At 32.9% G+C, this 127,167-nt stretch overlaps 3 protein-coding genes and 2 long non-coding RNA genes across 6 annotated transcripts; 3 read left to right on the forward strand and 2 right to left on the reverse strand.

Moving 5' to 3' along the window:
• Positions 1-3,960: 3,960 nt before the first annotated feature.
• Positions 3,961-8,117, forward strand: LOC143081962 (uncharacterized). The gene is made up of 2 exons (XR_012980181.1): positions 3,961-4,715; positions 7,923-8,117. It is a non-coding gene; the product is annotated as an uncharacterized LOC143081962 (long non-coding RNA).
• A 10,157-nt stretch (positions 8,118-18,274) lies between these two features.
• On the reverse strand, positions 18,275-38,066 carry LOC143083673 (uncharacterized). The gene is made up of 6 exons (XM_076259954.1): positions 37,446-38,066; positions 35,993-36,148; positions 24,177-24,300; positions 22,705-22,893; positions 21,099-21,278; positions 18,275-20,078 (listed from the first exon to the last, which is right to left on the reverse strand). Exons 1-5 carry the CDS (start codon positions 38,027-38,029, stop codon positions 21,099-21,101), a joined length of 1,233 nt encoding a protein of 410 aa, XP_076116069.1. The 5' UTR covers positions 38,030-38,066; the 3' UTR covers positions 18,275-20,078.
• Positions 38,067-38,328: 262 nt separating this feature from the next.
• LOC143083674 (uncharacterized) lies at positions 38,329-54,492 on the forward strand. The gene is made up of 2 exons (XM_076259955.1): positions 38,329-38,383; positions 50,307-54,492. The coding sequence occupies exon 2, from the start codon at positions 50,308-50,310 to the stop codon at positions 51,979-51,981; it is 1,674 nt and encodes a 557-aa protein (XP_076116070.1). The 5' UTR covers positions 38,329-38,383; position 50,307; the 3' UTR covers positions 51,982-54,492.
• Positions 54,493-69,345: 14,853 nt separating this feature from the next.
• On the reverse strand, positions 69,346-81,893 carry LOC143083675 (uncharacterized). 2 transcript variants are annotated; one of them, XR_012980830.1, is made up of 3 exons: positions 81,407-81,893; positions 73,760-74,522; positions 69,346-69,536 (listed from the first exon to the last, which is right to left on the reverse strand). It is a non-coding gene; the product is annotated as an uncharacterized LOC143083675 (long non-coding RNA). The 2 variants fall into 2 exon arrangements; XR_012980831.1 differs by lacking the exon at positions 81,407-81,893 and adding an exon at positions 76,472-76,624.
• Positions 81,894-86,368: 4,475 nt separating this feature from the next.
• LOC143081963 (uncharacterized) lies at positions 86,369-99,191 on the forward strand. Its single transcript, XM_076257584.1, has 3 exons — positions 86,369-86,519; positions 87,234-87,478; positions 99,024-99,191. The coding sequence occupies exons 1-3, from the start codon at positions 86,495-86,497 to the stop codon at positions 99,150-99,152; spliced, it is 399 nt and encodes a 132-aa protein (XP_076113699.1). The 5' UTR covers positions 86,369-86,494; the 3' UTR covers positions 99,153-99,191.
• Positions 99,192-127,167: the final 27,976 nt, after the last annotated feature.

The raw sequence follows: 127,167 nt of genomic DNA on the forward strand, positions 1-127,167 counted from the left end.
TTTTGTAACAGATTACTAAGATTTACGAAAAATGGTTAAAAATTGACTATAAAGGGCAATAACTCCTAAAGGGGTCAACTGACCATTTCGGTCATGTTGACTTATTTGTAAATCTTACTTTGCTGAACATTATTGCTGTTTACAGTTTATCTCTATCTATAATAATATTCAAGATAATAACCAAAAACAGCAAAATTTCCTTAAAATGACAAATTCAGGGGCAGCAACCCAACAACGGGTTGTCCGATGCATCTGCAAATTTCAGGGCAGATAAATCTTCACCTGATAAACAATTTTACCCCATGTCAGATTTGCTCTAAATGCTTTGGTTTTTGAGTTATAAGCCAAAAACTGCATTTTACCCCTATGTTCTATTTTTAGCCATGGCGGCCATCTTGGTTGGTTGGCCGGGTCACCGGACACATTTTTTAAACAAGATACCCCAATGATGATTGTGGTCAAGTTTGGTTTAATTTGGCCCAGTAGTTGCAGAGGAGAAGATTTTTGTAAAAGTTAACGACGACGGACGACGGACGCCGACGGACGCCGGACGCAAAGTGATGAGAAAAGCTCACTTGGCCCTTTGGGCCAGGTGAGCTAAAAAATGTGTATGTCGCTCACTATGATTATTACATCATCTGATCATGTAGAACATAGACTAAAAGGAACACTGTAATAAGTCAAGATATGACAAACCAGGACAATTTCATTCGAAATGAGTGATTCGCATCGAATTTAAAATGATATTAGCGAAAATGCTATATCAAGCACAATTTTGTAGTTGTAAAGATGCGCTATTCATTTCAGGTAAGTATGAAAGGTAGCCTTCAGGGGCGGATCCAGGATTTGAGATTATGGGGGGCGCTATATTAAAATTTCGCCGATCGTAGCGAGGCGAACACTTTTATGAGGTATAATTATCGAAATTGTTGGAATATTCTTCTAGTGAGGGTGCAATGTAGATATCTTGCATGGCAAGCAAAACGTGGCGAATATTTTGTGTTAAAATGAGCGAGAAATTAAAGTTTCAAGCTAAAACCGCATAAATCCACCCCTGTCAATCTACAATCATCATAATCAACAAGAAATGTGTGAGTTTCTATTCATTGGCTCAACAATAGCTCACCTGACCAAAAAACAAAACGTTCTACTTTTGCCAGCGATTTTTCAATGTCTTTTCACAATTTTTTATTATTATTATTTTTTTTTTGTTTTCGGAGGTCGTGCCAAACTTTTTATATACATTTTTTTTTTACAGCAAACCACTTAATTCAAAATGAGATCCTTACGAAGATATGCTTGTTTTCAAGGGATCCTATATGTAATACGGAAATATGAGTTGGAGCCTTGATCGTTTATGCATGCTTCGGCAAACTTTACAGGTTGCAAGTGAGAAACATATATTGATACAGAGATATTAAATATTGATAAAAATTTAAAAAAAACTAACCTTTCGCTTGAACCAGTATTTCTATCTTTCATTAAGAAAGAATCTAACCAGTTACCTTGACTGTTTTCCTTGCCGTGCAATGATGAAATACCCAACCCAACCGCGGGAAACAACAAAAAATAATAATAATAGAAAGTGATGTTTTGGAACTTCGATTATCAAAGAAATTGTCTATAATTTATAAATTGTTTTACTTTAACTGCCAAAGCCTATGATATTTGTCATCAAACGCAGTACCGGGTTTGACACCTTTCTTTGAAGTATTATATATTTATAATTAAACCATACAATAAAATTAAATATTCCTTAAAGATGAAGTTTAAACAGATATCACATGAATTTTATACACAAAAAAAAAGTCTTGAATAAACTTTCTTCTATAACAGACAGTTCGAAATTATTTCTATATAGTCAAATAAAAACTGAGATACAAATTGAAAATTATTTATTAAAAGAATCAAATTTTAAAACCAGACAATTAATTTCTAAATTAAGGATTAGTGACCATAACCTAGAAGTTGAAATGGGAAGATATAAAAATGTACCCAGAGATCAAAGGTTATGTAAACTTTGTAATAAAATTGATGATGAATACCATTTTTTTTATATTGCAAACTAAACTCAACTCTAAGAGATTGCTTATTTTTAAAGATTAATAATATAAATCCTGATTTTACAAATTATCAACCACTTTTAAAGCTAAAACAACTTTTAAATCCTAAATCTGAGCTTTTGACAGAAATTGGTGACTTTATAAAGCAATCTTTAGAATTGCGAAAATGAGGTCCATGTCCCTCAAAGGTTACATTAATTACCATTTATAACTATGTTTTTTTTATGTTTATATTTTGTAATTCTTCACTGTCTGTATTAAATGTTGTATTTGTGTTTGCTTGACCCATATAGGTGTATTTTGCAAATAAAATTATTATCATTATTATTATTATAAAACCGTAGGTCAGTATAATAGTAATCACATTGGTTCTGTTAAACTTACTGTTTTATAAACTTCTTTCAATGATAAAACAGATGCAATGCGACGACATTATTTTTCGTCGTCTGTCCAGATACTTTATTGAGCTGGGGACAACCCATGCTTTGCAAATTTTAGGGGGGGTGCATGCCCGCCACGCCCCCGCCTAAATCCGCCCCTGGCCTTCTTCTCAATTCCATTGCCCATATCGTAAGTTTGAATATGTATGATATCTTCTTTTGAAGCTTATACATTTCTACATATGAAGTTAAATTTTCGGAGCACAAAGAGTTCACTTTTTCTTGGATTAGCACATTAGAAAATACTAATGCACCTTTGATTCTTGAAATTTTTTTTTTTTCATTTTGATTGTTCTTTCAATTATAAATGATGAAGTGATAACTTTAACACAGCCAAAACTGAAACTCTTAAATAGCAAATGCCCTATTATGCCCCCAAAACGAAACGTACCATAACACTATGGCAACTCAAATAATTCAAAATCTATGCGAAACATTTACATGTATTGTGTTATCTGGTTACTACAAACTAACAATTGGAAAAAAATTGAGGGCTTGAATATTATAATTTGTAAATGTATGGTCGATTAAAATCATTCCTCACATAACTTTATTATCGTTGATTAAGTACATAACCGTTATCATGATAACCAAGACATTAAAACTGTGTCTTTTGAGTAAAGAATTATATTTCTAAGATTTTCGTGAGATATAATAATGCATTGACCTTCAATTCTAATCAAATAACAGCTCTTTAAAGTACACCCCTGAATAAAAAATGTTACAATCCAGGTAATACCTTACTGCGCATGCCCAAAGGTAACATCGTATACCTCGGGCTACAATAGATTGACTTTCAATTTAGCTCTCTTTGAGTAAAGACGTTTTTTTCCAAATTATTTAAAGGTTAGTGGGTTTATTATTTTAGTTAGCATGGCTAACGCCCAACTCAATGACATTCCGTTAGGAATGGCTACACCGTCTCGAGAGAGCGGTGCACTTGATTCGGAAGACCATAGGGTCATTGATGAAAATGTAAGTTTTACCGCAGTGGCGGTAGAAACTGATAAGGTAGTCGAGTCTTTGGGCTCTTCTCACAAGGCGAGGAGAAATATCTCTTCTCGTCAAGATAATGAAATGTCGTTAGTCGACGGGACAGAAAAAGATGTCAGACAGAGCTGGTCTGACCTAGATACCAAAAACCCTAAACGGAAACGGGACGACTCCGTTGTTATGTTGTTAATCCACTTCGTCCCAAGGGGGACATAGGGCGACTCCGTACCTAGCAGAAAAGGTAAGGTTAAACACAGGAAAGTTGTTAATCATTCTAGCAGTTCCTCTGAAAATACTAGTAGCAGTGAATCATCTTCTAGTAATTCTGAATCAGAGAGTTCAGAAGACAATGAAGCGTTTGACCCAGAACCTTCTTTGTCTAAAGATAAAAAAGAAAAAGTACCATCTCATGTAACCAAATATATAGAGAAGTATGCTCTAAAGGGTATGGGTAAAAAGACGAGACAAGATATGTCTTTGAATTGGCCTATTCCTTCGTCTAAAGGATTAAAGGCTCTTGAAACAGATAGATTTTTTAAGAAAAATTATTTTCAAGGTAGAAAGTGGAATGCTAGATTAGAGAGAAGTAAAATTATCACACAGCTACGCATTCTAGATGTTATGGGTCCTCTGTCCCGTTTATGGTCTGAAGCACATAGGATTAAGAAAGATAATCAAGGTATGGACCCTTCTGATGTAATTCAGTTAACACAGAGTGCTATTGTGCTAGCAGGTAATGCTCACTATGTTTATAACACTGACAGGAGAAAAGCAATGTTAGTTAAAACAATGCCAGATAGTCTAGATTTTTTAAATGAGAAGAAAGGCAAGAAAGCTTTGGCAAAATCTAAGGGTCAACTTTTTGGTAATAAATTTCTAAAGTCTTTGGCTAAAGAAAACAAGGATAACAAAGAACTTAGAGAAATGTTGTTGTTTTCTAACAAGAAAAAAACATGCTGGTAAACCTCATTTTAATAGAAAAAAATGATCAGTTTTTTCAGCAGGGGCCCACAAACAACCTGCAGTCTGTGGGCGGCAGACAAGCTCTCCATCCACAAGTTTCAGAGAAGAGACCTTGACAGGGAAACCAGTCACAGAACAGACAGGGGAACAGTTACGGTCAGCGCCAGAATCAGCGCCAGAACCAGACCCAGAACCAAATCCAGACTCAACCTCAGAACAACCAAGTGTTCAAGAAACCTGCAAACCGATAGAACGGGTAGGTCAAGAGAAAATTTTAAGTCATATACACAACTATTTCCAATTACCAATGAATTGCATTATCAATCAAAATTATATTCCTGTAGGGGGAAGGATAAGTCTTTTCCTACAGAATTGGAACTCAATTACAAAAGATCCTTGGGTTCTCTAGTGTGTAAAAGGAATAAAATTGGATTTCTTAGCAACACCTTACCAAAATTAAATACCAAATCAAGCCTTTTTCAATCAAGAGAATCAGGATTTGAAAAACAAAGAAATAACAGGACTTTTGAACAAGAAGGCCATAACACAGTCTTTCCTGACAAAGGATTCGTTCTTAAGCAACATTTTTCTGGTACCAAAGAAGGGAGGGGGTCAAAGACCTGTTATAAATCTAAAAGGCCTTAATGTTTTTTTACGTTACGAACATTTCAAAATGGAGGGAATTCATTTGTTAAAAGATCTTCTTTTGAAGAACGATTGGATGGTAAAAATAGACCTAACCGATGCATATTTGACATTGCAAATAGCAAAAGAACACAGAAAATACCTCAGATTTTTTTGTCAGGGAAAAATAATGGAATTCAGGTCCCTCCCGTTTGGGATTGCAATAGCGCCAAGAATATTCACAAAACTGATGAAGGTTCCCATGACTTTATTGAGACGTTTAGGTGTACGTCTGATAGTTTACCTAGACGATATTCTAATAATGAATCAGTCAAATCAGAAAATTTTGTCAGATCTCTCAACAGTTTTGTCAATATTAAGGGGCTTAGGTTTTCTTATCAATACAAACAAGTCCGTAATGGAACCTTCACAAACAATGGAGTTTCTGGGTTATACAGTAAACTCAAAGTTGTTGACTTTGTCTCTTCCGAAAGAGAAGGTAGAGAAAATAAAGAACAGTTCAAAATTAATGCTAGAACACAAGAAAGTGTCAGCAAGAGATTTAGCTCAGTTGATAGGTCAGTTAACAGCAACCAATCAAGCTGTCCTCTGCATTATCCGGTTTACAAATATTGAAAACAAAAGCCCTGCATTTAGGGAGCCATTACGATCACCAAATCCAGTTAAACGTGGAAGTTCAGAACGAGTTGCATTGGTGGGTAACCAAGCTGGGGTCTTGGAACGGGAAAGCGTTACTAAGACCAGAACCCCATTTAACCATTCAGTCGGATGCAGGTCTGTGGGATGGGGAGCAACATGTCAACATATAAGTATAGGTGGGCTTTGGATAGACGAGGAAAAATCCCTCCATGTAAATCAACTCGAACTAAAAGCAGCAATGTTCGCAGTACAATCTTATGCCAATAATCTACAAAACAAGCATATTCTTATACAAACGGACAACACCACAGCAATTGTATATGTAAACAAAATGGGGGGAACGGTGTCAAAAAGACTAAATTCCCTAACAAATCAGTTTTGGGATTGGTGTCTTCAAAGGCAATTAACAATCACTGCGGACTATATCCCAGGAAAAAGCAATGTTATAGCAGACTGGGAAAGCAGGCATTATGCGGATCCAGCAATTGGCGGTTAAGTCCGATACTTTTCAAAAGTCTCATGAAACACATAGGCCCTTGCAATGTAGATCTGTTTGCAGACAGGTCAAATACTCACCTGAATCAATATTTCAGCTGAAAGCCAGATCCCCAAGCGAAAGCGGTAGATGCCCTTCTCCAATCCTGGAGACAGATAAAGGGTTATGCTTTCCCTCGTTCTGTCTAATAAGTACGTGTCTGGCGAAAGTTCGGGAGGAAAACAGTCAGATAATTCTGATAACTCCAGTTTGGCAATCCCAGGCTTGGTACCCTCTGTTACTTCAAATGTCAGTAGATTACCCAGTGTTACTTCCCATGAGTCACAACACTGTATTGTCTCCCATGAAAGAGCCACACCCACTGATTCTGAACAAAACATTAAAACTAGCAGGGTGGACGGTCTCCGGAGATCATTTAACTCAATTGGAATTTCAGAGGAAACTTAAGAATTACTCCTTGGGTCTTGGAAATCCGGAACAAGATCTTCTTACGACAGTGCCTGGAATAAGTGGTCTAGCTGGTGTAACTCGCGGGAAATTGATCTCTTTTCAGCACCTTTGGCCGCTATCTTAGATTTTTTGACTTGGATGTATAAAGAGGGGTATCAATACAGAACTTTAAATGTTCACCGTTCGGCCATATCTTCAGTACTGCCATATATCGATGGTGTCCCAATTGGTCAATTACCTATAGTAAAACAATTAATGAAAGGTGTTCTACAAAATAACCCACCTTTACCAAAATACCAATTTTCATGGGATTTGGATATTGTTCTTAAATATTTATCTGCTTTACCAATAAACAAACAACTTGATTTTTCAGTTTTAGGTAAAAAATTATCAATTTTATTGGCTTTGGCAGCGCCTAAAAGGATATCTGAAATTGCAAGGTTAGACAGAAGATTCATGTCCAGAAACAAAAGTAGTATAATTTTTCATTTACCGGGTCTGTCTAAAACACAAAAAGATTGCAATAACAGATAAGTGAAATACTGCAAATTTTCAAAGAAAAAATTATGTGTTATTTCTTGTATACATGAATATGAATTGAGAACGGAACAGTTAAGGCCTGTTAGTAAACATGAACCTGATCCTTTATTAAGGTCAACTAAGAAAACCTTTTAAAGGTCTATCTTCACAGACAGTTGGAAATTGGATTAAATGGGTTATGAAGGAGGCAGGAATCGACATCTCATTGTTTCAAGCACATTCTTGTCGCATGGTCTCAACTAGCAAGGCAGCGATGAGTGGCATCAGTATGGATGATATTATGTCCATGGCAGATTGGTCCAACACTAGAACGTCTAATAAATTTTATTTTAGGACTAATGAAAAAGCGGGTTTTGCAGATAAAGTTTTAGAAATGGTAAGCTTGCTTTAAACGTGCATTATTATATCTCACGAAAATCTTAGAAATATAATTTCAGATTTTATGAGAAATGAAATATTGATTATATGATAAGATTAGAGTGAGATATAATAATGCATTTCCCACCCATCCCACCCAAATGCATTATTATAGAGAAATTAAATACATTGCAAATAGATGTGGTATGATAACAATAAGACGACTCTTGGTCTAAGTATTTCTAAACAGTATTCGATAAAATATGAAATATTACACAGAATGTTTATTCTCGAATGCAAACTTGAAATATACATCTATATCATTAAATTTTTCAGAAAGGATAGAGTTGGATGGACATGTATATGACTGGTATTCCAAACAATAATTGCAGTTTTGTAGCAGTGTGGCTGAATATGATATAGAACATTTGTATGCAGTTTTTTCGTGGACTATAAAGAAATTACTGACTTTAACGTGTATACTCTGTGAAATATTTTGATGTACATTTGATAATACAAATGATTATTTTCTGTAGTTATTTTCTTTTTTTAAGTAACCGCCTTATATCTATTCAGTCCAAACAGTTCAGTATTCAGATGTTTGGTGAGATTTCACAGGTCGTAATACTTGGTCGTGGACACCAGAAAAAAATAGTATTTTGGGTGTCAATTTGTTTATTCATTATCCAGATGCATAGAAATATGTCTATGGTGAACTATATCCATTGTTTACTGAATCGGTTTCTTTCGTATCAGATCTTTTGAACAAGAACATGATATTTTATTGGTTCAGATATTGGTTTTGTTGTTTTATATCAAACATAATTGTTTGAGGTTTAAGGTTTGGCTTCATTGAAAGTCAATCTATTGTAGCCCGAGGTATACGATGTTACCTTTGGGCATGCGCAGTAAGGTATTACCTGGATTGTAACAATTTTTATTCAGATGTGTACTTTAAAGAGCTATTATTTGATTAGAATTGAAGGTCAATGCATTATTATATCTCACTCTAATCTTATCATATAATCAATATTTCATTTCGGGCGCTATGCGCCCTTATAAAATCTGAAATTTTCAGTGTCAACACATGGTCAATATAAGGTTAATGTATCTAAAATAACATATTGAAACAAAAGTTGCAATTTGATTTTATTAATAAGAGATATAAATCCACAATGACACTTTAACAACACAAAAACAAAATCTACAATTTTAGTTACTATTTTATCAATATTACATAATAAGCTCTTCGTCACCATAGATAAATCAATTAAACATGATATAAAATTGTTCAAGAGAAAGTAAGCAGGAACAGTATGTAAAATATCAATACAAAGAACTATCTCTAATTGATATCAACATCGTTTTCACCAATTACATAAGGAACCATTTTTGTTTTGTGTTTGTAATGAAGTTTCATAACTATCATTTTAGTGATTATTTACTGATGTAAGGCACATCATACTAGTAAAATATAGTTTGGATAACCTGAATATATATGCAGATATTCATACAGCCATCTTTATTATATGCTATTTTTTTTTAAGTAGTTTGGAGACTTCAAAATTGTCTTTAGTTGCATCAAATGTAGACAAATCATTTTTTACTCATTTTAATTTTTGATAGTTTTTACTAACCTTAAATTGAGTAGTTTGCAAAAGAAATGGTTTTAGTGAATGCTAAAATGGTAAAAATAAAACTGATATGTAAAAAAAGTGATTTATATATGCATTGTTATTGATGTATTGTGTACAATTATATTCCTTCAACTGAAGGCGTTTAGTCAACCTAATGTACATATTTAGACCTATTGTGAGTATGTATTTCCGAACCTAGCCTAAACCATTTCAAAATGATATGCAGTTGAGGGCTTGGTAAATTCAGCTTTCACCCAGATCTTACTAGCCAGTACAATCAAATGAATGTATCAAAACAATTGTATAATATTAATAAGATTGTCCCCACTTTTAAAATTCATCCTTCATTATGTATGTGTCAGAGGTATCAGACAATCAAATAGCCGATTGCTCTGAGGTGGAAGAAGATGAATAAAAGGTAACTTGAATTACAATAAAAGCAGCCCCACCAACACAGCCTGCTCTGTCCCATTATTGTTTTCAACATGTTTTTTCTTCCAAAAATTATAATCTTTAATAATACTCAACCAAAACTCACTATAAAAAACATAAAAAATTGCAAATACTGTTAATTCAAATTAAAGGAGTAGGTTCAGTAAGACCCCTTTTTGGCCCCAAAATTAAGCAGTTTTGCAAAATTGTGAAAATGTAATCTTTTAGCTATTTTTTGGAAAGTAGAATGCTTATGCTACATAAATATGTGCTGTTTTTGACAATACAATGCACATATATCGTGTACTAGCATCATAAAGTCATGCTAAATTACTGAAATCTTCACAATTATAGCATTTTAGTTAAATTTTAGACAGTTTCCGTCTTAAATGAAAGTGGCCGCATTCGTGTTCATTCATAATATTGAAATGTAAGTTGTATTTGATGATTATACATAATATATATAAAGGTTGAGGATGAACACGGATGCGGCCACTTTCATTTTTGACGAAAACCATCTGAAAAGTGACGTTTTTTTGCATATTTGATAGATTTTTCATATTTAAGCTTCAATCGGAGCGTTTTTAATGACTGAATCAGTTAAAATCTTTTACATAAACTAATCGAATCAATTGAAATAGACCCTTAAGTGTTTAAAAAGTGTCCTAAATATCTCGTTAGATGAAACTGAAATTTGGGACCAAAATCGGCCCTTACCGGACCTACTCCTTTTCCATAACTAAATTCCATACATTCGTCTCAACACGGTCAACTAGATGCAATGCAAGCAATTGTAACTAATTGAATTGGTTTCACTTGCAAGTTTTCTGTGTTCACTTTCAAAAACTAGAGGCTCTAAAGAGCCTGTGTCGCTCACCTTGGTCTATGTGAATATTAAAGGAATCAGATGGATTCATTACAAAATTGTGTTTTGGTGATGGTGATGTGTTTGTACATCTTACTTTACTGAACATTCTTACTGCTTAAAATTATCTCTATCTATAATGAACTTGGCCCATTAGTTTCAGTGGAAAATGTTAGTAAAAATTTACAAATTTTATGAAAATTGTTAAAAATTGACTATAAAGAACAATAACTCCTAAGGGGGTCAATTGACCATTTCGGTCATGTTGACTTATTTGTAAATCTTACTTTGCTGAACATTATTGTTGTTTACAGTTTATCTCTATCAATAATAATATTCAAGATAATGACCAAAAATAGCAAAATTTCCTTAAAACTAACAATTCAGGGTCAGCAACCCAACAACGGGTTGTCCGATTCATCTAAAAATTTCAGAGCAGATAAATGTTGACCTGATAAATAATTTAACCCCATGTCAGATTTGCTCTAAATGCTTTGGGTTTTGAGTTATAAGCCAAAAACTGCATTTTACCCCATGTTCTATTTTTAGCCATGGCGGCCATTTTGGTTGGATGGCCGGGTCACCGGACACATTTTTTAAACTACTAACCCAAAAGATGAAGGGGCCAAGTTTGGATTAATTAGGCCAAGTAGTTTCAGAGGAGAAGATTTTTGTAAAAGATTACTAAGATTTACGAAAAATGGTTAAAAATTGACTATAAAGGGCAATAACTCAGAAGGGGTCAACTGACCATTTCAGTCATGTTGACTTATTTGTAAATCTTACTTTGCTGAACATTATTGCTGTTTATAATTTATCTCTATCTATAATAATATTCAAGATAATAACCAAAAAGAGCAAAATTTCCTTAAAATTACTAATTCAGGGCCAGCAACCCAACAACGGGTTGTCCGATTCATCTGAAAATTTCAGGGCAGATAGATCTTGAACTGATAAACAATTTTACCCCCATGTCAGATTTGCTCTAAATGCTTTGGGTTTTGAGTTATAAGCCAAAAACTGCATTTTACCCCATGTTCTATTTTTAGCCATGGTGGCCATCTTGGTTTGATGGCCGGGTCACCGGACACATTTTTCAAACTACTAACCCAAAAGATGATTGTGGCCAAGTTTGGATTAATTTGGCCCAGTAGTTTCAGAGGAGAAGATTTTTGTAAAATATTACTAAGATTTACGAAAAATGGTTAAAAATTTACTATAAAGGGCAATAACTCCTAAAGGGGTCAACTGACCATTTCAGTGATGTGACTTATTTGTAAATCTTACTTTGCTGAACATTATTGCTGTTTACTGTTTATCTCTATCTATAATAATATTCAAGATAATAACCAAAAACAGCAAAATTTCCTTAAAATTACTAATTCAGGGGCAGCAACCCAACAACGGGTTTCCCGATTCATCTGAAAATTTCAGGGCAGATAGATCTTCACCTGTTTAACAATTCTACCCCTGTCAGATTTGCTGTAAATGCTTTGGTTTTTGAGTTATAAGCCAAAAACTGCATTTTACCCCTATGTTCTATTTTTAGCCGTGGCGGCCATCTTGGATGGTTGGCCGGGTCACCGGACACATTTTTTAAACTAGATACCCCAATGATGATTGTGGCCAAGTTTGGTTTAATTTGGCCCAGTAGTTTCAGAGGAGAAGATTTTTGTAAAAGTTAACGACGACGACGGACGACGGACGACGCCGGACGCCAAGTGATGAGAAAAGCTCACTTGGCCTTTTAGGCCAGGTGAGCTAAAAAGCTGGCCACTAAAATCTTAGTCAAACTTGGGTTTTTCATGTATATAAAATAAATAATTATAAATATATATCCAATGAGCATTTCAAACCCGTTCATTTTCTGTAAGTTTCTGTTATCTCGACCCAAATCAAATCATAATTGTTTTTCATCTAATATTTTACACAAAATAATGAGAGTAGTAATGACTTTTTCCGTCAGGCCTTTTCTGAAATGTTTCATGAAAATAAAACTATTGACAGCAACGAATTGCTGGTTCCGTATTCAATCCTCGAGAATGGGTGCACCTTAATGAAGAATAATGGAAAAGAACTGGACTGATAGTTGTTAAATCCCATTTTTGATCACTTATTAAACTTTGAACGTAATGCAATTATGGTGACTTGAGTAACACCGGTATCACTCAGATTACAATTCTACCTTGACAGGTAAGTTTGTATATAGCCTATAAAATACTTATTTAGCCTTGAGAATTGAAAGGTCAGTTTATCCCATTCATACAATAGAAGTTGATAAATTTGGCTTCATGCCATTTACCTTGTCCAAAATTAAGGTCACTTTATTGTTGTTGTGATAGTGTTAAAGTACAAAAGAACCCTATATTCTGACCAATACTTAAATTTTGTCCATCTTGATAAAATTGTTAAAAATCTGTTAATGTTGAATTTTTGGGGTTATTTCGGCCTTTTAATTGCATATTTCTTTACATGGTAGTTTTTTTTTCAGATATATAAAAAACTATCTGTTTGACTTTATAGAAATAGACTATGCTTGCAGGTTATATATTACACTGTCTTGTTTTTTGTTTACGCCAATTCTGACAGATTATTATTTAGTTGCAAAATATTTTAAATGAGAGCTGAAATGTTTTCTATCTTTAAATGTGCATTGAAGGTTAAAATAATCATAATGTGAACAAGAATGAAGAAAACATCTTGGTCCCTAAAAAACATCATCAACGAGGATATAACATTCCAAATATTAATTTATTATACTAATATCAGTTGAAATCTCAAGCCACTGTTTTGCATGTTAACAATGTAGGTCATGTCCCAACAGAAAATCAATAAATATGACAGTACAATGTACTCTTAGGACAAACACATAAGGTCACTGTGAAATAGACATCTAGGGCAAGAAACAGTCAGTTATACCAAACAAGTTTGACTAGATGTCTAGTTTAAAACCAGTTTGACTAGTATGTCCTATTAGTGGAGTGACCATGCCAACAATTTTTCAACTTTAATGGATCACCCTACCTGCAGGCTAAATTATGACTTTTTGGAAAGAGAAATGTTTATTCTTTAATTTTTGCCTGGTCGTAGAATTGAAATATGGTGCAATTTTTTTTAATGAGGTCAAAGGTTAGTGATTGAGATCTTCACTATTGTCAATTTATTTCACAAGAGGTTATAAAAAGTCTCCAAAAATATTTGAATTGTTACTAAACAAGAAATTCATAATGAAATCAACTGTTGCACTTCATTTTCAACTTAATTTGAAAATGATGAAACCACCAAATGCACATTTTAAAGGGAATTCAGACTAGCAACAAAATAGCAGATGGAACAACCGAATCTCAATTAATTTTGTTACATCGCATGTACTTCTAAAGATATATTTCTAAATTTAACGGCATTTATAAAAAGTCGAAGTCAATTTTGGTTTTGCTTTGATGTATATTTATTGCCAGTCACAAATATTTCACAAGGCAATTAAATCAAATGAGTTTAATGATGGACTAAAGTTTCAGCGTATATTCTACCTCTATGAACTTTTTAGGTTTTATGTGCCTTTGCCTTGCAAAAGCACACATGAACCCCTTAGGTTGTATGGGGTATTTTAACAAACAAAGGGCATGACAACTTTCGAAAACCTGACATCGGTCATCGTTTTCATCGTCGTCTTCTTCCAATATTGCTCGGTGAGTTAAATAATTTCTACAACCATCATATCCTTTACATGAACAAATATTGGTAGACACAGATTTCTGTTAGTTGCATACACAGTTGTTATTGCAAGCTGTTTTCCCTCGTACAAACAAGGTTTTGAAGGAAATCTACTGACATAGGTCCCTTAAAGAAAACCGAGAGCAAATTGTTTTTACCCTCTTACAAATGTACCAACCAGAGTCCTTGGAAAGTATGATCACTGGTTTAGCAATATGAGAGTTTATCCAAACTTGAGTTTGAAACATTGCACGTGGGATGTGCTGTAAAAACGTGTTTTCACATTGGGGGATTTTCACAAGAATGACATCCTTTATGGCGGCAAATTCCAACCTTAGCTTGTTTAGATCATTTAAAGATACATGAACTTTCCCTTCGGATCATGCAATGAGGCGATAAATGTACTTCCAATGTTAACGGCGATTCCTAATCTCCCGTTTGAAAACTTATCGGATTTAACACAACTTTAGGGAATTTTTGTTCTCAATGCTCTTCAACTTTATACTTGTTTGATCTGAGCGTCTTATGTAGACGAAACACGCGCGTCTGGCGTATCAAGTTATAAGTCTGGTTCCTTTGATAAATATCATCATAACTTGAAAGATTGAAAGATGAGCAAATTTCCTTTTCAAGGAGATGAATTATATCACATTTACAACATTTCCACTTGGTACCATCATCATGGAACAGAGCTGAAGGTATGGGACCAATAGGATATGCCAATATCCTGACTACAGTCTCATTCTCACGAACATTAGTAAGAACTAAAGCACGGCGCAATATTTTTACTGGGTTTATGTGTGGCTTTACAAAGTCACCTCAAGTTGAGTTTTGAGGTCTTGGTCGTATCATCGAAAGTATTGAGAGGATACCTCGACATAGGACTGTAGAAGACAGGGGTTTCTGACTCATTAGTGCAGCCTTCCTCAAAAAGATTTAACCATCTGGTTGTCACGTTCAAGAGTTTTAGAAGAGAATCATGAACATTTATTGAGGCTTTCATTTCTGTAGAAATACTAGTATTTATCAATGGCTAAGGATGATCGGCAATGTTAAATGGATCGGTCATATTTGAATGCATATACCCTATCATATCAGAGACATTCTTCTTGTCTCGTGTCACTGCCGTTGGCTTGTTTCCTTCGTGTTCAATTTCTAAATCTGTGGCTTATCCCGATCTTGATCTCATTTCAGAACTAAAATGCGCAAGGATATGTCTTGTAAGCATCTATCGAAGTAAAGCGGTGTTTTCCTTGTCAGTTTATTTATGATGCCTATATGATGCCTCTACAACCTTTTGAATCTTTAATAATAGTTTTCTCTGAAGCCATATCACTCCAGATACTATTTAAACCTCCATGTTTATGCCTGATTGAAAACTCACCTGACAAAAATACAGATTTTACTGTTTCCGACATATTCAACATATCCAATATGTAGGCTGGTGTTGATCACCTAGCATAGTTCGTCCGATTGGTAATGAAAAATCATCGCAACATTGCAGCTACCATTTTCAAGTGTAAAAGCCACTACCCATTCCGTTCAGCCCTAATGTTCTGTAACAACATCTCAACTGCACGAAGAAACATATCTCGAATTGGGAAGGTTGGTGATAGTTTACAAGAGTGTATTCTGAATTCTTCAAACAATGGCAACATATGCTTTTTAAAATTAGAAAAACAACCTGTGCAATACCTTCAGCGCTTTTGGGTGTTTCAGCAACTGAACTGTGACATACATTTGGTTTAATATTAATTAACAATTTTCGTCTTAACACCAATTGAAGAATGCTTTTACATTAAACAAAAGAACCATGATAGCTTGCCTCATATACCAAAGTTCATCCTCGAACACGTCTGGATAGACTATTTTACATTTGGGCAACAGCATACAATTAATTGTCAAATGTTTGCACAGCATATTGTTGACCAGCAGGTTTTGACATATCTAAACATTGTTCCATAGTTGTAAATACTATTGCCATGTCGAGGCATGGCATCTATAACTGGAGCATAGGCCTCAGACGAAATTTCAGATTTAGCTTTTTGTAAGAACCGGTCCAAAATGGAACAATTTGTTCTGTGATTTCTGAAGAAAATGGAATCGAATCTAAATTTTGTCTCGAAAGAAGTCGCAGAAATACCAAAGACTGGACAGCTATATCTCGGTTTTCGATGAAACAAGACTCAATCTTCCCATAAACATTAGAATAACGAGCAGGCTCGTAACGTTCTATTGGCTTGTCGAAAGGTAAACATGCCATAAGATTGGTATTCGAATCATTCAACGTCAAAGATCTTTCTATTCCCCGTTTAACCTTTATGGAACTCATGTGGGCGTTTGATGATTCGTTTTGATACTGGAATACAACTCTAGCCATGGAGTGAAATGTATGTTTACCATCCATTGTTTCAGCCTTTAAGTCAATATGTTCTGCTCCCTACTATATAATACGGCCACCTTTTCTAAATACAGCAATACCATTAGGTACATGTCTGGGATTCTGTCTATTTCCAAATTTGCTAAACTAGTCCGATATTTACATGTACGTACTTCAGAATAGGATGCACAAAAACCATGAGAGTTTGGATTTTGAATATTTTTTTTAGATCCAAACTTATTGTGTAATTGTAATGCCAAAGCAAGATGAAATGGGGTTAACAGGTTTATGTCTAATGCAAGTATGCATCCTGTTATTGCCAGTAATTTTCGCAGTTTGTCGACAGGAAGTTTAGAAAGATTACTACAATCTTTCAATGAGCATCAGAATAACGAGGAGGAAAATTTCATATTCATTGAATTAAATGCAAAGTTAAAAATCCTCATTAACGGTAATTCATAAAAAAAATACTGACTTGGAATGGCTTAGAAACTTTACAATAGGAAGTTTAAAACATTTCAATTCGGAAAATCATGAAATTATCATTGTAATCTAAATTTACAGATGTTGTAACCACTTCATTTAAATAATACAGAGTGTGCTTTCCCTAAACTGAGTGAAAATTAACAAAATTAAGAAAAAACTCTGTATAAAATGCAAAATCATATGTCAAAAGACAAAAAAAAGTAACAAAATTCAATTTTTTTCCCATCTTGAAATTTAACAAAAAAATGCAAATAAAATTGAGAATGGAAATGGGGAATGTGCCAAAGAGACAACAACCCGACCATAGTAAAAAACAACAGCAAATGTCTTTTTTCTTTTTTCTTTCCATTTTATAAAAAACTGCACCGCATGAAATGTCTACCACCGGGCAAAAAAGTTAGCTTAAGGTATTAGCTTTGCAAAAAAATCGTTTTTAGCCTGCAGGTATGCCAATCTATTAAAGTCGTAAAATAAGCACCTTTTTCTTGATCTGTCACTCCACTATATATTTTGACAATGTAAATGACATGAGGACCTGCATGGTTTTTTTTAATATTTGTATTCTTTAAATTTTTAGGGCATTTTTCTTTTAATAGCCTTAAAAATAATTTCATTCTGTAAAATTCTCATGAAAATGATTTTACTATTTAGTCTTTCTGTTACAAGATTATTTATCAATTCTGTACATTGATCATTATTTTATCAGTACTGCATTACAGTTACCCAAGTTATCTTTTTATTTTGCACAGTTATTCTTTATACTTTTGCACCGCATTAAATTATTCTCTATTCCTTATTTTGTTGTTCATTTTCTCTATTCTTTATTTTTTGTTGCTATTACATGTGTTCTCTATTCTGTAAACCCCATTCTGACCCTTATAGGTAAACTTCTATTGTATGAAAGGGATAAACTGACCTTTCAATTCTCAAGGCTAAATAAGTATTTTATAGGCTAAATACAAACTTACCTGTCAAGGTAGAATTGTAATCTGAGTGATACCGGTGTTACTCAAGTCACCATAAGGCATTCATTGGAGACATTCCGACAATGACCGACATGAAAACTAATGTCTTTTCCAAATTGAATCCGTCAACTTACATTAGTCTGTTCATTGATATTTCTGTCAACTGATGATCTATAGTGTGATGTGGAAAACACCAGCAGATTCACATGTGCACTTTATTCTTTATTATTGCAATACTCAATACTAAAATATTTTCTAACTTTAAAAAAAAACAACACATGTTGTCTAAAACCGTAATATGATTTGATTGCGTTGAAGATCTGAACACAGACAGAACAACTAAATCTGTGTATTTTTTCAAGCATAATTGATTTGTTCATGAAGTCATACTCTCAACGTGATACTTGACTTCAACACAAGATTGTTTATCATTATTTTGAAGCTTTAGAAATTTTACAATTTGTACACATGCGCAGATACGTAACCAACATGGTTTGAATTAAACCGTATAATCGAGTGGTTTTATTTCAATTATTAATCTATCAAAGACAATTATTACAAAAGACAATGAGGTTATTAATTATTAAGACCTATTAATGCTCCTTAACAAGCCATCAACTTATAATTATTTCCAAGTGTTTTCATGAATTTCGAGAATTTATATTCCATAAAATATCTGAAAAAGTTTATTTAACTTAAATAACCATATTAATATTATTATTTTTAAATAAAAGCAAGGACATATAACATGTATAATACATTCTTAATAAAATTAAGGAGAAGGAACCCAGCCCTCTATAGAAGAATGCACTCCATGTACGAACAAACTCAGGTTGAACAGATCCAGGGTAAATACGTAATTTAGGGTGAACCGATCGCGACCCAATACCAAATTCATGCATGCGTACTATCAAATCTACTTTAAAAACATCCGGTACTAGTAAACAAATAATGTTCTGACATTTAAGATGAGATGAAATCTAATAATGTACATAAATAAAAAGGGTAGATACATGTATTGATTCATTAAAACATCAGAAATTATAACACTACTGATAGTGATTGTTTTTTCAAGCCCAACTAATTAAATGATGCAGATGCTTACAGCGGATTCCATTGAGTGTGTAGAGAAATGTAATATCTTTGATTAGCTTGCTTGTTAGCTGAACCGTGAAGTCATTATTAGGTCAGGTATACTTCTCTCCTTTCAAAGTAGCATAGTCCAACAGACTAATCGATTAGTTTTCTGTTGGACTAGTCTATTTTCAAAGTAGGGTAGTTTACCTATCCCAACAATGACTTCACGGTTCAGCTAACAAGCAAGCTAACCAAAGATATTACCTTTGGCTACACACTCAATGGAATGCGCTGTAATCATGTGCAAACATTGTCATCGGTGTCAAGATATGGCAAAGAAGTTGTTATGAAATTGTAAAGCACAGAAAAGGATACGGCAAAACAAATTCTAACCTTAATGACAATTTGTTTTTCATTTAAAAAAATTAACATTGTGTGTCATGTGGTTTACAGAACAGTATTTACACATTTGTTCTCAGTAGACAAAAGGTTAATACTACACACCAGTGTTTCTTCATACAGATGTTTTTCAGAGTTGTCTAAATCTAAAGAATAATATCAATTTTCATAATTGTGTTTTTCACTTGCAACAGAAAAACGTCTTCCTGACATTTCTTTGCTGCTACAATGTATAAGTGTCACTTGAATTGTCAATGCCATTGTTTCATGCATTCTGTTTTTTTTACTATCACATTATCTATATCTACTGGATGGTAAGTATGTTGCTAAGGCGAAATCAGGTTCTTATCTTCTACCTCTTCCTCTTCTTAGCGTACCTCTTGATGCACTAATTGGCTTGTAATTTTCCTCCTTTGCAAACAGATGCAACTCCAGAAAATAGTGCAAGCAACCCCTAAAAGTAGTCTACCATTACAATCAAACTGCTGGATAATTGCAAGTACATGTAAATGTTCAATGAATGACAAGATTGTTTTTCTGAAACGAAACAAAGAGATGATCATTCTAAATGCATCATAATTTTTTTTTCTAATTCTGTTAATTATAAAAAATTTGTTGAATGTCTAATATCTTACAAAAGATAAGCTACTTAGTATTTACTTCACCTCTTAATTATATATTACATGTTGTGAGTATTGAAAGTATCATTATAGCTGTCTTAAATGATCACTTTGATCTTAAAATCATATGCAGGTCAGAACAATTACTCATTAGGTCATAGTCAGTCTTTCAGTATATATTATGACATATTATATCCAGAGCTAGATATTCTGTTCTAATAAATTGCTTGCAGTCAATTTAATACTCACTTCAGAAATTAGGGAGAAGGATGTCATTAATGCTTTATATAAATTAAATTTGTATCATCTACCCCATCTTGTTATTTTTAGGAATCTTAAATTTGCTTGACAATTGTAAACATGATAGGACTTGTGTTCTGAATGAATTGTAAAACAATACATTGATTAAATATCGCTACATCTCAATCTCAAAGCCTTTTTCAAACATGTCAGCATTGAATGACATAAATGCAGCATAGGAACTTCCCTCCTTCCCCCTAAAAAAAATAAAATAACTAGGGACTTGTTACATTTGAGGTGAAATTCAGTAAAAAGGGAGATAACTCCAATTGTTCAATTTAACTTTTGTCTTATTTCCCACCTCATCCAGAATTTTTTAATTTAGGGTTTAGATAAAGATTAAGTGCTTCATTTAAATCTGAATCTTTATTTGTCATGATCTAAATAAAACTATGTTTAAATTACTTAAAATTAGACTATAATTAATCTCTTCAACAAAAGATGGAAAGCATTAATTATATTTTCGTTGTTACTGTAGTCACATTTCAGTGGTTTTTTTTAATGTGGTATAAAGCTGTGTTGTGAGACTGGATTTGATGTAAAAAATTGATCTAATGCTGCCTTTCTTCTTTTTTTTTAGTATCAAGGTTTTTTAATGACTAAATGTGGTCTACAGAAAGTATTTCAATTATTTTACCTAGAAATGTTCTAGTAACTTCCCCATGTCTAAGAATGTTTGTACCATCTGTCTTCTGTCTCCTTTTCTAAGAAGATTATATTCTTTGCTGTATAATATTACTGCTCCTTTGTTCTGCAAATTTCCATTACATAAATTAGTATAATATCCATTCTCTGGTTTAAAAGATGTCAGTGTCACCTGAAAAGAGTATGTTAAATTTTCGTAAACAGAAAACAACACATGCACATCTTTCTACCAAAACAAATAATTAAACAATTTTAATTTTACAAGTTAAAAGTTTGCTCCCAAAACTACATATATTCCTTACCCTCTCATAATGAAGTCAGGGTATATAGTAAAGGGAATGTCCTTCCATCTGTCTGTTTGACAGTTCAGGCAATTTCATCTTTTCATACCCCTACCTAATGAAATGGAGATATATAGTAAAGGAGGTGTCCTTCCATCAACCATTTCTCAGTTCGTGCAATTTCACCTAAACTAGTGAAGAGATTTCAACAAAATTCCTATAATCTTAACTGTTCTGGTTAATATTATGTGTGCATCTCCAATCTACATCTCTTTCTATAAAACAGGTAATAACCACATAATGACACTATGCAGCTCCTATTTTACTTTTCAATCAGAATTATTTCTGTGGTTTTTCATACTAAAATACGGACTTTTCAGTTTCATATCATTCATTCACAACTTTTACATGGATTACAATGAAACTTTCCCAGAATCTACACGGTATAATGCCATTGTACATCTTTTTCCATGTGAGTGGGAAAATTTTTGGATTAATATCACCTTTGCGCTTAAAATTCAGACTCTGTCGAGTGAACATTTTCATACAAACCATGATCTGGCCATAGGGACATTCATGTTTTGTAATGCAGTGCATGGAGGCGATAATTACATTCACCTTAAGGAGGCTTGCGGGTATAGGATTTTCAGAAAAAAATTAAACATTTATTTTTCATTACAAATTTTAATATTTACCTTAAGTAGTTGTTACTTTATTATATGGTACAAAAATTATTCCAAAAAATCAATTCGTGTTGGCCTCAGGTGACTTTTAAAATGTAGATATCATTGAAAAAGCTCCAAATTATCTCCCTTTGGTGCAAAAATGCCATTTTTTTGCATTAAAATTGAAATTTTTTTTTTAACTCATCAGTGACCTATTATATTTTTTATTGTTGTTTTAAGCTGTACATAAACTAAATAATTGCAAAATTTAGGCGATTTCTGTAATTTTGTTCTTTTTTTATTTCGATATTACTGCTTTTTCTCCTATTAGTTCAACAGAAAAGAAGGACATTAACTAAAATGTATGCTTCTTTCAAAGGCAGATTGTGAGCTTAAATGAATGGTGATTCCATTTTTTTATTTCATTTTTCTATTAAGTATAAGATAAAGTTCATTTATAGAAAAATATATCGAAATCTTATATTAAATAAAAAATTTGATTTAGACCCATGAGCCCCTAAATCATGATGATTATGCATCATCACACGTGACTTCAATTTTCCAAACGTACAAGACACTCATAGGTATTCAATGTATTAAACACCCCCTAATACACTTCATTTTTATCTTTGTAAGGATGTCTGTGACTTACATTTGTTCCTTGTACAAGGAATCCATACATTCCATTATTTCCAAAGACTGAGAATGGTAAAGTACATATGAACTGTCCACCAAGTTGACCTTTCAAGGATGAATCAATGTGCGGGGCATAACATGAATTATTTGAACTTCTCATATCACTGACATAATCATTGCCTTCATCTTCTCTGTACCCCTTCACCTGTAAATGTAAAAACAGAATAAATCTGGCTGGAAAGGAAATATATGTCAAATCACTCATGTATTAGGTAGTAAAATTAAAATGTAAAATATGATTTATGATACATGCATGTACATGAATTTTGTTTATATTCAAAATATTAACATTATGCTACAGTTTGTGAAATGATTTTTCTTTTAATATAAAAATTGACTGTTACACAAAATATTTTGTCTATTTTTTGGTCTGACAAATGTGTTTGGTCCATCGAATACTGTGAGTGTGTGCAACAAAATACACAGAAAACAGCCAATTATTTTTTCACTATGTCTGCAATTGGCGTTACACTGGTTTTCTGAGACAGCTTAACGTATTTTAAGAATGTTCGCTACTCTTGTTTTAGAATTTTTGACAGATAATAGGATTCTCTGGTTTTATCTATGTAGTACCATTAAAAATATTTCCCCTCTAACCCCTTCTTTTCTCTTCATAATTTTATTTCATATAGTTTTAAAAGCAATATTTAAAAATCCTACATAATCCTTGTTATTTTTTCATTATTTTTGAAAGCAAAAGGGTGCCAATGTTAAATGTAAAAAAAATCTAGAGAGAATTGTTTCCCGCTAAATTTTCAATGGCTTTTATCTAAAAACAAGCACACAGACCCTACATCTTTTCTGCTTTTTAAGTTCCTTTACATATATACAACAAATTATAACAATCTTTTAAAAAAAACTTGTTATTTTGAAACAGAGTAGCAAACTCTTAAGAGACTATTCTCCAGTCTGTGTACATGGTTTATGAAGACACATGATTAACATGATTAATGTTCATTTTGATTTTTTGCATTGTTTAATATACACAACTGACATTGCACTTTCAATTGTGATGTTAGTCCCCGCCACATTCGGCATGTATGTGCCTGTCCCAAGTCTGGAGCCTGTAATTCAGTGGTTGTCACTTGTTGCTGGGTTACATATTTGTTTTTCATTCATTTTTTTGTACATTAATTAGGCCCTTTAATAGTTTGAAATTTTGAAATTTTTCATTTCAGGGCCTTTTATAGCTGACTATGTGGTATGGACTTTTCTCATTGTTGAAGGCCGTAAGGCGACCTATAGTTATTAATTTCTGTGTCATTTAAATTTGGTCTCTTGTCATGCTTGTGAAGAGTTGTCTCACTGGTAATCATACCACATATTTTTTTTTATATGTCCATTCAATGTATATATGTACAACAAAATGTATCAGTAATTTCTGCAGCAACATGAAAAATATAATAATATTACAAGTTATTGTTTTACCTTAATGACAGCACATATCTTGTCCTCGTTAAGATCTGTCGGATGGCATATCAATCCATCTGGTATGGCAACAATATCTGTATCGTTAATGTTTAATGAGTACTGTTCAACATTTGAGCCACTCCTGCAAGAAATTATAAAATCATCAAGGTGATCTAGAGATAACTCATTAACTGATTCCCTTGTCACCTTTTTTCTCTAAACATGCTGATGTTCAGTTATTGTCATTTGTCTATGTGCTTTAGTAAGTGTTTCTCGGTTCTTGCTTTATTTTTATTTTGATTAGACTGTTGGTTTTCCAGTTTGAATGGTTTTACACTAGTCATTTTTGGGACCCTTTATCAATATCAAAATCAATCAATATTTATATTGGAAAGAGCACAATAGAGGCGTGATCCAAATCAGACAATTATAATATTAAAACAACATATAAATGAAATAAAGATGCATGTAACAACAAGAAATAAGCCAATTCTATGTATACCATTACATTACAAGAGTGCACACGCTGAAATGTCTCGCCTTCTATACTAATCATTGATATTATGTTGATAGTCCTAAGTATAAAGCTAAGCTTTATTACAACTGTCACATAAACTTATCATTAACCAAGATAACTAAACAAAGACCAATGAACCTTGAAAAAGAGGTCCAGGTCAGATGAACCATGCCAGGCAGACAGGTACAGCTAACAATGCTTCTATACAACATATATAGTTGACACATTACTTATAGTTTAAGAAAAATAGACCAAAACACAAAAACTTAACACTGTGCAATGAACCGTGAAAATGAGGTCACGGTTAAATAAAACCTGCTCGACTGACATAAAGATCATAAAATATTTCCATACACCAAATATAGTTGACCTATGGCATATAGCATTAGATAAAAAGACCAAAACTCAAAAACTTAATTTTGACCACCGAACCATGAAAATATGGTCAAGGTCACATGACATCTGCCTGCTAGACATCTACACTTAACAATCATTCCATACAACAAATATAGTAGACCTATTGCATATGGTATGAGAAAAACAGACCAAAACACAAAAATTTAACTATAACCACTGAACCATGAAAATGAGGTCAAGGTCAGAGGACACCTGCCAGTTGGACATGTACACCTTACAGTCCTTCCATACACCGAATATACTAGCCCTATTGCTTATAGTATCTGAGATATGGACTTGACCACCAAAACTTAACCTTGTTCACTGATCCATGAAATGAGGTCGAGGTCAAGTGAAAACTGTCTGACAGACACAAGGACCTTGCAAGGTACGCACATATCAAATATAGTTATCCTATTACTTATAATAAGAGAGAATTCAACAGTACAAAAAATTTGAACTTTTTTTTCAAGTGGTCACTGAACCATGAAAATGAGGTCAAGGACATTGGACATTTGACTGACGGAAACTTCGTAACATGAAGCATCTATATACAAAGTATGAAGCATCCAGGTCTTCCACCTTCTAAAATATAAAGCTTTTAAGAAGTGAGCTAACGCCACCGCCGGATCACTATCCCTATGTCGAGCTTTCTGCAACAAAAGTTGCAGGCTCCACAATAAACTGATATTGATACCATAAAGTTATACATCAGTATTATTTAATTTTTTCATAAATTTATTTAAAACACACAATCACCTATATAACATGTATAAGATATATGTGTATATGCACAAACTACTGTAAAAGATTATTATCTGATGAAACAGTATGGTGGTCTCTCAAATCAAGAGCTTCTTCAATATACATACAAATAGATTTTAAATCTTTTTAAGACATAGGAAATTTAACATTTTGGTAAAATTTTCATCCAAATTATTTGAATTAATATCATTAATTTTATATTTAGATCTAAGTTTGTTATATTGTGGACATTCAATCAAGAAATGTATCTCATTTTCAATTTTTCCTGTGCAAATTTTACAAAATCTCTTATTAGATGGTGGGTATTTTTGGTCTTGCATACCTACCAGTTTCTATTGCTAATGAGTGTGCACTTATTCTTAATTTAGTGAGTTTTTTTCTAAGGTATTTAGGAATATTCTTGTTGTTTAAATTTAGTATAAATTTTACTAAAAAATAAAAGTTTACCACAGTTTCCATCTTTTATCTTGGTTAGTTCAAATATAATTTTATTTTTGTAGAAATCTTCTAGTTTCTGTTTGAAATTACTTTTATAATGCTTGTTTAAGGGTATTCCAATATATTTCATTAATTCAGATAGCTTATTAGACCATGAATTTTCTCTATTTGTGAGAGTTTTGTCACTTTATACCTTACTGTTTGGTGTGAGCCAAGGCCTTGTGTTGAAGTACTTTGACCTACATGTATAATGGTTTACCATGTTAACTTTTACAAATTGTGACTTGGATGGAGAGTTGTCTCATTGCATTTTTTTTGGCACTCATAACACATCTTCTTATGTAAAATTAATCATGATACATTAATTTTGTTATAAAGAAATGTAACTAGTGAACCTAACCTGGGATATAGCTACATGTATAGGTTACACTCAACCACTAAATATAATGCCACATCCATTTTATGAACATGATGAATGCAACATGGTATTCAGAAAATTGGCTAATCTTAATTGGTCAATGTGTTGCCGAAATATTTTCTTACAAGACACTACATCTTTTGTACATGTTGTACATGCACTCTATAGTATATGAAGGAAAAAATAATATATATATTTTGCTTAGCTCTAGTTTAAACATATTTTATTGTTCAAAATGGCCTAATGGATTAGACATAAGCCTAGCTTAGCTCAAACAAACCCGGAAGTCTTTTCAAACACCTGTGTGATGAGATACACATTATAAGTATAGAATTTTTCGGCAAGGGTAGGCAGATAAGTACAATCATGGTAAGAAAAGCAACAGATTACTATTAAAATACTGTGTACATGTATGACTAATAGTCCAGTCAATCTAGCATAAATTTGACCCTTACCTTGAAATAATTGCAACAGAAGATTTTTAAGTTTAAATCTTCAGCATTATTATATACCTCAAATATACACAGAGAAAAGTTTTAAAAATGTAATTTGAGGAAAACAATAAATCATGATTTTAAAATTCCTATGGAGATTTGCATTGAAATGGGAGATAACTCTGCAAAAAAGGCAGAAATATCAATAACAAGAATGTGTCCAAAGTACATGGATGCCCCACTCGCACTATTATTTTCCATGTTCAATGGACCTTAAAATTGGGTAAGAAATCTACTTTGGCATTAAAATTAGAAAGATCACACCATAGGGAACATATATACTAAGTTTCAAGTGGATTGGACTTCAACTTCATCAAAAACTACCATGACCAAAAACTTTAACCTGAAACTCACACTTTCATTTTCTATGTTCAGTGGACAGTAAAATTGGGGTCAAAAGTCTAATTTGGCTTTAAAATTAGGAAGATCATTTAATAATGAACATGTGTACTAAGTTTGAAGTTAATTGAACTTCAGCTTCATCAAAAACTACCTTGACCAAAAACTTTAACCTGAACATCATGAACATGCTGAAGCAGGACGAACGGACGCACAGCGACCATAAAACATAATGCCCTTCTACTATCGTAGGTGGGGCATAAAAATTGATTCAAAGTTATAACTTTACCCCTTCTATTCAACAGAATGTATTGATTCTTGATATTTTAGCTGTCTTTAGAGTATAACAAACAACTTTAAAGGTGTTTTCATATCATTTATCAAGCTACAACCTAGAGTTCATAATTCATTAGTTGACCATTTATCAGATTTTTCATCTGTCAAGGTAAACAATCTCAAATTTAATAAAACTTATTAAGCATATATTCTTCTTTAAGTGGTTTAAAGTTTCTTTAAACTAGGTAGATGCTGAACAAATATAATTTACAGATATAACCAATACCAAATATTCACATTAATTTTTCAAAATGGTCACAAAGCCATAAATTTGCAATTTCTTTAATGAAAAATGTCCATATAAAAATTAAAAATACCCATTACACTTCGGTTTTATACATTTCATGAGCAGAATATTATAGTATAGTCAAATAAAAACTTATAACCACACCAAAGTATCATACTTTACATGAATTTTAAGAAAATCATTAAACAAGAATGTGTCCCAAGTACACGGATGCCCCACTCGCACTATCATTTTCTATGTTCAGTGGACCGTGAAATTAGGGTCAAAGCTTTAATTTGGAATTAAAATTAGAAAGATTATATATCATAGGGAACATGTGTACTATGTTTCAAGTTGATTAGACTTCAACTTCTTCAAAAACTACCTTGACCAAAAACTTTAACCTGAAGCGGACGGACAAATGGACGCACAGACGGACGGAAAAACGGATGGAACGACGAACGGAGGCACAGACCAGAAAACATAATGCCCCTCTACTATCGTAGGTGGGGCATAAAAACTGACAAAAAAAAAAATTTTGCGGAGTTATCTCCCTTTCCAATGTTAATTTCCATAAGAACTCAAAAATGCGGATTTTGAGTTTTCCTCAAGTTAGATTTTATGGGACTTTTTTCTGTGTATATATATTAGGGGTTGAATGCTATAGATGAGAATTAAATCATTTTCTGTTGCAATTAGTTTGAGGTTCAAACTTAGTTTGACTGGACTAAAACAAGTATATTTACTCTTTAACATTTTTTGTGAAAAGAGCTGCTGGAACCTATAATTTTTGGACTAAAAAATACTTTCCTAATAATATTTTTTTTTATGTTGCCTACCTATAAACTTAACTTTTAGGGTTGTGTTAACTGTAGATACATGTCGGTACCGTAATTTTTTTTAAAAAATAACATGTAAGAGCATGAAAAAAACAAGAGTGCACACACTGAAATATCTCGCCTTCTTTACTAATCATTGATATTATGTTGATAGTCCTAAGTATAAAGCTTTATTACAACTGTCACATAAACTTAACATTAACCAAGATAGCTAAACAAAGACCAATGAACCATAAAAATGAGGTCAAGGTCAGATGAACCATGCCAGGCATACATGTACAGCTAACAAAGCTTCCATACAACAAATATAGTTGACCTACTACTTATAGTTTAAGAAAAATAGACCAAAACACAAAAACTTAACACTGTGCAATGAACCCTGCAATTGAGGTCATGTTCAAATAAAACCTGCGGGACTGACATATAGATCATAATATATCTCCATACACCAAATATAGTTGACCTTTGGCATATAATATTAGATAAAAAGACCAAAACTTAAAAACTTAACTTTGACCACTGAACCATGAAAATCCTAAGGTCAGATGACATCTGCCCGCTAGACATGTACACCTTACAATCATTCCATGCAACGAATATAGTAGACCTATTGCATAAAGTATGAGAAAAACAGACAAAAATACAAAAACTGAACTATAACCACTGAACCATGAAAATGAGGTCAAGGTCAGATGACACCTGCCAGTTGGACATGTACACCTTCCAGTCGTTCCATACACCAAATATACTAGTCCTATTGCTTATAGTATCTGAGATATGGACTTGACCACCAAAACTTTACCTTGTTCACTGATCCATGAAATGAGGTCGAGGTCAAGTGAAAACTGTCTGACGGGCATGAGGACCTTGCAAGGTACGCACATACCAAATATAGTTATCCTATAACTTATAATAAGAGAGAATTCAACATTACAAAAATTCTGAACTTTTTTTTCAAGTGGTCACTGAACCATGAAAATGAGGTCAAGGACATTGGACATGAGACTGACTGCCGCCGGATCACTATCCCTGTCGAGCTTTCTGCAACAAAAGTTGCAGGCTCGACAAAAAATTAAACAAAATTTGAAACAATTTGTGTCATAATTTTTTTCCAGTAGAAATCTATTTAGGTGGGAATATACGTAGCTAATTTATTTGTTTACTATGTTACTGAACATGCTGAATAATACATTTCTTCCATGGACACAGTTATCGTTCTGTGGTGTTTCGTTGTCTATGAACATAGTCATGATAGTCCCTAGTGTGAACAGTGTATAACTTGCATTTTTTATTTGATACACTTTCTCAATTTATTTCTTGATATCTAACGCAAGAAATATTAAGTAATGCCAATGGGATGAAATTACATGCTTCAAAAAATTTGGGTGCTGAATCTTTATGTTAAGTAGGGATTAGGTCCAGTTAAAAAAGGGTAAAAATTAGTACGTCTAAAGCTGTCAAACTGAATTTTAGAACCTGGGTCCCCTTTACACAGAATTATCAATATTTTGAGTTGGAGCTGGGAGAAGTTTCTATAATATTGATATTATTTGTCCCAATAGTAGTACACCACTGTAAAAATCTTTTTGAGATACAGCAGGTGCGGTTTTTTTAATATGAATTTATTGTCTTAAAGAAATGCACTACAAAATAACTGTGTTATCATATATATGTTACAGTGAATTGGTATAATCAGTGATTATGTAGAATCCCCGAAATTTTCAGGGATTATGTAGAATCACTGGCTAGTTTAGGGATTATATATAATCACTAAAATTTTCAGGGATTATGTATTATAATCACTAGAAAATACGTCAGGGATTCTACATAATAACTTAAATGAAGAAATAGTTTTATTTATAAAGAAAATGAATAAAATTGAAATTATTTATTCTATAAAATCACATAAAAACATCATTATAAAGTAACATAAATTGCAAAATGTTAAGCACAATATATCAAAATGATAACCCAAATTTTTTAAAATGTTAGGCACACTACATGCAAATGTGAAACACAATATATCAAAATAATATGCTTCACATCTGTTTTACCACAATATCCACCTTTTAGAAAACCTTTTCCTGCACATATCGAATCAGATTTTAACGACACGCCTAAGTGAAATAAAGTGTTCAGTAAAACATTGGAAGGTACCCCCAACAAAAGATGGGAATTTGCAACCTTGAACCGGTTCAAGCAAGAAAGATACCATGTTTTGTAGTCAGCTAGGCGATATCCTTTTTCAGACTTTTTTTAAACAATTGTAATTATGTTTTTCGGGTTTCCCTGTCCTTTTTTACCATGTGGAATTGCAATGAGAATATTACACCAAATGCAAGCTTCCACTAAAAGGTGTTTCTATGTGTCAATCCTAAGTTCTGCCTGTTTTTCCTACATTTAGATGCCTAAGTTCTCACAGTTTGAATGTCTTGTTAATTTTAACAAACAAAAAAACACACACACAAAACAGATGTTCCATAATCGTCTTCACCATTTGCTTTACATGTATCACAAATAACATGCTTTGTGGATTTAAAAATAGAGCATAAATAAGGCCGTTAGTTTTCTCGTTTGAATTGTTTTACATTGTCAGTTCGAGGCCTTTTATAGCTGACTATGCAGTATGGGCTCATTGTTGAAGGTCGTACGGTGACGGTCAGACCTATAGATGTTAATTTCTGTGTCATTTTGGTCTCTTGTTGACAGTTGTCTCATTGGCAATAACACCACATCTTCTTTTTTACCTGAATATTCATTTGACGCTGGCTTTTAATAAACAAACAATACATGTAAAGCTATTGCGATAAACCAGTCAGGGGACTCACTGAAATAAGTGACTTTTAAATCACTTATTTGAGTAGCAAATTCGAAATTTTGTCACAAATTGGGATTTGGTAGTTTTTTCAAAATTTTAAACATATAGGTTTAAAGAACATCTTTTAATTAGTAAAATTAAAAAAATATGAACTTTTTGCTTCTTTTAAGTAGCAAGGTTTATGCCTTTGATGCTATCATTTACCTGAAAATTCTATTTTAGTTAAAAAAAATGCTATAATAATGGCTTTACATAATGAACTGATACTTTCTTAAAAGATTTTTTACAGCAGTGGAAGTATTTTTCCTGTGAAGTTCAAGGTTTCATCTTTCAGATTATGTAATAAAATTCTACTGTTAGCGATAAAAATTTCACTGTTCAGGGGTGTTGAAATTAGTGGGGGTTATTAAAAGAATGAAACTTAAAGAAGTGATTTTTGGGAAGGAAATTGAGGTCTGAAACTTAAACAAGTGATTTTTAAGTCATTATTCTAGATTCAGTACAAGGTCATCACCTGAAATGACCTGGTCATCCTAGACAACACAGATGTTGGTTCTGATAAGTTTAGAAACATAATTAGTCCCTGGATCATTAGTATTCTATATTTAAAGCTACACTAATATTAAATCACTTCTTCTAGTGCTTAATTTGTACTACTTAAATAGGTGATTATTAAAGAAAGACAACTCTAACTTCCAACCCTTTATGGAAATTATGTTACTTGAATCAGTGATTTAGAAAATCACTTGTTTAAGTAAGTCCCCTGACTGATAAAGGGAATGTTGATATTATTAATTTTGAAGTCTTCAACTTTATCTCGAAACCCTGTGTTGGTTATATCTTGTCATCTTGTAGATCATCCTCTGTGTTTAAAAGCAAAATCATTTCATCTGGCAAGGAATTAAGGGCATCCGATACAGTTTCAAGGGAGTTAACTCTTGGCGCGACGTTAAGCGTTTGAATTCCCACAAAACGTCACTTTTTGCGGGACGTAATGCGTGTCATTTTCCGTAATACGAAACGTAATGTGGAATTTCCATGCTCCAATTTCTGTTTCTCCCGCATGCTAATTTCTACGCCATTAATATTAGTCCGTGCATTTGATTATACCAGGATAACAGTCTAATAACATAATAAGAAATAAAACACATTACTGTTTCTTTGAGATCTTCAACAAATATCGTATAGTGAGCAATCTCAAGACGACTGACCCTTTTGGTGTTACTAATATCATGCATGTCAATTAAAATTTTATTATCATGCATCATCCACGATTTGGTCCAGATCCGATTTTTTATTACAGCACAGAAAACCAATGATATTTAAAAACTAATACCAAAAATGTATGTACACAAAGAAGTCAATTTCCTTTCTGAACAATTTATTTAATTTATTTATGTAAACAAAAAATAATGGTATGCCGCTAATACAAACAATGATACAACTTTTATAAAAGAACAAAGTTTCTATTTCCTCCACGTTGCACGTAGTTTATCTAACAAAAGGCAATAGCAAACAATATGTTCATACACCCGTAAAAATTTTACGGGACGTAAAATGGTATAGAAATGCCCGCGTCCGTCTGTCCGTCGTAAATATGGTACAGCATATTATCATTAAACTGAACATGGTTGTTTTTTCAGTCATGATGGTCAAACGGTCTGTATCATTTTTGGTGAACTTTATAAGTTACAAGACTTTGTAACTAGAACAGTTTTTTTACAGTTCGCGCTGCATCTAGAAAACGTTTTATGACTATTGCTCAAAACTTTACGCACTTCTTAGTCATATAATTCTGAAGAACTTGTATATACTTTTGAGAATGATTCAGAATTTGATTTTAGAGTTATTGAGTTTATGACAAAAAGGGGCTGGGGGTTCACATGTCGCGCCGTATCTCAGAAACTATCTATAATAATGGCATAGAACTTCACATACTTTTTAGTTAAATTATTCTTAAGATCTGTATACTTTTTCGTGATGATTCTTTAATTCATTTTTGAATTCTTGAATTTTTATTGAGCTTCAATTTGGGGATCATATAAAACATGTTGTGATATATAAACTTATTATTGAGCAAGAATAATGAATGAGTCAGGATATACCTAGCATGACTTCCGTACAACCCCTGTGTTATTTTAAAAACATATATTATGTTGGGTTTTTTTTTTCATGAGACGAAGGGCGTATCATGCGCTCGAAGCGCAGCTGTTTATTTTTTCTTTATTTTTTTATAGATATATTAGAAAAATGACGGAATGACAGAAAATACAATGTAATTTTCAATATAATTAATATTTCCAAATGGCATAACTCTCTTAAAGAATAGTTGATATGCACTGATTTTCGAACGTGTCCATACGATATCAGTTTTATAGAAAGTTGGCAAGAATTGTACACTTGAAAAATCTAATTAACCAGAAGTCTGGAAGGACAGACAGGGGAATGGACATGCAGTATTTTATGTACGCGCTGTGAAAAAAATATATAGTTTGTTACCAATAAAATTACGCTATGAGAGAATGATTTTAATTGCAACTAATCGTAATATATCCAGTCCTCTCGCTATTAATTCAATCATTTTTTTGCCAAATCAAAAATTTCAAAATTATAGTTTCTCTGTCTGGACAAAAGCATTCATTAGCAAATTGAAGATTTTCCTTTGTAAGATTTGGCTTCTGTTTTCTGACCACATAAAACAGAAGATGTGGTATAATTGCCAATTAGACAACTCTCATCAAGAGACAAACATGACACAGAAATTAACTATAGGTCTTCAACAATGAGCAAAGCCCATGTCGCATAGTCAGCTATAAAAGGTCCTGAAATGACAAGGTAAAACAACTCAAACAAGAAAAGTAACGGCAAATTTGATTACTGTCCAAACGACGCTAATATACTTTTTTAAAATTCGTATCAACAAAAACGGATTTTCTCAGTGATAAAAACATGAATTAAAGGATATTAAGGAGTATGTGTAATGAAACAGCAGCCAACCAAACAAAACAAAACAAAGAACAACATCTAGAGGTCATCATACAGTATGAAATAATATACGAGTGTGTACAGTAAATGTACCTGAATGTCATGTTCTAAATTGCCGAGTCTTAAATTTTTGAAAGCCGTAAAAATTATCAACAGTCCGTAATAACTTTTCTTGAGAAGTTTCTCACTTAGACCACAAACACAGAGAGGTATTTGTTATTCACATGCTTTTACTTCCGAAAACAATGTTACCAATTTATAGATAGTACTTTACAAGTAATATTTATACATCTGAAAAATGTCGCCGGTAATTTGAAGCGATAACGTCGAAATTGTCTGCCAGCGACGTCGTGCACTTTAGCGCTAACGTTGAGGTTACAAAGGGGTGACGCAATTTTTTAGGATAAATCGTGATTATCATATGGAATCCAGCACGGTGACCTATATTTTTTATTTGAGATTTGGAGAAAGCAGTTTATGCAGAAAAATGTTAAAATGACATTTTCAGAAACAGTTTTTTTCCATTTTTTTAGGTTTAGAAAAATACCACTTTGAGCATCTGGTCCGCAATGTCAAGCAAGACTTGAATAATTTTATAGTTATTCGTATAGTGATTTATTTTTTTCCTTATTGCCACTTATCACAGCTTCAGATTGAACCCGATCTTAATAATTTACGACGAAGAATATCTGCTCCAAAAATTTTATAACATTGCCTAATTTTTTTACAAAATTGCACAAATCCCCAATTTTCAGCCTCAATTTTCTCGAAAACAAGCACGGTGACCTATGTTTTATTTTGTGTTTTATTTTATAACTCGCCAAGGCCTACAACATATTTCAAAATTGTAAAAATGACATTATATCGAGAAACTGTATCGGATGCCCTTAATGAAAGAAAAAAATATAATTTGTCTATATTATTTTTTTTTAATCAAACAAAGGATCATTAAATTATTCATAATTCCTGAAATCATATTAGGGAATTTGTAGAATAATTATTAAAATGTTCAGTGATTATGTAAAATCACTGGTCATTTTCAGGGATTATATATAATTACTAATGATTTTAGTGATTCTACATATTCCCTGAAAAATCAGGGATTCTACATAATCCCTGATTATACAAATTCACTGTAACATATATATGTTTCTGTGTCAAATACATGAAAATATTAATACTCAAACTTTTTAATTTTAATCTGTTTGATGAAACCGAATGAAAATATCACATGTGATATCTACATTTTAAGTCAATACTCACACAATATTTAAGCCAAATATTCGTGCAAATGAAACAAACAATTCTTGATACATTCCTTCAGATATTTCTTTTAAATCATTTCCTCTTTGTCTTCTAAGCATATAGATAAGCTGCCTTTTAAACATGTTTAGGTGCCTAGATAAATCTCTACAAGTTCTACAAAAAAACAAATAAATAATAAGTTTGATTAGCACTCATGTTGTTTAGTATTCTTTAATCAGGTTGGTATCTCTTTGACACATTCCCCATTTCCATTCTCTATTTATGTCTAGAATATACATCCCCACCCAAGAAGAAGGGTGACAACATGTTCATGCAGATATAAAAAAAAATAATAAATAATTTATTTTAACAGATAGGTTCTTTCTTACTGTAGATGCAGAGCCAGGATTTTTAGATTGGTTTATCATGTGTCTACTAGATGTACTTGTCACTTTTGAAACACCATATATATATGTTTTTAAGATGTATATTTATATATAAAAATAATTATTTTTTCATGAATAAAAAATTGTGTAAATTTTGTTATTAGATGGTGAATTGTTAAATGTATATATCATGTAATGTATATATATACAAAAGTAACATGTATATTCATGATATTAATGACAACTGTTAGTTGGCACCAAAAAAATATGTATTTACAAAGGTACAATGTACATTGTAATTTCATTGGAATTATTTTTTGGAGTTTGAAAATCATGATTGTTGTTTCAGTTCTGATCTATATTAACATTAAAATATTATTCAAATTCATGTTGCATGATATGTTTTCAGATTCAAGCATTTCTGATGAAGATAGATCCAGAAAAGTGTTTTAGGCACATAAGATTATCTACAAAAAATGTATTGTCTTATTCAGATTTTTTCTTATACAGTACACCATGTACATTTAAAAAAAAAAGGTATTGTACAAAGTAACAATAAATATTTCAGTGCTCATTTAATTTACAATAGTGCATGCATATGATTTCAATTAGAATGATTCTGTAAGCTTTTGACACACACATGGTTCAACTTCAACTGTTGATGTTTTTGCATGATTGCTGTCATTATTGAGTGTCGTTTTTATAACGTCAATGGTTAACCATGTTTAATATCCCCTACTTAAAATGTATCTTTAACACATGTTACAAGTCTTAGACAATGTTAGATGTATGAACTTGGCTTAAATTTTGATCATCATGACAATTGCTTTTGTTAAGGGCTGTACGGTGACCTATAGTTTTTAATTTCTGAGTCATTTGGTCTCTTGTGGAGAGTTGTCTCATTGGCAATCAAACCACATCTTCGTCTTTTTTTGTAGAAAGGGGGTGACCATGATATTAGGTGGACAGATATCCTGATTCTGGGGAACACTGGCTGGATTACGGACATGTCGGAGAAAAGGACAAAAACCCAGCTGCATAAATTTCCAAATCCCAGACAAATATAAAAGTTATCATAGGGTTACCTTTCACGCACTTTGCGTTGTTTAGTACTAGTAATTTTTTCAACAAAATTATCAATCCATAAATCAGTTTTAATCTTCTTGAGGTCTTCATCAGTAACTTCATCAATGTGATGACAGTCGATATTAAATAAATCATGTACTGCATATTTGTAACAATCATATTTTTGCTTGTCTTCTTCACTGCGTTCTCCAAAATTGCTTACAAGGGTTGCACATTTATTTTTATCATTTATGAAATGCAACAAGCCATTTGTGAATAATTGGTATGCATCCAACAATTTATTTGAAGGTTCTGACGCGTCAGTTTCAGTTTGGATATGAAAGTTTGATAAACATTGCATTGTCCATTCAGAAGTATTTTTGTTTATGTTTGTAATGTTTGTGCAACATTCTGTGGAAATGCCTTCACAATTACTGTTCAGTCTGTTGCATCTACGCTTTTTGATATTTTCAGTGTTATTGTTGGAGGGGATAGTAGTTTCTGAGCCATCATGACTTCTCTTTGGGTGAATATCAACGTGGTTGGAGGAAGTGTCAGGGCTGCATTTAGTTGAAACACACGACTTGGATGGGACAGATGCCATGTTATTGGTTTTTTTTTTGTAGACCGGAAGCAAAACAACTCATCCCCACTACCAAATCGCCCCAGACAAAGTCGCCCCATGTTCTACAACCTCTCCAAATTATCCTTTCTTCTTGTAAATAACTTCTTGGAAACAAGAATACCTAATCAAATATACGTGTAAGATATAACTAGATAGATTTCAAATTGAAAATAAGGAGGGTTTTGTTGACTCATCATAATTTATTGTTGAAAACACATTACTTTTAAATTCCGGAAAATATACGTTTCCTACGTGTTTGGTTTGTTCCAAAAGCACGACAAGAAATAGAAAGTAGACAAATTTTCTACTAATTTTGTAACTAAATCTATATAGGTACACTGACATATAGTTACACATTATTCTCATGTCTGTATTTTATGTTTGTGTCAAAATGTACATATGAACTGTAAACATCACAGGCACTTGTTTTACAGTCCATCTATATATGGCTAAGTATTCAGTATAGTGTTGTTAGTGTGTGACAACATGTATGATTTTAAAAGTAGCTGTTTCAATCTTAATAACATGATTTTCTGAAAGGAGAATGATTCTAGTTTAGGGTTTTACATGTAAAAAGATAGTTATTTAGTCAGAAAACATAAAATTAGACCTAAATAGCATGTTGGACAGAGGTTATGTTGGACGTAACAGGACATTGAAAAATTGAATATTTTCCTTTTATATGAAGGCCTAGTTAATAAATATATCAATTTTTCTCTGACAGTTCATAAGATCTTCAATTAAAGTATATCATTTTGTTAAATTTTTCAAAAACTAACTTATAAGTTGGAAAAATCTTAAAATATGTCGGACAAACGGGGACATTTTTGGATGAGAATTTGTTCCATTTGCATCATTGAAAGTCAAAAACAAAATCAAAACTATGCTGTTTATACTAATATCTACAGCTGTTGTTCCTCAGCAAGAGGTAAAATGGTTCATTATTAAATAAATGGATAAAACAAAACCATAAAAAAACTGTAGGACAAACATAGGACAGATTATATTCCCTGTCGGACAAACATAGGACAGAATTTATTAATTTACTGATTCTAATGGGAATTTAAAAATGGCCACCTCTTAAGAAGAGACTAGGAAGGGTCTGAGAACTATTTTTTAGTTTATGTGGACTTGTTAGTTGTTAACAAGGTTCTTTATACTTTTAAAAAGCTGTTACGTCCGACATTAGAAGATTTTGTCCTACGGTTCGTCCAACAGAAAATTAATGGACTCTTGTTACGTCCTAATTTTCAAAATTATGTCAAATTTAGACTGTCAACAGTTTAAAACCTCTTTATTTTTCATTTATATGGTAGTGTTTAAGGTTAAGTAATTGTCAAAGTAGAAGCGAAATTGATTCTGTGACTTGTGGTAGCCATTTTAGAGAATATCTTGGATGTTGGACGTAACATTTTTTTGGACAAATGTTGGATGTAACTTCCATCTCTTGGTTGGACAGAAAGAGTGTTCACCCTTTCAATGTCGTTGACCTCAAGTAAAAAGGAACAGTTGACAGCAATATCGTATGCACATCACGATTGTCGTAAAATTTGTTGTCATAAACATTAAAAAAAACTTAAACTGAGTTGGCAATTTGCAAATGAAAATTGAAATTTTCGCCCGTAACGGTTGGACAGATTTTTCAAGAGTAAACTTTAATGACAATTCCTGAAAAAAATAAAACTTTCTGCTGTAACTTCATGATGAATTATCACATTTTAGTTAATAAGCTCAAGCCTCAAGAAATTTTGTGCATTTAATTGCCCTCTATTGTTACATAACTTATATTTCATTTTCACATAGGAAGAAGACAGAAAATGTTAGTCCAACAACATGACCATTTAAAATTGTTTTTAATCCTTATTTTTCGATGATTTTTCATGTTTTAGTGTCCTTAACCTTGCCAACCCTATTGTTTTACCTGAAAATCCTTTTTACCTAGTTGCCATTCATACAAAAAGGTTAATAAAACAATTTTGATTTTGGGTCATTGGACCATGTCACAAAATAAGCATGCAAAAAATAGGGAATTCAACACTTCATTTATAAAATACTTTATTCAACAATAAACTTTTCATATGAGACTGTTTATATTATCTCTTCATCATGCAGTGAATTGATTAGCTACCTGCATTAAAACTCAAAATAATTTAAAATATGAAAAAAATGCATTTTTCTGGGACACCCATTGAAACAGCACTTTACTGAATACTTAGCCATATAATCATGTATATATGGGCGTTTTTCAATAAAAACGTATTTTCTTGTCCTAGCCGATTTAAAAAAAAATGTGTTTGGTCTTTGCAAATAATTTTTTGTGCATCAGTACATTGAATTAGATTTAACATTTTTAAGCAAAGAAACAGTTAATTTTTTAAAGGGATTGCTAATTTATTGATTCCTGAATGGTCCAAAACAACCAAAATGGCATGTCCCTAGACCGCCTGTTCAACATTCATACTCTAAAATATCGTAAAAAAATGTAGAAATAAATGTTATTTTACTTAATATAAGTTCTTTTATAATTCAAAAGTATGTTTAGAGCCAACATATTATAATAAACAGCTTTTAACAAAGGATTTTTAATTTCAGAAGGTGTGTCCCTAACAAAATGTCCACTATGAAACAAAGTCATTAAAATTTGCTAATACATTAATAAACCATTCTATAAAATCAATGTAATTTTTGTTTGCAAGAGATATAAACATTAGGGTCTTACAAAAGAAGTGATGCTTTTATAACGACAATTAAATTGTTGGTAAAAAAAATTGAGCACATCAAATGGACCAGAGTGATACCGTATTTTTGTAAATGTCCACTACAAAACGGGTTAAATCTCCATCAGTATCTGGTTTTAAAATTATGAAAAAAATATCAGTGTACAGCTTAATACATGCTTTGATGAATACAATCAGTCTTGTTACTTTTGCAATAAAGGGATTGTGGGAAAAATAAAACATGTGAATACGTCCCCTATGAAACGGTCACCTACGAAACAAGTATGGGAGAAAAACGTTTCGTAGGGGACACTACCACTACCATGCAGTCTTTATTACTCTTTTTTTCAATTATATTCGTGCAAAGCAAATACCAAGGGTTAGTTTCATGTAATTTTTATTATGTTTTTATTAACATAGAATAGGGTTGATGTCAACTATGAAACTTTTTGTCCACTACGAAATGGATTTGTCACCTACGAAACGCATCAAAATGTCCACTACGTAACACGAGTTGTACCTTCATATGTGAATTACTGTCTAATCTTTATCGATAAAAAATGGTTCTCCAATTCAGATAAAAATAGATTTTCCTAGTATATAAAGTAAACAAACTTGAATGTCTATAGGAAACATTTAAAATTGCAAACATGTGTGGTTAGAAGCAGTTTCGTAGGGGACTTTTGTCCCCTACGAAACAGTACTCAAATTATGAAAAAAATATCATTTTAAGGAGTATTTAAGATTGCACTTTTTGTTTACAAACATGTCCATAATAGAGGGGGAGGACAGGGGTAAGGGAGACAGGGAGAAAGGGGGTAGGAGAAAGGAGAAAGGGGGTGGGAGAAAGGAGAAAGGGGGTAGGAGAAAGGAGAGGAAGGCTGGGAGAAAGGAGAAAAAGTTGGAGAAAGGAGAAAAAATAAAATATCTCTCCTTTTAAGAAATGATCTAATATTTCAAGAAAAAATATCAAAACATTATCTTTTAATCGAATTTCAATTTAAAAGTGATACCGATAGCTTAAATGATCAATCTAGTATGAATTAGACGTTCCATTAGATTAAATCCGGATTTTAACTCAACGTTTGATTACGTTTTTTTGACTTCGTTATTTACAATTTTACGTTGAACGTTATCATTTCCGGTTTTCTATAATGGAAACAATTAGTGCTGGGGTCCATATATTTGGACGGATGCAAGGAAAGGCCTTGGATAATCATTTCATTTATCTGGAAATATCGGCGGAAAATGATTTCGCGTCATTCCTGAAAACCTTAAGGTTGAATAATGGATTTAGCGAAAGGTGCGCGAAGTTTGGAATAACTAACTTTGAGACAGAGCTGTCCATTTTAGAAAAAAAAGACCGTAAACTTGTTGTTATAAACAACAATTCATCATTCAAGCATGCTGTTAAACTGCTTCTTAAGGAAGAGGCTGATCTTCATGGTAATTAAACTTAATTAATTTATGAAATCACACATTATGACATCTGTATTTCTTTTTTCGTACTATGTCTATGATCTACTATGAAATTGAGAAGACCATTGTCAGTTAATTGCCTAGTTTGTAAAACTGGGGCTGTTTTAACAGAGAGAGATTCCTTTACAGTTTTGGCAAATAGCCTTTAGATATCACATTCGGTAAACGACCAATTGACAAAGGTTTAATTTGATTTCAATTACTTGTGGGTCGGTCGACACACTTATAGTTAGTTATGTTACATGTTTTCTCATTGGTTCAAATGAAATTTTTATTTACGACAGCAAAACAGCAAAATTACAGCTTATTTAGTCTCCATTTTTTTCTGTATCCTTTAAACATCAAACACATGACTGCCCTTTGATTCTTTTCTAACCTGTTTTTATATTATACCGTTTTTGTCCTTATGTATGGCGAACATCCCCTCTATATTCAATGTAGATCGAATATTCTGACACACGTGCTTTCCAAAACCTCCTTTTCTAGTATGCACCGGGAATAATATATTTGATACTGTTCTAGACTGTTTTGTTAAAAAAAACCAACTATTTTAACACAGGGCGTGAAAAAGAGAGCATGTTTTGCGGTACACTCACACAAGTTTATGACACAGTCGCTTGAGTTTTAGTGACAAAAATATAAAAAAGAAATAAAAAAAAAAATAAAATCGTGTGATATCTAAGTCATCTATGTAATAATATAGGGGCATATCACACGATTTTTTTTTATTTCTTTTTAACATTTTTGTCACTAAATGTGATTCGACGCTTGGGGCGGTCTTGACCACGTTCTAGGATATGAATGATTCGTTCATTGATAAAGACTGTACATCGACTGGCAAGATGAAGAACAGGAATAAAAACCCTGTTAATTGATAATTTGTATTTTGTGCGATTTTGTCCCATGTTCATCTTCTCCATATCCCTTACTTCCACTACAGTAGCATACAGAATTGAAAGAATGTTCATCAGAAAAGAACTTGTGGCAATGATTGAAAGGGAATGGTTTTTCAATCACCCCAAAATAAATCTTCTGTGACAAGAACTTATTTCACATTGTGAAACATGCAAACAATGCTGTTTAAGTATATATGTTCTAACGGTACTGTCGCAATCTGAGTATGACTATGATTCCGAGATTTGTAGTATAGTTCTTTTATGTAAAACTGCTTTTAAAAGGATGCATGACGAAAATACAAAAATTTGCAAGGAAATTGAAAACATGCAAAATATGGTGGAGCAAATTTTTGATGAACAACATCACTGATTCATCACTTTTGATGAAATGAATGACCTAATTCATTGCTCGTAATGTATATGCGTTATTTTTGTGTGATTATGATTTGTGATATATTAAATTGCTATATTTGAACAATAAAGTTTGTACTTTAACAGGTTGCAAGTAAGCATTCACATCACTGCTATAGCAAATCATTTTAGTGGTGTTCTCCTTACGAAAGTTCCTATAAAGCCGGCGTCTATTAGCTCGTGACCTACTGTGCTAGGGTCACGAGATCAGCTCCTGATTTGTTCTGTGACACATTTAGAAGATAAATCATGCATATTAGTCTCCGGCAGTTCATTGGCTACAGTAAAACACAAATCAATCTCAATGAACATGTACAAAATTAGTGAACTTCTATAATTATTGCCAGGCACAATTATCAACTGTACCCTTGAGAACATTGAGGTACAGATAAGTTGAATGTGGCCTTGTATTTTCAGAAAAGAAGACGTTCACAATTATAATACGCAAACATGAAAGAATCCTTCCATTCAATGTGATTCGATCGACGTTTTTGTACTGTATCAAACAACAAATTAAAGTTATATATATTTGCGTATTCCTTGTGTCGATGATAATTATAAATGCATGTATATATAATTATGTATAAAGTTGTACTTTAAAAATAAAAATATCTATCTATTTATATAAACGTATACAAAAAAGACAAAATCAAAAACCGACTGCATGTTGGATCGTAAACCGTAAACAGTAAATTCTAAGCTCTAATATTATTAACATGATTTGGTTCCAGACACTAAGTTTCGACACTATTTATAAATTAGTTTTTCTGCCCGTCTGTTGTACCAATATCTTGTCTGAGTTGTATTAATTTGTAGCAACTTTTAATCAAATATAAGTGAAAATGTGCATGATGTTAACCACCATGTTCAGTGTCAGAAGTTCCAGAATGGTCAAGACAAAATTTGTTCACGGCTATCCAGTTTCACTAAAAATTAATACATAGGATTGACAGAAGATGACACCAATTTAAACTACACCTATAGCTATGTTTTTTTTTTCTGACACACGGGCATATCATATAAAGATACCAGAGGAACATTCAAACTCATAAGTCAAAAATAAACTTACAATGTCATGTCTAAAAAAGAAACAGCAGGGCCGTAACTACATTGAGGCAAATGAGGCAAATGCCTCATGTTAGAAATTTCAAAAAAAAAACTTAAACAAAAGATTGTTTTAATATCAAATTGTTTTCACGGAAAGTGTCTAGCAAGAAGCAAGTTCTCCTCACTCTCTGGTGTCGCCCCTGCATGTTTTTCGTGATCCATGTTTCTATTTTACTTTTAGTTTTCAGAGTTGATGGTCTATTGTTTGTACTTCTATGTGACTGTCCGTACGGTGACCTATAGTTGTTAATGTCTGTGTCATTTTGGTCTTTTGTGGATAGTTGTCTCATTGGCAATCATACCACATCTTCTTTTTTATATTGTCTTTTGTTCATTTGTTTTCCTACTTTATGACTATAGTCCGAGTGATGATTTTTATTTGTAAACGTGTGGTTTTGCAATGTTGCATGCCCACCGATGTCCAGATATTGTGCGAGAAAATATTTTACGAATATACGATGCTACACAGACAAAAATTGTCGTTTATGCATGGAGAACTGAACTTTAATATCAAAGAATACAAAACTGGCTTTCTTGGGGAGGGGGAGGGGTAGACAAAACTAGAAAGCTGACATGGTTTAAATTAAAGTAAGGTCACCAATTTCCAGGATTCAATTAATTTGGAAAAAAAAAACAATAATGTATTGCCATATGACCTTTTTCCATTGAAGGGTTTAACTTGCATTAAGTGATGTTCAGACCCTCTAACAGAAAATAAAGGAATATGGAGTAAATGTGCACGAAACATAATCGCACAGAGTCAATGCATAGAAAAAATTCTAAAAGACAATGGTCAAAGTTGCTGGAGAGTCTTTAACAATAAAAGAATCAATAATACCGTAAAACATGGTTAAGATGGTCCCTAGTGTCGACTGAAGCAGTACTAATACTTAAAGTACAAGCTGTCACTATATTTAAATCTAGTCATAAAAACAATAACCATAGACTAAGCACAATACAATTAAGACAAATACAGACAGACAGATCCTGTATTAATGATTACGAGAATTTCGATTTTTGCTTTATCCTACATATCGGTCTTTTAATGTTTTCCATAAAACCTTAAAGTCTTAAATCACAATGAATCTATGTTCTTGCTTTGAGACCAGATTATTGTCGGAAAATAGCAAATTTTCTCGGCGAATATATTTTGCCTCACGATTAGAAGAGGCTAGTTACGGCCCTGAACAGACAAACAAAAGTACACAAAACACAACGCAGAAATACACGGAAAATGAAGTGATAGCAGGTGCTCCGGAAGGGTAAGATACCAGACGAGGGCGTACAATTAATAAACCAAGACATTTACAAGATTTTTATTGAAAACAATTAGTGTCGTTTCCCTTACATGAGAAATGTTTGCCGCCTTTAATTTCTTATTGTTATAATGATCAATCATGAATTGTTTTTGTGCTAATAAATTGTGGCTTCTGTACAAACAAAAACGACAGATACAGCTTTATTTTAATTTATCTCAAAAGGAGATGTTTTATTCTAATGGGAGAAAGGAGAACGGGGGTAGGAGAAAGGAGAAGAGGGGTAGGAGAAAGGAGAAGAGGGGTGGGAGAAGGGAGAAGGGTACCCCCCTGTCCTCCCCCTCATAATAGAGGTATTCAAAATAACTCTTTAAATTCATGAAATTAAATTTTAGACAAGTTGATTTTCCATTTTTTTTAGGTCTGAAATATATGCTTTTATTGAAAAACGCCCATATAGGAATAGAATAGAATGGATAGTCGACTTCCTATGGATAGAAACAAGTGCCTGTGGTAAACATGGTAAATTTTTACTAAAATGGTTACATGATCATCACATTCAGTACAAATTTCAACCTGAATACTAGTCCATATAATTATGTGGTCTGGCAAGGCTATTTTATTTTTTTCTGGGACGCCTTAATTAGGAAGGAAATAAAATAGCCTTGCCAGACGTCATAGTTATTTGGACTTAACCTCCATACAGTCATACCTGTGCATCTTGAAAAGTTTAGAGTAGGGATGGACCTAGATAAAGAAAACTTATTAAGTTTTCTTTATCTAGGTCCATTAATAAATGCATTTTAAGTTTCTGAATATTGAAAACTTTAGTATATTTTGCTATTTATTTTTATATGCTCGTTTACGGGACATATCATGGTAAACATGTCTGTTTGTCAGTTGTCCTTTTGTCCATTAGTCATCAACAGGTCCTACAAAAACACTTTAACCAATTTGCTTGAAACTTTGGTGAATTGTTTATATAATATATCTATTAAAGTGAGCTCCCTTTCATTTTTTTTATATTTTAGTTTTCAAGTTTCTGTGTTAAGGTTTTTTTCATTCTAAAAGGGGGGATTGTCAAGTTTTTGGACAATAAATAAAAAACACTTTCACCAATTGGCAAGAAACTTGGGAGAATTATTTATATCTATTGACATTCATCAGTCAGGGTACTACTTGTACAAGTGCTTGAAGAAGTAAAAAAATATATACACATATAAGTAAATGAATAATGTTTGAATAACCTCCACTGAATTTTCTCAAAAATTTACTTGTATAAGTAAATTTTTCTTACAATCCCACAAAAGTCCTCAACTTTCGAGATGTAAATTCATGCCTTTAATGATTTTTCTTATGTTTGCTCAATTTTTTTTATTAGAGTTCAATGTTTCATCTCATTAATTCAACAAAGAAACTGATTGCGCAGAGATCTTAAGTATTTGTGCAAGGCCTACAAAAATTGCTCCTTGGGGGCTTGTAAATGAGAAGTGTTCTGAAGATAACAGACAAATGAGTTTTCATTGTCCATGAAATTACACTTAAATGATAAGTAAAGACATCTGCAAAGGGCAGATAATTTAAAATTCTATTAGAGCAAAGAAATCATAAGACTTCAATAAAAGAAGATAGGATGACTTTTTTACTTCTACAAGTAAAAAAATTTGAATGTCTAAAGCCTTACCTGATAGCTCGAACGGACGCCTAACGGATAACTTTTTTTCAATCTGTTCATGTCCGTTGGACATCTGTTCTTATCCGTTAGACGTCTTTTCATATCCGTTGCATGTCCGTTAGGCGTACGTTTTATCCGTCAACGTCCATTCTGTCCGGTGGAGAATTTTGAGCATGTTCAAAACTTTGAACAGATGTCCAACGGATAAAATGTCCGTTGAACATCCGTTAGGTGTCCATTTTGTACGGTACTCAACCGTTTCGTTTCCTTTTTGTATCTGTTACGTGTCCATTATACATCCATTGGAGGTCTGGAAGATAGATTCACCAACAGACTTCTACCCGACATTTAACGGATAAAACAGATGATGAAGGATCTGAAACAGATAAATGCCAATTGAAATTTTCGCGTCGGAAATGCCAATTATTGGTATGTCAGATTTCTTAAGGTTCATGAATTCTTATTATTCATAATCAATCTTAGGGCATTATGCACGTCTTCACATTCAAGCAGCTCTTATTCAGGCCAGATACTGCCCTTTGGTGGCATTTTGAAGAACAAACCAAAACCAGTTACACAGAAACATTTTGAATATTTATGCGATTTACATGTATTATTATTGTCGCCTTAAATTTTTCCTTATATCTTGTTCATCCGTTTTATCCAGAACGCTTCCGTTATGTGTCTGTTTTATGCAGTACTCGTTTGTTGGATGATACATCCGATTTGTCCATAAAGTTTCCGTTTCTCGTACGTTGCATATTCGGTGTGTGTTCGTTATGCATTCGTTACACATCCATTTTATTCGGTCAGTACATCAACGGACTCCCAACGGATACCAATTTTGTCAACGGACAACTTTTATTTTCATCTGTTCGGGGTCTGTTCGTGCTATCCTTCAATGTGTGACCGAGGCTTTAGGGACATAACTCAGCCAATATTTTTTTTTACCTATACAAGTAAATGAAATTCACTTGTATAAGTATCCTACAAATTTACTTATATAAGTATATTAATATTACTTCTTGAAGTAATTAAAAAAAACTTGTACAAGTAGTACCCCTGACTGTTCATCATGTTCATAAGCTTACTTTTGATATTTATAAATTTAAGATTATGGGTTTTTTATTCATTAAAAAAGGGATTTTCCCGTTTTTGGACAATTTCATATAGTCTTAAATGGTTTTAGCAGTTTTCATGATGCTTTTTATCAATTTTAAATTTATCTTTTTCGAGTTATGGGGCTTTAGCATGTTTAGCCATGAAAAAATAGAGGGATTTTCCATTTTCAGACAAATTTCTCAAAAATGCTTTTAGCAGTATTCATGGTATTCATGAAACTTTGGAGAATTGTTTATATCTATTGACGTAAGCTCCCTTACACTTTTATTCTTCCGCTCCATATTATCAACATCAACCAAGTTTTCCCCCCACAAAATGGTGGGGGTGGGGACCTAGCTTCAATATTGCAGAGTGGAACTGTTGAGTCTGCAAAACCTACGTGGACATTGGGTCATTGTTGCTGCATCACTCATTTGTTTCACCTATAATGTATCATACTAAAACATGCTCCCAAAAACACATTCTGGATGTGTAGAACCTGCCATCAGTCTTCACATAATTTAAAATCTGTATGGAAAATTGTATCATTAATGATTTCAGTCTTTACGATAAAAGTCTTCAAGTTGTATTTAAATACTTTTTGCTAGTCCCAGCATGCATTCATTGAAGTGCATAAACATAACTATAAAGCAACGTAAACATAGACACAAATATTATTGTTACGTTCATGATTTATTGTTTCCTTATAACCATGAATTCCATTGGTGTCCAATTTGAAAATATTTTTTTTATTAAGAATTGAATGCTTTTTTTTTGTAACTTCATTGGGGTGTAAAAGCATTGACCAAAGTACATTTTGTATGAAGCGCAGAAGATTCTAAAAATGTGTGCATAGTCAATGTTTTTACAACCCTATGAAGTTACAAAAAGAAGCATTCAATACTTATAATTACATTTTTTTAGCTATGATCATGAAAAAATGAATTATATATTTTTTATTTATTTAATTCACATGTGCACTTTATTCATGTTATTGTGGGACCACGTGTTATCATGAATGAAGTCAGATCAGGATATCAACTAGGCTAATGACTGTCAAATATACCATGGGGAATCCTGGAACTCCTTAATAGTATGAAGTAGTCTTCTGACTATACCTTTGTAATAGTAAACCCAAGAATATGTAGTTCTGAGAACTGCTGTTATACCATATTCATAACAATACACCTTATTGCTTTCTATCCACATTACCGGGCTTCCATTCAAATTTTGACGTCATAAGAGGAAATGTCTGATGCAACAAACATTGACAAAGAGTATCTATTATAGTGATTGTTGTATGACATCATAAGTTCAAGTGTGGCATATATATTCTTGGGTTAGGTGTTGCAGATTCCCTAATACATGAAAACAGAGATAAGGACTCAATATTCTCGCAATGAAATAACCATAAATTAACTTTTTAGGGAGAATACTTCTATTAATATCAGCTCTTGTACCATGTTTATATATACATAAATATTAAACTCCTTAGCATGATGTTTCAAATATTATATGTCACTTTATTAGTGAAGAACTGAATTGCAATCAGTTAAAAAGTTTTAATAAGACCACTGTTATGCCTTTAGTAATTGTAGATTTCTTATATTTCAGGATGGCATCATCATTTGATAAATTATGTGGTCCTTGTGAAGCAAGACATACAACAGAAAAAGCAGCTGTCTGGTGTATTGATTGTGATGATGGACTATGCCTCCCTTGCTTGGAACACCATAAAGTCAGCAAAGCTAGCAATAAACACCAGACCATACCAGTTAGTAAGTACGCAGAAGTGGAATCAGTTTCAGCATTGATAAAGCTGGATTGCGAAGAACATAATCAAAAGTTAACTTTTTTTTGTCAAGATCACTTTTCCACTGCCTGTGCTTTATGTATACCAGAAAAACATAAACAATGTTCAAGTATAAAACCCATCGAACAACTTGCTCATAATGCAAAAACGTCAACAGAGCTGTTTGACTTAGAGAAAGGACTTAAGGAGCTTTCTAATACCCTTGCTGAACTTAATACTGACCGACAGCGAAATATCAAAGAGATAAGAGACCAAAGAAAAAACATTTTGGCGGAAATTAAATCTTTAAGAAAACAGATAGATACGTATCTAGATGTGTTGGAATCTGATTTGTTAAAGCAGTTAGAATGTTTAAGTGACCAAAATATATCCGAAATAGACAAGTTACTTTCAAAGTTAAAGGACAAAGAGACACAAATTAAAAGTCTTGGAGAGTCAATTCATCAAATCAAAGAAACATTATCTGATGTTCAAGTCTTTTTAGCAACAAAGAGTGTTGGTGAAAAGTTGCACGAAGAACAAGAATGGATTTCAGCTCTATGTGACCAGGAGGGAGCTAAAGAGTCAACTCTAGAACTTTCTACTGATTCACAACTCACACATTTGTTATCTGACTTAAAACATTTTGGCGTGATAAAAGTTGTCCGTAAGACATGTCAGATTAAAATTGGAGCATGGGAGCAACAAAGAGCACAGCTTATTGTACCAATGCCTGCTGCAGCGAGAGATATTGACGAGACAAAACTGGAACTGCTTCACACGATAAAGTTTGACAATGATTTGTGTATTCAAGATTGTGTTGTTGTCAATGATGGAAGAATGATTTTTACCCTTGGAAAAACGGGACAGGTATTTGTGTATTCAAGTGAAGGGCATTTATTGAAGTCAATCAATGTTTGTAAGTCTCCCTTTGGACTGGCTGTAATCAGTACTAGTACTGTAGCTGTAACATGTCTTTACAACCAAACAATAAACATTGTGAATATTGATGATGGTGTTGTGAAGCAGAAGATAAAAGTCGGGAAATATTGCTTTGGTTTGTCTTACCACAACACGAAACTGTATGTTATTGTTAAAGGGACAGGAATAGTTGAGTTTGATTTAGGTGGAAATCTCATTAGAACAATATCAGTAGATGTTGCAAGTGATGATTGTTACTTAACTTCGTATAAAGACAGATTTTGTTACACATGTTATAAGCAATTCATAGCATGCTGTGATAGTAATGGTAGGGAAATCTGGAGACAAGGCATTGCTGATTCTGGTGTAGCAGCAGACAATTATGGAAATTATTTTGCAGCACATTACGAGGAACATACATTGAATATAATATCTGGCGATGGTAAAAAAACAAAACAACTTCTGACAAGCAATGAGGGTCTCAATCATCCTCAAGGAATCTTTTTCGACAGCAACAACAACACATTACTTGTAGCTAATCGATACAAGAAGGCAATGCTTTATCGCATCATTTGAACTGTTGAAATTATTTAAATGTTCATAACATATATGTAAAATTGTAAAAGTCTCCACTTCATACTGTATCACTTACTTATTCAAGGTTTTCCCCATTGACATAAGGAAATGTCAATTACTGGTTCGTCAGTAATGCTCCAATACAGATTTTTTGAGAAAATACAAAACCTAGTACAAAATGTACAAAAATTTAACATGTTTACGTGCTAAGACAACAACTGAGTCCATACCATAGATGTTAGCCCCTATTGTTTTCTATTCCATTTGCTGTCATGCATCATTGCTAAAAGTAATTTATGAAGAAAACATTCATCATTCATGTTATTTTTCAACGTCTGTGCAGCAGTCCATTCATCCATCTGTCTTGCTTCAGTTTAAAGTTTTTTGTCATGGTAATTTTTGAAAAGTTGAAATCCAATCAACTTGTAACTTAGTACACTGGTTTTCCCATTGGAGTTAGACTTGTATTTCTATGTGTTTAGATAGTACTGCATGCTCATTTCGTCATTCAATTGTTTATGTATTATAGTTTAACTTCAGGTTACACATTTATGTGTCTGAGCTTTATCAAGAAATCTTGAATCTTGGGACTATTATACTAGTACTATATAATTATATTACTAATTTACTAGTATAATAGTCCCAGATTACATTAAGTGCTTTTAAATAATTTTCACCTGTTTTCACATTACAAAGTATATCATGGTTAATTAATATCAATCACATAACATCTTTAAGAAAAGAATTTTATGATAGTATTTCAGTAGGTTGTAAAAATTTTTAAAAGTTAAGCACATGTGCCAAATTTAATTTACTTTTTATTCAAGAAAACCTAGAGGTATTGAAAAATATTGCTTTTTATAGTAACAAATGTTTTGAACTGAGAAAACTATCAATATAGTATAGATATTGTTTTATTAAAGATGTTTAGAATATTTGCCTGTTAATAATAAATATATTGTTATGCCTTTTTATGTATATATGGCTCTGATTTGGTTGTAGATTAACATCTAAGAAATAGTAGTTAAATTCAGGTTTATGATTTGTGTTATTATTGTAACAATTATAAAAATCATTGTAATAAATTGCTTTGCTCTTCATGGGCCCTTTAATTGGAATAAAAATATCTGATCATAACTTTTATTGGAGTAACAGATTTATTTGAAAATTTTCTGTATTCTAATTTTATGATGACTAAAACATTGTAAAAGACATTGTGTTATTGATAATGACTTTTGGGATTTTTAACCGGATTTTTGTGACAAAAATGTTGGTTATTGATTTGGTGACATCCCATTAGTCTGACAACCATTATTCCGCAGCCCATTACTCCGACAGCCCATTATTCCGACAATGCGTTTTTCTTATGTGTATGGGTATATTTTCGTTAAAAAGACCAACTCCGTTATCTGGGCCTTTTTCAAAAAATGTGGATTTTCTTGTACAATCAATATTTCTAAAAAAGTGTAAATATGTTTATCCAATTTTTAGATACACCATTTAGTTTTTGGTGTGTGTAACAAGTTCCAGAAAATTCAATATGAAATTTAGCTACAGATATTGCTTCCAGTGGGTTTCAAAGGGTCCAAAAACACCAAAATTGCTTGTACCAAATTGAAAAACTAGTCTTTTTTAAATGCTGGTTTTAATACCCAGCGGAAATTATTATTTTTCTTTTGTTATTATAAATATATAGGTATCACTGCAGGTATGTATACACAAATACAGGGAATTATTAGATTTTATTAGCATTTTTTTTTACTTTTCATTTCGTACTTAAAAAAATGTCAACTACATAACGCAAATGAAATAATGTTGCCAACAAACAACTGATTATATCCCTTGTAACTAAGGAAGTGTTCTCTACTTACTCTTCACCCTCTGATGACGTGCTTAAAGTTACAGGATGACATCATTGATTCATTTCATTATAGATTAGTTTTGGTGAGTACAAATTACTCCGTAATTTTATTCTATGTCAACTTTGTTAGGCAAAAACATTGATAAATTTTGGCATAAATATTTTTTTTTTACATAAATCATTCAAAGTCTATAATACTCACTCTAATTCAATAAAAACCATTTATCTGGTAGTATTAGGGTCAAGAAAAACCTCCAAAAACCACAAATAGGTCAACTACATAACGGTCAACTACATAACGCAGTGAATCGCTATGTAGTTGACAAAAAGCGTTATGTAGTTGACAATGCTGAATTAAATTCACTTTAAAATATGTTTCTAAAAAGTGTAATTTTAACCATGTTAACTGTTTTGAAAAAAGTGTGATGATTTTTATGGAAATATATATCAAGCAAAATGTAAATATTATTAAAAAAAATTTAGGGACCGAAACTAAATCCGTTATGTAGTTGACATATGTCCCATACTTGTTTCTATGTTATTTTTTAAAATATTTTTGTAGTAGCATTTAAGATTGCATATTTTTATTTCAGGTTGTATTGTTGTTAAACTATTCAATTTCATATATTAAAGTTGAAAATTGAATATTTTTTTGTATTGTTATTTCACAACTGAAATATCCACATTTTTTGAAAATGACCCATCTATGATATGTGTGCTTGTACGTCTTGATTACAATTATTCTTTCCATACGGGATATTTGTATATTGGAGTTGATACACATGCTCAGTCCTTATCATCGTTCAACTTTCGATTTACGTGTCTAGGTACTTTATTTATCTTTGTATTTCGTTGTTTGTGTGTCCACTGTCAGTCTGTGCTGTTCTAGTTCGCTAGTTTTTGCATATGTGTCTTGATGTTCCTTCTTTATATAAAGAAGATGTGGTATGATTGCCAATGAGACAACTATCCACAAGAGACCAACATAACACAGACATTAACAACTATAGGTCACCGTACGACCTTCAACAATGAGCAAAGCCCATACCGCATAGTCAGGTATAAAAGATCCCGATAAGACAATGTAAAAAAAAAATCAAACCAGAAAACTAACGGCCTTATTTGTATAAATAAATGAACGAAAAACAAATATGTAACACATAAACAAACGACAACTACTGAATTACAGGCTCCTGACTTGGGACAAGCACATACATAAAAAATGTGGCGGGGTGAAACATGTAAGCGGGATCCCATCCCTCCCTCTAACCTGGGACAGTGGTATAACAGTCCAACATAAGAACGAATTATAAAAATCAGTTGAAAAAGGCTTACATTTGCATTCAGGTCTCGCAGATCAAATTTATTTCGTAGTGTGTTAATTTACGTTTTTTGATTGAGCTAAGCCTTCCAATTTATATTTTATGGCATGGTTTTCTATGTTGTGATGTTATGCTATTGTTTCAGAAAAAGGGTTCAACTTGGTTCCATTAAAACGTTTAATCCCGCTGCAAATGTTTGCACCTGTCGTAAGTCACAGGTATTTGGGGCATGGACCCCCCTTTTTTTGGACCTCACTAAAAAAAAAATGTTTAGTGTTTTTTTATTTATTTACAATTTTCTACAATGTATAAACATATATCAAGTCTCAACAATCCATTGCTAGTCGATTACAATAATTTTTTTACTATCCATACGAGCTCCAAGTGAAAAAAGAAGTCCTACATGTAAGTCAGGAATCTGATGTACAGTAGTTTTCGTTTGTTTATGTTATTTATACGTGTTTCTCGTTTTTTATATAAATTGGACCGTCGGTTTTCCCGTTTGAATGGTTTTACACTAGTAATTTTGGGGCCCTTTATAGCTTTTTCTTCGGTGTGAGCCAAGGCTCCGTGTTGAAGGCCGTACATTGACCTATGATTGTTTACTTTTATAAATTGTTGTTTGGATGGAGAGTTGTCTCATTGGCACTCACACCACATCTTACTATACCTATTAACCGTCATCAGATGGATAAAAATACAAGTGGATGTGGCCGGGTACTTGTACATTCCGACAACAAAAAGACACTATAGGAACAGATCTGAGGGTACTCGCAGTTAGTTATCTGAAAGCTAGTTCAAAGCCACTAACAACTAGTAAAAAATCATGCATCTAAGACTTAACTAGATCTTCGGTTCCCCCTTTTCGCGTATCAGGGGAGTGAGGTTTCTCCCACTATTAACTACATAAATAAATATATTGGAGTTGGTTAACACTACCCGCCCTCTTAGGTCGCAACACTTTCTGTCCTTGTATCACTCATCGGAGTTTTATTTAAATTAATTTTGTCGCAGAAATATACAGTCACTGTTTAGATAGAGTGCAGTATAAAAGCCAATAACAAACTAGTAAAAAATAAAAAACAATGTGTGACATTCTTGTCCTGCTTGTGTCTGTCAAATTGTCTAATTTTAAAAACTTAGTACATTATGTGTTTTGTTGGAAACTTGACACTTATTTTTCATTTAAAGATTGTTTTCAAGAAGAAAAAAATATTTAGATATTATTACTTTTAAGAAAGGTAGTTCATATGTTAATTCACAACCGGTGCTCTTCCATTACATTAAGAATTGAAAATGCTAGATACTAAAAAAATCGTATTGTACAGCTGATAAACTTGAGGATGAGCGTCATTTTTCAATCGAATGATCACTTAATTATAATTTGAGGGAGAAACTCTTTCACCATATATCTAGCACATGTAAGAACTTTAAAAAGTAAGAAAAATATGATAAATTTTGGATGATAAGTTAACACAAGAAAACTTTACTATTATAGGGGGAAATGATGATTACATTGTTAGTTCTTTTGAATTATGTAGAACATGTCTTGATACTGACTGTTATTTGATATCAATGTGTTAGTTTGGTTTTTTTTTTCTATTTTGTCTTGGCTCCGATTGTGACTGAGGCTTATAGTGCTATAAAGATAACTATATCATATTAGTATTGTAATGTCTTATTAGATGTCATGAATGTTGACCCAATCATTAGACCGCCGCTTCGAAAAAGCCGGGGTATACTGTTTTACCTCTGTCTGTCCGTCCGTCCAACCGTCAGTTCGTCCGTCCGTCCCCTAAATATGTGCGTTGCATCTTTTTCATGAACTACATTACAAAGATTTCTGAAAAGTTTATTGAAGTCGTCTATGTCGTGTAATGCGTTTTCAAATTCTATGACAGCCAAGTTGAAAATTGTCGTCACATTTTTCTCAGGAACTACAATACAATGATTTCTGAAATTTGATTTTAAGGTTTATATAAGTCAGTTATACTGTGTAATGCTTTTTCAGATTCACAACTCAAAACCTTCCTATCTACCGAAATGTTTGGGCGGGGGTATCATCAGTAGCTCGTATCATCAATGGTTGTTCTGGATTTATATGCTCTTTTAATCTTTTAATTTGGAAAATGACATATTCTTTTCTGTTATAAATATATATATATAATATATTTTATATACAGATTTCGAATTGAGTATATAGAAAGTATTCGAACTACCTTATCCTTATGTTATAGCCTTATGTTCTATATATATATATATATGTGTATATATAGAACATCAGTTGTTCGACCTGTTAGTCAAGTGCGTTTTGTTTAAATATACTTTTTCACTTGGTCTTTTGGAAAATGTTGTTTGTGCTGTTTTTAGAACCTTCTACAACGAAATTTGTTTTACATGCACACGTATAAAAATTGCGGTATAAAATAAAATAATGACGATTTTGACTTTTACGGTTCTGGATTTACGATTCTTGAAAGATTGGAAAATGGCGTTTCCAGTTGTGTCCGTGTATTTACTCATGAACCGTATATGAATGGTATACCAGTATTAATGCGATCACCAACTACAGGAGATCACCAGTCCTGTCCGTGCATTTACTCATGAACTGTTCAACCAAAGTTTTTAAAATTTTAATATGTTGTTACTGATGACAAAATGGACGTCAAGTTCAATAAGAAAAAAATGTGTTTCCAGTCATGTTGTTGCATTTACTCATGAACACTTCAACCAAAGCTTTTCAAATTCTATCCCTCACATGAATATTTTTATGTCACATCTTTCTCAGGAATTACAAGGATTTCTAAAATTTGGTTTAAGGGTTTATATAGGTCAGGTATAGCGTGTGATTCGTTTTCAGATTCATCACTCAAAACTTCTTACATGTTTAACGTCAAATATTTTGGCAGGGGTATCGTCAGTTCACTTGTTTTCTTCTCTTCGGTAAATTGTTTGAAGAATTTAAAGTAGGTAGGTTGTTTGTTTTACTGTTGAAACTAATTTTGTGAATGTATATATATTTTTTATGAAGTGCCCTCCTTTAATAACTAAGGTTATATTGTCTATTTATAAAAATATATTCAGATATCAAATTTAGGACTCAGTTTTCAAGTGGGTCCAGAATTAAACTGTGTTTGGTTTCGACATAAATTGAATATATGTATGGGGTTCCTTGGAACGCTGAATCTAAACCAGATTAATGTTCATTATTGAATAAAACCACAATGAGGCCCAAAGGGTAATTAATCAAACTTTTGTTTAATTTCATTAATTTACATGAATTCTTGGGATTCTTTGATATGCTGATTCTACCAATAGTTTAGTAGTTAAATCATATCTAGTTTTAGAGAACCATTTTTGTTGTCAAGTCATCACTGGTTCGTTGAAATAAGGTTGAGTTATTTCCCTTTGAACAAAAATACTATATATGTCATATATGGATTTTATTTTTAGTCTATCAATGATTGTCTCTGTTCAATTGATTTTGGTCATGAGTTGTCAAAAATTGCTTTCTAACTATTTTTTAAAGTCATGTGTGTTATATATATGAAGGTATATGTCATAGTCCTTATGTGGTATTTAATTTTTGTTGTGTGCGTTAATGTTTAATTTTTACTTGATCCTGTTTGGGGGTTCAGATTTGAAAATATCAGTTTCATTATTAATTAGATAATAATCTATTTTAAATATTTAATCACAATCCAAATTCAGAGCTGTTTTAAGCTTAAATCTTCTGTCCATACTTGCAGGGTTCGACCTCTGCAGGGAAATCCGGTTTGCTATCACTCTGACAACGTCTTGTAACCGCCGTATACGAACACATAACCTTGAATTATACCATGTAAAAAAAACATAATGAACGACCCATTCATGAATTAGTTAGTGGATTTTCGTACGCTTCAAGTTCACGAACTTGTGCCATGGACCATTAATTACAGTTTTTGTGGTATTTGTAATATTGAATAAAATCAGAAACGGGAGCGCTGAGAGGTTTGATTTTAAATTAATCAGACTTCCCCCGATTTAACCACTAGCTGGTATAGGCTTACGTTCAATAACTGGGAATACTCTTAGATTAGTAACTCAGACTTCTCTCAAATCAGTACATGTATATGCGACTTCTATTAGATAAGTAACTGTGACTACTCTTAGATTTAACATTATTGCGTTTGTCTTCATGTTAGTTTTTGTGCTTCATTCATGTAAAACAATACAAACGAGAAAACTAACGACCTGATTTATGTACACAAAAAATGGACGAAAAACAAATACGTAACACACCAACAAACGACAACCACTGAAGTAAAGGCTATCAAGATACAAAAAAAAACCAGGCTCCTGACTTGGAACAGTCACATACATACAGAATGTGGCGGGATTGAACATGTTAGCGGGATTCAAACCCTCCCAAACCTGGTACAGTCACTGTGGTGTAACAGTACACCATAAGAACGAACTATAAAAATCAGTCATTGAAAAAGGCTTAACCCATCAGATTGGTTCAAATAGAAATACATCTAACAAAAACACAGAATGGACGTGGCCGGGTACTTGTATATCCCAACTTCAAAAATACACTAAGTACAGATATGAGAGTTCTCACAGTAACTGACAGCTAGTTCAAAGCCACTAACAACAGTGGCGGATCCAGAAATTTTAATAAGTAAGGGCCCACTGACTGCCTAAGAAGGGCCCGCTCCAGTCATGGTTCAGTGATTCCCTATATAATCAACAATTTTTTTCCCAGAAAGGGGGGGGGCGGGCCCCCGGGAAAACCCTCTAAACCCGCCTCTGAACAACTAATAAAAGTTAATCGGAGGCTTGAGCATTGTTGTCCTTGATTGGTGTCCTGTCGTTTACTTTCAATATTATTTTCAAGTTGAAATAAGACTAGATTTTTTTTTCGTTTAAATTTCTACACATATTTTTTTGTGTCATTTTGAAGTTGACTATATGGTATTGGTTCTGATCATTGTTGCATAGCTTGCGGTGACCTATACATGCTGAAATTTGCTTCATTTGGTCTTTGTTGGGTAGTTGTCTCTACTGTAAACATATTTTATTAAAGAAATCATTATATATATATATATATATATAGCTACAAGGGTAAAGATATAAATACGAAATATACAAAAGATTCAATAACTGGGATTAGGAAACAAGAGCAGTTTTCTTATATAAATCCGTCTCCCTAAATTCGAAAATAAAATTACAAGCTATGAACACATGCTGAATAGCAAACAAATAAATATGTAACAAAATACAGCCAATTATTACAATAACAAAAGGAATATTCATACGAAAAAAATATATAGCAAAGGAAGGGGGTGAAAGATGTTTTTAGAAAAATGAGAGTGTTATTAAAGAATGAAAAAAAAATATATATATAGGGGAGGAGTGAATAATTAGAATTATTTGATTGTGAATGTGAATCGATTGCTGCTTATAATAAAGTTTTGCACAGCTTTAAATATAAGTATGTTTTGTTCTGCTGAAAGTGAGGGCCCTCATGGGGTTTTTGATTATGTGATTACTTGGCCGTTTTTTTAATGATTATTTGATTATTAAGCCAAATATTTCATGATTATTTGATTACCTAGGACTGTATTTTTAGTTTATGATTATTTGATTACTAAAGATAAGCAAATATTTAATGATTATGTGATTATATTGGCAAAAAAATGTTGATTATGTGATTACTAGGACCCCCCATGAGGGGCCTCGAAAGTCTATCGGAGCCAAAAAGTAAAACATTAGTAGAAAGTTTGATTGGAATCTGTAGGTTGTGAGTGTGTCTTTGGCGAGGTACATTGAATATTTTGCATTTTAATAAGTAGCGATACAAGTAGTTATCTCTTTGGAAATAATACAACATCTCATTATGGTATATCGATCTGTATTTTGTAATGTATTTTTTTTTAGGAAAAGATCATATGTATAGAAGCTTAAGGGATAGATGGCAATGCGTCGATCAGACAGTAACCAACCAACACAAAATAAACTGTGAGACATTAGAGGCCTCATTAGAGAGGTCACTGTACTATATATGTGTTATGCTCTAAACAAGCTTCATGTCAGTGAAAAAACTATGTGAATTAAGGTTTTTTATCCTACATTGAACTTTTGGTGTCGTCCCTAAGGTTCATTTTAAAACTATCATCAATTAAAGTTTATTTAATTAATCCCAAATCTATGGTTAGTGTTGTTTTATGTAAGCATGGTAATTGAGCACAAGCGCTCTTGAATCTGTTGCTATTAATAAATACCTAACAAATACATTATACCTTAATTGGTAATCAATTAAATGAATAATCCTCCTGAGTTTGAGTCTGCTTTACTCGTATCAATACAACAAAGTCACGAACTCAACGAGATCTCATCTACACAAACACAAATACATAAATTGCATATATATAAAAAGAAACATAATTCATTAAATTTTATATAAACCCGAATCAATATTAACTACAAAAACACAAAGATTATATAAAGCGTATTTCCAGTTTCAAATCGAAAGACAAACAACATGCTGCTTCAAGAAAATTTGAACGCAGTTGTTTCTGGTGAAAATGCATTGTCTATCTTGTCAAAGATTGTAAGTATAACATGTTTTATAATTTTGATACACAAAATGTACGACACTCGATTGATTTTTTTAGACAAATAGAAAAGGCCTAAAGTATTAAATAAAAATATTGCGTAAACAATTAATATTAAGTTTGATTTTAAATCTCATCAACCCGTCTATAGATTCTTTTTCTTCTCTCTTTAATTGATTTGATAATAATAAAGGTAGACCGGTGTAGTAGAATAGAATAGAATAGAATAGAATATTATTATTTTTATTTCCCAAATTACAGGGCCCAAAAAGGGCATTAAATCAGATACAATTGATTTACATAATTGGTAACAACAACAATAATAGAGGCATATACATATATATTTAGAATATAAGCATTGGTCAGAATCAAGCTAAAAACCACATATATATTGTGAATAAAAGAATAATAAATTACATTATATGTATGTATTCTCAAATTATTTACTTGACTTAGTGTCAGTGTTCATACTTGATTTCCTTAATTCAAAACAGTCACAAATATAACAGCCCAGTTTTTCCATAAGAGTAACATTTTCTTGCGTCAAGAGCCATAAAAATTTATAGAAAATTTATTTAAATTTATAAAATTATAACTATTGTTAGAAATGTCTTCAAAAAAATTGTCCCTTTGAATATCATAAAGAGGGCATTCTAATAAAAAATGAAGCTCATCTTCAACTTTACCAAGTGAGCAATTAGAACAAAGACGCTCATATCTTTCATATGTTTTTTTGAATATCTGTCTGTCAATTTTTAAAGAGTGAGCGCGTATTCTTAATTTACAAATTGACTGTAGTTGAATTTATTCATTCTTGAAAGACTTGTATATGTTCATATTTTCGCTAATAAGCAAACTTTCCCAAAAAATATACAACATAGAAATTTATTTTTGTGCACAAGACATTACTAGATATTAGTATTTAAACTGAAATTCAACAAGTTTTTATTATCAAACTCACACTGACTAAAATTTGTTTCTTTGTTTCGTATAGGTTCAAGGAAAAGTTGGAGAACCATTACTCGAAAAGGATGATGTTGCCATGGGAACAGTTCTAAGACACATATCAGCTGCCTTGTTGTCATCACAGAAGAACAATTTGGACACATCAAGTCATGCAGTAAAGAAACAAACTGAAACAGACTTCATTCCAAACAACATTAATTCATCAGAATGCTTCAGTATCAATGCAAACGACATCAACACAACCTCCTCGGACTTAGAGCCATGTGACAGTGACGACCAATCAGAACTAGAGATAGACTATGAAGAGGAACTACTCTCTAGAATGTTATACTATGGTCAGTACGAAAATTCAGAAGCAGTAGCACCCAAGGCAGAGAAACATTCCGCTCCAGCTCCTTCGTCTACGCCTCTTGCTTCATCCACTATGATAGAAGATTGTTCAGAATCCACCATTAGAAACAACAGAAGACGTAAAAGCCGGTCTACCCCGCTAGCCTCATCTACCATGATGGAAGATCTTATAGCAGATATAAAAGAACAGAACCAGGAGCCAACTAGTTCCGGAAGTATCGTCACATGGTCTATTGATAATAGCACCAACACAGCATCACTAAAAGAGTACTACCACAGATATTTTGGTGTCGACAGCAACGATTCCGACTCAGAATTAGATACCACTGATATGTCAACTAGGTTATCAAATACATTTAATGCAGACGACAGCTTTTCCAGTGATGATGACTCGGAAGTGACGTCATCGGAATTCTGGAACAGAAATCGCCACTTGCCCCGTACTAGTACCAGTGTTAACCTAAATGAGTTGACCGTCAATCCATCCCCGCTAAAGAAATGCCAGAAGAAAACATCAAAGAGTAGACAACCAGTATCAAAACTATTATTTTTCATCCGAGGCATCAAAAGAAACATCACAAGAAAAACATCGTCAAAGGACAGCAGCAGACGATAAGAAAAAAACGGATCTGTATATGTACCAACTATGAAAACATTGTTTAAGACTATGAAATAGTGCTATATTGTTAAGTTTAAATTTATTAATTGATAGAATTAAAATAAATATAAATACTGGATTTCCTTTTTGTGTGTTTATCTGTTTGTTGTTGTTGCTTCCATCAAGGAATCAAGTTAGTTTGGTTTAACTTTTGCATGCCCTTCAAGTCAAACTAGTAAATTGCACATTACAAGTATTTAAACAGGAATTTCGGAATCAGCAGCTTATCAATTAAAACAATCTATCATGGATTAGTTACTCTAGAGATTTTATGATTCTGAGAACAATTTTAGAACGTTTTTTCGATGATTTTAATATGCACTTTCTATACAAATGTGCATTAAATTGTATAGAACTAATTCGATATTTCAGAAATAAAAGGGATAAATGCATTAATTTTTCAATTTAAAGTTATAGTTAAACTAGCCGAATGTGTGCATACAAAGGATAACCATAATCTGTGACATAGCCGTTTTACTGTTTTTGGCCTTAACATTTATTACCCGAGTATCATTGATGAAATTGTCTATAGCTGAGCTAGTATCATTGATGAAAATATCACTTTATAAATTTCGTTGTCAGAAGCGCTTTTGTGGATTTACCGTCACCAAAAATTGAACGCTTAAACCTAAACATTCGAAAGCCATCTTGTTAAAAAAAAAAACAACGAAATAACGCCAGGAGCTATAAGAATTCCAAAACTATATATTCATCTATATTGTCAACTTCTAATTTTTCTACATTTGTTTTAGTCCGAGATTACTCTGACGTCCAACGGCTGTTTTGCCAGACAAGCTGGGGCCGTGGGACTTGTCTTGCAAAACAGCCGTTGGACGTCAGAGTAATCTCGGACTACATTTGTTCATACTTGTAGCCGCAACTGATTAAATTGAGCTTCACAAAAATGACATACTTAAAACAAAAGCTTTATAGAGTGTAACAAATAGAAGTATAATAGTAAGATTACCAAACAAGGAAACTATCCAAGAAGAGTTCAAGATATACATTTTACTATTTTATTAGGTTATTTTTGGTCATATCAGTGGCGGATCCAGAAATTTTCCTATAATTGGGGGCCCATTGACTGCTCCAGTCACGCTTTAGTGATTTCCTATATAAGCAACACAAATTTTTCCCAAAAAGGTGGGGCCCTGCCCCCTAAATCTGCCTCTGCATATAGCTCTTCACTTGTTTTATTTCTTATAAATCCTTGGCTTAAACATATTTGGCGTTCCTGATTAGGTAAATTCAAAAATGCGCTTAGGATGCATTGAATTTATGTAACGTGTTGCTTTCATTTGTTACAAGACTACATGGGCTTTAATGATCATTAGTGGCCAATAGGATTATGTAGTCCAACAAATGCATCCCGAGTCTGTCAACACCGAGGTTGTATGTTCGAATACCGTACGTGGCAGGACCGATTGACTCCAATTTTAATTGACTAGGATTATCAGGTGGTTCTCTCTCGTTTCCTCCACCAATACAAACTGACAACAACGAAATACAACAATTGTTGAAGGTCGTACGGTGTCCTATAAATGTTAATTTCTTATTCATTTGATCTCTTGTGGAAAGTTGTCTCATTGGCAAGCATACCACATCTTCTTTTTTATGATAATTTTATTGTGGCGTTAAGCACCACTAGTTTATCAATCAATCAATCAATCACGAGTGTCTCCTCTGCTGTACAGGTCGTGCATGATTAAATTCTTGATAAGATTTCACTATATCACATTAAACTAACAGCATTAATGAAAGTCCAGATGAACACGTCCAATACAGACATGCAACCCATAGATTAAATTCCGTACGCCAAATACTGAAACAGACACATAACCTCAACACTCAACATGTTTATGGTTTTATTCATAAATAAGGCCGTTGTAGATTTCTCGTTTGAATTGTTTGCGATTACCATTTCGAGTCCTTTAATAGCGCTCTCTGCGGTATTCGGCTTGCTCATTGTTAAAAGTCTCTGGTGGAGACTAGTCTCATTAGCAATCATACCCAATTTTTTTTATCATATTGACTGATTCACTATTAAACGTGAAAAAGGTAAGATTAAGCGATCGGACAGTTATACACCACATGTTGATCTATTGCTAAGACAGATCCAGGGGTGTGCCAGACAGTGGTGTTCGGAAAATTAGGTAGATTATATAGGTAATCACTGAAGCATAACTGGGGCGAAACCCTCTTAGGTCAGCCAGTGCCCCCATCCCCCCTCTAAAAAAAACCCACTTTGTATGAAAAGTTCTGGATCCGCCATTGCAAGTTAGTATAAAAAAAAGTATATGATTGACAATGAGACAACTCTCTACAAGAGACAAAATGACACAGAATTTAAAACATGTAGGTCATCGTACGGCCTTCAACAATGAACGAAGCCCATAATCACATAGTCATCTATAAACGGCCTCGAAATGACAAGTGTAAAACAATTCAAATGAAAAAAACTAACGACTTCATTTATGAACAAAAATGAACGAAAACCAAATATGGTCACATCGACCGCTGAATTATTGGCTCCTGACTTGGGACAGGTACATACATACAGAATATGGTGGGGTTAAAATGCTATAGTGGAATCCCAACCCTACCCCTAACCTAAGACAGTCGTGTAACAGTACAACACAAGACCGAACTATAAAATTCAGTTGGAAAAAGGTTGAACTCATCAGAGGGATACAAAAAGAAAACCATCTAACAAAAACGGACATCACATTATAGTTGAGATATTGCTTATAGTATCTGAAAAACATACCAGAGCACAAAAACCTAACATAGACCAATGAATTATGAAAATGAGGTCAAGGTCAAAGAAACCGGTCAAATTGATATGTTCATTTTACAAGCAATTCAAACACCACATTTAGTAGACCTAACTGCTTATAGTGTTATAGAAACAAACCCATGCTATGCGTTATGGATTTGCTCATTGTTGTTTGGTTGGTGTTTAACGCCACTTGGTGTATTATTTGCAATTACATGGCGGTTAGGCGAAGGAAGCCGAAAAGAACCACCGACCTACGCCATGAAATCTGACAATGCTTGTCAATTAAGATTGAAGTCGAGCACCTAGGCTAGCGATCCAGTAGTTTGAAATACTAGTTAGACAACTCTGTCATCGGTGGTCCCTGCTCATTGTTATAAAGGCCGAGCAGTTACATGGTCCGAGACCACAATTATTTCGTAGTGCATTTCTTTTAGAGCATAAATGAAATTAAAAAAAATCCCACCTGCGCTTTCTTAAAGAAACTTTTACAGTGTGTTGTACTACTTTTGGGACAAATTATATCAAAATTATAGAAAACTTCATCGGCTCTAACTCAAAAATATAATTTTATGTTTAGGGCGTCTTGAAATCTTTGGACAGCTTCCGAAGTGCTAATTTTCAACCTTTTTTAGCTGGACAAAATCACTACTTTCCTATAAAACTCTGGACCCAAATTTTTTTACATTGTAATTTCACCCCCCTACATTACTTGTAATTTGAGGCATTAAACATGGAGAAAATAATTTGGAAGGGGTATACAAATTAATGGCAAGTAACCCACTGTCAATACTAGGTACTATATTTGTTTTTTGAACAACGAAAATCAAGGGACGACAATTGTGGTCTCGGACCACATGTAGCGTATATAGAGGGTTTTATTCGTGGGTGTCAAATTTCATTGAAAAAAAAAAGTATACGAAATATTTTGAGGGTTATTTTTTTTGCGGATTCAAAACTTTTTGTTATCAATATCTGTTCATGTATACTTTTAAATTAGCGGAATTTATTTTTGCGACTTTGTTCTATCCGGGAAAATAGGCGAAAATTTACACCCAACTAAAATAACCCTCTATACGGTAAATCAATAAAAAACGCATTTTGTCTCTGGTGGAGTTTTCTCATTGACAATACTACCACATCTTTTTCTATCTATTCTCGCAACATTTACCTTCAATCATCACTTAATTATCAACAAGAGTGCACACGCTGAAATGTTTTGCCTTCTATACTAATCAATACTAATCATTGATATTATGTTGATAGTCCTAAGTATAAAGCTTAGCTTCATTACAACTGTCACATAAACTTAATATTAACCAAGATAACTAAACAAAGACAAATGAACCTTGAAAAAGAGGTTCAGGTCAGATGAACCATGCCAGGCAGACAGGTACAGCTAACAATGCTTCTATACAGCATATATAGTTGACACATTACTTATAGTTTAAGAAAAATAGACCAAAACACAAAAACTTAACACTGTGCAATGAACCGTGAAAATGAGGTCACGGTTAAATAAAACCTGCTCGACTGACATAAAGATCATAAAATATTTCCATATACCAAATATAGTTGACCTATGGCATATAGCATTAGATAAAAAGACCAAAACTCAAAAACTTAACTTTGACCACTGAACCATAAAAATGAGGTCAAGGTGACATGACATCTGCCCGCTAGACATGTACACTTAACAATCATTCCATACAACAAATATAGTAGACCTATTGCATATGGTATGAGAAAAACAGACAAAAACACAAAAATTTAACTATAACCACTGAACCATGAAAATGAGGTCAAGGTCAGATGACCAGATGGCCAGTTGGACATGTACACCTTACAGTCCTTCCATTAACCGAATATACTAGCCCTATTGCTTATAGTATCTGAGATATGGACTTGACCACCAAAACTTAACCTTGTTCACTGATCCATGAAATGAGGTCTAGGTCAAGTGAAAACTGTCCGACAGACACGAGGACCTTGCAAGGTACGCACATATCAAATATAGTTATCCTATTACTTATAATAAGAGAGAATTAAACATTACAAAAAAATTAACTTTTTTTTTCAAGTGGTCACTGAATCATGAAAATGAGGTCAAGGACATTGGACATGTGACTGACGGAAACTTCATAACATGAAGCATCTATATACAAAGTATGAAGCATCCAGGTCTTCCACCTTCTAAAATATAAAGCTTTTAAGAAGTGAGCTAACGCCGCCGCCGCCGGATCACTATCCCTATGTCGAGCTTTCTGCAACAAAAGTTGCAGGCTCGACAATAAAATGAGATCAGATAAACTTTTGACGGTCATGTACGTTGCAAGCAAACAAATACCAAATACAGTTATCCTTTTGTACTCATAATAAGTTAGAAATTCTGAATAAGAAAAAAACTACATTTTAAGCAGTCGCGTAACCATGAAATGAGGTCTAGGACAATAAACAGACGACAGACGAAAGCTCCGTAACATAAGGCATCTATTATATGCAAGGTATGAAGCATAAAGATTTTCTACCATCAGAAATACATAGCTTACTGCAATGAGTTTACGCCAGACATCGCCGGATTGAAATCCATATTTTGAACATAAATTAGGCCGTTAGTTTTCTCATTTGAATCGTTTACATTGTAATTTCGAGGCCTTTTATAGCTGAATATGCGGATTGGCTTTGTTCTATGTTGAAGGCCGTATGGTGACCTATAATTGTTAATTTCTGTCATGTCATTTTAATCTCTCGTGAAGAATTATCTCATTAGCAATCATACCACATCTTCATTTTTATATTTGCATTTTCGGGCGAGACAACAACAAAAAACATAACAAAAATATTTAATATACAGGAATTATATATTAACAAAATAAAGTTGCCAATAAAGCAACAAATCTGCACTATTGTCTCTGTTTATAACAGTAAAGTGCTGATTTTGCATCATTCACCATTATCCAAATTCGTTGTCATCTTCCATAACCAACTTGAGATCGATGTCCTGTATCCATCTTATTTTAGCCTGAAAAAGAATTAAATGATTAAATTGGTGTACGTATGCAAATGAGGTGTACATGCTAGTATAATACCTCTATAAAGAAATAAAATATAAAAATGTTCTGTAACTTCACTTTATTTGTAAATTTTCCCAAAATTTAATGTTTCTTTTTTTTTTATAACTTTAATATGGTGTACAAGCGTTGACCGATGGCGAAGCGTATTCTGGTATGACGCGGAAGCGATTCAGTCCTATTTAAATTGTGCGCGTGACGCAAATGGGCAAATAAAAAAAAGATAAATCGAATAAAACCAGACACCAACTTAGTAAATTAATTTATCAAATAAAACTTGAAGGAACAAAAATTCACAAAGCACCGCACATAAAACTATATATAAATGTATTGAGGAGCCGGAACCGGGGGAATGATCTGAAAGTCGCATATTTATACTGTACTACATAAATTGACAAACGTCACTGCTTTCTGTCTTGTTGCCATACTCTTAATTGTGTTATGCAAGACACTCAAATAAACCAGATTATCCTGTAACGACTTCAAAGAACAGCCTAATCAAACGGTAAGCTAAATAAAAATCATCTCTGATATATTGTTGTTGCGTAATAATTGCTGTCACTTACAGTTTTCTTGATAAGATTCATATCTCCTTATCATCTATTGTTTTCATCATTAATTAATCATGCCTCGTTAATGTAACGTACTCTTAGCTGTAAAGTGCATTTGACGTATCAAACTGCATGTGAAAAATATTTATATCACAACTCAAAGATGCAGAGTACCTTCATAAACTGAGTAAAGGGTTCTTGGTCAATAAACTTTATTCAGTGCTCGGAGTTCTAAATATGTACTCGATACCCCAAATCCAATATTTTTTTATATGATGAATGTTGAGTATGAACTCGTACGACAATTGTCCTCCAAATGTTTATGTCTCACTTTTCATGAATCTGATCAGGGTACAAGGAGGGGGTTGCTTAAATAAGGTAATTGTTGAGACACTATGTTATTACATTCGGCGTGACGTCAAACTTAAAATTCACGGTAGTTGGAGTTGACCGGAGTTATATCAAGCAGTTGACCGTGGGAACTTGGAAGTCTTGGGACGTATAATATTACTTTTCTTGAGTAATATAGATATTCTGCCGTCACAATCGGAGGAGCAAGGGGTATTCGTATTTACAAAAGTCCCGTCGTATGAGGGCAATTTTCGAGTATATAAAATATCCGGCGAGTTGAGTCATGCGTGACAATGTTGCAGTTTTCTAGGGTGCATTGGGACCCCCTTCACAGTACATTGCCTGATGAAGACAATTGAGTATAAAATATAAGGTCAAACGAAAACGTGTGTATGTTCAAGAGTGTTTAATACTAGTACTATCCTTATTTGTATAAATAGGCCAGTAGGAATTTATCATTTTGATGATTTAATTTTGAATGTAACACGTTTTCTGATTGGCTGCATTAAATAGTAAGGAATGACTAATATTTTTCCAGCCTATTCGAAATAACCTCAAAAATGTGGTGCACACTTTCACATAACCCGGGAAGTGTGCACCACATTTTTGCGATAATTGCATGCTTAAACAGACAGAAAATAAAAATAGAGGAAATTATTAGTTCGCGTCTCATTTATTTTGTCCTAACTAAAATTAATTTGTGCCACGAGTAAACTGGAGTCGAGATTGGAGTTCGTTCATCTGTTATTGATTGAGATTTTATTTTTAAAATTGGTACGAACTTGAAAATTGAAATTAGATAAAAACTTTGAAAAATATGGAAAAAAACTAGAGAATAAGTCACATCATGCTGGTCATCGATTGTGCCATTATGTTGTCGATATTGTGAAACAGCTTAAGGAAATTATGTAGTGTGATTCTTATATAATTATTTACATTGTGGAAGATTGATTCAATTTTGCAATAACAGCTGTTTCTTTTTATTCATTTTCAACTTTGCAGTTTGATTTTATGTAATAATTTAAAGAGTCATATAAGCATCATGCATTTTTCGTTTGATACATAATGATCCTCTGGAAACTCCCCAAATATATTAATACCCAGCGGAACTCATTAATGAATGTGTTAACCCGAATAATTAAATGCCAGTATACATGTAGTTATATTCCGCTGCATTTAGAGAAAATCGGACACCGTGAAGCAGTTAAATAATCGAATTATGATTTTGTAAGATACCAGAGTTAATCAAACAAAAAGTGCATGATCAATAATTATTGTTCTAATAAAGATAAGCCAGGTTTCCAATAAATTAGCCAGTATATAGCAGGTGCGGATTCTAAATTTGTATCTCCAGATACTGATTATGTATCGCCAGCAGGCCTAGGAGAAAATCCAATTATTTTTGGGGTTTATATTCTAAATATATCTTACGCGGTTACACGAAGTATAAAAGTCATAAAAATGTGATGATGAAAGAAGAGATCATCCATTTCCTTACTGAAGTATTTAACAGCATTTTGGCAATAAACACAGAGGGCGCGTTATTTTAAAGGGACATTAGCTATATCTGATTCAGAAGTCCATTTCTAGACCTAGTAATGGACTTCTGGCTATATATATACGGGTTATAAATTTTTTCAAATACTTTTTGTTTCAATCATTAACGAAATTAATTAAACAATGAAACAATAATAATCTTTAGTTCAATTTCTGTCAAAATAAGTATCTGTATTATTTACTTGCAAGTGAAGAATCTGACATCATTGAATCCGTATTCAAGGGACCTTCAATTTAACTCATTAGCGAAATAGTGGTTACGAATGTACTAGTCGTGTTCAGAGCCATTAAAAGAAAAAGAATGTCAAAATAGAAAGTGAAAAAAAAATGTACCATTTCGTTTGACTGATTTTTTTTTTTAGGTTAAATCGAATGTTTTAACCTATACCATGAATTGCCCATGAAATCAATCAAGAAAAAAGAAAAGATCAATTGCACTAGGTCATTGTCAATTTTTATTTATGTTCATATCGGGTTATGAAACCGTCGGTCGTCTTCGGAGGTCATGATTAATTTCGATAGTTAATTAGAAAGCGTCTACGGAATCTTAATATATATTTACAATTTGAAACGAAACTGAGTAACTAAGTTCTCTCTCTCTCTCTGTAGCTTTTTAACTATGTCGGAGTTTTTCAAGTTTAAGGTTAAAGGTTTTATCAAAACAACTAAGATTCAACTTTCCGAACTTTTTTTTTAATTTCTTCACATCCACATTCATTTCAGGCAGTTATTTAAAAAAAAATGTTTTGTTTATCAGTATGTTATCATATCTATCACTTTGTCTATTTAGTTAACCTACAATTTAAGGTCACTGACCCTTAAGTGTAAGTGCATGTGTATTTTATAAAGGTGAAAAATACATTTGAAATAGTGAACTCTGGCAGAAAAGGTAGACGGTATCTGGAGTCGGGATCTGGGACAACTCTCTACTTTCTCTTACTCCGTTTCGTGTCTTTCTCTATCTGTATTCTAATTTCTCTTCAATATCAAATTTTGGAATAAAATAAAATTGAAAAAGGAAACGGGAAATGTGTCAAAGAGACAACAACCCGACCAAAAAGCAGAAAACGGCCCATGGTCACTATTGGGTTTTACACACAGAAAATTCCGCAACCAGAGGCGGGCTTTAGTTGGTCCCTAAACAGCTAAACCAAAATGTATTCTGGAAGTATCAACTTTGTGCATTGATATATATCACAACACACAAAATACACACAGTAACATTTGCGCGCTTAATAACCAAATGCTTTTGTTCATGACCCCAGGTCACTCAGTAAAATGATCGAGATAGAAGACAATACATGGCCTTGGAACATCAAAACTATTTATAGCGTCAATCGATGTGCATTCATTATTTATAGTTTATTTATTTAATTAACTACCTTTGAATAAAATTTAAAGCGCTTGTACATTTCACCGACGTGTTAATTGCAATATTTTTAGCATGCGCATAAAAAGGGGGAATGGATTCTGGTGAACAGATCAATACGCTACAATAACGGCATTGCCATATGTACTTTTCACTGTTACGTCAGCCCATGTCAAGAAAATGAATAAATATAATAAACATGTGAAATTAATGCGATTGATGACAGATAAAAAATCGAACGAAAACATTCAACATCTGTTACCAATTTGTACACAATTTGGTCGTGATATCCGTGGTGCATATGTTCATAAATTCCTTTCAAATTAGACATGCAAAAATAACATACCTTCGTTTATTTTCCATCTTTTTTTGTGTCTTTTTGGTTTTGTGCATTATTCATCAATTTTTGAGTGGCTTTTCGGGTATGGCCTGCGGGATCTGGGTGCACATGCTGTTCAGACTCCTTTTTCGTACGCCCTTTACCCCCGTGGTGACCTGAAATTTTGTCCTGTTTTATATTATATTCGTCATATTCGTCCAAATACTTTTCATCAGCGTCAGCCATTGTGAGAGCTTCTACGACTTCAGTATTCAATATGTTTATGTCAACTATATATTGAGACGTGGCAGGTGACTTACAGTTCACTTTGTTTACAAACGTGACTAAACATAAAATATATTTCATTGGATCGTTTTAAACCATATGTTACATTTCCCGCCAAATATAAAAACTTTGTCCAAATTACATAAGACGGATACAAATACTTGGACGGAAAATTAAAATTGATGAAAGTTACGAAATGAGTTAAATGATAACTGAATAAATATTAGTCCACAGATTTCACAAATCTTTTGGTCAGTATTAATTGCTGTGCGTAAAAAAACGTATACATATTATATATATATTTGGTTTTGGTCACTTTCACATGATCTTTGAGTATAAAATCAATTATCTAGTTTCCTAAATGTATCATTGTTTATCTATTGGTTGCTAGGTAAACAACAAATCCTATTTATATTCCGATCACCATGACGATAACAATGAAAAAACAAATTAGTCCAAATCTTTGCTGCACTTGTCTTCGCTTGTCCGGCAGCAAAATTTCAATCTAAAAGATATAAAAAATATTGTTGAAAATTTAATATTTTTTCCCTGTATATCTTTTCTATTTTAATGGTGATAACTATAATTAACTCAGGGGCGGATCCAGCCATTTAAAAAAGGGGGGGTCCCAACCCAGGATAAAGGGGGGGGTTCCAACTATATGTCCCCATTCAAATGCCTTGATCGGCCAAAAAAAGGGGGGGTTCCAACCCCCGGAACCACCCCTCTGGATCCGCCACTGTAACTAAGGATACTAGGATATTTTTAGCGCCTCCCCCTTTTTTCCCAAACTCCGTCCTTTTTAAGTTTTCTATTGATTTCAACATTAGTCGCATTCTTTTGTATTTATGAATAAAACAGTGGCGGATCCAGAAATTTTCATAAGTGGGGGCCCACTGACTGACCTAAGAGGGGGCCCGCTCCAGTCACGCGTCAATGATATAAGCAACCAAATTTTTCACCAAAAAGGGGGGGCCCGGGCCCCCTCTTAATCCGCCTCTGTAAAACATAATAGAAATAACTTGCATTTGCTCTTTACTATCACGTTTACTATCTACAGCGGTCAGTGATCATAATCAGTGACCGCTGTGGATAATAGAATAAAAAATAACGGATTTTTGGGAGAAAAAAGGGGGAGGCTAGAAAAAAGCTTGTTTCTTATTTCTATATATATGATGCGAGGATTTAAAAGTACCAATGTGTAGGAATTACTTGCTGATGCACTCTTTGTATAAATATATGAAGATATGTTAAATATTGTAAGCATATTTAATATACAACTTATAGATTTCTTATCAATCTAGTTCTTTAATTTTAAACAACTTTCCAGTATTGACACATTAACGTGAAACAAATACACCTTTCAAGGAACCGAATAAAATGGAAAAAAAAGAAACCAAAGAAAAGGTAGGATATTTTAAAAGAGAAAGAGGGAAAAAAAATGAAAGAAGAAAAATAGAAAAAAATGTGAGATATTTTTGTCCCCTAAAACATATATACCCAAACATTTACGGTAAATGTACCAATTTTACTGCCCCAGAAGTGAATTGTTGACAATAAATGTTTCTTGTGACGGTCGAGGCCGAAATATTTGAAAATAAAAAAAAAAATATTGACAAAATGAGGAGCTAATAAATCCCAAAGGACCAAAAATATGGCCAAATCCGGCCACTCATTAATCAAGAGCTTTGCACGAGGCTCAGAGAGGCACGAGGAAGACAAAACTGCTGCATTCATTCCAAGTTTTACATAATACTGGCGATGCAACATAATGTGATGTGGCAAATAAATACCGTACTGTCTGTTCATTGAAGATTTGTGATAACAATGTTTACATTGCCGTCTGTGTATAAATATTGTCTGATTATGCACTGAACTTTCCTGTCAGAGTGTGGTTTTTAGTGTCAAATTCTATACGTCAAATATCTGACGATTTATAAATACATTTCGAACGCATTTCTTTTGCATGACACTATAATATAAAAAGATGTTATTAATAATAAGTCTTTTCTGAGTTTGTTTCGCTAATGAAATTTAAAAAAAAATGATCGGCGGGAAAGGGAGACGGAAAGACGGAAGGAAAAGAATAAACGACTCGCTTGAGAATGAATTGGTAGATAGAGCTGACAGAGGAGGATTAAATGCCCCCCCCCCCTCTTTTTAGTGAGACAAATTTGATTGATTATATAAGAAATCACGGACTGTGGCGGGGTCCTTCTAAGTCAGTGGTCTAACCCCCGTATGAAATTTTATGGATCCCATTGGCTGACGTCAATTATCAGATGAGTTGGTATGATTAAAAAGGGGGTATACAAAAAGTAAGTATATTAACAAAACATGAAAAAGAATGATACGTTCAACATGTTCAATGATGAAAGTATGAGAAAAAAAACCAATTAAAATGTGAAAAGGTGTAATTTAACCTTTTTGTATGCATAAATTTACATCTCTTACCGTATCATGTTTATTTCCGAGTACAATTTCTGTATCCATTCAAAATTGAAAATGTTTAATAATAGCGTATAACAACAAGACGTGTGATATTAACTAATGAAAATGTTTTACTTAATTTTAAACTCCAAAATTGATATTAGTGATTTTAAACCATCCTTCGAGGTATGTGTTCTGTAATGAGGACTTAAGTTAAACAGCCCTTTGCGATACTGATCAAAATTTGTGTATAAAATGATCACAAAGGATCGATCTAACATGATATAATGAACTTATGAAACTTGATCTCATATTCACATAGACAAAATATACATGCCGTAGTCTATAAAATGTTTGTCCAATGCGAAACGAGATTTTAAATTTGTTTACACATTTTTCAAAAGAAATACCAATTAAACGGTAAAATCTCCATTTCATTATACGATAAAGTAATTTAAATTCACGAAAGATATTTGCAATAAATATTAAAAATTTGAATTAGAATTGAAGTTTTTCTTTTGTTAGTGCTTTAATTTAAATCTCAAGAAATTTTACACTTTGTTTAAAAACCATTTGGATATACGCATATATATATATATTGAGAGGTGTGATTGCCAATGCAAAACAAGTTAGTAACAGACCAGATACCTAAGAACAAGTATGTAAGAGGTAAATCTATTTGCAGCATTCAACCTGCACACTTTTTTCCGAGAAAAGTTTCAAATATTTGTGCATTTGCGTGATGAAACCCAAATACGTTGTCCTTTGTATTCATGAAACCCAAATATATTGCCCTTTGACATCATGAAACCCAAATATATTGCCCTTTGACATCATGAAACCCAAATATATTGCCCTTTGACGTCATGAAAGTCAAACTCAAATATGTTGCCCTTTGTATTCATGAAATCTGTGTCGTGTTTAATAGGTAGATTTTAATTCAATGCAACGCCGGTCACTGAATCAAGGAATGTGCCTTTTCGTATCACCTCAAATCAAGTTGACTGTATAACCATCATGTTACAAATTGGAAAAAGCCGGACAGCGCTGAAATCGGCGAAAACAGGTCTTTCCCCGTGTCCTTAACATCCCCTACTTAATTGTGTCAGCTAGCCTACTACACTTATCATTATCATTAGAACATGCACAGTGACTATGCAGTCACCTACCGTAACATATAATACCATAATGTCTCAGTTTTGTAATCTTTGTATTGGTGGACTTCTGTCGCGTGAAAGTTTATACTTAATATCAATTTTAAAACAACAAACCTTTAACTGTTACAGATTGGGTTAAATACTATATTGCTACCACAAGTATATAAGTAAGTTTCTCGGTTAGTATAAATGTTGACTAAGAAAAAATTGTGTAATACAATATTAGACAGGACATGGCTAAGCGAAAAGAACAACAATATGAGAATAAGGGACGTCCAAGAGGCAATATAATGGAAGAATGTGGTAAAATGACACAGGTTTAGGCCTAGACATATAGATTAGACGCTTACATAAAAATATAAGGAGATGTGGTTAAACTGGCCACCCACTGATTGACGCTAAGCCACAAAAGCGGATCAAAAGCAGGGGTCCAGTGTAGAAATGTTATGATTATCAATAAAAACAATTATCAATGCATCAGAGACTATACTCTCAACGGATGATGATGATACAAACGGCTTTCAACAATGGACAAAACCTATACTGTGTAGAAAGCCTTTATAGTTAAAAGGTCCCGCTATGAAAAAAAAAGAACCAACGGTCTGATTCATGTTCACATATATATATATATACAAGACAAAATGTACATATAGAATATACATATAACATGTTTGTATATGAATTGAAAGTGTTACGGGATTTTAAAGTTGTTTACACATATTTCAAAAGAAACACCACTTAATTAAATGGTAAAATCTCTATGTAAGTATATATAGTATATCAAGTAAATTTACCCTCACTGGGGATATTTGCAATAAAAGAAATAACAAAAATTTAATTACAATTCGATGTTTACATATGATTAGTGAAAACATACATGCATTTTAAATCTTACAGAAATTTTACCCTTCACTTAAAATACCATTTATTGTAATTTTGATTGACGGAGGAGGGTCCAAAAGTTATATTTGATTTCCCAATAAAGTGCAACAGCTTTTACTGCACGTGCCCTTCGTGACAATGTCAATATAATGCATAGAAAAACATACAAAAGACTTATTTCAACTCGTTATTTCTATAGCATAAACATACAGTTATAAAAATCGAATGCTTCTTTTTGTAATTTCATTGGGTTGTAAAAGTGTGTTCATTTACGCTCACATTTTTAGTATGAAAGGATTCTATACACATGCAATGAACTTCGATCAATGATTTTTCATCCCAAAAACATACAAAATTAGAATTCTAAGTTACTAAGAATCCAGTTTTTAGTCCCCTACCGACAGAGTTGAAAGGGACTTCTGCACTTGAAACTGTAACATGTTGATATTTTTCCTCCTTTGTCTTATAGATTGGACATTTTTTCTTCTAAGAAATATCTTACTGATTCTCTTTCGTGTCGGATTTAACTTCAAATTCTTGTTTTTCAAATTAAAAATAGGAAACTCTTTTTTCTTTGCAAACAACAGTTAATTCTAGTTGGTTTGATATCAATTAAAATCCATACGTTACCACGAGTAGGAGTTACATGAATTCATAAGAACGCATGCATTCCTAAGAATGCAGAGACTAAAAAAAGAAAGTTTTTTTTAAGAAGTTTGAACTGTCGGACAATCCATCTGTCCCTTTTTCAGCAAGACTCCTTTGTACATTTGTCTGTACATTTTCGTCCCTTATTTGAAAAAAAAATGTATGAATGCATGAAATAATATTTAGATATCTATAAGAATATTGACGATCATTGACGATCAATGATGATGATAATGACGACGATATCGATGACGATATCGATGAAGATGAAGACGACGATGATGAAGACGACATTGCTTTAAACGATAACGATGATTAAAGACAATTGTTGGTCACTATAGTTTTGATTTTACCTTACAACAATCTAGGGGCCCATTTCTACATGTATATAAAGCCACCACCCTTACCACACACACACACGAAGAAAAGACGATAATGGTGAGGAGTGCTAGACTTGAAGGGACTTTTTAAACAACGGTTCACCATAAAGCCTCGGTCACACCTTACCGGATAGCTCGAACGGACGCCTAACGGATAACTTTTTTTCAATCCGTTCATGTCCGTTAGACGTCCGTTCTTATCCGTTAGGCGTCCGTCCATATCCGTTGCATGTCCGTTAAGCGTCCGTTTTATCCGTTGACGTCCGTTCTGTCCGGTGGAAAATTTTGAGCATGTTCAAAACTTTGAACGGACGTCCAACGGATAAAATGTCCGTTGAACGTCCGTTAGGCGTCCGGTAGGCGTCCGTTTTGTACGGTACTCGTCCGTTTTGTATCCGTTACGTGTCCGTTATGCATCCGTTGGAGATCCGGTAGACCAATTCACCAACGGACGTCTACCGGACGCCCAACGGACGCCTAACGGATCAAACGGATGTGAAACGGACATTAACGGAAGGATAACGGATAAAACGGATGCCTACCGGATGTAAAACGGACAAATGCCAATTGAAATTTCTCATGGTTTATTGCCTGTAATTTTTAGATGGTTTATTGCCTTTAATTTTCAGATTATTTTGTTCATCCGTTTTATCCGTTACGCTTCCGTTAGGTGTCCGTTTTATCCGGTACTCGTCCGTTGGATGTACGTTCGACGTCCGTTCTGTCCGGTACGTATCCGTTTCACGTACGTTCAAGGTCCGTTGTGTGTCCGTTAGGCGTTCGCTACATGTCCGTTAGTACACCAACGGACTCCCAACGGATAAAAATTTTGTCAACGGATAACTTTTTTTTTATCCGTTAGGCGTCCGTTAGAGCTATCCGGTAAGGTGTGACCGAGGCTTAAACAACATATAATTATTTTCATAAGTACATGTATATATATTCATAGCCTTTGGCTAGCCAGATACATATTTAATCCCTCCTAATTAAATGTATATACAGTTTTGATGATCACAGTAATCCTAATTCTTTACAGATTAGAGTAATAAGTCGATTTAATATTATAACGATTTTTGTTGAACTTAACTTTTGTATACATGTATGCGTTTCAAGAGGGTTTAAGTGTATGTAAGCTCAACTTTACCAGTCTCTTATATTTTCATGAATCTCAGTCCAACATTTGGGGCGAGGGTGCCAGGTTAAGAGGTGGCCATGTATACAGTCAAAACAATTTATATTACTATTGTCTTTTCTACAACAGACATCAAGTTTAATGGGGAGATATATAAAAAAAACGCGATCTAAGAATTTCTTGAAAACTCTAAGATGATAGCTAGTGATAAAGTTAACATTGAATGAGTTCTGTTGCGCACCATGTAACATGGTTGAGTTAATTTCGGTCCTCTATGAGTGTAAAGAAAAAAGTTTGGAAATGTAAGAAGATACCGTCTTCTAGTCCGTATTGCTATTCTGCGGACCTATATCAGCAGTTAATTGTAAATTAAAACAGATGGCGAACGTGATAAGTAGCAAATTTATTAATTCAGTCAATAAAATGTAGAGCACGAAATTGACCACGACACAAATAGTGTCCAGCATATGATTTTATAACTACAAAATGAATTTCGTTTTGAATATCAAGAAAGCATCAAGATTTATCTAAAAAGATAACCCTGGAACTATATGAAAACTAGTCGTTGAAGTTAGAACTTCATGTACAAAAGTAGTCTTCAAAAACAACTACGAATTGCAAAAACTACACAAATTATGAGTTCCGGAACTATGCTATGTTAACTAGTCAATAAAATTACAAAATCAAAAGTAAAATTCAAAACCAAAACTCTGAATTGTAAAAATTACACAAAATTATGAGTTTATAAATATAACTATACCTGACACTGTCTACTAGCAGTTTGTGTGTCTGTTTCAACATCGTCCATGTAAGCTGTCCCCTAGGTTTGGAATACTTTTAAATCCAAAAATTTATAGATATTCATCATAAACACGCGATCACGTGTAACGTTAGCAATGTATGTGCAAAATCGTTTCTTTCCCTTGCGTAATATCCTAACTGTCATAAGCGATTGAAATGTATCAGAAAAGATCGTTATCCTCACACCTGTTGCCAAATTCTTCCGTTTTCTCATTGATTGAGAATTATCACTCGGTATTGAGTTCGGTTGCCAAATTATTCATATTGTATAGTGTCGAATTTCAACAAATTGTATTCCTACCTACAGGTATCATGTATATCGAGTATTTAAATTTATCCCATTATGATTTTTAATACGAAAAAGATCGGATAAAAACAAGTTGAACTTCTTTTATCATGATCAAAAGTTTATTTATTTCTTTTGATTGATGCACTCGCTAAGCTTCGCCTCGTGTTATTCTTTTAGTTAATTATTTGTAAACACTCAATTACCTTCACCTTAATTATATATCATAATTGATCTAATATTTAACGCCATAAATTTCAAACGAGGTTGTGTAAGCCATTTAAATACTTTAATGCAAAACATATGATTATTTATCAGTACGTGTTATGTAACTCAAGGCTGCATAACGAACATAACTTAACCACATAATATAAAAGCCAAAATATTAACACAAATAATGTGCATTCAGCATGCTCAGTCAAAACAGGCGGAAATTAATCAATTTCATATAGTTGCAGATCTCATAAACAATAATCGATTTTCTGTATAATATTATTTCTTTAATATTATATTGCATGTAATATATTCTGCATTAACACAACGCGCGCATAGTTGACATGCTGACTGAGTAATATCCCTACTTTTAAAAATAAAATTTAATAACTGCATTTACTACTGTTCGTCGCTAACAAATAATAGCAAATTAAAACTTGGGAAAATGTACCAAAAAAAGTTCAATAGGCCACCATTATCTTCGTGTAAAAGAAAAGGACCACATGCCCACCCACCCCAAACAAAACAAAAAACATAACAACAACAAACAAAACCCCCACAAAACACCCCCCCCCCTCCAAAAAAAAACCTTACTGATGTTTTTAAATTTTCTGTTGTTAGATAGAACATGCAGTAATTACATTTTACAGAAGAAATAGCCAAAAATATTAAGAATAAGGAAAATGGGCAAAGCATGTATATTTTTTTTAGAGAAAAATGGCTTAAGAATTAAATAATACTGAACTGTGGGACCCCATTCAGACCTTGTTTGATTGTCTGTTCTTACGTTTTCTTTTTGTTATTTTGTTATTTATCAATCTTTGTTGACTCGTGATTTTATTTGTCCCGTAAACTAACTTGATATCACATGACTTATGATCCGAATAGGGTCAACAGAAAAGAAAATTTTGAGCAAAATGTTTTAATTAAAGAGAATAATGGAATTTAATGCTTAAATGATAATGGGATGCTAAGAGAATAATGGAATGCTTTGATAATAATGAAAATTAATGTTTAGATGATAATTGGATGTTTAAAAAATAATTGAATGCCTCGATAAAAATGGAATGAGAAGAGAATAATATTGGAATGATTTGATAATAACGGGATGATTAGAGAACAAGGAGCTTCTCATATAATAATTGTATGCTGAGAGAATAATTTAATGCTGAGACAGTAGAGGGATGCTAAGAAAATGACGAGATGCTTCATAGAATTTATGTTAAGATTAATTTGATTAACTTTAAGGAATAGAAAAAAAATCGAAAAATATAAGAAATAGACCCCCATTTATACCCTCGTGAACATTTCAACCACATTAGTGTCTATTGTACAAGATGCGTTTGGAGATTTTTATAATGCATGTTGTTTTTATTCAAGTTTAAACATCAAATGCAATTGTACATATTAACTTACACATGTAAATTAATAAATGTTCAAAGTCAAATAAAATGACAGTTTCCGCCATAAAACAATCATTTGAACTGATGTCGGCAGGATAACATTTATTAATAAATTTTATTTCAATTTAAAATCATATTATCCGCTAGTCTTACGCATTTGTTACAATAGAGTCATATTTTATTTATTTTTACTTTTTAATATCCATTTATATTCTGATTTAATTTTACAAATCTTTATCGAATATCTAAGGACAATACACTATTTACATTGTATAGAAATAGTTAACGAAAATCGTCCGTTTGAGACTAGGACTAGAAACAAGATATCTATTAGATAAATACTAGTACCTGTAATAGCTGGTAGTGGGCGAAGAAACATAAGTAATGATGGATTATCTCCCCTCTAACAGTAAACACTTTTTGATGAATTTCAAAAATGTATACCGAAGACGTATAAAAACGCAACACTAGATGGTAATAGTTTGTACCTCTATCTCACCCAGAAAGTCTTTTTTGGCAATTATACGCTATAATGCAATTTTTTCACTGATGTAAGTGTAGTTATATATATGGGTTTCAAATTTCGCTTCAAGAAATTCGTGTAACGTCAGTAATCCGGTTTGTTCATTTACGCCAGTTGATTATTAATTCAGGTTTTGGTTGGTTTTTTTTAGACAGAAAAAAGTATGGTAAACTTGATATGGTATTATAAAAAAAATATAAAGATGATTAATCATGATTTGGTAAATAAAATCACCAAAATGTGTGTAAGATAAATCATGATTTGGTAAATAAATCACATAAATGTTTGTTAGATAAATCATGTTTTGGTAAATAAATCACCTTAATGTGTGTAAGATAAATCATGATTTAGTAAATTCATTCACCAAAATGTGCGTTGCATTTCTTAAGTTCGTCAGTATATAAATCTGTTTTGTGATTGTGTCGGTATACTGTAAAAGTCCAAATTAAATATTCAAGTCCTTCGAGGTTATTTTTACTTATATATAACTGGAACTTTAACATTTCAATTCTATCCTAGACAAATTTCTATTATTCTTTTACTTAGTTATATTAAATAAAGTTTAGTATTGTAAAAGTCGACAATATCTTTAATAAGACCACATTACGTGTGTATTATTTTTGAAGTTAGATATTTAAGATAACTTCACGGTGTGTATTAAAGGTCACTGTTCTTTTATCAAAGAACGATGTCAAAATTTAAATCAACCTGTTGAAATCTTGAGTGAGGTAGACAGAGCCAATGGCCCCTGAACTTATTTCAAATAAGGGTCTTCAATGGTGGATCCACAACTTTTCATAAGGGGCCGGGGGGACGCTGACTGACCTGAGGGGGCCCGCTCCAGTCATGCTTCAGTAAATGATTCCCTATATAAACAACCAAATCCCCCCCGGATCCGCCTATGATCTTTATAAAAAAAAGAGTGAAAAGGGGGTTCAAACTATATGTCCCAATTCAAATGCATTGGTCGTCCAAAAAGGGGGTTCCAACCCCTGACCCCCCACACACACACACACACTTTTGCATGGAGCCGCCACTGCTTTATGTTACCTTAAGGGTAACAATAAATGATGGCTTAATATTGTAATTATTGAATATTTGAATGGTTGTTGCTCCTTTGGTGTTGTCCGTTTTTTTCTAGACCCGGAGCGATGTACATGTAGAGCTTGACCAATTTGAGATATTTTGTTATTTTACCAAAAGCAAACACAAAACAATCGAGCTTTAATTCTTAATGTATAAAAAAACTATAGCAACAAACATTATTATATTCTCATGCACAGAATCGACTTATACATGAAGGTTTGGGTACGGTTTAGAGAATAAAAGACAGAATGTGCAGAAAAGCAGAAAAGATGTAAAAAAAAGAATAGATAATAGAGATGATAGAACAAGAAATAAAGAATATATACGAGGGCCCTCATGGGGTTTTTGATTATGTGATTACTTGGCCGTTTTTTTAATGATTATTTGATTATTAAGCCAAATATTTCATGATTATTTGATTACCTAGGACTGTATTTTTAGTTTATGATTATTTGATTACTAAAGATAAGCAAATATTTAATGATTATGTGATTATATTGGCAAAAAAATGGTGATTATGTGATTACTAGGACCCCCCATGAGGGGCCTCAGAAATAAAGAATATATACTAATGGGCTGCTAGAATATATAGATGGAGAAAAATGGGCAAATACTATAAAGAATACAGAAAAATGACCTAAAGGTGTAATACCACCAAATCATGGTACGTCACATCCGGTTGTATACGAAAATAGGTCGAAAAAAATATTCCCTAGAATTTGACAGCTGTAGGTAATTAATCCTACATTTTATTGCAGTAAAAAATTTCTGGGTCATAAACATAGTATGTCTTGGGTATTTCAAATCACTAAATTGGGGTTTCTATAGAAAATTTTGTAAACTTGAGGTTCCATGGTTCTTAAACCTTGTACACAGGTTAGATAAAGGGAGAAATTTGATTGGTTACATTCAAATGATGGTTATTTTCTTGTATGCAATGAAATGTTATGCGATTTTTTTTCTATAGTACTGGACAGGATAAAACTATACGCATGCCAAGTATTTCTTTATTTGAAACAAAGATAACTTCTGCATATTTTTTTGAAAAGTGCAAATTTAACTTTAGACTAATAGGGGAAAATCAATGGTGGTATTACACCCAAACAATTTAAGACCCTCATGTACTGTGGACTACAGCACGATTAATACATCCATACATGTACATACAATAACGGTCATTGTCATCCATGGGTTTAAAGCTCTACATTTATCAGAATTCAATACATTTGGGGTAACTTAGTATATTATTTTTAATTCAGACTGGAAAAAGACGTGATGAACTTTGATAGAAGTGTTATGTGTGTCATTATGTTTGAATATTGTAACAATTATTAAAGATGGTATCATATTAACATCGTGCTAATAATCCATTTAAATGTGTCTCTGTTATTCAATCCTGAATAAATATTAACTAATTATTTTTAGCAACTGAACTAAGGCGTAATTAATTTGTAATTTTAAATTGGATACTTTTTGAACCTTTGTACATGTATGTGAACATGGTCGAAAGTTGATAGAGAGATTATTGATATCTAAATGGCCAGCGGAGGACCAACAGATGGTAAATTTATTGTTTTGTTTAATTTAAGGATGTTTGCTACTCTGTTTCAAAATAATTGAATAGATTGTTATGAATTGATAGTATCATAAATAAAGGAACTAAAAAAGCAGATCAAAATGAACAGATCGTGTGCTTGTTTTCGAGATATTAGCAATTAGAAATTTGGCGGGATATCATTCTCTCTAGATTTTTCATACTTTTAACATAAGTACTCTATTTCCAGTTTTAAAAAATGAAAACATATTAAGGATTTTATAGGATTTATAAACTACTATATGTAATAAAATTGTGAAAAGAAAAGTAAGGGTTGGCAGGGAAGTTATTGTAATTGCACTATATGCCAAAAACCAGAGGATTCCGAAAATTTCTAAAAACGAGAGGAGCGAACATCCCCAAAGGATTTCTATTTCTATTATATTTATGTTGTCATTTCATTAATACTTGCACCGTTGTAACAAAATAACACACACACACACCATTTTGATTCGATTAAAACACATCTGCACATTTGAATATATGAAGAAATTTTAAAACAACTGAATTTATATCGAAGAATACTTTTGTTATCCACAGATTGAAAACGACTCCATATAATTTTAAGACATTTGTTTTCAAATTTCGAATGCACTCATTTTGTAAAATTTATGAATATAATTATATCACTAATGCAATTGCAATGTAATGTAAGATTATTATGCAATTATTTTATTATAGACATTGAACCTGCTCCACCATACGAACCACCTAACAGATTTTCAAACATTCACCATGGACCAGGTCCAAGTGATTTCGGGAGGGGTTCACATCCGGCCCCTAACAACTTTATGTTCAACAGAGCTACATATCCAGAGCTTCCAGGTTTTTATGATGAATATGGACATGATCAATTCAAGATGATGGAATTAAATTCAAAGCATAAAGCGAAGATGAGACGTCAGCTCCATCAACATAATACAACGGTATGAGCAATAACTAAACATCTATCATGAAATGTATCAATGTATTAGAAATATTTAATCACTAGTTTATGCATATTCTCCAAAAGTTTATTTAAATATTCGATGACCCGAGGTCATTATCTACGTCACAGATATAAAAATACTCATGCCAATTCTACCTTCTGCTCCTTTATAACGTTTTACATGTATGAAAAATCCTGTTGTACCGACTTTCTGTGCTGTGTCTGATGACTTTTAGCACCTGGTGTAAAACAAGAGAAAGTTCTAGTAAATATAGATGTTTATTTCTTGAAATCAGTAATCAAAGTGACCGTTGAAAACATAAATTGTTTCCATGCGGGCGTGGTCACATGATCACCGATTTCTTAACTTTCTCCTGTTTTCACCAATCAAAAATTACCTTGTAAAGCTCCCTTGACCACAACCTATTTTCACTGGTTGGTCAATAATCAAGTCATGGGTGACAGGTGTTATTAACAATTTCACACATGAGTAATAGGAAAAGGTTGTTTAACAAAAGCCTTAATTTACATGTAAGGTACATAATCCAAAGTAAATAATTTAGCACTTACATGTCTCTTTGTTATCCGTCTTAATTACGTAATCTAAATATTAAAGTTGTATGTCATTCTTCTTTATCAAAAATTAACATTCCAAAAATAATGTAACTTATGTATTAAAGGAGAAATTTTAGAAAATAAAATAAAATTTAAACTTCAAAATACTTTAACTCAAATTGTAAAAATTGAATAATTTTCACTTTAGTTTGGTCTGTTATATTAAAATTTTGTCTTTGGCAATTCACAATTTTACTATAACAACTCTTCCTCAACCTCACTAAGCTTTGTCCCAAAGCTTGAATTTGAAACATCATCTGAACTGATAAAATAAGAATAATAATTATATATATATATATGTACATGTATAAAGAATGAAAGTAAGTATGATAAACATAATGTAAATTTTCATATAGAGTCAATGTTTATATATCACAATCATGTGAATGTAGTTTTGTGATCTAATGCCCATAAAATACTTAAGTTAAAAATTAAAAATACATATTTGTATGGTCATAATTGCAGATATTCAATAAGACACTTCCAAAACTTCAAAGGGTGTATGTTTATACATTTGTAACGGGGAGGCACTGAGGTATTGCATGTTTGCAAATATGCATTTAATTAATATTGTCATTTTGCAATATGAGGAGGGATATTAACACTTCACACTAGAATATGTGTGTTTTAAAAATAGTACTGATGCAGTTTTCCAATAATGAAAAATCAAGTAAACCAGGTGATTTAGTGCAACAGAAAAGTCAAAGTACCAATACATTTTCATATTAATAGACAATATAACAATATAAAATTCAAATATAAAACATGAAAATGAATGATTTCTTATATGCTCACTCCTTGTAAGCGCATGATCTGCAATCTCACGATCTGCAATCTCTATGACATAATGTAATCTAAAAATATGTTTAATATAACTGTGTTCTAAATCCTACAAAAAGAAATAAACTAAATATTAATACACTCCAATAATTAACTCCTCCACTTTGGCTCTCGGTAACATTTCACTGAACACTTAACTTCATCATACATAACTATAATATTGGAATGGATTCTAGTTTCTCAGGACACTCAGTTGCTAAAATAAAAAAAAGTGATGATTAGTCGAATGAGCACGGCCGTACTCTAGCACTACTGACAACAAAACACATATGCATTCTGTTAGGTTTGACTTCACATCATAATTTGCCTATCAAATTTCTGAAATTAGAAAAAAAAATGTTAAACAAAGGGTCAAATAATTAAAGAAAGGTCCACTGCGCAGATTCGAAACTGGAGTTCAATCCAGATTATTTGAATGTAAGTGAGTTATTCGCCATCAAAGCTTTATCTGTGTTATTCCAGTGAAATTTTGTACAGTAATTTGTTTTCACCTATGGCCTTGTAAAATATTTTTTCTGTTTTCTCCTCCTTCCAAGTATAAATTTTTACTTAAAACCTAGTCTTATGACACACAGCTAATAAACGACAACTAATCAATTACAGGCTCTTGACATCGGACAGGCACAACATAATTTTGGTGGGATTCATCGAACATGGAAATAGGCGTCACTCCTCCCCTAACCTGGGACAATGGTATAAAAATGCACTACACATGAAGTCCATAACGATTCGGGCTATTGGTACTTTACGGAACGGAACGGAACGGAACGGAACGGAAAAGAATTTCATTTAAGGTATCCAAAGGGGGCATTTATCAAAATTTCGAAAAATCTTTAAAACAAAACAAACTTTAAAATTTCTGTGTTTTACGGTTTTCCATATACAAATAACACAAATGTATACTTAATCTCATCTTCACAGGTGAAATGTGTAATAATGTATAACATCGGGAAATATTCTGTAGATGAATATGTCGGATTGTCCTGATAAATTATCATGAAATTAACGCATTTGCAAGTCATGCATTATGATATCTAGACTGACCTCACGTCGTCCTTGATTAGAGACAGTGATCAAAATGAATCTGATTTAAACTTTTTAATTTATTTTTCCGTTCCGTTCCGTTCCGCAAAGTACCAATTGCTCTGAGGAATTGGTATTTAACGGAAAAAACGGAAACAGACATCTTTAATGTAATTAAAGCAGTATGATAAAAAAAAATTGTCTGACACCTCTTTTTGCATGAGTGGTATGTGTTTTAGATAGCATATTCGATTTGATCAATAATAAAAAATTTAACACAAAGGCAGGTTACACAAAAAGTCTTTCTCCTTCCATCGGTAATTATATTTTAAAAAAGAGGCCTTCAACAGCCCGTTCCGACGATGATAAGAGACAGTGATCCAGTTGAATCTGATGTAAACTTTTTAATTTATTTTTCCGTTCCGTTCCGTTCCGTTCCGCAAAGTACCAATTGCTCTGAAGAATTGGTATTTAACGGAAAAAACGGAAACAGACATCTTTAATGTAATTAAAGCAGTATGATAAAAAAAATTGTCTGACACCTCTTTTTCCATGAGTGGTATGTGTTTTAGATAGCATTTTCGACTTGATCAATAATAAAAAATTTAACACAAAGGCAGGTTACACAAAAAGTCTTTCTCTTTCCATCGGTAATTATATTTTAAAAAAGGGGCCTTCAACAGCCCGTTCCGACGATGATTAGAGACAGTGATCCAGTTGAATCTGATGTAAACTTTTTAATTTATTTTTCCGTTCCGTTCCGTTCCGCAAAGTACCAATTGCTCTGAGGAATTGGTATTTAACGGAAAAAACGGAAACAGACATCTTTAATGTAATTAAAGCAGTATGATAAAAAAATTGTCTGACACCTCTTTTTGCATGAGTGGTATGTGTTTTAGATAGCATTTTCGACTTGATCAATAATAAAAAATTTAACACAAAGGCAGGTTACACAAAAAGTCTTTCTTCTTCCATCGGTAATTATATTTTAAAAAAGAGGCCTTCAACAGCCCGTTCCGACGATGATTAGAGACAGTGATCAAGTTGAATCTGATGTAAACTTTTTAATTTATTTTTCCGTTCCGTTCCGTTCCGCAAAGTACCAATTGCTCTGAGGAATCGGTATTTAACGGAAAAAACGGAAACAGACATCTTTAATGTAATTAAAGCAGTATGATAAAAAAAATTGTCTGACACCTCTTTTTGCATGAGTGGTATGTGTTTTAGATAGCATTTTCGACTTGATCAATAATAAAAAATTTAACACAAAGGCAGGTTACACAAAAAGTCTTTCTCCTTCCATCGGTAATTATATTTTAAAAAAGAGGCCTTCAACAGCCCGTCCCGACGATGATTAGAGACAGTGATCAAGTTGAATCTGATGTAAACTTTTTAAGTTTTTTAGATGAAAATAACCAATCTTCCAACAAAATGACTAAAATGTTTAAAACCAATGCATGAATATCGCCCAGCAAACATCCATGTAATATTTATTTATTGTAGCATGCTAACATAAGAAATCAGAGCTATTTAAAACGTGTCTCTTGTTAAAATGTTTCTTAGGAGAGGATCTGTGTTTGCCAAACTTTTAACAATTATTTAAGAGTGCTCAACTAAATAGAAATTTGTATAGTGAAAAAGTCTTCTCTATAATGGTAACAATTATCTTTGCTGTTTCTGAACACCTCAAATATATGTACACAACTCTTAACATGGGCGATCTAATATTAAACAGAATTTTAATTTAACTAAACAAGTTGTACTATTACACCATTGCTCTTGAGGGGATAGATCGCTCACGGCGACTTGAACAGCGCCTCATTATATAGATCAAGATCCGAAATCGGCAGCTTTTAATTATGCGTGTTATATTTGTTTATTGCTTTTTTTTCTAGAAACCGGAAACGCTGTTTTTCTCGCTTTTTATTGGTTTACATTTAGTAGTGAGTGCAAGTAAAGGGGTCTCTTATAACTTACTATATTGGATGTGCTTTGTTCATTGTTGAATGCCATTAGGCATACGATGTTTTATTGGGGTATACATCTTTATTAGTTCGTCTTTTGATAAAAGTTGTCTCATTTGTAATCATACCCATTATGTCTGCTATGTTTATATAGACTACACTGCATTGGCTCTGCGATTCCAGTTTCCTTCTGTCGTCGTCAGGCAAGTATAATATTACATGAACATTCCTTCTGTCATCGTTGATTGAATTTATTTCCAAAAGAAGAATCATGAAATTTATAGTAGGATAAACAAAGAAGATTAACACATAAATTTTTATTTATATTCAAACCAAATTAAATCAAAATTAAAATCCCGTGTCTACTCTTAAAAAGTTTGCGTACAAGGATCTGACAACACTCCGTTTTAATTTCTGTCCTGGTAGTTTTTACATCAGCTAATAAAAATTTAAGCTTTCAAATTTTAAAAGTGTGTATTAATCCGACAAATTAAGAGAACCTCAAAAGATCTTTAAACAGAAAGTAAAATTGAGCGTTTTCAGATCCTTATAAGCAACGTATCGACACATTTTATATGATCTTTAGGGACGGACCATTTAACTTGCAGAGGGGGAGGCATGCGCACATTTTATTTTTATTTTTGGGAAGTGGCGCGACAAATTATTTTTTTCAAATTTAACATTATTTTTTATGGTAAATATCCTCTGTCAAAATTTTTTTTCTCCCTTTGCTGGCCAAATTATTTATTTTCTCTATTCAGAATCAACATATTTATTTACGAAAAAAAAAACATTAAATCAATTTTCAATAAGGCTCTCTATAGACACAATATTAACAACATGAATAAACATAATCTACTACTACGGGTTTTTTTTAACGACCTTGACAAAAGCCCTTGCACGGTTGATATAAACCAAATCAATCTAGCAATACACAATGATGAATAATAGTATAAATATTAAATTACATAAACAAATACATGAACAAAACGGATTACATGATAGTGTTTTGAGTTTTGTTGTTAAAATATATAATGATTTGTAAGTATACTTGAATGACGATACATTTTTTTGATTTTTTGATTTCTTTGGATAGTGAATTCCACACCTTTTGACCACTAAAAGAAAAGCTTGGTTTGTATAATTCTGTATTTGATTTTGGAACAATACAATTATCTGAAAATGAGAGTCGAGTACTGTATGACTGTTTGCTATTTGTAGTTACAATAAGATTTGACAAGTACTGGGGTACCAATCCATTGTTTTATTCATACATTAATTTGGACTTGTGGTATAATATTCTATTACATGTATTTACTGGAATTATTCCAGATTCTTTAAAAAGTTCAACAGATGGTTTTTGAAAATCGTGTTCATTTAAAATAATTCTAGCTTCCCTTTTTTGTAATTTTAAGCAAACTGTCGATTAAAAATGTGTTACAGTTGCCCCATATTGAACAACAGTAGTCAAAATTTGGAAGAATGTATGCATTATAAAATAAAATTCTTGCATTATGATTTAAATATTTCTTGATCCTTTTTAGTAGAGCTAAAGGAAGAATTTACCTTAAAGTTTTTAATAACATATTTGATATGATCAAACCAAGACAGAGTTGCGTCCACAAAAATACCAAGGACTTGTTCACGCTGACTTTCATTAATATATTGATTATTAATGAAGATATTAAAAGGTTCATTACACATGACAGAAAGTTTGTGTTTTGAACATAAACACATTTTCTTTGTTTTGGATACATTGATTAACATTTTGTTTTCATCACACCAATGAGAAATATTTTCCAACACAGTATTTAGTGTCTTGCTATACAACTTTTGTTTTTACCAGTAACAGAAATAGTACTATCATCAGCCAAAAGATCACTGTTATGATTTGGATTACACAAAGGCAAAAAATTAATGAATAATAAGAATAATATGGGACCTTAAACGAACCCTTGAGGTACACCTGTTTTTACTTTTAATACACCTGAAAAAGTATTTGAAATGTATACAACCTGCTGTCTAGCAGTTAGATATGAAGTAAGCCAGTGCAGTGAAGAATAAGAAAATCTGTATTTTTGTAATTTCTGGAGGAGCAGTTTATGATGAAGAACATCAGAAGCTTTACAAAGATCCAGAAATACTGCTCCTACTAATTCGCCTTCATCAATTGCTTTTAACCATTTATCTAACAAAGTTGTCATGGCAGTTTGACAGGAATGGTTCGAACGAAAACCTGATTGCAGGACATACAACAGATTATATGTGTTCGTATAGTTCATTAAATAAGTTTTTACGTGTCTCTCAAGTATTTTAGATACTAATTGTAAAAATGCAATTGGTCTGTAATTAAATACATCATTTTTTAACATTTATTTTCAAAAACTGGTATGACTTTAGCTAGTTTGAATAATGATGGATAAACTGATTTTTTAATGCTTGAATTAAAAATTTGACATAAGGGAACTGAAATAAGATGAGAAGTAATTTTTAAAAACTTTGCACTGATATTATCAAGACTGCTTTTATTACATTACAGATGCCTGTTTCCGTTCGATTCCGTTAAATACCAATTCCTCAGAGCAATTGGTATTTTGCGGAACGGAACGGAAATCAGATTCAACTTAATCGCTGTTTCTAATCATCTTCGGAAGGCCCCTTTTTTAATTTATAATTACCAATGGAAGTAGAAATACCTTCTGTCTAACCTGTCTTTGTGTTATTTTTTATACGTCCGTCAATTTTGACGGGACGTATTATGGTATACAAATGTCCAGTATCCGTCCGTCCGTCCGTCTGTCCGGTGTAAGCATGTCGCACCGTAACTTGAGAACGACTTATCCAAATTTCATGAAACTTAACATAGTTGTTTCTTATGATGGTAAAATGATCTGTATACTTTTTTGTGAAAATAAGATTACAACTTTTTGAGTTACGGCACTTTGTAACTAAAACAGGGGTGTGTTTTTTTCACATGTCGCACCGTATCTCAAAAACGATTCTTGATTATGGCTTAAAACTTTAAATACTTCTTAGTTATATTAATCTTAATATCTGTATACTTTTTGGTGATGATTCAAAATTTCATTTTTGAGTTATTGAGTATTTTGTAAAAAAAAAAGGGGGGGGGGTTTACATGTCGCACCATATCTCAAAAACGATTTATGATTATTGCTTAAAACTTTACACACTTCTTTGTTATATTAATCTAAAGATCTGTATACTTTTTGGTGATGATTCATTTTTATATTTTCGAGTTATTGAGTTTTTTGTAAAAAAAAAGAGGTTTTTTTCACATGTTGCGCTGTATCTCTATTGCTTAAAACTTAACAGGCTAATGTTGCGTCGGGTTTCCAAATACATCTTGTACAATCTTCCTATTGAGCGGGAATAAGGAATGAGTCAGGATATACTAAGCATGACATCCTGTACAACCCTGTGTTATTCAAAAAAGATTTATGTTTTTTCACAAGACGACGGGCGTATCGTGCGCTGTTTTTAAAATATAATTACCCATGGAAGGAGAAAAACTTTTTTTGTAACCTGCCTTTGTCTCGGCCTTTGTGTTAAATTTTTTATTATTGATCAAGTCGAAAATGCTATCTAAAACACATACCACTCATGCAAAAAGAGGTGTCAGACAATTTTTTTTATCATACTGCTTTAATTACATTAAAGATGTCTGTTTCCGTTTTTTCCGTTAAATACCAATTCCTCAGAGCAATTGGTACTTTGCGGAACGGAACGGAACGGAAAAATAAATTAAAAAGTTTACATCAGATTCAACTTGATCACTGTCTCTAATCATCGTCGGAACGGGCTTTTGAAGGCCTCTTTTTTAAAATATAATTACCGATGGAAGGAGAAAGACTTTTTTGTGTAACCTGCCTTTGTGTTAAATTTTTTATTATTGATCAAGTCGAAAATGCTATCTAAAACACATACCACTCATGCAAAAAGGGGTGTCAGACAATTTTTTTTTATCATACTGCTTTAATTACATTAAAGATGTCTGTTTCCGTTTTTTCCGTTAAATACCAATTGCATATGGAAGGAGAAAGACTTTTTGTGTAACCTGCCTTTGTGTTACATTTTTTTATTATTGATCAAGTCGAAAATGCTATCTAAAACACATACCACTCATGCAAAAAGAGGTGTCAGACAATTTTTTTTTTATCATACTGCTTTAATTACATTAAAAATGTCTGTTTCCGTTTTTTCCGTTAAATACCAATTCCTCAGAGCAATTGGTACTTTGCGGAACGGAACGGAACGGAAAAATAAATTAAAAAGTTTACATCAGATTCAACTTGATCACTGTCTCTAATCATCGTCGGAACGGGCTGTTGAAGGCCCTGTTTTTAAAATATAATTACCCATGGAAGGAGAAAGACTTTTTGTGTAACCTGCCTTTGTGTTAAATTTTTTATTATTGATCAAGTCGAAAATGCTATCTAAAACACATACCACTCATGCAAAAAGAGGTGTCAGACAATTTTTTTTTATCATACTGCTTTAATTACATTAAAGATGTCTGTTTCCGTTTTTTCCGTTAAATACCAATTGCAGATGGAAGGAGAAAGACTTTTTGTGTAACCTGCCTTTGTGTTACATTTTTTATTATTGATCAAGTCGAAAATGCTATCTAAAACACATACCACTCATGCAAAAAGAGGTGTCAGACAATTTTTTTTTTATCATACTGCTTTAATTACATTAAAAATGTCTGTTTCCGTTTTTTCCGTTAAATACCAATTCCTCAGAGCAATTGGTACTTTGCGGAACGGAACGGAACGGATAAATAAATTAAAAAGTTTACATCAGATTCAACTTGATCACTGTCTCTAATCATCGTCGGAACGGGCTGTTGAAGGCCCTGTTTTTAAAATATAATTACCCATGGAAGGAGAAAGACTTTTTGTGTAACCTGCCTTTGTGTTAAATTTTTTATTATTGATCAAGTCGAAAATGCTATCTAAAACACATACCACTCATGCAAAAAGAGGTGTCAGACAATTTTTTTTATCATACTGCTTTAATTACATTAAAGATGTCTGTTTCCGTTTTTTCCGTTAAATACCAATTCCTCAGAGCAATTGGTACTTTGCGGAACGGAACGGAACGGAAAAATAAATTAAAAAGTTTACATCAGATTCAACTTGATCACTGTCTCTAATCATCGTCGGAACGGGCTGTTGAAGGCCTCTTTTTTGAAATATAATTACCGATGGAAGGAGAAAGACTTTTTGTGTAACCTGCCTTTGTGTTAAATTTTTTATTATTGATCAAGTCGAAAATGCTATCTAAAACACATACCATTCATGCAAAAAGAGGTGTCAGACAATTTTTTTTTTATCATACTGCTTTAATTACATTAAAGATGTCTGTTTCCGTTTTTTCCGTTAAATACCAATTCCTCAGAGCAATTGGTACTTTGCGGAACGGAACGGAACGGAAAAATAAGTTAAAAAGTTTACATCAGATTCAACTTGATCACTGTCTCTAATCATCGTCGGAACGGGCTGTTGAAGGCCTCTTTTTTAAAATATAATTACCGATGGAAGGAGAAAGACTTTTGTGTAACCTGCCTTTGTGTTAAATTTTTTATTATTGATCAAGTCGAAAATGCTATCTAAAACACATACCACTCATGCAAAAAGAGGTGTCAGACAATTTGTTTTTATCATACTGCTTTAATTACATTAAAGATGTCTGTTTCCGTTTTTTTCCGTTAAATACCAATTCCTCAGAGCAATTGGTACTTTGCGGAACGGAACGGAACGGAAAAATAAATTAAAAAGTTTAAATCAGATTCATTTTGATCACTGTCTCTAATCAAGGACGACGTGAGGTCAGTCTAGATATCATAATGCATGACTTGCAAATGCGTTAATTTCATGATAATTTATCAGGACAATCCGACATATTCATCTACAGAATATTTTCCGATGTTATACATTATTACACATTTCACCTGTGAAGATGAGATTAAGTATACATTTGTGTTATTTGTATATGGAAAACCGTAAAACACAGAAATTTTAAAGTTTGTTTTGTTTTAAAGATTTTTCGAAATTTTGATAAATGCCCCCTTTGGATACCTTAAATGAAATTCTTTTCCGTTCCGTTCCGTTCCGTTCCGTTCCGTAAAGTACCAATAGCCACGATTCGACAATGAACCAAGACCAGGCACACCTGTATTGCTAGATATTGGATATGTTTTGTTTTTGTTTTGTTCAAATAAAACATATACTTAAAGCCTAAAAAACAATCCATCTTAAATTTACTTTCGTCGGTCATCTTTGCTTTACACTGAAAAAGAATTTATGAACTGCAAAGTCATGTCCATTCTGGTGGATAGTTGTCTCATTGTCAAATATATCATAACTACCAACTTGTGTATAAACTAGAAAAAAACATTGCGAGCGCGGCTTGATGACTACCTGAAATGCTTATGGTGAAACATAACATGGGTCTGTTGTTTTTCAAACTGTTTGTATACACTGATGTATAATGAAGTGAGGAATAACTCAGAGAAGAAGAAGATAATAGTCATACTTTTGATCTGAGTTAACTATTTGAAACATCATTCGAGTCAGCTAAGAGGTATTTTTGAAAAATTAATTCTGTTTTGTCTTTATGTTTGTGTATGTGTTGCTTTGTTTGAATGTAATATATTGTACCTTGTTTTGTGGAGAGGGCTTACATAGGCTATGCCTGTTGCCCAATCCAACTCAATTTATTTGAATAAAATATTGTTTAAACTAGAGAAGAAGAAGACAATCTAGAACACTGATGATTAAAACATTTCTCACTGGTGCTAGTTTGTAGTATTTTTTTTTTCTTCGAAAAATTTAATTGTAAAGATAGATTTAAATGTATATAAATACTATGAATTGCATGCACCCAACTCTTGTCAACGACATCCCGACTGTGAGATCCCCCATGTGTAGTCATTGTCGTTAAACACCCCTGTAGTCAATGCATCTGTTTGATTGAGCTTTAATTTTGTTTGTCTGTTTCTTTTTGAATATTCAAGGAATCTATAGGAATAAAAAAAATAATAACATTTTTGTCTTAAAACTGTTTTTCTATTTGCAGGAACTGGCGACGGTACGAACAAGAAGTTCCGGCAGTAAACTTGGACTAATTTTCTTCTTTGTGTTATCTCTTGTTATTGTTGGAGGTTTTGTAGCTCTTGTCTTTTATGTTATCTCGTCCCGTAGTTGATTTAAAAAAAAAAAAAAAACCATGTATTGTTTTTTGTTTTTTGTTTTATTTTTCATGAAAATATGAAACACTGCATATATTTGTTTTCTCTCTACAGATGTAGTGTTCTGGGGTTCTATAGCTATATATGAAAGCCTAATGTTCTATAAATGTTCTTTATTTCCATACAATACATACTTCCCAGGGGAAGGTAGAAAGCTGAAATTAATAAAATGTTCCTATTACAATATGTCTTAGTATTATAATAAACAAAAATACACAAATTAGGTAAGTATCAGGTAAGTACACATGCACTAACAGTATATGAAAACACACACCTAAATCAATCAATCAGTCAAAAGCTCACACATCTAAATCCTAGTTAAACACTTGCAAAGTGTCCTATAAAACCTGTGCCTATAAATATGTTACATGCTTATATATGCATGCCTAAACCATGACTACAAACTAGCACATAAGCATTCCTAAGGTGTAAATATACATAACCAACAATTCCCAATGTGTAAGTTTGCCTATCACTACATGTAAGAAAAGATAATGGTTGGTAACCTAGACAGAGAATTTTACTTTGTGTGTGTAATAAAATAAATGCAAAACACCTAAAAAATATATATGTCTATGAAGGTAAGTATTTAAAATACTTTTATATAGGTTTACAAAGTGTGTATTGCCTGGACCAAGTTAGAAATTCAGTTCGTATGAACCAAAAAATAGAACCTTTATTAACGGGTTGAAAACACAAAAATGTATACCTTGCACTATTTGTGCATACTTCTTATACAAAATAAAAATATAATCAGGCAGGGAAATAAACTTACTCTGTGGGGGACTTCTATTATTCTAATTTTGTTTTGATTGCACTGAAAACGTGTTCTATGGCTGAATTTTGAGAGCTATTAAGGAAAGGGGATGGGAACTACCCTAAAATGCGTTTACTCTAAACCTGTACAAAGAAGGATAACTCTATACCAAAAAAGTGAAACATCACATTCCCCGCCTGATTTTGACATAAAAAATCACTACATTTAAAAAGAAACAAACAAATTCAAACCAGAATTTTTACAATTGCCTGATAATAAATGATTTCAACATCCTTATAATTGTTCATTCATTCACAAACTGATTCTAATCAGAAAATAAGTACACAAGTTTAGAAATCGGACGAATGTAAGTTGTTGGTTCGCCATTCTTGATGACACGTACTAATGCTTTACGAACCAAACCATCTGAACTCGGATAAACTTCAACTATAGTTCCTGTTAACCACTGATTCCTATGCAGAGTATCATCAATCATGAGCACAATATCATCCTTACATAGATTGCGGCTTTCAACTTCCCACTTTTTCCTGAGTTGAAGATTGTGTAAATATTCTGTTTTCCACCTTTTCCAAAACTGATTGGCTAATACTTGCACTTGTTTCCATTGAGCTTTATAAGTATCTTTAAGTGATAAATCTGGAATATATTCCGTATCATTGTCTGTTTTGTGAGTGAGAAGGACATTCGGCGATAACACATGAGGTGACTCTGGATCACTAGATACTACAGTTATTGGTCTGTTGTTCACAATACAACATACTTCCGCCATTAAAGTGCATAGAATTTCATGTGTAAGTTGTTTACCTTTTATATCGCACAACATTGAATTCAAGATCTTTCAAGCTAGTCCTATCATACGCTCCCAAGCACCGCTCATATTGGAGGCGTGTGGTGGGTTAAATTTCCATATGGTTCCATTGTTTTGGAGATAATCTTTAATTGGTTGGTCTTCAACGTTGAAACTTGTAATGTCTAGTTCATTAATAGCTCCAATGAAATTTGTACCTTGATCTGATCGGAATTCCTTGACTGGTCCTCGAAGAGCTGTAAATCTGCCCAACGCATTGATAAAGGAAGATGAAGTCATCTCCTCAACCACTTCTATGTGTATTGCTCGAGTTACTAGACAGGAAAACATAATCGCCCATCGCTTTGTATTGGCTGAACCTCCACGTGTGCGTCTTGTTAAGATGGACCAAGGACCAAAGGTGTCCACGCCCACATAGGTAAATGGAGGGCTTGGTGTGAGACGGTCAGAAGGGAGATCAGCCATCTTCTGTTGTTCGGCACTTCCTCGCAATTTACGACATTTTATACAGTTGTGTAGGATGGAATTAATGAGCCGTTTACCTCCAGTCAACCATATTTCTCTCGAACGAATTGCTCCCTCAGTAAAATGTCTTCCCATGTGCTGAACAGCATTGTGACAGTGCTTGACTATTAATGTAGCAATGTAGCTTTTACCTGGTATAATTACAGGCATTTTTTCACAACTTTCTATGTCTGAGTTTTTAAGTCTTCCTCCTACTCGAAGTAATCCATCGGAGTCTAATACTGGTGAAAGTGCAATTAAACTACTGTTCTTTTGTAAAGGTTTACTTTGCTTCAAGCAGTCTATCTCATTATAGTATGTGTCTTGTTGTACCTCCTTTATAATCAACTTCTCAGACTCCTTCATAAAGGTGACGCAAGACTTACTGTTCTTTTCATCAGTCGCATCTTTGTGCCACATTGAAGCTTTTCGTTTAAGAAATGCGATACCTCTGACAAGACTTGTCCATGTTGAAAAATGTTCAAATAAACTTATGTCTACACCTGATGACTTAACAAATGTCTTTTTTACTTCTACTAATGGTCTGACTTCTTTGTCGACTTCTGGTTCTATGACTTCAAACAGTGTGCTACCTGATAAATTCTGGGACTCAAAAAAGGTGTTTGGACCTTTTAACCATTCTGATTGTCTTAGACTGTTAACTTCCAATGGTCTTGTACCATGATCTGCTGGATTGTAGCTTGTTGGCACATAGTTCCATTGTAATTTTGTAGAAACCTTCAGAATTCGGTCAACTCGATTGCTGACATACACGTAAAATCGCCTAGTCTCATTATATAGATAACCTAGGACCACTTGACTGTCTGTATAAAAGTATGTGGCAGATGAAGGTATCTCAAGAGTCTTTTGAATGAAAGACGCAAGTTCTGTTGCTAGAACGGCTGCACACAACTCAAGTCTGGGTATGGTGTGACCATGGTTAGGTGCTAATTTTGATTTTCCTAATACGAATCCCAACTGAGAATGTCCATTGTCATTGAATGTGCGAATGTAAGCTACTGAGGCTATAGCATCTTTGGATGCATCTGAAAAGATGTGGAGTTCACATTTTGAACAGTCGCCTAAAGATGTTTCAGTGAAAGATCTTCGGATTTCTAATGTTTCTAAGTCCTTTAATGATTGATTCCAGACCTGCCAATCATTCATCAAATATTCTGGTAATGGATCATCCCATTCTACACTTGCGTTCTGTAAAGCTTGTCTCATTATCAGTCTCCCTCCTAGGATTACAGGCGCTACAAAACCTATAGGGTAAAAAATTCCATTTATGACTGAGAGTACTCCTCTTTTTGTGTAAGGTTTCTCATCTGCTGATAGCTGATATGTGAATATGTCTCGAATGACGTCCCAGCTTAAGCCTAAACTACGCTGTAAACAAGATGCGTCAGAATCAAAGTCTATTTCTGTAATATTCTTTGCTAAGTCTTTTTGTGGAAAGCTAGAAAGCACTTTGTTACTATTCGATATGATTTTGTGTAACCGAATATTACCACCCGTCATTAGTCTATCCTGTGTTCTTTTAATAAGACTAGCAATGTCTTTTTCACTGTCACTAGAAAGAAGTCCATCATCAACATAGAAGTGTTCTTTCACATATTTACATACGTTGTCACACTGTTCTTCTCCTTCATGATTACAAACCGCCTTTCGTAAACAATAATTTGCAACTGATGGAGACGGAGAGTTTCCGAACACATGGACTCGCATCCTATACTCTACAAGTGGCATTTCAATGTCATTGTCCTTAAACCAAATAAATCTGAGAAAGTTTCTGTGATTCTCTTGAACTTCAAAGTTAAAAAACATTTGCTCCACATCAGCAATAGCTGCAAACTGACCTATTCTGAACTTTGATAATACACTAACTAGATTGTTTGTTAAGTCTGGTCCTTTAAGCAGTATGTCATTTAGACAAATCCCATGGTACTTAGCCGACGAATCAAATACTACTCTTATTTTAGATAGTTTCTTAGCATGGTAGACTCCAAAAATGGGCAAATACCATACTTCTTCTCCATCCTTGATAGGGGGTGCCAATTCTGCATGGTTGTTCTTAAGTATCTTTTCCATGAACTGAAGAAAATCCTCTAACTTTTTCGGGTCCCTCTTTAGACTCCTTCCTAAGTTTTCTGCTCTTTTTCGTGCTTGTTCATATAGTTATTACTTAGTGTTGTACCATCTTTGCGAAAAGGCAGAGGTGCACTGAAGTTACCATTTGATTCCTTCCTTACTCCATTTTCCATAATGGTTATAAACTCCTTATCTTCACGGGATAATCCCACTTCATTATCTTCTACAGTCTGTTCAAATATATCACTATATTCAGATTTTTGTTCTAGTTTTGTGTCCTTGACCTTAAAGTTATATTCACAAGGTTTTAGGGTTATTTCCTGATTTGGTAAAACTGATGTTTTGTTGACAGTTATGACATCAGATGTATGCACTAGACCAAGACATGCTTCTCCAATAATAGTCCATCCTAACCGTAGGCGCTGAGCATATGGTTCATGATCTTTACCAATTATCTGGTCCAAAATGTGATGACAACTTATCATGTCCCTTCCTATAAGAAGTGAAATGTTGGCGTCCTGGTCCAATTCAGGGATAAATTCTGCTATTGACTCTAGATGACTATACTGTCTGGCTACAGCAGGTGTAGCTATTTCCTGTTTGGAATTTGGAATGTCATTACACTCTATTAGTGATGTGCACTCGAGTTGAGTATTTCTATCGAATGATTCAAGTATGAATCCTGTGGCACGACGACCAGACTGTGCAGATTTTCCTGAACACGATGACAAGGTATACTGTATAGTATCATAGTGTTCGCTAAAAGTATCAAAAAATTCAGAGGTAGCTAAAGACCTGTTACTTTGGTCATCAATTATGGCATATGTTTTAACACGTTGTTCTGGTTTTCCCTTTGGATATAGGTTTATCAGTAATGTTTTTGCACATGACTTTCCATTAAACTGATTTGCGTCGCCACAAATTTCTGTACATAATGATCCTACTTTTGGGATATCTTCGTTTATCTTCTTTCGTTCCCCGCCATTATCTAACAATGGTTCCTGACGTTCAATGTGAAACGCTGTGCAGTGTGATGAGTTTCCACATTTTTCGCATTTAACCTTTGCTGAACAGTCTTTAGCCAGATGCTTGCCTTTTAAACATTTAAAGCAAATACCATGTTTCTTTATTATCTCCCTTTTTTCTGCAAGGGGTTTGGTAGGAAACGATCGACATTCTACTAAACTATGTTTCCCTTCTTCGTGTACTGGACACTTAAGGTCATTTGAGTTTTGATTTTCTACTTTAGTCTTTTTTGTGTTTAATACTTGTCTATTTAATGCATTTCTATTGTTAAACTTCTGCTTTTCAGGATCTTTTCGGTTACTACCGGATTCAGTCTGTTGAAACTTAAAGCTTGGGTCGTTCATCTTTACTGCTAAAGAGTGAATAAATTCTGCAAAAGTTCTAAATGGTGGATACATCACTGAATTGTTGAGCTTGTACTTGCTGGCGTGGTCAATCCATCTAGTTTGCATGAAGTATGGCAGTTTTGTTACAATTTCATTCACTCCATATGAAGCGTCGAAGTACGCCAAAACTAATTTAAATATCTTTCATTCTGTTTAACTGAATCGATCTCAGACAAAAGGTCTGCGAGTTCATACAATTTATCGTATTCATTGTTTTTAATTTTAGGAAATCTGTCCAAGCGTTCTTTGAGTGAGGCGGCTACACTTTCAGGTGCTCCATACCTCTCATCAAGCCTCTCCCAAATTTTCTCTAAGCCTCGAGTTTCATCATGAACGTTTGCGACTCTTAAGCTGGATGCCTGTTTCTTTGATTGCGGGCCCAACCATTTGTTCAACAGATCTAATTCTTCTGGGCTTGTTGCGTCGAGTTCTTTCATAATGTTTTTGAAACTTCTCTTCCAACTACAGTACTTTTCTGGCTTGTCGTCAAATTGTGACATTCTTGACAACATAATGTCTTTTTTCATAATGTATTTTGTGAGGTCAATTATTCCAGGTGATGGTATTTCATTTGTATTAGTTTTTTCAGAATCTAACCTATAGACTGGAGTATCTGACACAAGCATAGTCTGTTGCGGTTGAGATGTTTTGATTTCCTTTGGCAGTGTTGTTGAAGGCACAAATTCTGGCACATAAGGGTTTAATTTTGTTTCCTCAACTGGAACACAAACTTCCGGTCTCTGACTGGCAACATAAGATTTTACAATTTCAGAAGTGCATATCTCATTGTCTGGTAATTTCCCGCTTTTATTGCTTATACTGTCACATTTATCTTCTAGTACTTCTTTAACCACACTTAACTCTGCTTCTGCCTCGGTCACTTCTCGTTTATGTTTTAAAACTGTTAAATTGGATTCCAAATCGGACCTTTTCTTCTGCACTTTTAATTCCAGTTTATTTTGTTTTCTTTTAAGCGTTTCTTCTTCTTCTATTATCTTAAGTCTGACCTTTGCGGTTTCTGCCTTTGACTTTTTATCTATATAAATGTCTTTGCTAGATCTGTGACTTGTCTTCGTCGAGTGACTTGACTGACTAGATTTGCTTTGGTGACTTGACCGACTTGTTTTACTGTGGTGACTTGACTGACTAGCTAGAGTATGGTGACTTGACTGACTAGCTTGACTATGGTGACTTGACTGACTAGCTTGACTATCATGACTGTCCTGAGTCAATTGGTTTAATTCAGCTGTCCTTTTGTCGATAAATCTTAGTCCGTATCTAACTTTATGTTCTGTAGCTTGATACACAACTTTGAATGCATAAAGTTCATTGATACTGTCTGTAGTTTTTTGCATTAATAAATATTCTCTGAATTCCTTCGATTGTTCATGATATTTCTCTAACCCTTCTAACAAGACCTGTCTCACTTCTTTCAAAACTTCAGCATTTTCAGAATATTGATCTACGTATTTCAAACTTTCATCTATAATACTAGTTCTGATTTCTGAGAGTACTTTATAATCATATCCAGAAATCAACGCCACTTTGCTTATTTGAATATTATACTAAAGAAATCGGGTACGGTTCACGGAAATTACATTAAAATGATAGGGAATTTTGAAAAAATGTCTGTTTTAATTTTAATTTAAGTGACAGACAGGTTGCCGGGACAGAAAATGAATATACACAACAATATACACCATTTAAACGAAACATAATGACTGTTGTTGCAAAAATACAGGTTCCTGAGCTATGTTAAAAATCGAAGCGAGAGGCTTTTAATATTGCAGTGTAAAATACAGGCTAAAATGGCTGAAACGTCAAATTTGCAGACTTTGTGTTGAAAATAGGCTACTAAGGTCATTACAAAAACAGGTTGCCGGGGTGAAATTTGAAACTTGAATTTCCAAATAATAAGCAAGTCCAAACCTTGGATGTGTAGTCGTTGAACTCTAGGTTCCCACGTAAAAGTTAAAATGTCACTATTTCAAGAAGAATAAACTCACGAAAGCACGAAAAATTCACTAAATTCGCGTTCATTGTTTTGATTTTGACCGCCTGACAACTTTATGGAAAATCAAAGTGATTGTAAATAAGGACTCTGTGACGGGCAACTTATAATATCCGTGTTTTAAAGATTTTAATGATTGTAATGATATCAAGCCAGTCCAGTTCAAACTACTATCACGTGGTACAATTCTCATTTACATATTATGAATATTAATTAGCAAAACCACTACTAATTTCTGGCTATGATATCCCGAGACGTTTCCCTCAAAAATATCCTTAGCTTTTGGAGTGTACTTCCGTATTCTTCCAGATACCAATGGTTCATCTGATTCTTCCTGTTTGTCCATGTCGCAGACTTTCTACTGTAGTGTTCTGGGGTTCTATAGCTATATATGAAAGCCTAATGTTCTATAAATGTTCTTTATTTCCATACAATACATACTTCCCAGGGGAAGGTAGAAAGCTGAAATTAATAAAATGTTCCTATTACAATATGTCTTAGTATTATAATAAACAAAAATACACAAATTAGGTAAGTATCAGGTAAGTACACATGCACTAACAGTATATGAAAACACACACCTAAATCAATCAATCAGTCAAAAGCTCACACATCTAAATCCTAGTTAAACACTTGCAAAGTGTCCTATAAAACCTGTGCCTATAAATATGTTACATGCTTATATATGCATGCCTAAACCATGACTACAAACTAGCACATAAGCATTCCTAAGGTGTAAATATACATAACCAACAATTCCCAATGTGTAAGTTTGCCTATCACTACATGTAAGAAAAGATAATGGTTGGTAACCTAGACAGAGAATTTTACTTTGTGTGTGTAATAAAATAAATGCAAAACACCTAAAAAATATATATGTCTATGAAGGTAAGTATTTAAAATACTTTTATATAGGTTTACAAAGAAAGTATCCAAAAGCATATACCAACTAAGCTAATAGGAAATAAAATCCACCTACCATGGATAGACTCAAAATTGAAAAAACTGATAAATAAGAAAAACAAATTTTATAAAAAGAAAAAACATGATAGCAAACATACTAAAAAATTTAAACAAATTAAAACACTATTACAGAAAGAGATGAGAAATGCCTATTGGAATTATATCGAAAACATGATTTTTGACATTGAAATACAAGAGCCTGAAAATTCGAGATTTAACAAACAACCTAAAAAACTCTTTTCATACATAAAAGGCCAAAACAATGAAAACACTGGTATTGCACCTCTTAGGAGTGAAGGTCTACTTCATACAGATCCCTTGAAAAAAGCTAACATATTAAATGAACAATTTAAATCAGCTTTTACATCTGAGACCAATACAGTTATCCCTGACAAAGGTCCATCAACACATCCAATAATGGACGACATAGACATCAACAGAGAAGGCATCTATAAATTAATTAAAAATATAAACCCAAAAAAGGCAACAGGACCTGATAACATCACTGGAATAGTGCTTAAAGAAAACATCAACACATGCACAGACATACTCACTCTAATTTTTACAAAATCAATGCAAACAGGAAAAGTACCTCACGATTGGAACCACGCAAATGTAACACCTGTTTTCAAAAAAGGAGACAAACATCATCCTGGTAACTATCGCCCAATTTCACTTACATGTATTTCATGCAAATTACTAGAGCACATAATTGCAAGCAACATTATGAAACACCTTGAATCCAACAACATACTTTATGACTTGCAACACGGCTTCAGGGCAAATAGATCATGCGAATCCCAAATAATATCACTAATTCACCAACTATGTTCAAATAATGACAAAAATATACAAACCGATCTTATCATCATGGATTTCGCAAAAGCCTTTGACAAAGTTCCACACAACCGTTTACTATACAAACTTAAATTTTTCGGTGTATCAGATCAAGCCGCAAACTGGATAAAATCTTTCCTTTCAAACCGTACACAAACAGTTATGCTAGAAAACCATTCCTCTGATAACATACCAGTTACATCAGGTGTTCCTCAGGGCACTGTATTAGGTCCAATACTATTTTTGATATATATCAATGACTTACCTGACTACTTACATCATAGTCAAATCAGGCTCTTTGCTGACGATAGCATCATTTACCGACAGATAAAATCACCATCAGATTGCCTTAAACTCCAGGAAGACCTAGAAGGAGCAATCAAATGGGAACAAGACTGGCTAATGCAGTTCCACCCTGATAAATGCAACATACTTAGAGTGACCACAAAGAAAACACCTATCCATTTTTATTACAACATGCACGGTCACATTCTTGAGTCAGTTGAAAATGCAAAATATTTAGGTATAACTATTTCATCAAATATAAAATGGAACAAACACATTCAGAACATGACATCTAAAGCAAATAAGACCCTTGGATTCATCAGAAGAAACTTAAAAATAAACTCAGTAACCATCAAAGACCGAGCATACCAAGCCCTTATTAGACCAAAACTTGAATACTGCTGCACTGTCTGGGACCCCTACACAACAGAGAACATTAACTCCATAGAAAAAGTTCAAAGACGTGCAGCGAGATATGTATGCTCAAACTACAAATATACTGAAAGTGTAACAAACATGATTAACACACTCCACTGGCCAACATTACAAGAAAGGAGACTCAAAAGCAGATTAAATATGTTCCATAGAATAACAAACAACAAAATTGCCATACCACATACTGACATATTAATTAAAAGCCAATCAAACACCAGGTCTAGCCACGAACAAACATACCGACAAATTCGATGCAGCAAAGACAGTTACAAATTTTCATTTTTCTGCGAAACTATAAAAGACTGGAACAAATTACCAGAACCAATAGCCTGCAGCACCACTACTGAGTGCTTCAAGGAGAAACTCACTAGAGAGATGCTCCTTGACACTTACAAACACCTACATGTATAATATGTATCTTGTTTTTATCTTATACCAAAAATTAAAAATAAAAATTGAAAAATATTACTTACATGTACATACACATTTGTATCATAAAAATTGAAAAATTATTAAGAAACCAAAAATATATATTTTTAATCATTAACAATATTGTTAAACCAGGCATGCGCCGGAAAGTAATCATCAACCAGTTGATGTTTTTCTGTATATAAAGAAGAAAGAAGAAGTATTGCCTGGACCAAGTTAGAAATTCAGTTCGTATGAACCAAAAAATAGAACCTTTATTAACGGGTTGAAAACACAAAAATGTATACCTTGCACTATTTGTGCATACTTCTTATACATAATAAAAATATAATCAGGCAGGGAAATAAACTTACTCTGTGGGGGACTTCTATTATTCTAATTTTGTTTTGATTGCACTGAAAACGTGTTCTATGGCTGAATTTTGAGAGCTATTAAGGAAAGGGGATGGGAACTACCCTAAAATGCGTTTACTCTAAACCTGTACAAAGAAGGATAACTCTATACCAAAAAAGTGAAACATCACAACAGAGATTTTGCCTCATATTTAAAATAAAGCAACAAATATACTGATGATTTTTGTCGAGACTTCGACTTTTGTCGAAAAAGCGAGACATAGCGATCCTACATTCCTTCGTCGGTGTCGTAATTTTTTTAATAACTTTCTTTAACTACATTTTTGTTTCATTGATTTTTACCCCAAACTTCGACAGAAGCTTGTTTATGATCATAAGATATAGTATCCAGAAGAGAATTTTGTAAGATAAAATTCCTGTTTTTCAGTATTTTACTTATAAATTGACTTAGATTTTCTGCCTGGAAACATTACATACAGTCTGCAGTTAAAGTTTTTGAAACATTCATTAGATTCATAAACTGTGTAGTTTTTTTTAAACAAACTTGGACAGAAGCTTCTTACAATCAAATGATAGTATCGAGAGGAATATTTTTTTTTCTCTTTTTTGTCGAGCCTGTGATTAACTGCAAAGGTTTGCGAGACACTGGGTTCCGATGAACCCTTATGAATTTTTGTAATAGTTTATAGCTGTTATGTTCTATGATGTCTTGTCGTATTTGAGTTAAAAAGAGTAGAAAACGCATGTATTTAATGTGTAGTGCGTTTTCTCATAATATATCGTATTTCATTTTTTACTTGCATTATTGTGTGATATGTTTTCTTATAAAAAAAAGAACAGAAAAACTTCGTCTATGTATGCATTTTTTTTACAATTTGTAAAGAAGTTTGATTTTATACTTGTTTTCCGAGAATAAATCAAGGGAGACGGATTTATATCAGTTTTTCTTGTTTCTAAGACAAGACAAGACAAACTATTTTATTTCCTCAGACACAAACGTGTACAAGAGGTCAAAACAGAGTAGTGTACGATGAAAGTGCACGTGATTTTCATGACATTGAAATATATACGGAATCCCAGTATTTCTATTGAAATTTGTATTTCGTCTACTTTTGAAAATAGAATATTGTTTAAAGTAAATTACTTTTGTTTAGTTGATAATTAAGTTAAACTTTAACATATTTTGAAAGTTAATCATTGGGTTTTTTTCCAATACCTTTCAAAAATTATGATGAGGGTTCTTCGTGGAACATTATCAATATGTTTGAATAATATAGAGTACAAACTATTTGCAATTTCTTTTAGAAATAATTGCTCTTAAATGAAATTTAAAGAAATAAAATTTAGTTCGTCGTACGTTCATGAATATTCATGACATGTGACCATTTGTCCGCACTTAAAACCCGTGCGGTCACCTTTCTGACCATCGACTCTCGCTATAGCCAGTAAGAAGACACGTGTATTATGTCCGAAGAAGAAATTTCTGCCGTGGAGCCAATGGACGAAAGTCAACTCTTACAAGACGACGAAAGTGAACTAACTACAGCTGATGCAGTTTCCTTATTTAATAGTTCTTTAAATAAGGCCCTACAGAGACAGAAAAGTGAGATTTTGTCGGAGTTTAAAAAGACTCAAGTAAGCTCTGTCAATACAAACACACGCACGTTAGTCAGTGGTCAACCTTCTACAATTGCTTCCCAGCCTCCGTCATTTGAATTCAGACAGGAAGGGATTAAAATACAATTCAATTTTAACACCGACCGTATTTCTTCATTAAGAAGAATTGAACATTTGCTAACTTCTGAGTCACTTGACCAAACGCTTGACCTGCAGTCTATTGTTAAAACTGAACTTGACACTTTGAACCAGCGAAACAAAATTTTGAAAATCGCTGATCGCCATGGGTGGGATACCGTTCACGAATATCTGGACGATCCTCTTGCTGACAGTGTTGAAGATGCCTCAAAGTTACGCACTGCCGTTTCAGAGCTAACCGTAAACGTACAGCTAACAAGCCTTACAGCAGAGGTGGTGGCAGAGGAGGTTTCAATGCTAGAGAATTTTTTCGTGGCTTCAGCAAAGAATCTGGACCCAGAAATGACAACTACAGTCAGCAGAACAACTCCCAGCAGCAGTACAACGACGGGCTGTGCTTTTACTGCAAAAGACCAGGACACACTGCCCGTTTCTGTCCCTACAAAGCACGTACCTTCAGTAGTACCAAGTCAGCACCAGCCACTATTACAAGCGCCCCATCCCTGTCTTAATGAAAAAGTTGAGTATGATATAGAATTTGATAGTTATGAATATACTGATGGAATTAAGACTGTTAAAAATCGATTAAAAGATCATGTCCAGTTTTGGGAAGATAGTTTAAAACCTTCTGAATTAGTTCTAAGCACTGTAAAATTTGGTTACGTTATTCCTTTTATTCAAGAACCTCCATCAGTTTATTTGAATAATAACAGATCAGCATTTAATAATTCCTCATTTGTTTTGAAAGCTATTACAGAATTAAAACTGAATGGTTGTATTACTGAAGTTTCAAATAAACCTTATGTAATAAATCCTCTAACTGTAGCCATCAGTGATTCAAAGAAAGAGAGATTAGTTTTAGATCTGAGACATGTTAACAAATATGTACAAACACAGAAAATAAAATTTGAAGGCGTTAAAGAGGCCAAGCAATACGCAAAAAAGGGGTTTTTCATGCTAAAGTTTGATTTACGTCATTGTTATCATCATATTAATATACATCCAGAACATCAGAAATTTCTAGGTTTTTCCTGGGTAATTGATGGACAAGAAAGATATTTTATTTTCTCAGTTTTACCTTTTGGGCTATCTTCAGCTGGACATATTTTTACTAAAGTTGTTCGTACATTAGTTAACTTTTGGAGATCACAAAGTTTCCCTATCATTGTGTATTTGGACGACGGATGGGCTTGTGACAGCAGGGAAAGATGTGTACGCATGTCCAAATCTGTTTTACATACTTTATTGAAATCTGGGTTTTTACCAAATTTTGAGAAATCGATTTTTTCACCAGTGCAAAAATTAGACTGGTTAGGTTTTTCATGGAATCTGGTATCTGGTGTCATTGAAGTTCCCAGAAAGAAAATTGAAAAAATACAGTTAAAAATTGAAAAAATTCTTTCAGATAATCGTTCAACTGCTAGGAATTTGGCATGTGTTCTTGGGGAAATTATATCTTTGATCCCAGCTTTTGGTCAGATTTGCCAATTGATGACACGTAATTTATGCATGTCTGTTTGCCAGAGAAATACTTGGGACTCATATTTTGAAATTCCCACCCAAGTCAAAACCGAACTTCAGTTTTGGAAAAGTATTAATTGTAAATCTATACCTAATTTATTAGTATGTCCTATACACAAGATTCCAGAACGTATTATTTTTTCCGACGCCAGTATGTATGCTGGAGCAGGTTTTGTCGATGGTAATGTTTTACAAATTGCTCATTATATGTTTAGTGAACAAGAAAGACTTAAGAGCTCCACATGGAGAGAGTTGAAATCTGTCGAGTTTATATTAGAAAGTATGTTTGCACAGTTAGCAGGAAAACTTGTAAAAATTTATACTGACAATCAAAATGTCGTGCATATTTGTCGAGTTGGCAGCATGAAGCCTGATTTACATGAACTTGCTATGAATATTTATACAACTTGCATTGTTAATAGTATTACGATTGAGGTTGAGTGGATTCCACGATCCGAAAATGTACAAGCAGATTACTTTAGTAGAATTTTTGATTTTGATGACTGGGGTGTGGACGACAGCGTTTTTCTTATGTTTAATAACAGATGGGGGAAATTTACGTTTGACAGATTTGCAGACGATAAAAATCATAAAATTGCACGGTTTAATTCGAAGTTTTGGGTTCCAGGAACTACAGGAGTCGACGCTTTCGCTTTCGACTGGTCAGGAGAAAACAACTGGATTGTGCCCCCAGTCTGCTTAGTTTGCCGAGTTTTAAATCATATGTTAACTTGTCGTGCAAAAGGTGTATTGGTAGTTCCTAAATGGAAGTCTGCTCTATTTTGGCCTATGGTTTGGAACAACACAGAAAATAAATTTTACGATTTTATTACAGATGTTGTTGAATTTGATCGTCCTAAACATTTCTTTTTATCTGGTTCAGACAGAGCACTGGTATTAAAGAGATAATCGTAACTGCAATTACGATTATCCCAATATGGCGACGGTAGATATAGGTAAAATCTTTACACTCATTTTTCTTAATTGTAGCATGTTTTTGTCAATAGTTACTCAGCTGCCAGGTTTATCTATACCATTTCATCATATTTGAATCGTAACGGTGCACTGGAATTGTCTAAGCGCTTTGAAAATAGCCGTTGAAAAATTCGGGATGATAATCGTAACTCGGAAAAAAGATAATCGTTATTATGGTATTTAAAAATAAAAAAGATAATCGTAACTGGAAACTGTTTTATTGATATTGACACTAAAAACGTATATCTGATAGCATATTATGAAATTATGGCGATGAATTATTTACGAAACGTCCCAACATCTTATGACATTTCTTTTTATGCATATATAATTAATTGTTCTTATGAAAACAGCTACATACTAGTATATTATAAAATTGGAAGGGTGAACAAGCTTCAAGAAATTTGGAAATGGGAAAACACGAACTTTGTTAATATACAGAAATTTATTAAACTAGGTATGCCACAAAATATGTGAATGAGCGATGGAAATTATGATACATGACAATAATTGTCAGGCGACACGCATGTGTCACCTTACATCAGATTTCTGATTAAGACAGTAAACAAAAAATAATTTATCCTGAAGTAAATAGTAAATATAGTTAATATTGTTTAAATTATTTTATTGTAGGTGGTTATATGTGCTATTTCTGCCCCCGGGAAGCCACTGCTGATTTAATTCTAGAACATACCGTATTATGCCATAACGAAGTAGGAAAGACATTTAGTATTCGTCAAAAACCGTTTGACGAGAAATTAGTGGCTACCGTTTTCATGTCACTTCGATCATTTTTCATGGATGATATCACAACTTAAAAGTTATGATGAACAAGGGATAACTTTGAAAAGTGTTTTACAGTGTCATTTCTTTTATAGCTGACTATGCGGTATGGGCTTTGTTCATTGTTGAAGACCGTACGGTGACCTATATTTGTTAATTTCTGAGTCATGTTGGTCTCTTGTGAAAGTTGTCTCATTGGCAAACATACCACATCTTTTTATTCATATTAGCTACTTCATGACTGTCACTGAAATTTCAGTATCTCAGATATAAACTATAAACAACACAAATTCAATTTTGAATTATGATAATATGACATCCTTAAAACATTTAATGCTATATAAGACTAGAGAATGTTTGGCCTTAAATGGGATTCTTTGTGTATTATGAAATTAAGTAACGTGGAGTTCATTGACAAACATGGATTTGTGTTCTTTTATAGTTTGGCCAAAAGCCCGAAAATCAAAAAATAAAATTGATGTAGCTTTAAATTTTCTTACAAGAAATACTTATTCAAAGAATGACTGCAAAGATGAGAATAAAATAACGCATATTCCGCAAAATTATAAACAAACTTATTAAAAATTCATAAATACTCGGTATATGAAAAGTATGCTGCATACATATGCATGGAAGATATTGTAGAGAAAAATATTGAAGGTACTAAACAAGGAACATTTTTGTATTTGCATACTTGCCATTTAATTAGTACTTTTCTATTAAATGAAAACATAAATTAGCCTTTCCTAATTTTCATGCATTTTTCTGAAGCACAAAATATTTGTTTTAAAATCTATAAAAATCTTTGTAATTAAACCAGTTCCGACTGTGATAATCTACATGTTTGGCCCTTTGATGTAATTTATCAATAAACATATTTGTGTTTTTTTTCGTCTGTCAAATGCTTCGTAAGACTATAGGTAAGGCTAATAAAAAACAAAAAATAAAAGTAACAATAAACAAATATTTTAAAGTAACAAAAAACAAAAGTGACAATAAACAATAGTAACAATAAACTGGTAACTATTCTAGATCCTTTACCATCCACACTGTTTAAAGAAACGTCCTAAAATACATGGGAATTTGATCAAAACATTTGAATTTAATTTTTAAAATCATATATCAGTATAAAATAGAAAAAAGTGAATCCAAAGGAAAAATATGGACGGCTGAATTTATTGATAAGAACTAAATCATCAGCGTATAACAGATATGATATATCATTATCATTTAACTTGGGTGGTTCACATGTTGAGTCAAAAATAGATGGTAAATCATTAATATATAAAGAAAATAATGTAGGGCTTAAAATACACCCTTGTTTTACCCCAACTGAGGAATTAAAAAAAATCAGTGATACCTTCCGAGATCTTTACCAAGTACAAAACCTCTTTATACATATCTTTCATTATACTAAAAAAAGGGACCATCTATGTTGTAATAAGACAATTTGTAAAAGAGGGCATCTCTATTAACAGTATCAAATGCCTTCCTGAAATCAATGAAACAGGCATATATCTTTTTTGACATATGAAAATGTGGTATACGTGACTTTCATTTTGAGCAATGAATTGAAAGGATTGCACTTTTGGAATATGGGATATAGCTAATCCATCCTTTTTCTCATCAATTAGAGATATATAGGTAAATTTATCCTAGATATTAACCTGTAAGTTTCTTCATTTATTTTTATATGCGTTAATGTCATCGTTTAACTGGGCATTTACATTTTTAACACACAAAATACCATTGAAATGCTGAAAGACACATTTATTATGTTTCAGTTACTATTATCATATAAAGAAAATTACGATTATCAAAGAAGAAAAATACCATAGAGTTACGATTATCATCCCGAATTTTTCAACGGCTATTTTCACAGCTCTTAGACAATTCCAGTGCACCGTTACGATTCAAATATGATGTAACGGTATAGATAAACCTTGCAGCTGAGTAACTATTGACAAAAACATGCTACATTTAAGAAAAACGAGTGTAAAGATTTTACCTATATCTACCGTCGCCATATTGGGATAATCGTAATTGCAGTTACTATTATCTCTTTAATACCAGTGCAGAGACAGCGGTTTTGCTCACTCCCCATTCATCAGTAACGTCCTTGTTTTTAAACTTGATTGTTCATCGTAGGAGGTCACATTCCTTTGTACGGTTCAATGCACAATTTTACTATCGGGTGTAAAAAAATTTACTACACGGTAAAATACACGTATCGAAATAGGTAATTACTACGTTCAAAATATTTTAGCTTTTAAGAATTAAGATGCACCTTGTGCGGTTATAACTTGAGAAGCACCTTGTGCAGTATATAATTGAGATGCACCTTGTGCAGTTTATATTTGAGATGCACCTTGTGCAGTATATATTTGAGATGCACCTTGTGCAGTTTATATTTGAGATGCACCTTGTGCAGTATATATTTGAGAAGCACCTTGTGCAGTTTATAATTGAGATGCACCTTGTGCAATTTATAATTGAGAAGCACCTTGTGCAGTTTATAATTGAGATGCACCTTGTGCAGTTTATAATTGAGACGCACCTTGTGCCGTTTGTAATTTGCGAAGCACCTTGTGCAGTATATAATTACGAAGCACCTTGTGCAGTTTATAATTGAGAGGCACCTTGCGCAGTATATAATCGCGAAGCACCTTGTGCAGTTTAAATGCAAAAATGCACCTTGTGCAGACTTTAATTGAGAAGTACATTGTGCGGTTACAGTACAAAAACGCACATTGTGCGATTTAAGATTAGAAATGCACCATGTGCGGTTTAAAAAATGAAATATGCACCTTGTGCAGTTGTTTAAGATGCACTTTGCATGATTGTTCTGTTACAGTGATATATCTATATTTATTATTTAGCTAAGTTGTGCTTAGTTTTATTTATGTTTCATTATTACAGGACAGTGCAACATGGAGGGAAATTTCTCAGTTTGCGAATTCAAATCAAAGGTTTACCGGATGTGAAAAAAGCATTTTCAATATTGTGAAAAGCAGTAAAGCAATTTCTACAAATAAAAAGTATGATGTGTATTTCAAAAAAATTAAAGAATGGTGTATTACATATAAAGTTATTCCGTTGCCTGCAAGTGTATCATCCGTTGCAGTTTATATTAGTGGCCTTGTGCAGCAATCCGTATCTGAGTCAGTTTTATTAGCTCATTTTTATAGCATAAAGTGGTATCATGATTTCAGTTTAGTGTGCAATCCGTGTGAAGACAAGCTTATTCAGATGATGATTGAAGGAGCTAAGAGAATTTTAAGTAAACCAGTTTTGAAAAAAGAGCCAATTACAGCAGATCATTTACAGAAGATAGTGGACAAAATTGGTAGTGATCGTGCTCATTTGCCGAATGTTAGAATTTGTGCTATGATGTTAGTTGGTTATGCAGGATTTTTACGCTACAGTGAGATAGCAAATTTAAAAATGTGTAACATAAAATTTTTTGACACTTATGTTTCTTTGAATATTGAATCTGGGAAAACTGATGTATATAGAAGGGGTAATAATGTTATAATTTCTAAAACAAATTTGCCTACCTGTCCAGTAGTTTGGTTATTGACATACATTAATTTAGCTAAATTGGCTTTGGATTCTAATCAATATGTTTTTCGTTCTGTTAGATATTTTAAGTCAGTAAATTCTTATAAGTTAGCATGCAGAGGCTAATCGTCCTTTATCTTATACTAGAGCTAGGGAGTTACTTTTGGGCACATTAACTGCGATTGGTCTTGATTGTAAACTTTTTTGTCTTCATAGTTTGCGCAGTGGTGGCGCAACTGCTGCTGCAAGAAATGACGTTTCTGATCGTTTAATTAAAGAGCATGGAAGGTGGCGTACCGATTTTGCTAAAGATGGTTATATCAAAGATTCTGTTAAAAAGCAACTAACGGTTTCGTTAAATCTTGGTATATAACGGTTTATAGATATTTAATTTTTGTTGATATTATTCGGCTCAAATATGCTATGAATTTACTATTTTCCCTTTGTCTCGAGGTTATAGCGAGTAGCACACCTACATTATGTCGTTTGTTCTTTGTTAAGGCCATAGAATATTAATTACTTTATATTCGGACGAACGTAGTGAGGGAGAATATAAATAAAATTTAGTTCGCCGTACGTTCATGAATATTCATGACATGTGACCATTTGTCCGCACTTAAAACACGTGCGGTCACCTTTCTGACCATCGACTCTCGCTATAGCCAGTAAGAAGACACGTGTATTCACGGTTGATTAAATGTGAATTTGTAATTGGAATTATGATATTATTGTTATTATGTTTGTATTTGATACATAAATTGATGTATTATATAGAATAAAGGTTATATAGCGAGTAGCACACCTACATTATGTCGTTTGTTCTTTGTTAAGGCCATAGAATATTAATTACTTTATATTCGGACGAACGTAGTGAGGGAGAATATAAAATCATTTTTGTTTCTATTGTTTTGAAAACTATAAAAGTTTTACTTGTAGGAGTTTTGCCTCTTAAAGCCTTTTTGAAATGTTGTTAATGGCAGTTGTTTTTCAGTGTTTCTATAATTTATAAATTGTGTATGAACGATAGATCTGTATGTCCTTACATTTGTTCACAACTTGACCTTAGAAGCTCGGAGTGGATATGAATCTGTCGGTCACTATTAAAGACGGTGGGAGTGTCTTGAACATGTTTAAGGCTGAACGTTGACATATAATTGATTTTCTACTTGATACTTAAAATAACGCCTTTTTGTTTTACATTTTTCTAGCCAGGTCTTTTATAATCTGCAATTAGTAAATTGTATTAAGGAATTTGAATTTGCAGTGGAATTTGATTCGACTGTCGTACAAGTGAGAGGTTTAGCGCTATAACACCAGGTTCAATTCACCATCTTCTACATTTAAAAATGCCAGTACCAAGTCAGGAATATAACAGTTGTTGTCCATTCGTTTGATGTGTTTTTTCATTTGATTTTGCAATTTGATTAGGGACTTTCTGTTTGGAACTAGATGCTAGATACAAGTTGCTGTCCGATTTTTTCATGATCTCCAATAAAACTTTTATTTTGAAACCAAATGCCGTTATTTAATGACATTTCATTAATCAAAAAATAGTGACAACATATGTGTTTCCTTTAATCATTTAATTTATATTTTTATACGTCTGTTGAAAACTTGCAAATGTACGATCAACAATGAACAACGACAGGTTATCATCGCTAGCATTACTGCATATTCATCGGGAATTCAGTGTTAATATTGACAAAGTAATAGAGAAGTTCGTTTCTGCCTAGACCCGAAGAGCAGATTTTGGACAATTTTGAGTAATTTTGGTATCACAAAAATGTGTTGTTTATGTATTCAATTTACCATGATTTACTCTATTCAGAAGATTAATAATTAGTTTTCATTCATAAATTGTTTATAAGTCCTTTCTACATGTAGCTCCTCTTTTAACCGTCCTATGACCGAAAACCGAAAGAAAAAAATCTGCATAAAAGGGACCAAATTTTTTTTCGCCTCGCTCCGCTCGGCGGTAGTTGCTTGCACATCGTTTCTTTCTAGCTACGCCCCTGCCTTCGGTTTCTTGTAACAGAGTATAAAATTTTTTAAAGTATGTCTGATTATGTCTCTCTGGACTTTTTTTTTCTTGATTCTTATATCTCTTGACAAGTGTAATAGACCTGTCGCGCACTGACAGAACAGTGATTTGGTTTTATATTAATTTTGTCATTTTTCTTTTGTTATTAAGGTCAATTTATTTCGTTCAAATACATTTTATTTGATCATGTTTTCTAAAAGCTTACCAAAATAAATACAAAACTTTAACATTTTAAAATGATACATAAAGTTATTACAAACAAAATTTATAAAGTTTTAAATTTGTTTTGTAATTTAGCTCCTTTGTATCTATGTAGTTTCACGGGGAAATAACTCTTAACTATAAACCTTTCGTACCGACGGTTACTTGCAACGGTTGCTTGAAAGCATAATCGAGTGCACACACTATTGTTTTCTACGAATACAAGAAGAAACCACATGAAATTAGTCCCAAATTACAGCTAAAAATTCTCTAAACAGTTCTGCATATGATTCCTAAAACATTTGTTGATATAAAGTGTATACATCAATAATTTTCAAAAGTTAAATGACGGCTCCCACTTCGTACTACGGTTGGTACGGTAGCAAATCTGGAAACCTCTATTATGCGTATTACTGACATGGAGGAGAAAAAACCAGTAAAGACTCCGTGTATTAAAATAGTCCGTTTTGGTTAATTGTAAAATCAAGAACAGAATGTGGATCAATGTAATTCAATTGAAACACAGCCGTTCTCACCAATCGAAAGAAGTGTGGCTGTGTTTATCAAGTGCTATGAAAAAAGCGATACCGGTATGTTTATATAATAAAGAAGATGTGGTATGATTGCCAATTGGACAACTGTCCACAAGAGACCAAAATGACTCAGACCTTTACAACTATAGGTCACCGTACGGCCTTTAACATGTATGCATGTTTTTTGTATATATTTTTTTTTAAAGATTTAGGTTAAAGGTTTTACAATTAGTTTTAATTAGTCTTATTTTCAATATTTTGATTTATAGACTATTTTTTTCCCTTTTTTCCCGTTTTGTAATGGAATTGTCAGTTCATCCCTAAGTATTATCCGCCTCTTCGTTCCTGTACTAGAAATGCTTAGTATTTTGTGTAGAGCTCCAGATGACAGTTTCCTTAGAAAGTGATGGGAAACTTATTGTTCATCGACAGGAAGAAACATGGAAGATCTGATCTTCTCGATGGTCTGGTTTCCATGGTCACTCTCTATGGGAGGATGTAACGGCAACCATTGTCTGTCGTATGCTAAATAAAAGGTAAATAGTATTTTTCTGTTTTTCATATTCAAATGAGTATAACGTGTACATAATAGGATTTACATGTTCTACTCAAATGCCTGCGTAAGTGTTAAATCGTTTCAGAATATCACTAACTATCATTCGTTTGATTAATTTCGTAAACGTGTTATATCATGTTTAACCCCGCCGCATTTTTGCGCCTGTCCCAAGTCAGGAGCCTCTGACCTTTGTTAGTCTTGAATTATTTTAAATTTTAGTTTGTTGCGTGCAATTCGGAGTTTAGTATGGTGTTCATTATCACTGAACTAGTATATATTTGTTTAGGGGCCAGTCGAAGGACGCCTCTAGGTGCGAGAATTTCTCGTTGCATTGAAGACCTGTTGGTGACCTGCTGATGTTGTCTGCTCTATGGTCGGGTTGTTGTCTCTTTGGCACATTCCCCATTTCCATTCTCAATTTTATATTACCATATTGTCCTAAGCCCTTGGGATCGTTGAACCGAATTTCACCAGCTGTATAATTAACCCCGTGCTAAAATTTATGTATGAAAGACCATCAAATGATCATTGATCAAATAGTTGGAAAACATATTAAGTCTTAGATGCACGATTTTTTTTTATTAGTTATCGGCTAGGAACTAGCTATCAGTTACAGCGAGTGCTCTCAGATCAGTCCAAAGTGTACTGTTGTTTGGATTTACAAGTACCTTGCCACGTCCACTCTGGATTTTTTTTTAGATGTATTTATATTTGTATCATTTTAATGAGTTAAGCCTATTTCAACTGTTTTTTATAGTTCGGTCTTATGTTGTACTGTTACACCAGCGTCACAGGTTAGGTGGAGAATTGGGACCACGCTAATATGTTCCACCCCGCCACATTATGTATGTAGGTGCCTTTCTTAAGTTAGGAGCCTTTAATTCAGTAGTTGTCGTTTGTTGATGTGTTACATTTTTTGTTTTTCGGGCATTTTATGGTACAAAAAGGCCATTAGTGTTCTTGTTGGAAACTGTTTCAGATTTGACATTTCGGGGCCTTTAATAGCTGACTATGGTGTATGGGCTTTGCTCATTGTAAACGGCCGTACGGTGACCTTTAGAAGTTAAGTTCTGTCATTGTATCTCTTTAGGAGAATTGTATTATTGGCAATCATGCCACATTTCCTTTTTTCTATACATTTCACGGTTTTGTTTTTTCGTTTGTTTTTTCTTTTCAATCTTGTATCGACAATTGATAACTGCGTCCAACTGGGTCTCTACAATTTTTTTTGTGATTTCGTGTATCGATCGTTCAATAACCGTAGGCTTCAAAACTTTACATGAGCGCCACTTATGAGTCTTAATAAAAACAAAACTTGTAAAACGAAACGCGCGACTATTGTGTCCAATTCTTGGCAAGGTATCTGATAAGTTATTACGACTATTTTTATTATGGCCCATTTAAAGGCATTATATCATAGATAAAACCTAACACACGATATGCATACGTTTAAAAGAGGGACGAAAGATACCAAAGGGACAGTAAAACTCATAAATCGAAAATAAACTGACAACACCATGACTAAAAATACAAAAGACAAACAGACAAACAATAGTACACACGACACAACATAGAAAACTAAAGAATAAACAACACGAATCCAATTTAACATTTACAGTCACAATAATGAACGAACAATTCCTTAAACATGTGCTTCTTTCTGTATCATTTGAGTAAAACTCAATTGAAACTGCAACAAATCTAGTTTACCTGTTTAAGTTTTTCTTTTTTTACAGATACAACTATTCTTTGTAGTACTAAAACGAAACAATTTTCTTGATTTAGCAATGGAACCGCAATACACATTTTGTACAATGCAACTTTTTTGTCAAGCCTAAACGAAATAAGTTTCATTTTGAAGCAATGGAACCGCAAAACACTTACCTTTCGATTCTCAAGAAATTCCAGCAACGGCAAATAACATACAATTGTACTATCCTAGAGGAGCTTCACATCTCGGTGATTGTTTCCATGGACGTATTAGTTTCAAGAATAATGGGTTATCTCCATGGGCACCTGCTGATTGCAACGAAGCATTAAGAAGCTCGACATATCGGGGTGGGGTACAATGCAGCATATAAATATTTGAAATGTGCAGTCAATCCTCTGTTAAAATTTTCTATCCCCATTTTTCACAAACATTATAAACACTTTTGAATAAACAACAAGATGAATGCACACTGTTATATAATATACTCTCCAATGGATCAATGCCCTGAAAGTGATGTAGTCGTTCCATTGTAAGACCCTTTCGACATTTGGTAAATATTTTTAATTCATGCTCTGCAAAGTGTGCACATTTTGAGATTAGAAAAAAAAGCTTCAAATAGTTTCAACCTCATCTCAGTGATTATAATACAATGTTGACTGCTGTACCTCTTTTTGTACATGTTTACCTCTTATTTGTTTTGTTCACACATTGTTGACATCATAATTGAAAGTTGTGTGACTGTCATACAAGAAAGAGGTTAAGCTAGTTATACAATCAAGAGTAATCCAATATTGTGTGCAGTTTGATATGATAGTGCTTGAACCAATAAAAAAATTACAAAACTTGAATAAAATATATGCTTTTCTTATATTTTTGCATCTAACAATTATTGTTAGTAATAGTGAAAAAACCTGCTCCAGGCATGTTGTATCATTATTATATTATTTACCTTCAGTTAGTGTTACTTTATTTATAATTATTTCGGAATGTAAACAGATGAATATTTCAGAGATCTGACAACAAGATTCGTTACTTATTTCATAAATTAACCTGTTTTTTTTTATTCTATCGAATTCGAAGGTAATTCGATTAACTATAAATGCAATATCATTATTATATATTCAATAAAATTTTCTATGTGTCATCTTATAAAGCACTCCAACAACAAAACATGAAAATTTTAGTCATATGAAGATTTGAAAGCGGTAAACAAAATCAGGGAAATGCTACAATTTAAGGGAGGAGTAGTGTAAAACATCGAAGACATGTAGGTGTTAATGAATAACTCACTTTCCACTCGTGTTCAAATATCATATTGCAGGTGAAATAAAAATTCAAGTATATAATTGAAAAAAAGCTGTATGCGTACAATAAATTGTTATAAAAAAACTTCAGGATGTACTAAGGTGAGGTTAGGTAAAAATTAATAAATTGAGAAATTGAAATTGATACTATAAGCTGGTAGAGCATCAATTAGGATAAAGATAAGCTAAAAATATTGATAGGTCATGGACCTCCTTTTCGAGATATTTGAGATTTAAGATATTGCGGGAAAAGGCTGACTCGGACTTTTACCTTATATTTGCATTGGTATTATTTGGGTCTCGATACAAAAGAAGAAAATCAAGAATCTTCTGAAATTTTGGTAAATGACATTTTATAAGCTATTAAGTCTTATATGAAAAAAATAAATGGGTGTTATGAGGCAAAATATTTGTTTTATTACATTGTATTGTATGGAAAAACACCAAGGAGTCCGAACATTTGACACAAATTCCAAAACCTCACCTAAGTACATCCTTAATTGTTTTAATTATTAACGAATAATTTAATTTTGGATGTAACGCGTCGTTTGATTGGCAGACAAAGTTTTGTCTATAAGCTCAAATAAATAAGTTTGTCATGTGACCCTGTCGTCATCTATGTTTTCCCTAATTTATTCCTGCTAAAATCGAATGATAAGGAATGACTGTAAAATATTTTCTGTTCATTCGAAATAACATAAAAAAGGTAGTGAACACTTCAAAATAACACACTACGGAAGTTATTCAGTATGTACCACATTTTTGACGTTATTTATTCATAGAGAGAAAAAAAATATGACAGTCATTCCTTAAATAGATAAGGGTAGACGCAAATAAGAACCAATATTAACCAACTATGATAACGTTGATGAACATATGATAAATTCATCAAATCTAACTTCATCCTAGATCGTATAGAAACTAATTTATTGTAAAATGAGTGAGTCATTATGAAATTACATTTAATAGCCATTTTAGCAATTTTAATGTGATTGAAGTTTATGTCTATTAAATACAGACATTACTTACGCATATCATGAACATTGTAAATTTTAGAGCAAATACTTGATTTAACATAGAGACTATAATCAAGTACGTATTATAATCGGTAAATTATATTCTAATTCGTTACCTCAAACGAATAAAAAGTATTTAAAAAATAAAAGCAACCACTTGTTTCATAGGAATAGCTCGCTAACATGTGTAGCTTACTTTTTTAATTTCATAAAACAAAATTAAATTTAAATCTCGATGTCATCACGATACGGCAATGCCGCTGTGAAGTACGCGACAGCCTACGGAGTAGAAAATCAAAATAAGAAATTATATATACATATAAAAGGTTATAATGACCAATCAAATAATGTCATACTATTCAAAAATTACAAACATTCAGTAAGGTTGAAAGGGGAATCTTCACCTTAACTTAACTGAACTGTACTGAACTGTGTACGAACTTGACAATATTCCTTAACTAACATAAACAAGAAAATTGGTTGCGCTTTTAAAATCCCGCGCTATTAACCAATCAAATGTCATACCTTATATTTACACGATGCGACAAATATTGACCAATCCGAAGTATCATATGTTCAAAACACAAACCTATTTGTTTCATATAAATACCAAAAGATGACCACTATGCGGACACACACTCACGTGTACGTCAACTTCAATAAATACATTTATATTCGTCTAGAGTGTCTGATGAGCAGTACAGTGCACGTGATATTTATACAGTTTGTATGTGGCTATTTATGCCACTTTAACGCCTATATAGTTACACCATTTACGTTAACATTAATATTGTAACTTTTCAGGGTCAATATAAAGATTGCATCCAGATACATAAGATACACTTACATAGCAGATATTCAATGCATTGGTTCAGCTACCTACACTTTAATTGACATTGAACAAGACAAGTGGTTATATTCGAGTTTATTTCGCATGTTAGTAAAAAAAATATATTACCATGTTTCTGACAAAATTTTGCAGAGAAGTGACAACATTTTTATACCATTAACATGACTAAGTACATGATATGACTTTGTACAGTTGCAACATAGTATGTTAGAATGATTTGCCAGTCATACACTGACGTTTCCAAATGAGTTAAAAGTGA

Source organism: Mytilus galloprovincialis, chromosome 7 (genome assembly GCF_965363235.1).
Source record: "Mytilus galloprovincialis chromosome 7, xbMytGall1.hap1.1, whole genome shotgun sequence".
NCBI classification, from domain to species: domain Eukaryota; kingdom Metazoa; phylum Mollusca; class Bivalvia; order Mytilida; family Mytilidae; genus Mytilus; species Mytilus galloprovincialis.

Coding starts and splice junctions, on each gene's coding strand:
- LOC143083673 (XM_076259954.1), bottom strand. CDS start 38,029: ATGGCATCTGTCCCATCCAAGTCGTGTGTTTCAACTAAATGCAGCCCT. Junction 24,301..35,992: donor ATATTTGGCTTAAATATTGT/GTGAGTATTGAC, acceptor AATTTCTTGCAG/GAGTGGCTCAAATGTTGAAC. Junction 21,279..22,704: donor TCCTTGTACAAGGAACAAAT/GTAAGTCACAGA, acceptor TACTCTTTTCAG/GTGACACTGACATCTTTTAA.
- LOC143083674 (XM_076259955.1), top strand. CDS start 50,308: ATGGCATCATCATTTGATAAATTATGTGGTCCTTGTGAAGCAAGACAT.
- LOC143081963 (XM_076257584.1), top strand. CDS start 86,495: ATGGCCAGCGGAGGACCAACAGATG. Junction 86,520..87,233: donor CAGCGGAGGACCAACAGATG/GTAAATTTATTG, acceptor ATTTTATTATAG/ACATTGAACCTGCTCCACCA. Junction 87,479..99,023: donor TCCATCAACATAATACAACG/GTATGAGCAATA, acceptor TTCTATTTGCAG/GAACTGGCGACGGTACGAAC.